Below are 117,893 nucleotides of genomic sequence, written 5' to 3'. Positions count from 1 at the left end.
TAATTAAAGGTGGATTTAATTACTAAATAGAGAGAGAAAGAGATAGTGACTTATCAGCAGCACCAGCATCGCTGGTAATATGATATATATAATTTGAGCAGTATGGACTATGGAGTTGGAGTGGAGGAGAGAATGATAAAAAAAATGAAAGACGAATAAAAATCACCGCAGATTCTCACTTGTTCTTGGCTTCTTGCTCGCTTGATTACTAATTTTGATTACTAAATAGAAAGAGAAAGAGATAGTCACTTATTAGCAGTCCCAACATTGCTCGTAATATTCTATATACAGCAATAAAGTATGGAGTGGGGAGAGCAGAGGAGAGAATGAACCCAATTCCGGGATTCCCGAAGTGAAAGAGGAATAAAAAATCACCGCAGATTGGCATTTGGCCTGGTCATTGTTTTGTGTGCCGTCGAGTTGTCGAGTGTTTTATATATGGTGATTGTCATTTTATTTTTGTCATCCGTTTTAATTTAAAGTTGATTTTAATAATACAATTTTATCAGTTCATCAGTAAAAACTTGGCGAATTTGATTATTATCAATATTATTTATCCTTACTTATTACTTGATAATTTAACAATAAATCAAATTTTGTTGCAGACTTGATGTTGGCATTAATCATTTTGTTCAAGTAAATAACGTAAATTTCATCAAAAATCAAGTAAGTTTTTATTCATCTTATGTTTATTCTTATTTTGATTATTATTTTACAATTATTGATTGTTGAAATGTCATTAAGAATATATTTTTTTATTTATAATTTTTTTATAATTTCATTTTGTTAACAAATAAAAAAAATATAAATTATGAAAATTATTTGTTACAGTTATGTTTTATAATCCTCCTCCTGTTGAAGCTAAAAAAATTGTCGAAAGACAATTTTTGCAAGAGAAAACATTTAATGGTAAATTTGAAGTTGTATGGAATTTTATAGCTCCATATATTAAAGAAGTTCCTAATACATTCGTCAAAACAGTTGATCGTTCAATCTTCTGGAGAAAAGAAGGTAACAAAGAATTCATTAGTGCAAAAGATGAATATTATTTGAGTGAATCAATTGAGGCATACACCAAGAGCATCGCTGATGCACCAGTTGGATCCGAAGAATTGTCATTGGCTTATGCAAATCGTTCAGCTGTATTGTTCAGGGCAAGTCTCTATGAAGATTGTCTTCTTGACATTGAACGTTCTTTAAAATCAGGCTATCCAGATCATTTGAAAACAAAATTATATGTTCGTCAAGCATTGTGCTTCAAGGCCTTGAAACCAAACTCAAAACTTGAAGCAGATATTTCAATGGCCAGTGCAATGCAATGGCTATCTAATTTTAAAGAAAAAAGTCCAAATTATAACATCACAAATGAATATTCAAAGATGATGAATGAGCTTAAAGAACCACGTGAAATTAATAAATTTATACCAGAAATAAAAAATGATAATGCAATAATTGTTGGTGCATCTGATGCAATTGAACTAAAAAAAACAAATAAAAATAATCAACATATTGTTGCAACAAGAGACATTAAATCTGGTGAATTTATTTACATTTCTGAGCCATTTGCAGCAGCTATCAATACTGAACTACGTTTTACTAATTGCTGGCATTGTTGTCGTTCAACTTTGGCTGGTGTACCATGTGATGATTGTCCAAGCGTCATTTATTGCTCTGACATATGTAAAAAGAGAGCATGGCATAGTTATCATAACATTGAATGTTCAGTATTAGGATTACTTATAAAACATGACAGATTGGAAAAATTTTCAAAGTTTGGAATGATAACAGAACATTATTTTCGAGAAAAATATTTAATAAAGTCATTAAACTCAGTGGGTGGTTTGATTGAATTAAAGAAAAAAATTGACAATATCGACTCGATGAAAAATAAAGAAGTAATATTCACCAATGGGATTCTTGATGTTAATACTATCGATAATTTTCTTCGTCTTGATTATTTTGAAGCAACATCACCAGAGTGTACATTTGAATCAGCAATACGTGCAGTATTGATTGTTACAATCTTTGCTCTAAAAACAGATATATTTGGTAAACAAATGACATTGAAAGATTTGATTAAGAGTAAAGATAAAAAAATATTAATTTTGGGAGAATTAATATTGAGATATACAATGATCGCTCGTCGCAATAGCCAATTCGTATGTATTTATTTAATTTATTATTGATGATAAATCAATATGATATTTATAAAATTTTTAATATTTAAACAACACTTTTCAGGTTACAGAGCTGTCAGATGGTCATACTGCTGTTCGGTCAACTGCCATGATACCATTTTATAATATATTAAAACAAAGCTGTTATCTAAATGTCAATTGCACTTACATGGGTTCAAATGCTGTAGTATATGCTTGCAAACCAATCAAGCAAGGACAACCGGTATTTATTGAAGTCCCAAAATAATTATACTTTTATTTATTTTTTTTTTATTTTGATAATTATAAATTAATTTCAGATACTCATGAGTCCATATCATATGACTTCGAAAATCGAGCCATGTAGACAATCAGGACGCTCTACTGATAAACCAAAACCATGCAAATGTACAGCATGTGTCGAGAATTGGCCAACTATGGAACATCTTCCATATTACCAGGTATTTTTATTAAGTTGTTAATCACTCTGAATGTTGAAGTTAGCGATATTTAAAACTATTTTTATCCTTTGTTTTTTTCAAGAGTATGATATTGCCAACAAGAGCCAAGATGGAAATGCACTGTACGATGCTAAACTAAAAAAGTGGAAAGAGCTCATTGACCAGGGAGATCCTAAAAAATTATTAACAATTAAGGATAATTTGAGTAGTGTTAATAATAAGTTTCATCAATACACCACTGTTCCCTGCAAAAAAATGCCACTTTTTTTTATTTATTATTCAAAAAATCATATGGTCAATTACATACAGTTCATGATACTCTCAAGTAATTATTTATCAACAGAAAAAAACAAGATACAGCTTCGTATAAATTATTTACAATGTTCTTCATTGCTAATATATGTAGCAAGAAGAATAAACAATTAAAATTATCATTAGTTAATTTTTCTTGGAGTTATAAAATATCTTTAATGAATTAATAATGATTATTAATTATGAATTAATAATGATTCAAATTTAAATGATTTTAAAAAAAAAAATGAATAACTTTTAAATGGTTAAATTACTTTTTTTCAAAAACTCTGAAATTTATTATTTCAATTCAACGGATTTATTAATGTTTAATAAATTTAAGTGTTTTTTGTGTTTTCGAATTCAATTAAATATAAAATACTGTAGTCTAAAAATTTTGTGTGTTTATATTTAAATAAAGTTTGTGTAAGTCAAATTAATTACTCTAGAAATTTGATTAATTTTTTCTTTTCTTTTTTCAAATAGAATTAAATAATTGAATTTCATTTTTAAAAATCTTGGGCTTATGGTCGAAGAAAACACCGAAAAATTGCTCAAAATAGAAGACACTTCAGCTGAAATTACTGATAAATTTTATTAACATGTCACTGTGCCTTGCCAAAAAGCTTCTTTATTTTTTCTGATGCTATAGAAAAATTGTATCATCAACTTGCTGATCAACGTTGTATTATTTGACAATAATTATTTTACAAAAAAAAATTATTAAGCACTTTTTTATTATTTATATTTTTTCTTGTTTTTATAAGCATAATTTTTTTTTCATAAATAAATGTCATAAAAAAATAAAAAATTATGACTGATAAACAAGAACATGTATAATTCTTCGTAAATAAATAACTTTTGTTTTTTTTCATAATATTATAGTCAATATGATTTCATGAGGATGATAATTTAAGATATCAAATTTCTATGGTATGGAATGTCAGTATGAAATAATAATAAATTAAAAAAAAAAAAAAAAACGAACTACGTAGTCATAATAAAATTGCCTGAGATTGTAAAAATTGTAAGTCATATATATAGATGACTGTCGACATTCAGTAATGAGTAATTTCATTTCAACTGTGTCTTATAACGCATCAATTATTACAATTAATTTTATATTTAATACAGCTTCATATAATTTTTTAACACTTGGTACATAGTACAGTATACCACGTATAGCGTACTGCGTACCATTAACGTACTGTCGCATACCAGTCGTTGATTATCTGGGCTATTAAATATCAGCATCAATCGATATGATGACTCCCGGTTCTACGGAGGCCTGGAGTACCCTGGAGAGACATTTGCGTGCTATACGCATACGCTGTTTTTTTTTTTTCGTGTGTGCTTGTGCACCACCCAACAAGTGACCCACAAGTAGCGAATTTGCAATAAGCAAAAAAATATAATGACGTTTGCCAAAGGTCTCAACACGATAACATCTAACAGTGCATAATAACTAACAAATTATCTACACAATTAAAATAAAAAAATTAGTTCAATTTAAAGTGATTATTATTTAATAAATATTTACATTAATATAAAAGTGAATGCTGCAATAACTATTGGGCGAATAGCTTTTTGGTTTCTTTTTTTGTTTCGTTTTGTACATCGTCGGGTTATCAATTTTTTTTTTTTATTTATGCTGAATCTTTTTTATGTTTATCATCTATTTTTAATTTAAATTTAATTAAGTTGATTGACAATTAAAAAATAGCAAGTGATTTCAGTGACCTAGTTTGAACATCATCAATAAATAAGATTTTGTTGGAAATTTCTATTTTATATTTTTCAAAGGAGAAACATTAAAGGACAAGTGAGTTTTTTATCTATGCCATTCATTTGACATTTTATCATTTATTTTTTTTTCAATCAATAAATTATCAATATTGTTTGAGTATTGTTGACATAATAACAATTTAATAAAACTGTATTTTGTACAATTATAGAACAATGATAATTTAATTTTGCTTTTATAAAAATTGTTTGTTACAGTGTTTTTTTATAATTCTCAACCTCGTGAAGCTAGAGAAATTGCCGAAAAACAATTTGCTCAAAAAACAACATTTAAAGATAAATTTGAAGTGGCATGGAATTTCATATCTCCACATATTAAAGAAAATCGAGTTAAACTTAAAAAAACGGTTGGTCAATCAATGCTCTGGAGAGAAGTTGGTAACAAAGAATACACTACTGCAAAAAATGAACATTATTTGCGCAAATCAATTGAAGCATACACCAAGAGTATTGCTTTTGCACCAGTTGGATCCAGTGAATTATCATTGGCTTATGCGAATCGTTCAGCTGTATTGTTCAAAGCAAGACTCTATGAAGATTGTCTTCTTGATATTGAACGTTCATTAAAAGCAGGCTACCCAGATAAATTGAAAACAAAATTATTTTTACGTCAATCATTGTGTTTCAAGGCCTTGAAACCAAACTCAGGACTTGAACCAGGTATTTCAATGGCTAATGCAATGCAATGGCTTCCTGACTTGAAAAAATATAATCCAAAATACAACATCATCAAAGAGTATCCAAAGATGATCAATGATCTTAAAGAACCACGTGAGATTATTAAATTTATACCAGAAATAAAAAATGATAATGCAATAATAGTTGGTGCATCTGATGCAATTGAATTGAAAAAAATTAATGAAAATAATCAGACTATTGTTGCAACAAGAGACATCAAGACTGGTGAATTTATTTACATTTCTGAGCCATTTGCAGCAACTCCTGTTAATGAATTGCATTATACTAATTGTTGGCATTGTTGTTGTCAAACTTGGACTGGTGTACCATGTGATAATTGTCCAAACGTCATTTATTGCTCTGACAGATGTAAAAAAAAAGCATGGAATAGTTATCATAATATTGAATGTTTAATATTGGGAGAAATATTAAATTGTGACCTTCTAGATTTAGAAAAATTAATGGCAGTGAAAATGATTTCGAAGTCACTAAACTCCGTAGGTGGTTTAAAAGAATTGAAAAAAATAGTTGACAATATTGACTCGATGAAAAATAAAGAATTAATATTTACCAATGGAATCCTTGATGTTAATACTATCGATAATTTTCTTCGTCTTGATTATTTTAAAGCAACATCATCAAACTGTACATTTGAATCAGCAATACTTGCAGTATTGATTATTACAGTTTTTGGTGAAAAAACAGATATATTAGGTAAAAAAATGACATTGAACGATTTGATTAAAAGTAAAGATAAAAAAATATTAATTTTGGGAGAATTAATATTGCGATATATGATGATTTCTTGTTTCAATAGTCAATCGGTATGTATTTAATTAATTTAGTATTGATAATGAACCAATTAAGAATTTACGAAAATTATTATATTTTAAACAAAATTTATCAGTTTATAGAAACATCCAGGGATTGTATTGTGACGTTCTCAACTGACTTGATATCATTTTGTAATAGTAAGATATTAAAAACGAGCTGTGATCCAAATGTCAATTGGAGCCACGTAGGTTCAGCTGTTGGATTTTACGCTTGCAAACCAATCAAGCGAGGACAACCGGTACTTATTAAAGTTGCAAAATAATTATACTTGTATTTATTTTTTATATTTCGATAATTATAAATTTCATTTCAGCTACTTTCGAATACTGCAGGTTCATATCATATGACTTCAAAAATCGACCGATATAAATGCTTAGAACGTTTTACTGATGATGATCCACCATGTAGATGTACAGCATGTGATGAAAATTGGTCAACTATTCATTCTCTTCCATCATACAAGGTACTTGTTTTATTGCTTGTTTAAAACTTTAAATTCTTGGAGCTCGTGATATTTAAAACTATTTATATATTTTTTTTCTTTCAAGAGTATGACATTTACAATACCGAAAAGAATCCGAAGAGAACTCGATTGTATGACGCTGAAATTCGAAGAGTGGCTAAAGCTCATCAGCCACGGAGATAACAAACAATTATTAACAATTAAGGATGATTTAAATAGGATGAATGATAAATTTCATCACTACATCACTGTTCCTTGTAGAGAAATATCATTATTGCATATATCACTTAACACGATATACAGTCGACTAGATACAGCTAATAATACGTACCAGTAATTATTATTCAACAAAAGAAAACGACACTACTTAATTCATATACTTTTTACAATAATGATTATTTCTTTTAAATAATTAGAAAAAAATTAAACAATTAAAACTGTCATTAGTTGTATTTTTTTTTGAGATGCACATTGACTATTTCTATTTTCAAATAAATTATCAATATATTCTTATTATGCTTACACTTTGTGCGCGACATAAGTCATATCGTTCTTTGAAAAAAAATAATATTTCAGTTACAATATGTATTCAACAAATACTTTATTTTATTTTTTTTATTTTTCATACAGCCAATAATTTCGTGGGGATAAATTTTTATGGTCTGAGTAATATCAGTTCCATGAAATAATAATATACTCACAAACAAAGCTACGTAAGAAGTCATAAAAAAATTGTCGACAGGCTGCGAGATCGCATCCAGTTATTCACTATTCAAGTGTTCACTGTGCTGGTTGGACTTGACTCTGGGTCTCTGATCAACACATTCAAAAAAAATAAATAAAAAACAAATTAACAACTCAAGCCATTCGTTTAATTTTTTTGAATAAAATCAAATAACCAAGTTTGTTTACTGAATGAAATTTTAAATAATAATTTATTTGAATAAATTTGTCATTGATATAGATTTTTACATTGCCATATTTTGCAGTGAGCTGGAAAAGCATCCGGTTTTTACTTATCAATTCTAAGTAAGTGATTGTATTTCAACAGTATGTGTTATATTATATAGTATCAGTTATAAAAAGTGATTTTCAATTGATAGAGAGGAATTAAAATACATTTAAATTCATTGAAAATATACAATAATCAAATTGTTTCAATAAAAAATATCAACTATTAATTTTATATTACAGACATGCCTTTTCCTTCAAATCAAATCAATAGCCAAATTAGCTGAATTTTTCATACAATTTTTTTCCACTGCATTCCTTTTTATGTAGAACAGAATCATATTTCACCACTTATCAATCATTTCAAAGAATTTCATTTCAATCAGTGTTATAAACTTATAACAAACCAGTTTAAATTATCTTTTCATTTTTATTTTATAATTAAATTCTTATGCAGAAATTGAAAATACATTTTTGCCATCCATTTCAATACAGTTGATTTTATCAACACAATTATATTAGTTCATCAATACAAATTTACCAAATTTTATTATCAATTTTATTATCAATCGAGAATTGGCCAACTATGGAACATCTTCCATATTACCAGGTATTTTTATTAAGTTGTTAATCACTCTGAATCTTGAAGTTAGTGATATTTAAAACTATTTTTATTCTTTGTTTTTTTCAAGAGTATGATATTGCCAACAAAAGCCAAGATGGAAATGCACTGTATGATGCTAAACTAAAAAAGTGGAAAGAGCTCATTGACCAGGGAGATCCTAAAAAATTATTAACAATCAAGGATGATTTAAGTTCTATTAATGATATGTTTCATTAACACACCACTGTTCCCTGCAAAAAAATTTCGCTTTTTTATGTATTATTCAAAAAATCATATGTTCAATTCTATATACAGTTCATGATACTGTCGAGTAATAATTTATCATTTATATCAACAAAAAAAAAAAAACAAACAAAATACAGCTTCATATAATTTTTTAACACTTGGTACATAGTACAGTATACCAGGTATAGCGTACTGCGTACCATTAACGTACTGGCGCATACCAGTCGTTGATTATCTGGGCTATTAAATATCAGCATCAATCGATATGACGACTCCCGGTTCTACGGAGGCCTGGAGTACCCTGGAGAGACATTTGCGTGCTATACGCATACGCTGTTTTTTTTTTTTTCGTGTTTGCTTGTGCACCACCCAACAAGTGACCCACAAGTAGCGAATTTGCAATAAGCAAAAAAATATAATGACGTTTGCCCAAGGTCTCAACACGATAACCTCTAACAGTGCATAATAACTAACAAATTATCTACACAATTAAAATAAAAAAATTAGATTAATTTAAAGTGATTAATTTATTATTTAATAAATATTTACATTAATATAAAAGTGAATGCTGCAATAACTATTAGGCAAATAGCTTTTTGGTTTCTTTTTTTGTTTCGTTTTGTACATCGTCGAGTTATCAATTTTTTTTTTATTTATGCTGACTCTTTTTTATGTTTATCATCTATTTTTAATTTAAATTTAATTAAGTTGATTGACAATTAAAAAAAAGCAAGTGATTTCAGTGACCTAGTTTGAACATCATCAATAAATAAAATTTTGTTGGAAATATCTATTTTATATTTTTCAAAGGAGAAACATTTAAGGACAAGTGAGTTTTTTATCTATGCCATTCATTTGACATTTTATCATTTATTTTTTTTTCAATCAATAAATTATCAATATTGTTTGAGTATTGTTGACATAATAACAATTAAAAATAACTGTATTTTGTACAATTATAGAACAATGAAAATTTAATTTTGCTTTTATAAAAATTGTTTGTTACAGTGTTTTTTTATAATTCTCAACCTCGTGAAGCTAGAGAAATTGCCGAAAAACAATTTGCTCAAAAAACAACATTTAAAGATAAATTTGAAGTGGCATGGAATTTCATATCTCCACATATTAAAGAAAATCGAGTTAGACTTAAAAAAACGGTTGGTCAATCAATGCTCTGGAGAGAAGTTGGTAATAAAGTATACACTACTGCAAAAAATGAAGATTATTTGCGCAAATCAATTGAAGCATACACCAAGAGTATTGCTTTTGCACCAGTTGGATCCAGTGAATTGTCATTGGCTTATGCAAACCGTTCAGTTATATTATTCAAAGAAAGACTCTATGAAGATTGTCTTCTTGACATTGAACGTTCATTAAAGGCAGGCTATCCAGATAAATTAAAAACAAAATTATTTTTACGTCAATCATTGTGTTTCAAGGCCTTGAAACCAAACTCAGGACTTGAACCAGGTATTTCAATGGCTAATGCAATGCAATGGCTTCCTGAATTGAAAAAATATAATCCAAAATACAACATCATCAAAGAGTATCCAAAGATGATCAATGATCTTAAAGAACCACGTGAAATTATTAAATTTATACCAGAAATAAAAAATGATAATGCAATAATAGTTGGTGCATCTGATGCAATTGAATTGAAAAAAAATAATGAAAATAATCAGACTATTGTTGCAACAAGAGACATCAAGACTGGTGAATTTATTTACATTTCTGAGCCATTTGCAGCAACTCCTGTTAATGAATTGCATTATACTAATTGTTGGCATTGTTGTTGTCAAACTTGGACTGGTGTACCATGTGATAATTGTCCAAACATCATATATTGCTCTGACATATGTAAAAAAAAAGCATGGAATAGTTATCATAATATTGAATGTTTAATATTGGAAGAAATTTTAAAATGTGACCATGTAGATATAGAAAAATTAATGGCAATGAAAATGATTTCAAAGTCACTAAACTCCGTAGGTGGTTTAAAAGGATTGAAAAAAAAAATTGACAGTATTGACTCGATGAAAAATAAAGAATTAATATTTACTAATGGGATTCTTGATGTTAATACTATCGATAATTTTCTTCGTCTTGATTATTTTAAAGCAACATCATCAAACTGTACATTTGAATCAGCAATACTTGCAGTATTGATTATTACAGTTTTTGGTGAAAAAACAGATAAATTAGGTAAAAAAATGACATTGAACGATTTGATTAAAAGTAAAGATAAAAAAATATTAATTTTGGGAGAATTAATATTGCGATATATGATGACTTCTGGTTTCAATAGTCAATCGGTATGTATTTATTTAATTTAGTATTGATAATTAACCGATTAAGTATTTGTAAACATTATTGAATTTTAAACAAAATTTATCAGTTTAATGAATCATCCACTGGTTGTATGGTGCCGTTGTCAACTGACTCGATACCATTTTATAATACTAAGATATTAAAACCGAGCTGTGATCCAAATGTCAATTGGAGTCACGTAGGTTCAGATGTTGGATTTTACGCTTGCAAACCAATCAAGCAAGGACAACCGGTACTTATTAAAGTTGCAAAATAATTATACTTGTATTTATTTTTTATATTTCGATAATTATAAATTTCATTTCAGCTACTTTCGAATACTGCAGGTTCATATCATATGACTTCAAAAATCGACCGATATAAATGCTTAGAACGTTTTACTGATGATGATCCACCATGTAGATGTACAGCATGTGATGAAAATTGGTCAACTATTCATTCTCTTCCATCATACAAGGTACTTGTTTTATTGCTTGTTTAAAACTTTAAATTCTTGAAGCTCGTGATATTTAAAACTATTTATATCTTTTTTTTTCAAGAGTATGACATTGGCAATACCGACGAAAATCCAAAGAGAATTCGATTGTATGATGCTAAAATTCAAAGAGTGGCCAAAGATCATTAGGGAAGGAAATACCAAACAATTATTAACAATTAAGGATGATTTTAATAGGATGAATGATAAGTTTTATCAGTACATCACTGTTCCTTGCGAAGAAATATCATTTTTGCATGTATCACTCAACATGATGTACAGTCGACTAGATACTGTTAAGAATACGTACCAGTAATTATTATTCAACAAAAGAAAACGACACTACTTAATTCATATACTTTTTACAATAATGATTATTTTTTTTAAATAATTAGAAAAAAAGTTAAACGATTAAAATAATCATTAGTTGTATTTTTTTTTGAGATGAAGAGAAAGATATTTTTCATCATTTAAATTTGCATGAATTAAATTATTAAAAAATTAATAACTGTCATTTAGGGTGAGAGATTTATCGGTGTTCTTATTAAAGCTATCAATTATTTGATACAGGATTATTCAAATCCTTATTATACAAAAATCATATATTGCTCTGACTCATGTAGAAAAAAAGCATGGAATAGTTATCATAATATTGAATGTTTAGTATTGAGACAACTTTTAAATTCTCTAGTTCTAACGACAGATATTTTTCGAGTAAAAATTTTTTTAAAAGCGATAAACTTACAAAATGATTCAATTGAATTGAAAAAAAAATTCATAAAATTAACTCAATAAATGACAAAACAATGATACTAACAAATGGCAAACTCGATGTGAACAATATCGATAATTTTCATCGTCTTGATTATTTTAAAGCAACATCAACTGAGTGCAATTTCAGCATTACTTATTTATTGTGTAACGAGTGAAAATGCTCACACATATATTTCGATAATCCCCACCACATTCGTCTACCGGGACTCTGTCTCTCCACAGTAATATGGTGTTTGTCTCGTCATGTAAAATAGCAAATGTAAAAATTACTTCAAGTCCGGCCACCATTGAGTGCGTCCGCAAAATAAAAACTTGTAAAATTTATCTTGGTGACGTGGCTTTGCCACATCACAAATACTTGAAAAATATATTGTTCAATAATTCATAATTCATCATATAATTTAAATGTTAAAATAAATAGTTTGTATAATAATAAATTAAAATTTGTGTTCTATTTTATTTAAAGTATAATATTTAAATAAAATCGTAAAATAATAAATTAAAGTAATTTGGTGGCAGAATGTTGAATATTAAATAAAATTCAAACAGCATAAAAAAACGCCCTTTACAATTGTTACAATTTTTTGTCAAAAAACAGATATATTAGGTGAAACTAGGGTTGGGCGATAGTCTGAAAAATATCGATATAACCACCCTGGTAGAAATATTTCTCCGCCATTACTCCGGCTTTCTTCGGCATTACTCCGTTTTTGGCCCATTTCCGGAGAAATTACTCCGACACGAGGGTGGTGGTAGAGAAATTACTCCGGCATGAGATGTGTCACTAAAGTCACTAAACTCCGTAGGTGGTTTAAAAGAATTGAAAAAAGTAGTTGACAACATTGACTCGATGAAAAATAAAGAATTAATATTTACCAATGGAATTCTTGATGTTAATACTATCGTTAATTTTCTTCATCTTGATTATTTTAAAGCAACATCAAGTGAATGCAATTTAGAATCAGCATTACTTGCAGTATTGATTGTTACAATTTTTGGTATAAGAACAAATATATTAGGTGAAAAAATGGCATTAAAAGATTTGATCAAGAGTAAAGATAAAAAAATATTAATTTTGGGAGAATTAATATTGCGATATATGATGATTTCTTATTTCAATAGTCAATCGGTATGTATTTATTTAATTTAGTATTGATAATGAATCAATTAAGTGTTTACGAAAATAATCATATTTTAAACAAAATTTATCAGTTTATAAAATCATCCAGTGGTTGTACTGTGACGTTGTCAACTGACCTGATACCATTTTGTAATACTAAGATATTAACACTGAGCTGTGATCCAAATATCAAGTGGAGTCACGTAGGTTCATCTGTTGGATTTTACGCTTGCAAACCAATCAAGCAAGGACAACCGGTACTTATTGAAGTTGCAAAATAATTATACTTGTATTTATTTTTTATATTTCGATAATTATACATTCATTTCAGCTACTTTTGAGTACTGCAGGTTCATATCATACGACTTCAAAAATCGACCGATATGATTGCTTAAAACGTTATACTGATGATTATCAACCATGTAGATGTACAGCATGTGTTGAAAATTGGTCAACTCTTTATTCTCTTCCCTCATACAAGGTACTTGTTTTATTGCTTGTTTAAAACTTTAAATTCTTGAAGCTCGTGATATTTAAAGCTATTTTTATCTTTTTTTTTTTTCTAGAGTATGACATTGGCAATACCGAAAAGAATACAAAGAGAATTTGATCGTATAATGCTAAAATTCAAAGAGCGGCTAGAGCTCATTCGCCAAGGAAATACCAAACAATTATTAACAATTAAGGATGAGTTGAATAGGATGAATGATAAGTTTCATCACTACATGACTGTTCCCTGTCGGGAAATATCATTATTGCATTTTTCACTCAGCGCGACGTACAGTCGACTAGATACTATTAATCATACGTACCAGTAATTATTATTCAACAAAAAAAAAAAAAAAAAAACAAGACTAATTCATATATTTTTTACAATAATTTTTCATTTTTTTGAATAATCAGAATTAAAACTATCATTAGTTGTATTTTTTTTGAGATAAAGATAAAGATATTTTTCATCACTTAAATTTGGTGAGAGGTTCATTAAAATAATCTAAAATCTATTGTTTAAATAATCTTAACAGTTCATTAGATAATTAGTGTTTTTATTTAAGCTATAAATTATTTGATAAAGGATTATTTGTTATTTTTTTTTCATTTGGGTATATTTCATTTCATTCAATTAAATAAAAAAAAAAATAAGTATTAATATATTTTTTATTTTTCTACATTTTCAATGCTGTTTTTTTTTACAATAATATTAATAAAGTTTTCATACAATATTTTTATATAATAAAGAGATAATATTTACGTCAAGTTATTTTTCAAATACATTGACTATTTCTATTTTTAAAATAAATTATCAATATATTCTTATTATGCTTACACTTTGTGCACGACATAAGTCATATCGTTCTTTTAAAGAAAAATAATATTTCAGTTACAATATGTATGTCACAAATACTTTATTTTTCATACAGCCAATAATTTTGTGGGGATAAATTTTTATGGTCTGAGTAATGTATATATTCATAAACAAAGCTACGTAATAAGTCATAAAAAAATTGTCGACAGGCATCCAGTTACGCACTGTTCAGTGTTCAAGTGTTCACTGTGCTGGTTGGACTTGATTCCTGTTCTCTCATCAACACATCCCATTCAAAGAAAAAAAATTGAAAACGAATTAACAACTCTAGATATTTGTTTAATTTTTTTAAATATAATTAAATAACCAAGTCTGTTTAATAAATTGAGTTTAAAATAATATATTATTTAAATAAATTCATCATTTATATAGATTTTTTACATTACTTTATTTTGTGAGCTGGAAGAGGATCCGGTTTTAACTTATCAATTACAAGTAAGTAATTGTATTTTAACAGTGTGCATTATATTATAGTATCAGTTATTAAAAGTGCTTTTAAATTGATAAAGAGAAATTAAAATACAGTAAAAGTTTTTTTTATTAATATTTATTATTTATTCATAAACAAAATTAACTATAAAAACTATAAATTATATATTCTTTTCTTTTAAAAACAATTTAAAAACAACATCGTAATTCTTTGTCATTATGAAGAGTCATTAAATATCATTTTTTATTTAATTAATTTTCTACTTTGGCCCATCAAAGTTTCAAAGAAAAAGTAATTTTTTTTTATATTTAAAAATTAATAAATTAATGCAAAATTAATTAAAGGTGGATTTAAAATTTTAAATCTATTGAATTTTTAATTTTGATTTCTGAAAAGAGGGAGAGATAATGAGCGAATTACTAATCATGTCAGCAACGCCAGCATATTTCGTAATATGATATATGAGTCGTAAAGAGTGCGGTAAGGAGAATGATCTACTAAAAGAAATAAATGCGCCGCAGATTTTCAATCACCTGTTATTGTTTTATGGTGTTTGTCAATTTATTTTTGTCATTCATTTCAATTGAATTATTAATACTGTGTAGTAATTAATAAAAAAATTAATTTTAATAACATAGTTGTAAGTTACAACTGTAACAGTTCATCAATGAAAATATACCTAATTTAATTATCAATAAATAAAACTTTGTTACAGGCTTGATGTTGGTAATTTTCATTTTGTTCAAGTAAATATATCATTGAAAATCAAGTAAGTTTTTATTTATTTTATTTATTATTTTTTTTCTCTTTTCAATTATCAATTGTTAAAATATTATTAACATAATCACGATCAAAAATAATTTCATTTAAGACAAATATTAAAAACATGATAATTTTATTTTTATAAAGTAGTATTATTAATAATTATTAATAAATAATAAATAAAAAAATATAAATTTAATTTTTGTTGCAGTCATGTTCTTCGTCGACTCTTCTTCTGTTGATGTTGAAATGATAATTGCCAAAAGACAGTTTTCTGAAAAAACAACATTTAAAGATAAATTTGAAGTGGCATGGAATTTTATAGCTCCATATATTAAGAAGTGTCCTAATGAAGTGGTCAAAACGGCTAGTCACTCAAAACTCTGGAGAGAAATTGGTAACACTGAATACACTAATACAAAAAATAAAGATTATTTACGCAAATCAATTATGGAATACACCAAAAGTATTAACCTTGCACCAGTTGGATCCATTGAATTATCATTGGCATATGCAAATCGTTCAGCTGTATTGTTCAAGGCAAGACTTTATGAAGATTGTCTTCTTGACATTGAACGTTCATTAAAGGCAGGCTATCCAGATAGATTAAAAACAAAATTATTTTTACGTCAATTATTGTGTTTCAAGGCCTTGAAACCAAACTCAGGACTTGAACCAGGTATTTCAATGGCTAATGCAATACAGTGGCTTCCTGAGTTGAAAAAATATCATCCAAAATACAACATCATCAAAGAGTATCCAAAGATGATCAATGAACTCAAAGAACCACGTGAAATTATTAAATTTATACCAGAAATAAAAAATGATAATGCAATAATAGTTGGTGCATCTGATGCAATTGAGTTGAAAAAAATTAATGAAAATAATCAATATATTGTTGCAACGAGAGACATCAAATCTGGTGAATTTATTTACATTTGTGAGTCATTTGCAGCAATTCCTAGTAATCAATTACGTTTTACTAATTGCTGGCATTGTTGTCACCAAACTTGGGCTGGTATACCATGTGATAATTGTCCAAACGTCATTTATTGCTCGGAGAGATGTAAAAAAAAAGCATGGAATAGTTATCATAATATTGAATGTTTAGTATTCGGACAACTTTTAAAAGTTGACAATGTAGATCAAGGAAAATTAATTGCAGTGAAAATGATTTTAAAGTCACTAAACTCGGTGGGTGGTTTAATTCAATTAAAGAAAAAAATTGATGATATTGACTTGATGAAAAATAAAGAATTAATATTCACCAATGGGATTCTTGATGTTAATACTATCGATAATTTTCTTCGTCTTGATTATTTTAAAGCAACATCATCAAAGTGTACATTCGAATGTGCATTACTTGCGGTATTGATTGTTACAGTTTTTGGTGAAAATACAGATATATTAGGTAAAAAAATGACATTGAACGATTTGATTAAAAGTAAAGATAAAAAAATATTAATTTTGGGAGAATTAATATTGCGATATATGATGATTGCTTCTTGCATTAGTCAATCGGTATGTATTTATTTAATCTAGTATTGATAATGAACCAATCGAGTATTTCTAAAAATTATTTAATTTAATTTTTAAACAAAATTTATCAGTTGATAGAATCATCGGCTGGTTGTAGTTTGATGTTGACAACTGACTCGATCCCATTTTGTAATACTAAGATATTAAAAACGAGCTGTGATCCAAATGTCAATTGGAGCCACGTAGGTTCAGATGTTGGATTTTACACTTGCAAACCAATCAAGCAAGGACAACCGGTACTTATTAAAGTCCCAAAATAATTATACTTTTATTTATTTTTTATATTTCGATAATAACAAATGATTTTCAGATACTCATGGGTAGTGTAGATTCATATCATATGACTTCAAAAATTGACCGATATAGACGATTAGAATTTACTACTGATGATGCTCAACTATGTGGATGTACAGCATGTGTTGAAAATTGGACAACTATTCATTCTCTTCCATCCTATGAGGTACTTATTTTATCGCTTGTTTAAAACTTTAAATTCTTGAAGCTGATGATATATTCAAAACTATTTTTATTTTATTTTTTCTCAAGAGTATGTCGGCAATACCGACGAGAATCCAAAGAGAACTCGACTGTATGATGCTAAAATTTGAAGGATGGCTAAAGGTTATCAGCAGGGCCAAAGAGTTCAGTCAATTTTGGATGCCGTATCAATTCGCGGTTAGAATTTTAATTAAAAAAATCGAAAAAATGTATCGTTATATCAGTGTTACGGTTAGAGTCTACAACAGGGATTTCGATATATTGATTTCGTGTTGACTTTGTTTTTGTTTCAACAGAGCCTTACTGAAATAAATTCCTTATTTATTTTTAAACTTTTATTTATTTTTACAATAAAATTATGCATTTAATTTAATTTAAAGTACTGAAATGTAAAAGTTTTGAAATATAACACTCTTTAACACTCAAGTGTTAATTTTATATTTTTGATATTTAATTCTAAAAAGTAATTTTAAAATATATTGTGTCTCTTTATTTTATTTTTTCAGAACATTTTTGATATTTTTTTTTTTTGCAGAACTTTTTGAGAACTTTAACTTTTATTAGAACTTTTTTTTGAGAACTTTTTTAAGAACTTTTCTTAGAACTTTTTCTAGAACTTTTTAAAAAGTTCTAACAAAAGTTCTCAAAAAAATTCTCAAAATAGTTCTCAAAAAAAGTTCTAAAATAAATTCTCAAAAAAATTCTCAAAAAAGTTCTCAAAAAAGTTCTCAAAAAAAAATATCAAAAAATGTTCTGAAAAAAATAAAAATAAAGTTCTAAATATATTTCTAAGAAGTACTTTTTTTAGAATTAAAAATATCAAAAATATAAAATTAACACTTGAGTGTTAAAAGAGTGTTATATTTCAAAACTTTATTCAGTACTTTAAATTAAATTAAATTTTACACCATATTTGAAAACAAATAAGTTTGAAACAGCAAATAATTTATTTCAGTAAGGCATCTGTTGAAACAAAACAAATTCAACACGAAATCACATATCGAGCATTATTGTTGTGTGACTCAAACCTTGAAACTGATATAACGAACATTTTTCGATTTTTTTAATTAAAATTCTAACCGCGAATTGATACGGCATCCAAAATTGACTGAACTCTTTGGCCCTGGTTATCAGCCACGGAGATAACAAACAATTATTAACAATCAAGGATGATGTAAATAGGATGAATGATAAACTTCATCACTACATCACTTTTCCTTGTAAAGAAATATCATTATTGTATTTGTCACTCAACACGATATACAGTCGACTAGATACTATTAATAATACGTATCAGTAATTATTATTTAACGGAAAAAAAAGACAAAAAAAAAAGATTTTTTTCTTAAATAATTAGAAAGAAAATTAAACAATTGAAATTATCATTAGTTGTATTTTTTTGAGATGAAGAGAAAGATATCTTTGATTAATAATGAATCATTATTTAAATTTGAATAAATTAAATTATTAAAAAAGTTAATAATTTTTATTTAAGGTGAGAGGTTTATTAAAAAATCTAAAACTTATCGTTTAAATTATTTCAAATAATTATTAGATAGCCGTGCTTTTATTTAGGCTATAAATTATTTGATAAAGGATTATTTGTTATGGTTTTTTAATTTGAATTTATTCAATTTTATTCAATTGAATAAAATGTAAAAATAAGTATTAATATATTTTTTATTTTTCTACATTTCAATACTGTTTTTTTTTTTTAGTATAAAATATTGATAAATTTTTCATACAATATTTTTATATAATAAGGAGATAATATTTACGTAAAGTTATTTTTTTAAGTCATTGACTATTTATATTTCAAAAAAAAAAATTATAAATATATTTTTATTATTCTTATATTTTTAATATTCTTACTTCTCATATTACATTGACATATTTTGTGAGCTGGAAGCTTACTTACTTATCAATTTTAAGTAAGTGATTGTATTTCAACAGCATGTGTTATTAGTATCAGTTATAAAAAGTGATTTTAAATTGATAAGACGGAATTTAAATATATTTAAATTCATTGAAAAAATATACAATAATCAAATTGTTTCAATAAAAAATATAAGCTATTAATTTTATATTGTGTAGAGATGCCTTTTCCTTCATAAATTAAAAAAAAAAAAACAAGTTAGTAATTTCATCTTAATTATCATTTATTTTTTTTTTTATTTTTTACTTTGATCGAATTTTCAAGTAGCTGTAATTCTTATTTATAATTAAAAATTAATTCAAACAAATTAAATAAAAATTTTATTTATTCATTTATTTTTTTTTTTTTTTTTGAATAATATTAAAAATACCAAATTTCTAATTTGGTTGGTGAAATGATAGAAAAAGAAAAGAGAGAAAATATTTACTCATTGTAAGCATCGATGGGAAATGTTTTTAGAAAAAGAAATAAAAATTTCCAGCTGTTATTGTTTTGTGCATTGTCGTGTGTGTTTTTCTGGTAAATGTGACTGTCATTCAATTTTCATTATTAATTTTAATTTATAACAAAAATATGTACAGTTGATTTCGGTAAGACAAGTTGAACAGTTCTTCAGTCAAAATTTACCAAAGTAAATAAATAAAACTTTGTTATAATTTTATATACATAATTTTCATTTTGTTCAAATATTTTTCTTTCGCGTTAATTATAAATTGTTTAAACATTATTCACCCAATTACAAATAAAAATAAATTTATTTTGTGCAAATAAATATTTTTTTAAATTGATTATTGTGATTATTGTGTTTCTTTAACTATTCAGCAATATACGAATAGAAATATAGAATTCAGTTAAGTGTTTACAAGTGTTTTCATTCTGATTGTTATTTTGTTTTTATCATCCATTTTGATTTAACAAAAAAATAAATAAATAAATAAATAAAAAATTGAATAACAATTAATAATACATTTTTTTTGCAATTTAATATATATCTATTTCATTTTATTAAAGTTTGTTATTTTATTCAAGTAAATACCATCGAAAATCAAGTAAGTTTTAAATATTATTTAAATATTATTTACACTAATAATAAAAATAAAAACTATGCATATGAAATAATTAAAAATTATGTTGTAATCATGATGACTTTATTTTTATTTAATTTGTATTATTTGTTTTTTTAAATATTCAGAAATGGAAAGAGAATTTGTCTGTGGACTCATCAATATACCCTCAGAAGAAGGATGGATCAATATAATTAATAAATTCCTTGAAAAAAAAACATTTGAGGATAGATTTGAGGTTGTATGGTCATTTTTACCTGGTTCAGCTCTTTCTAAACGAAATACAAATAATTTTATCAAAGACAAGTCAGTTGTAGATTCAATACACTGGCGTACAATTGGTAACAATGAATACACAGCTACTTCAAAAAATAAAGATTATATAAGCAAATCAATTGAGGCATACACCAAGAGTATTGCTTATGCACCAGTTGGATCCAGTGAATTGTCATTGGCTTATGCAAATCGTTCAGCAGTATTATTCAAAGCAGGACTTTATAATGACTGTCTACTTGACATTGAACGTTCATTAAAAATAGGCTATCCAGATAATTTAAAAACAAAATTACATATTCGTCAATCATTGTGTTTCAAAGCATTGAAACCAAGTTCATAGGTATTTCAATGGCCAGTGCAATGCAGTGGTTACCTAATTTAAAAAAAAACAATCCAAATTACAACATCAAAGATGAATATTCAAAGATGATGAATCAACTTGAAAAACCTCGTGATACAAACACTGCTAAATTTAAACCAACGATTAAAAATAAGAGCTCAACAATAGTTGGTGGATCAGATGCAATTAAATTAATAAAATCAAATGGAAATAATCATTATATTGTTGCAACAAGAGACATCAAATCTGGTGAATTTATTTACATCAATAAACCATTTGAAATGATCACTTCTGTTGGTAAATGTTACACTACTTGTTGGCATTGTTATCGTCAAACATGGTCTAGTGTAGCATGTGATAAATGCTCGTGTATTATTTTTTGTTCACAAAAATGTAAAGATATCGCTTGGAATGAATATCATGATCTTGAATGTTTAATTTTGAGTCTTTTTTTGAAATTGGACTTAATGGATGATGAAGACAAGCCGCTATACCACTTGACAATTAAAATTTTATCAAAAGCACTTAAAGCCACTGGTGGTATTGCAGAATTGAAAAAAAAAATTAATGATATTGATTCAATGAAAGATACATCAATGATTTATACTGATGATATTTTTGATGTTAATACTCTTGATAATTTTTATCGTCTTGATTATTACAAGCCAACATCTGATGAATGTTCATTTGAACGTGCAATTGACATTTCAGCAATTGTCGAAACGTTTAGTAAAATGACAAATATATTTGGTCGAAAGTTGAGACCTGTTGATTCAGTCATTTTGGGAGGTTTGATATTCAGACATCTAATGATTGTTGAACGTAATGTTATGCGTGTAAGTAAAACATGTTTTATTATTTAAGCAATTAGAATACTATAATTATCAATCTAAAAAAATAATTTTATTTCTAATCAATTAGTACACTGATGATGTCTCAAAAAATCTCTCTTTGACATTTGCTGCTATAATGCCAATTCGAGAAATGTTCGTAAAGAATTGTGATCCTCATGTCAACTGGTGCAACTGTGAACCGAATGATACATTTTTAGCCCAAAGACCAATTAAAAAAGGAGAAAAGGTATTTTATTTTTAAAATCAACTCATGAAAATATAAATAAAATATTTTTGTTTTTTTTTTATTTTAGATAAGTATATCACTAGTTGGACGTTACCAGAAAGATACATTATCTGAACGTCAAATGAGACTTGAGGCATTGGATCTTAAGCCATGCAAATGTTCAACATGTGTACAAAATTTACCACTGTTGGAAAATCTTCCATCTTACAAGGTAAAGTTTTATTTACTTAAAAATAAATAGTATAATTGAATAAATAATATAAATTATATTGATAATTGCTAATAACTTGATATAATAATTTAAAGCTTGTATTTATTTTATTTTCGACAGAGCTTAAAGTTATCAAAACAAGTTCAACAGGAATTGGATTGTATCGTGTTGAAATTAGGTGATTATTTTGGGCTCATTGTCGAAGAAAACACCGAAAAATTGCTTAAAAGAAAAGACACTTTTGCTGAAATTACTGATAAATTTTATCAACACGTCACTGTACCTTGCCAAGAAGCTTCTTTCTTTTCTCTGATGCTAGAAAAATTGTATCATCAACTTGCTAATCAACGTCGTATTATTTGATAATTATTTTACAAAAAAAAAAAACAAAATCCTAGCTTTATTTTTATTATTATTGTTATTAAATATTTATTTGTTTTTCTTTTTTTTTTCTTTCTAAAATATTTCTTCAATTAAATTGTTTTTTGTTTTTTGTTTTTTTTTTGTTGTTGTTAAGTTCTTTCAATTTACTTAAAATTAAAATAATGTAAATTGATTTTTTTTTTGTGTTTATTTAAATAAAGTTTGAATATTTAAATATTATTTTTAGTTTATTATTTATTAGATGATAAAATACTGAGATATATTACATGTCTTTTGTTACGAAGATACTAAACAATTATTAACAATCCTCCTAGCGTTATATAGACAATTAAATATTAATGATACTCTCGAGTAATTATTTTTCATCATAATAACTTATTTCTAAAGTCATCAAGAAAAATAAATAATTAAATAAATTAAATTATCATTAGTTGTATTTTTTTTCTTATTAAAATAATATATTAAATTGAACATCGGTTTTTAAATAATACATAAATATTCATTGCAATTTTTTTTCTTATTAAAATAATATATTAAATTGAACATCGGTTTTTAAATAATACATAAATATTCATTGCAATAATTTATTTATTGTTTATTGTATTTTTATTATATTAATATAATTATCAAAGATTAATTTTTTTATTTTATACTTTGTCTTTAATTTCAAACTTAGTATTTTTTTTAATGTAATTATTAATTAAAAGTTAATGAAACAATTTAATGATAATATAATTATATTTTTTTTAATAAGCAAAAAGCAGCGATTTGTAATGCTAGTTTGAATTTTTAATTTTTAAGTAGAGAAAGAGAGAAGTCGGGAAAAGAGATAGAGACTTAATTGGCGCTGGCAACGTTCAAGAAGGATCTCGAAAAAAAGAAAAAAAAAAAATATGTGAAAATCCCCCTCGAGCACCTCGGCGGTTCAGGGCTGCCATGCCTTCTTTTGTGTTTTGGGCATTGTCGGATTAAGTTGGTTAGTCAAGTCCTTCTGTGAAGTGTCATATTATTTACATCATCCATTTTAATCTTACATTTGACTCTTGAAAATAATTATTATTTTAAGTGAAAATCACCAAAGACCAAGTAAGTTTTTATTCAAATTGTTGAATTGTTGATGGTTTGTTTTTAAACAATTGTTGAAATATTAATATTATTTTTACAATAAAAATCATAATAATTTTACTTTTATTTAATTGCTTTAAATTTGTTTTTATCTTTATTATCTATAATTATTATTATTGTTATTAATATTATTTATGAATTAATTTTTGTAACAGCAATGGGAAAAGGATCTAGATGTGGGAATTTTTGTGGAAATTATGACTGTGAAAACTTAAGTAAACCTTGTCAAAAATTGGTAGATGATCTAGAGGTAAATTTTTTTAAAACGAAAACATTTGATGATAGATTTAAGATTGTATGGAAGTTTATGATTGAAACATCACCTCCCAACTATTGTGATAAGTTTATGATGAAGAAGACAGTTGCTGATTCAATAAGTTGGCGTAAAATTGGTAACAAAGAATACACTACTGCAAAAAATAAAGATTATATAAGCAAATCAATTGAAGCATACACCAAGAGTATTGCTTATGCACCAGTTGGATCTAGTGAATTGTCATTGGCTTATGCGAATCGTTCAGCTGTATTATTCAAAGCAGGATTTTATAATGACTGTCTGCTTGACATTGAACGTTCATTAAAAATAGGCTATCCAGATAATTTAAAAACAAAATTACATATTCGTCAATCATTGTGTTTCAAAGCATTGAAACCAAGCTCACATATTGAGACAGGTATTTCAATGGCCAGTGCAATGCAGTGGTTACCTAATTTAACAAATAACAATCCAAATTACAACATCAAAGATGAATATTCAAAGATGATGAATCAACTTGAAAAACCTCGTGATACAAACACTGCTAAATTCACTCCAATGATTAAAAATAAGAGTGCAACAATAGCTGGTGGATCAGATGCAATTGAATTGAAAAAAACAAATGGAAATAATCGGTATGTTGTTGCAACAAGAGACATTAAATCTGGTGAATTTATTTACATCAATAAACCATTTGAAATGATTGCTTGTGATGATAAACGTTACATCACTTGTTGGCATTGTTGTCGTCAAACTAGGGCTGGTATACAATGTGATAAATGTCCAAATATAGTATTTTGTTCACAAGAATGTAAAGATATTGCTTGGAATGAATATCATGATCTTGAATGTTCAATTTTAAGTTTTTCCATAAAATTGAAATATGATGTTGCAGATGATTGGAAATTTCGATTAACGATTAAAATTTTATTAAAAGCAATTAAGACTGCTGGTGGTATTACTGAATTGAGAAAAAAAATTGATGATGTTGAAGCAAGTGCTGATAAATCAATGATTTATACTAATGATATTTTTGATGTTAATACTATTGATAATTTTCATCGTCTTGATTATTGCAAGCCAAATTCTGATGTATGGCTATTCCCTCGAGCGATTCGAACTGCATCAATTGTATTAATGTTTGGAATTGAAACAAATGTTTTTGGCCAAAAAATGGAAATCGTCGAAACTTATTCAAATAAAAATGCAATAATTTTGGGAGGTTTGATACTCAGGTATTTAATGACTGTCAAACGCAATGCTGTTCATGTGAGTATAATATTTTTTATTTTCATAATAATCACTATAATGATTCATGTAATTAATGATGTTTTTTCTTATTAATTAGCACACTGATGATGTATCGAAAGGGGTCGTGTTAACAGGGGCTATTATAATGCCAATTCAATATATGTTTGTCAACCATTGTGATCCTCATGTTAATTGGTACAACTATCAAGGGAATGTTGCAATTGTAGCCGAAAGACCAATAAAAAAAGGAGAAAAAGTACTTGATTTTTTTATTAAAGAAGATGTATTTTAATTTTTACCAAATCAACTCATGAAAATATTAATTATATTTGTGTTTTTATTTTAGATACGTATATCATCAGCTGGACGTTACCAGGACCAGCCACTATCTGAACGTCAAAAGCACCTTGCATCATTTGATCTTCCTCCATGCAAATGCACAGCATGTGTACAAGATTTACCACTGATTGAAAATCTTACATCTTACAAGGTAAAGTTTTTATTTCTTTGAAAAAAAATAATATCATTATTAGCTATTTGATTATAATTTAAAGCTTATATTTTGTTTATTTTTAACAGAGTTTGAAGTTGTCAAATCAAGCTCGCGGAGAACTGGATCGCATCATGATTAATTCAGCTGATTATTATGAGCTTATTGCTGAAGGAGATCCTGAGAAATTGCTCAAAATAAAAGATACTTTGGCCAATATGACTGATAAATTTTATCAACATGTTACTGTTCCTTGCAAAGAAGCTTCTTTTTTTCCACTGATGCTAGAAATGTTGCATTATCAACTTTGCATTCCACGTCCTATTGATCAGTAATTTTTTTACCAAAAAACGAAAATCTTTTAGCTGGTTTTTATTATTTATTTTATTACAAATTATTATTTGTACTTTGTACTTTGCTTTTCGTTTCTACTTTACATTTTTTATAGCATGATAATATTCGTTTTTTTTGTTTAGTATGACATTTTATTAACTGAAAAATATACCTTAAAGTTTAATGTTCATTAGGATATTCATTTTATTAAAAATTACGTCTTGATTTTTTAAATTTAATGAAAACTAAAATACTGCAGTATTTTTAAAATTTTGTGTGTTTATTCGAATAAAGTTTGAGTGTTGAAAAATGATTTGTAGTTATTCTTTTTTTTTTTAATTGTTCTTTATTCATACATAATAATCTCATAAATAATAAAAAACAAATTAATCACTCTCTAAGTATTGTTGAAGAAAATTAAATAAGTGTCAAGAACTCTTTTTTGAAGATAAAGATAAGATGAAATTATTAACAATCAAAGATACTTTGAGTAGCAATAATGACAACTGATCATTTTATCAGTGATAACTTAGTGATAAGTTTGATCACTACATCACTGTTCCCTGTAAAAAAATATTACACTTGTATTTACTATTGAAAAAATTGTATGTTCGTTTACATACAGTTTGAGATACTCTCGAGTAATTATTTAACAAGAGAAAGAAACAAGATCAGCTTCATATAAATTTTTTACAATGTTGTTTATTGTTGATATAATTATCAAGAAAAAAAATCCAAAATGTCATTTGTTTCTTGATTTTTTTGTCTAACTAATTATTGTTTAGATGAATAGTTTATAAATTTTTCATTTGCTATTGGATTATTGACCATTTGTAATGATTTTTAAATTTAATGGAAGTATTTAGTCTGATGTAATTTCTTTAAAAAATAACAATTATCTACATGTATTGATCAAAAATAAAAAAAAAAAGTTTTCTTATTATATCTAATATTCAAATAATTAAATATAGTTTTTTCTATTTGAAATAATACATTATATTTAACATTGCTCTTAAATATTATACCAAATTTATTGCTATAATTTATTTATCGTTTCTTGTATTTTGGATATATTAATATAATTATCAAAAATTAATTTTTTTATTTTCTACCTTGTTTTTGATTTCAAGTGAGTCTAATTTTTTTTAATAGACTGCTGATATGTAATTTTTATAAGCAGAAAGAAAGAAAGAGAGAGAAAACACCCTGTAGTGCCCCGCACATCGCCGGAGTTCTGATATTTTGTTTTTTCTAGTATTTTCTCTTTTATGCTTCGTTCTGTCAAGTGTTTTTGCATGTTTTGGTTAAGTGTCTTATCCAGTCTTATCATTTACTTTATCCATCTCAAATTAACTAATAACAATACAGTTGATTTTTTGTTAAAAAGTTTGAACAGTTTATCAATAAAAATGTAACAAAGTGGATTGATAAAATTTCGTTGGATTATACATTTGACTCTTGAAAGTATTTATTTTTTCAAGTAAAAATCATCAAAGACCAAGTAAGTTTTCATTCACATTGTAATAATTATTATAATATTATTTCTACAAAAAATATCATAATAATAATCTTATTTTTATTTAATTGTTTCAAACTTGTTTTTATCTTTATTATTTATAGTTATTGTTATTAATATTACTTGTGTATTTATTTTTGTAACAGCAATGCGGGGAGGATCTACTTGTAGGGATTTTTGTGGAAATAATGACTGTAGAAACATAAGTGAACCTTGTCAAAAATTTATGACAGATCTAGAGGCAAAATTCCTTAAAACAAAGACATTTGATGATAAATTTGAGATTGCATGGAACTTTATGATTGAAACAGCACCTATTAACTATTGTGAAAAATTTATGGTGGAAAAAACAGTCGTTGATTCAACACACTGGCGTACGATTGGTAACAATGAATACACAGCTACTTCAAAAAATAAAGATTATATAAGCAAATCAATTGAGGCATACACCAAGAGTATTGCTTATGCACCAGTTGGATCCAATGAATTATCATTGGCTTATGCAAATCGTTCAGCAGTATTATTCAAAGCAGGATTTTATAATGACTGTCTACTTGACATTGAACGTTCATTAAAAATAGGCTATCCAGATAATTTAAAAACAAAATTACATATTCGTCAATCATTGTGTTTCAAAGCATTGAAACCAAGCTCACATATTGAGACAGGTATTTCAATGGCCAGTGCAATGCAGTGGTTACCTAATTTAACAAATAACAATCCAAATTACAACATCAAAGATGAATATTCAAAGATGATGAATCAACTTGAAAAACCTCGTGATACAAACGCTGCTAAATTTACTCCAATGATTAGAAATAAGAGTGCAATAATAGCTGGTGGATCAGATGCAATTGAATTAAAAAAAACAAATGGAAATAATCAACATATTGTTGCAACAAGAGACATTAAATCTGGTGAATTTATTTACATCAATAAACCATTTGAAATGATTGCTTGTGATGATAAACGTTACATCACTTGTTGGCATTGTTGTCGTCAAACTTTGGCTGGTATACCTTGTGATAAATGTCCAAATATAGTATTTTGTTCACAAGAATGTAAAGATATTGCTTGGAATGAATATCATGATCTTGAATGTTCAATTTTAAGTTTTTCCATAAAATTGAAATATGATGTTGCAGATGATTGGAAATTTCGATTAACGATTAAAATTTTATTAAAAGCAATTAAGACTGCTGGTGGTATTACTGAATTGAGAAAAAAAATTGATGATGTTGAAGCAAGTGCTGATAAATCAATGATTTTTAAAGATGGTATTTTTGATGTTAATACTATTGATAATTTTTATCGTCTTGTTTATTGCAAGCCAAATTCTGATGTATTTTCATTCCCTCGAGCACTTCGAACTGCATCAATTGTATTAATGTTTGGACTTGAAACAAATGTTTTTGGTCAAAAAATGGAAATTGTTGAAGCTTATTCAAATAAAAAATCAATAATTTTGGGAGGTTTGATACTCAGGTATTTAATGACTGTCAACCGCAATGTTGCTTATGTAAGTAAAATATTTTTCATTTTCAGATTAATCAAAACACTATAATGATTGATGTAATTGATGATGTTATTTCTTATTAATTAGCACACTGATGATATATCAAAAGAGGTCGTGTTATCACACGCTGTTATAATGCCAATTCAAGACATGTTCGTCAACCATTGTGATCCTCATGTTAGTTGGTACAACTATCAAGGGAATGTTGCAATTGTCGCCGAAAGACCAATAAAAAAAGGAGAAAAAGTACTTGGTTTTTTTTTTTAAACAAGATGTATTTTAATTTTTACCAAATCAACTCATAAAAGAATTAATGATATTTGTGTTCTTTATTTTAGATACGCATATCATTAGCTGGACGTTACCAGGACATGCCACTATCTCTACGTCGAAAGAACCTTGCATTATTTGATCTTCCTCCGTGCAAATGCACAGCATGTGTACAAGATTTACCACTGATGGACAATCTTACATCTTACAAGGTAAAGTTTTTATTTATTTGAAAAAAAATAATATTATTAGCAATTTGATTATAATTCAAAGCTTATATTTTTTTTTCATTTTTGACAGAGTTTGAAGTTGTCGAATCAAGTTCAAAGAGAATTGGATCGTATTATGATTAAATCAGCTGGTTATTCTGAGCTCATTGCTGAGGGAGATGCTGAGAAATTGCTCAAAATAAAAGACACTTTGGCCAAAATGACTGATGAATTTTATCAACACGTTACTGTTCCTTGTAAAGAAGCTTCTTTTTTTTCACTGATACTGGGAACGTTGCATCACCAACTTTCCATTCCACGTCGTATCGATCAGTAATTTTTTTTACTAAAAAAAAAATCCTTTCGCGGTTTTTCATTATTTATTTTATTACAAATTATTCTTTGTATGTACTTTGTTTTTCGTTTCTACTTTATATTTTTTATAGCATGATAATATTTGTTTTTTTTTTTTTTGTTTAGTATGACAATTTATCAACTGAAAAACATACCTTAAAGTTTTATGTTCATTAGAATATTCATTTTATTAAAAATTACGTTTTTTGATATTTTAAATTTAATAAAAACTAAAATACTGCAGTATTTTTAAATTTTTTGTGTGTTTATTCGAATAAAGCTTGAGTGTTGAAAAATGATTTGTAGTTATTCCTTTTTTTTTTTAATTGTTCTGTATTCATACATAATAATTTCATAAATAATTAAAAACAAATTAATCACTCTAAGTATTGTTGAAGAAAATTAAATAAGTGTCGAGAACTCTTTGAAGATGAAGATAAGACGAAATTATTAATAAAGATACTTTGAGTAGCAATAATGATAACCGATAACTTAGTGATAAGTTTCATCACTACATCACTGTTCCCTGTAAAGAAATATCACACTTGTATTTACTATTGAAAAAGCTGTATGTACGTTTACATACAGTTTAAGATACCCTCAAGTAATTATTTATCAAGAGAAAGATAAATAAGACATACAGCTTCATATAAATTTTTTACAATGTTGTTTATTGTTGATATAACTATCAAGAAAAAAAAATTCAAAATGTTATTTGTTTCTTGATTTTTTCGTCTAACTAATTATTGTTTAGATGAATAGTTTATAAATTTTTCATTAAAAAATAACAATTATCTACATGTTCTGATCAAAAATAAAATAAAAAGTTCCATTATTATATCTTATACTAATTCAAATAATTAAATATAATTTTTTCTATTTGAAATAATACATTATATTTAACATTGCTCTTAAATATTATATCAAATTTATTGCTATAATTTATTTATTGTTTATTGTATTTTGGATATATTAATATAATTATCAAAAATTAATTTTTCTATTTTCTACCTTGTTTTTGATTTCAAGTGAGTGTAATTTTTATAAGCAGAGAGAGAAAGAGAGAGAGAGAGAAAACATTTATTGGCGCTAGCATCGCTGTTAAAAAAAGAGGTAAATAAACACCCTGTAGTGCCCCCCGTACATTCCCGATTCCCCGCAGTTCTGATATTTTGTTTATTCTCGTTTTTTCTTTTTTATGCAACGTTCTGTCAAGTGTTTTTGTTAAGTGTCTTATTATTTACTTCATCCATCTCAAATTAATTAACAACAATATACTTGATTTCTGTCAAAAATTTTAAACATTTTATCAATAAAAATTTACCAAAGTAGTGGATTAATAAAATTTTATTGCAATTTTATATTTGGTTTTATTAAAAAATATTTATTTTTTCAAGTAAAAATCAACAAAGACCAAGTAGGTTATCATTCACTTTTTTTATTATTTCATGTTTTTTTTTTTTTAAATCAATTGTTTGAAGTTATTATTTATACAAAAAAAATTCGAAAATTAATTTATTTTGTACAACTGAAAACTATGCTATATAGAGAGAAAGTAAAATATATTTAAATTCATTTAGAATATACAATAAACAAATTGTTTGAATAAAAAATATAAACTAATAATTTTACATTGTAGACATGCCTTTTCCTGGAGATACTAAGATATGTGCCGAAAGGGAATTTATAAGAACAGATAACTTTGAGGATAAATTTGAAGTGGCATGGAAGTTTGCAGTTCCATATATTAATGAAAGTCTAGATGATCAAGGAAGCAAGTCAGTTGTTGATTCAATACATTGGCGTACAACTGGTAACGATGAATACACAGCTACTTTAAAAAATAAAGATTATTTATGCAAATCAATTGAGGCATACACCAAGAGTATTGCTTATGCACCAGTTGGATCCACTGAATTATCATTGGCTTATGCAAATCGTTCAGCTGTATTATGCAAAGCAAGACTCTATGAAGATTGTCTTGTTGATATTGAACGTGCATTAACATCAGGCTATCCAGACAATTTAAAAACAAAGCTATTTGTTCGTCAAGCATGGTGCTTCAAAGCCTTGAAACCAGACTACGATATTGATTCAAGTAGTTCAATAGCCAATGCAATGCAATGGCTACCTAATTTGAAAGAAAACAACCCAAATTATAACATAGAACATGAACATTCAAAAATGATGAATGAACTTGGTGCACCACGTGATATTATTAAATTTTTACCAGAAATAAAAAAAGCTAATTCGATAATTGTTGATGGATCTGATGCAATCGATTTAAAAATAACAAATACTGGTCAACATATTATTGCTAAAAAAATGATTAAATCTGGTGAATTTATTTACATTTCTGAGCCATTTTCAGCAACTGTTATCGATGAATTACGTTTTACAAATTGTTGGCATTGTTGTCGTCGAACTTTGACTGGTGTACCATGTGATAATTGTCCAGCTATTATTTATTGCTCTGACACATGTAAAAAAAAAGCATGGGATAGCTATCATAATATTGAATGTTTAGTATTAGGACAACTTTTAAAGATTGACAAAATTAATATAGCAGATTTATTAGCAATAAAAACTTTTTTAAAAGCACTCAACTCTGTAGATAGTTTGAGTGAATTAAATGAACAAATAGACAATATTGACTCGATAAAAAATACAGGATTCATGTTTTCTCATGGAAAACTTGATGCTAATTCTATTGATAATTATCGTTATCTTGATTATTTTAAAGCAACATCAACTGAGTGTACATTCGAATCAGCATTACTTGCTGTATTGGTTGTTGCAATTTTTGGTCAAAAAACAGAAATATTAGGTAAAAAAATGACACTGAAAGATTTGACTGAGAGTAAAATAAAAAATATATTCAATTTGGGAAAATTAATATTGCGATATACGATGGTTGTTCGTCGTAATTCTCCACATGTATGTATTCATTTAATTAATCAATTATTAATTATTAATTGTTCAATTAATTTATGTTTTAAATTTATCAGTTTATAGAAACAGAAACTGAGGATTCATCTGTATCGTCAAGTGTCATGATACCATTTTGTAGATTATTAAAAAAAAGCTGTGATCCTAATGTTGATTGGACTTATGTGGGTTCAAATGTTGGATTTTATGCTATCAAACCAATCAAGCAGGGAAAACAGGTACATATGTTAACGTCTTGAAATAGTTTTCTTTTATTATTATTTTATTTTGATAATTATAAATTGATTTCAGATACTTTTGAGTACTGCTGGTTCATATCATCTGACTCCAAGAATCGATCGGTATATACGATTAGCACCCACTACAACTGATTATATACCATGTAAATGTAAAGCATGTGATGAAAACTGGCCAACTATACAATTCCTTCAATCTTACGAGGTATTTATTTTATTGATTCTAAAAAAATATAAAATGATAGAAACTGTAGTAATCATTAAAATTATTCATACCGTTTTTTTTTTTTTTTTGTGTTAATATAGAGTATGTCGTCAAACAAGATAAGAATGTTGTCAAAAAAAATAAAGGCAGAACTTGATTCCATGATGCAAGAATTTAAAGAGTGCCAAGAACTCTTTGAAGAAGGAGATAATACAAAATTATTAACGATTAAAGATACTTTGAGTAGCATTAATGACAAGTTCCATCACTACATCAATGTTCCCTGCAAAGAAATATCACACTTGTATTTATTATTAAAAAAATTGTACGTCCGTTTACATACAGTTCATGATACTCTCGAGTAATTATTTATCAACAGAACAAAAAACAAGATACAGCTTCATATAAAATTTTTATAATGTTGTTTATTGTTAATATAATTGTCAAGAAAAACAATTGAAATTGTCATTTGATTCTTGATTTTTTCATCTAATTAATTATTGTTAAGATGAATAGCTTATAAATTTTTTATTTGGTATTGGGTTATTGACCATTTGTAATGATTTTAAAATTTAATTGGCGTATTCAGTTTAGTGTATTTTAATCAAAAAATAATAACTACCTTCATGTATTTATAAAAAATAAAAAAAATAAGTTTTATTATTATAATTTACATTTAAATAATAAAATTAAATGTATTTTTTTTTTAATTAAAAAAAAATATGTTAAATTCAATATTGGTTTTTAAATAATAAATAAAATTTATTGCTATAAATTATAGCCTATACTTTATTTAAGCAAAAATTGTAATTTTATGGTGAATTTCAAATTTTCACAGTAGCGAAAGGAGACGAAAAAAAAATAGAGAGAGTGCGTCTGTCACAGTCTGTTAATTGGCGCTGGCAACACTCAAGAAAAATCTAGAAAAAAAAAAAAAAAAAACACGTATTTATGTAATACTCCCTGGAGCACCCCTGAGCACCCTGGAGGTTCTGACCTGCCCACACTTGTCTTTTTTACTGTTTTAAGCGTTGTCGGATTGTCAAGTATTTGTGTTGCTTTGAGTTGAGTGTCATATTATTTACATTATCCATTTTAATTTTAATTTGACAACAATACTGTTGTTGACAGTTGAACAGTTTGAACAGTTTAAACAGCTATCAATAAAATATTGTTGCAATTTTATATTTGACTTGAAAATTACCAAACACCAAGTAAGTTTTCATGCACATTGTTTATCATCTGATGTTTTTTTATTTTTTAAAACCAATTGTTTAACTCTATTATTTATACAATAAAAATCAAAAATTAATTTATTATTTACAATTGAGATTTATGCTGAGGCCATGATAATTATAATGTTATTTATATTGTTGATATTTTTTATTTATTTTGATCAATTTATTAACATCATTTATTTATTTTGTAAATATTTAGAAATGGGAAATGAACCTACTGGTAGATATTCTGAGTTTGGAATGTTGGGTGTACCATTCAAAGAATCAATAGAAGATCTAGGAAAACAATTCCTTAAAACAATGACATTTGACGATAGGTTTGGGATTGTATGGAACTTTATGATGACAGCTTCTATCTACGATCCCAATCATCTTAAGGTATAACTTGCCAAAATTTTTTGCTGCCATTTTCTAAATAATATATTGCCTATGTTTTTACATGGATAGTTTTTGCTTTTCAAGAAATAATAAAAAAATGGATTTTTCGGTGTTTATGGCTTATTAATATTACTTTTACTAGAAAATTTATCATTTCTAAATATATTTTGTGCATAATAAATCATATTCTTTTAATTTAAACAATTTTGAGTATTTTTATTTTCTCGTAATGAAAGGGCAATAGTGCTTTTTTGTCAGTTTTGCAACACTGAAGATCTAGACGCCATTTTAATATCTATTTCATGAATGTATGTGTGTGTATGCTGTGTAAAAGGTTAAACATGGATGCTAAATTTTGTTAATTTGTTGTTTAAATTTTCCATTTCAATGCATTGTTGCCAGAGTTCAATACTTGTTCTCATAAAGTTACAAAAATCGTGTTTTTTTAGCTTATATTTTTCTGAATGATACGTGAATTTACTTATAAACCCATTTTATCCTGATATCAAAAAATTCCTTATTTTTTATTTTTATTATCTATTTAGTTTTGATAGGTGAGACCAAATAATTATTGTTTTGTTAATTTGTTGATATTTTTAAATTTTAATAAGAGCCCATGTTTTAATTCTAAATTATGTAGCTTTTGAATAGTATTAAAAGAAAGTATTGTAACATAAAAAACTGAATCGAAAAAAATGCATTAAAATTTCATTTACGAAATTATTAATTTCACTTGAGATCAGACTATCTTCATTTACAATCATCTTAAAGTAAACAAGACAGTTGCTGATTCAATAAGTTGGCGTCAAATTGGTAACAAAGAATTCACTACTGCAAAAAATGAAGATTATATAAGCAAATCCATTGAAGCATACACCAAGAGTATTGCTCATGCACCAATTGGATCCAGTGAATTGTCATTGGCATATGGAAATCGTTCAGCTGTATTATTTAAAGCAAGACTCTATGAAGATTGTCTCCTTGACATTGAACGTTCATTAAAAGCAGGCTATCCAGATAAATTAAAAACAAAACTATTTTTACGTCAATCATTGTGTTTCAAAGCATTGAAACCAAGCTCACATATTGAGACAGGTATTTCAATGGCCAGTGCAATGCAGTGGTTACCTAATTTAAAAAAAAACAATCCAAATTACAACATCAAAGATGAATATTCAAAGATGATGAATCAACTTGAAAAACCTCGTGATACAAACACTGCTAAATTTAAACCAACGATTAAAAATAAGAGCTCAATAATAGCTGGTGGATCTGATGCAATTAAATTAATAAAATCAAATAGAAATAATCAACATATTGTTGCAGCAAGAAGCATTAAATCTGGTGAATTTATTTACATCAATAAACCATTTGAAATGATTACTTGTGATGATAAACGTTACAACACTTGTTGGCATTGTTGTCGTCAAACTTTAGCTGGTATACCATGTGATAAATGTCCAAATATAGTATTTTGTTCACAAGAATGTAAAAATATTGCTTGGAATGAATATCATGAACTTGAATGTCCAATTTCAAGTTTTTCTAAGAAATTAGAATTATGTGTTGAAGACGAATGGCAATTCCAATTGACGATTAAAATTTTATCAAAAGCCCTTAAAGCCACTGGTGGTATTGATGCATTGGATAAAAAAATTAATGAGGTTGATTCAAAGAAAGATAAATCAATGATTCATACTGATGGTATGTTTGATGTTAATACAATAGATAATTTTCATCGTCTTGATTATTACAAGCCAACTTCTGATAAATGTTCATTAGCCCGAGTAATTCGAATTTCAGCAATTGTATTAATGTTTGGACTTGAAACAAATATTTTTGGTCGAAAAATGAAACTCCTTGAAATTTATTCAAATAAACAATCACCAGTTTTGGGAGTCCTGATACTCAGGTATTTAATGATTGTTGAACGCAATGTTACTTATGTAAGTGTTATATTTTTCATTCTTTAAATAATTAAAATACTGTAATTATTAATGTCACTTATGGTTTTATTTTTTATTAATTAGTGCAATGATGATGTAACAGAACCAGTCAGGTTGACACAAGCTATTATATTTCCATTTGAAAACATGTTGGTAAAGAATTGTGATCCTCATGTCAACTGGTACGGCTATGACTGGAATATTTCAATTGTAGCCGAAAGACCAATAAAAAAAGGAGAGAAAGTACTTGATTTTTATTAAACAAGATGTATTTTAATTTTTTCCTAAATCAACTTATAAAAATATTAATTATATTTGTGTTTTTATTTTAGATACGTATATCATCATCTGACCGTTACCAGGACATGCCACTATCTGAACGTCGAAAGTACGTTGCATCATTTGATCTTCCTCCATGCAAATGCACAGCATGTGTACAAGATTTACCACTGATGGACAATCTTACATCTTACAAGGTAGAAATTTCATTTCTTTGGAAATAAATAATTTAATTTCTATCAATTATTGCTAGTAATTTAATGGTATTTTGAAGCTTATATTTATTTTATTTTCGATAGAGTTTGAAGTTGTCGAATCAAGTTCGAAGAGAATTGGATCGTATTATGATTAAATCAGCTGGTTATTCTGAGCTCATTGCTGAGGGAGATGCTGAGAAATTGCTCAAAATAAAAGACACTTTGGCCAAAATGACTGATAAATTTTATCAACACGTTACTGTTCCTTGCAGAGAAGCATCTTTTTTTACACTGATGATAGGAATGGTGCATTTCCATCTTTGCACTCCACGTTGTATTATTTAGTAATTATTTTACAAACAAAAAAAAACTTGAGCTATTTGAATTAATAAATAATGTTCATTAACAATATTTTCTTTTTTAAAAATTATTCTCCATCAATACATAATAAACTAATGAAAAAAAAAAAAACAAAAATTAAAAAAACAAATTAAACACTGTGAGTACTGTATCAAAAAATTCATTAAAATTTTTAGATGAACTTGATAATATTGTACTAAAAGTAAATCAAATAATGATGAATTTTTCTATATAAAAAATAAATAGTTGACCTTAATGATGATGATAAAGATAGTAGAAAATACAACAATTTAAGGGATAAATTTGATGTTATTTTAATACCATACGCTGTCGTTAAAAAAGACGATGTTGCCAAAAAAATAAAGACAGAATTTGATTCCATGATGCAAGAATTAAAAGAGTGCCAAGAACTCTTTGAAGAAGGAAATAATACAAAATTATTAACAATTAAAGATACTTTGAGTAGCATTAATGACAAGTTCCATCACTACATCACTGTCCCTTGCAAAGAAATATCACACTTGTCTTTATTATTAAAAAAATTGTATGTTCGATTACATACAGTTCATAATACTCTCGAGTAATTATTTATCAACAGAAAAAAAAACAAGATATAGCTTCATATAAAACTTTTATAATATTATTTATCGTTAATATAATTATCAAGAAAAACAATTGAAATTGACATTTGATTCTTGATTTTTTATCTAACTAATTATTGTTAAAATAAATAGTTTATAAATTTTATTTGGTATTGCATTATTGACCATTTGTAATGACTAATGATTTTTAAATTTAATGGGATTATTTAGTTTGATGTAGTTCAAGCAAAAAAAAATTAACTATCTATATGTTTTGTTAAAAAATAAAAAAAAAAAGTTCATTATTAAAGTTTATATTCAATCGATGAAATTAAACATATTTTTTTATACTATATCAAATTTATTGCTATAATTTATTTATTGTTTATTGTATTCTAGGTAAATACAGGTAAATATAATCAGAGAGAGAGAGAGATAGTGAGAGAAAATGTGATTTATTTATTGCAATTTATTGGCGCTAGCATCGCTGGAAGAAAGGTAAACAAACACCCTGTAGTGCCCCGCACATCGCCGCAGTTCTGATATTCTGTTTTTTCTTTTTTATGCAACGTTCTGTCAAGTGTGTTTTCGTTAAGTGTCTTATTATTTACATCATCCATCTCACATTATCTAACAACAATACTGTTGATTTCTGGTAAAAAGTTTAAACAGTTTATCAATAAAAATTTACCAAAGTGGATTAATAAAATTTTATTGCAATTTTATATTTGATTTTATTAAAGACTATTTATTTTTTCAAGTAAGAATCAACAAATACCAAGTAAGTTTTCATGCACATTGTTTATTGTCTAGTGTTTTTTTTTTTTAAACCAATTGTTTAACTCTATTATTTATACAATAAAAACCAAAAATTAATTTATTATTTACAATTGATAATTATGCTGAGGCCATGATACTTCATTATAATGTTATTTATATTGTTGATATTTTTTATTTATTTTGATCAATTTACTAATATTATTTATTTATTTTGTAAATATTTAGTAATGGGGAATGAACCTACTGGTGGATATTCTGAGTTTGAAATGTTGGATGTACCATTCAAAGAATCAATAGAAGATCTAGAAAAACAATTCCTTAGAACGAAGACATTTGATAATAGGTTTGGGATTATATGGAACTTTATGATGACAGCTCCTATCTACGATCCCAAACATCCTAAAGTAAACAAGACAGTTGCTGATTCAATAAGTTGGCGTAAAATTGGTAACAAAGAATACACTAATTTGAAAAATGAAGATAATATAAGCAAATCAATTGAGGCATATACCAAGAGTATTGCTTATGCACCAATTGGATCCAGTGAATTGTCATTGGCTTATGCAAATCGTTCAGCTGTATTATTCAAAGCAAGACTCTATGAAGATTGTCTTCTTGACATTGAACGTTCATTAAAAACAGGCTATCCAGATAGATTAAAAACAAAATTACATATTCGTCAAGCATTGTGTTTCAAAGCATTGAAACCAAGCTCACATATTGAGACAGGTATTTCAATAGCCAGTGCAATACAGTGGTTACCTAATTTAAAACAAAACAATCCAAATTACAACATCAAAGATGAATATTTAAAGATGATGAATCAACTTGAAAAACCTCGTGATACAAACACTGCTAAATTTAAACCAACGATTAAAAATAAGAGCTCAATAATAGCTGGTGGATCAGATGCAATTAAATTAATAAAATCAAATGGAAATAATCAACATATTGTTGCAGCAAGAAGCATTAAATCTGGTGAATTTATTTACATCAATAAACCATTTGAAATGATCACTTGTCATGATAAACGTAACAACACTTGTTGGCATTGTTGTCGTCAAACTTTAGCTGGTATACCATGTGATAATTGTCCAAGTATAGTATTTTGTTCACAAAAATGTAAAGACATTGCTTGGAATGAATATCATGATCTTGAATGTCCAATTTTAAGTTATGCTATGAATTTAGAATTATGTGTTGAAGAGGAATGGCAATTCCAATTGACGATAAAAATATTATCAAAAGCCCTTAAAGCCACTGGTGGTATTGATGCATTGAAAAAAAAAATTAATGATGTTGATTCAAAAAAAGATAAATCAATGATTTATACTGATGGTATTTTTGATGTTAATACAATAGATAATTTTCATCGTCTTGATTATAGCCAGCCAACTTCTGATGAATGTTTATTCCCTCGAGTGGTTCGAACTGCATCAATTGTTTTAATGTTTGGACTTGAAACAAATATTTTTGGTCGAAAAATGGAACTTGCTGAAATTTATTCAAATAAACAATCACCAGTTTTGGGAGGTTTGATACTCAGGTATTTTATGACTGTCCAACACAATGCTACTTTTGTGAGTATTATATTTTATATTCTTTAAAAAATTAAAATACTGTAATTATCAATGCTACTTATGACTTTATTTTGTATTAATTAGTGCGATACTGATGGATCAAAAAAAGTCACGTTGACACATGGTGTTATGTTTTCATTTGAAAACATGTTGGTACAAAATTGTGATCCTCATGTCAACTGGTACGGCTATGAATCGAATATTGCAGTTGTAGCCGAAAGACCAATAAAAAAAGGAGAGAAAGTACTTGATTTTTATTAAACAAGATGTATTTTAATTTTTACCAAATCAACTCATGAAAGTATTAATTATATTTGTGTTTTTTTTTATTTTAGATACGTATCTCAACAGCTGGACGTTACCAAGACGTGTCACTATCTGAACGGCGAATGAGCTTTGCATCATTAAATCTTCCATGCAAATGCTTAGCATGTGTACGAGAATTACCACTGATGATGAATCTTCCATCTTACAAAGTAAAAATTTCATTTCTTTGGAAATAAATAATTTAATTTCTATCAATTATTGCTAGTAGTTTGATGGTATTTTGAAGCTTATATTTATTTTATTTTTGACAGAGTTTAAAGTTGTCGAATCAAGTTGAAAGAGAATTGGATCGTATTATGATTAAATCAGCTGGTTATTCTGAGCTCATTGCTGAAGGAGATGCTGAGAAATTGCTCAAAATAAAAGACACTTTGTATAAAATGACCGATAAATTTTATCAACATGTTACTGTTCCTTGCAGAGAAGCTTCTTTTTTTCCACTGATGATAGGAATGGTGCATCAAGTACTTTCTACTCCACGTTGTATTATTTAGTAATTATTTTACAAACAAAAAAAACTTGAGCTATTTAAATAAAGGTTGAGTGTTATAAAATAATTTTTAGTTACAATATTTTCTTTTTTAAAAATTATTCTTTATCAATACATATTATTTTATGAGTATTATACACAATATTCATAAAAAAAAAAAAAAATTTAAAACAATAGTATATTGTAAAAACAAATTATGATTTCACACACAGATGATAAGTAACGTAGACACAATCAAGTGAAGTATCTGTGTCAAGAAATTCATATTTTCAAAAATTTTAATTTTAAAAAACATACTTTGATAAAATTGTACCAAAAATTAAACACCCTGTGAGTACTGTATCAAGAAATTCATCAAAATTTTTTAAATAAACTTGATAATATTGTACTAAAAGTAAATCAAGTAATGATCAGTTTTTTTAAAACAAAAGTAATGAATATCTCGTTGACATTAATGGAATAAAGAAATGAAAATAATCAAGATATTTTTGCAACAAGAGACATTAAACCTGGTTTTTAAATTATTAAAACTAGTAATGTTTAAAATTATTTATTCTTTATTTGTTTTAATAGAGTATGATGTAGCCGATAACAATAGAGGGAGAATTGGATCGTATGCGATGGAAACACTGAAATACTTTTTTCCAAAGATGCTAAACAATTATTAACAATCAAAAAAGCTTTGGGTAAGATAATCGATAAGTTGCATCAATACATCACTGGTCCTTGTAATGAAAAATCATTATTATATCTATCACTCGAAGGGTTATATTGTGATCTACTGAAAATTTATGATACTATTGAATAATTATTTTTCAACTGAAAAAAAAACAAGATACAGATTCATGTATTTTCGTAACAATATTGTTTATTTTTAATTATTTATTTAAGTTAATTTCAATTCAATTAGCAAGACAAAATCGATGACTTAAATCATCATGTTTTCGTAAAATAAAAAAAAAATATTAAATGAATAGTTGAAGTAAGTTGGAATAATTAAATTGAGTTATTTTTTTTTTTTTACTTTTTCAATAATATTGAATTGAATTTGTACACAATATTTGTATAGAAACAGATTCATAAAACAACGAGTTGTAATCTATACGTAAAGTTATTGTTCAAACACATTGACTATTTCTATTTCTCAAGTAAGTTATCAATCTAATCTTATCATGTTTACATTGTCAGTATTACTATGACTTAAACGTCTATCTTTTTTTTTTTTTTTAAATAAATAACAACAATTAAATCAAAGAAAAAAAAATATATACAAATATATATACTTAATTGAGGTTTGGAAAAAAAAACAATTTGAACTTTTTAACAATTAAATAATATATAATGATGTAAGTATGTAAAAGAAATAAATTTTTGAATTTATAATTAAAGAAATGGATGGACGTGATGATCGTTGTCAAATCAATATATCACATTCAGACAAAGATACACTTCAAACAAAAGAAAATTATAGAAATGAAAAAACTTTGAAAGATGAATTTATAGTTGCATGGAATTTTATGATTCGTCATACCCATGCTAGATATGATTCAATTCAAAAAAATGCTCGTGATTCAATTCACTGGAGGATCAAAATTTAAATATTTAATAAAAATAATTCATAGTTTTAATAATCAAGAAATACAATATAATTGAGTACCAGATAATATTACTTATCAATTCCAAGAAAGTGATTTTATCATAGGTGTGACTTTTAACGTACCAGTTATTGAATAGTAGATTATAAATACTCGATTAGCGGAAAGCAGTCTGTCTGTCATGTGTGAGAGGTGAGCACGATCACTAGAGTAAAGTGAAAAAAATTCGCACTCACCTGAGTCAGAAATAATTTAATGTCATATTTCTTTTGTATGATGAAATTTTGAGTAGAAATTGAAAATACATTTTAATTTATTTAAAAATACAGTAATAAAATTGGTTTTTTTTATTTTTATTTTTGTTATTATTTATTATTTATTGATAGATAAATATTATAAATTTTTTACTGCAGACATGTATTGTAAAGCTTTTCCTGGTGATGATAAGATAATAGCAGAGCGGCTATTTTTACAAAAAACAACATTTAAAGATAAATTTGAAGTGGCATGGAAGTTTTCAGCTTCATATATTGACAAAAGTCGTGATAAATTTTACAAAACAGTTGGTCGCTCAATACTCTGGCGAAAAACTGGAGACAAAATATATTATGCTGCAAAAGATAAAGATTATTTATACAAATCAATTGAAGCATACACCAAAAGTATTGCACATGCACCAGTTGGATCCAGTGAATTATCATTGGCTTATGCAGATCGTTCAGCTGTATTATTCAAAGCAAGACTTTATGAAGATTGTCTTCTTGACATTGAACGTTCATTAAAAACAGGCTATCCAGATAGATTAAAAACAAAATTACATATTCGTCAAGCATTGTGTTTCAAAGCATTGAAACCAAGCTCACATATTGAGACAGGTATTTCAATGGCTCATGCAATGCAGTGGCTTCCTGATTTAAGAAAAATTGAACCAAACTATGACATGATTAAGACATATTCGGAGATGATGAATGAACTTGAAAAACCACGTGATATTAATAAATTTTCACCAGAAATAAAAAATAACTTTAGTAAACACATCGCTGGTGCTTCGAATGCAATTGATTTAAAAAAAAAAAATAATAGTGATCAACATATTATTGCTAAAAAAATGAATCTGGTGAATTTATTTACATTTCTGAGCCATTTGGATCAACTGTTAGTTATAAAATACGTTTTACCAATTGTTGGCATTGTTGTCGTCAAACTTTGGCTGGTGTACCATGTGACGGTTGTCCAGCTATCATATATTGCTCTGATATATGTAAAAAAAAAAGCATGGGATAGTTATCATAATATTGAATGTTTAGTATTAGGACAACTTTTAAAGATTGACAAAATTAATATAGCAGATTTATTAGCAATAAAAACTTTTTTAAAAGCACTCAACTCAGTAAGTAGTTTGAGTGAATTAAATGAACAAATGGACAATATTGACTCGATAAAAAATACAGGATTCATGTTTTCTCATGGTAAACTTGATGCTAATTCTATTGATAATTATCGTTATCTTGATTATTTTAAAGCAACATCAACTGAGTGTACATTCGAATCAGCATTACTTACTGTATTGATTGTTGCAATTTTTGGTCAAAAAACAGAAATATTAGGTAAAAGAATGACACTGAAAGATTTGATTGAGAGTAAAAAAAAAAAAATATTCAATTTGGGAAAATTAATGTATGTATTCATTTGATATTAATCAATTATTAATTATTACTTATTTAATTAATTTATGTTTTAAATTTATCAGTTTATAGAAACAGAAACTGAGGATTCATCTATGTCGTCAAGTGTCATGATACCATTTTGTAGATTATTAAAAAAAAGCTGTGATCCTAATGTTGATTGGACTTATGTGGGTTCAAATGTTGGATTTTATGCTATCAAACCAATCAAGCAGGGAAAACAGGTACATATGTTAACGTCTTGAAATAGTTTTCTTTTATTATTATTTTATTTTGATAATTATAAATTGATTTCAGATACTTTTGAGTACTGCTGGTTCATATCATCTGACTCCAAGAATCGATCGGTATATACGATTAGCACCCACTACTACTGATTATATACCATGCAAATGTAAAGCATGTGATGAAAACTGGCCAACTATACAATCCCTTCAATCTTACGAGGTATTTATTTTATTGATTCTAAAAAAATATAAAATGATAGAAACTGTAGTAATCATTAAAATTATTCATACCGTTTTTTTTTTTTTTTTGTGTTAATATAGAGTATGTCGTCAAACAAGATAAGAATGTTGTCAAAAAAAATAAAGGCAGAACACTTGTATTTGTTATTAAAAAAATTGTATGTTCGATTACATACAGTTCATGATACTCTCGAGTAATTATTTATATTCATATAAAACTTTTACAATGTTGTTTATTGTTAATATAATTGTCGAGAAGAAAAATTCAAAATGTCATTCGATTCTTGATTTCGTCATCTTATTAATTATTGTTGGGTGAATAGCTTTTAAATTTTTTATTTGGTATTGGATTATTGATCATTTGTAATGACTTTTAAATTTAGTGGGCGTATTCAGTTAAATGCAATTTAATCAAAAAATAATAACCACCTTCATGTATTTATAAAAAATAAAAAAAAAAGTTTTATTATTATAATTTACATTTAAATAATAAAATTAAATGTATTTTTATTTAATTAAGGTATTGGTTTTTAAATAATAAATAAAATTTATTGCTATAATTTATTTGATCAAAAATTGTAATTTTATGGTGAATTTCAAATTTTCACAGTAACGAAAAGAGACGAAAAAAGAAATAGAGAGTGCGTCTATCACACTCTGTCAATTGGCGCTGGCAACACTTGAGAAAAATCTAGAAAAAGAAAAAAAAAACACGTATGTAAAACTCCCTGGCTCCCTGGAGCACTGGAGCACCCCTGAGTACCCCGGAGGTTCTGACCTGCCCAGACTGTTATCCCCCCCAGACTTACCTTTTTTACTGTTTTAAGTGTTGTCGGATTGTCAAGTCTTTGTGTTGCTTTGTGTTGAGTGTCATATTATTTACATTATCTATTTTAATTTTGATTTAACAACAACACTGTTGTTGACAGTTAAACAGTTAAAACAGTTATCAATAAAATATTGTTGCAATTTTATTTTTGACTTAAAAATTACCAAACACAAAGTAAGTTTTCATGCACATTGTTTATCATCTAATGTTTATTTTTTTTAAACTAATTGTTTAACACTATTATTTATACAATATAGAAAACAAAAATTAATTTTTTTTTTACAATTGAAAATAATGCTGAGGCTATAATAATTATAAGATTATTTATTTTCTTTACATATCTTTTTTATTTATTTTAATCAATTTATTAATATTATTTGTTTTGTAAATATTCAGAAATGGAGAATGAACCTACTGGTAGATATTCTGAGTTAGAAATGTTTGGTGTACCATTAAAAAAAGCAATGGAAGATCTAGAAAAACAATTCCCTGAAACGAAGACATTTGATGATAGGTTTAGGATTGCATGGAACTTAATGATTGAAACAGCTCCTATCTACAATCCCAATCATCCTCAAGTAAACAAGACAGTTGCTGATTCAATAAGTTGGCGTAAAATTGGTAACAAGGAATTCACTACTGCAAAAAATGAAGATTATATAAGCAAATCGATTGAGGCATACACCAAGAGTATTGCTCATGCACCAGTTGGATCCAGTGAATTGTCATTGGCTTATGCAAATCGTTCAGCTGTATTATTCAAAGCAAGACTCTATGAAAATTGTCTTCTTGACATTGAACGTTCATTAAAGGCAGGCTATCCAGATAATTTAAAAACAAAATTACATATTCGTCAAGCATTGTGTTTCAAAGCATTGAAACCAAGCTCACATATTGAAACAAGTATTTCAATGGCCAGTGCAATGCAGTGGTTACCTAATTTACGAAAAAACAATCCAAATTACAACATCAAAGATGAATATTCAAAGATTATGAATCAACTTGAAAAACCTTGTGATACAAACACTGCTAAATTTACTCCAATAATTAAAAATAAGAGCTCAATAATAGCTGGTGGATCTGATGCAATTAAATTAATAAAATCAAATGGAAATGATCAACATATTGTTGCAGCAAGAAGCATTAAATCTGGTGAATTTATTTACGTCAATAAACCATTTGAAATGATTGCTAGTGATGATAAACGTTACAACACTTGTTGGCATTGTTGTCGTCAAACTTTGGCTAGTATACCATGTGATAATTGTCCAAGTATAGTATTTTGTTCACAAGAATGTAAAAATATTGCTTGGAATGAATATCATGAACTTGAATGTCCAATTTTAAGTTTTTTTAAGAAATTAGAATTATGTGTTGAAGACGAATGGCAATTCCAATTGACGATTAAAATTTTATTAAAAGCACTTAAAGCCACTGGTGGTATTGATGCATTGGATAAAAAAATTAATGAGGTTGATTCAAAGAAAGATAAATCAATGATTCATACAGATGGTATTTTTGATGTTAATTCAATAGATAATTTTCATCGTCTTGATTATTACAAGCCAACTTCTGATAAATGTTCATTAGCCCGAGTAATTCGGATTTTAGCAATTGTATTGATGTTTGGACTTGAAACAAATATTTTTGGTCGAAAAATGAAACTTCCTGAAATTTATTCGAATAAACAATCACAAGTTTTGGGCGTTTTAATACTCAGGTATTTAATGATTGTTATACGCAATGTTACTTATGTAAGTGTTATATTTTTCATTCTTTAAATAATTGAAATACTGTAATTATTAATGTAACTTATAGTTTCATTTTTTATTAATTAGTGCAATGATAATGGTGTAAGAAAACCAGACAGCTTGACACATGCTATTATATTTTTATTTGGAAACATGTTGGTAAAGAATTGTGATCCTCATGTCAACTGGTACGGCTATGGCTCGAATATTTCAATTGTAGCCGAAAGACCAATAAAAAAAGGAGAAAAAGTACTTGGTTTTTATTAAACAATATGTATTTTAATTTTTTCCTAAATCAACTCATGAAAATATTAATTATATTTGTGTTTTTATTTTAGATACGTTTATCATCATCTGACCGTTACCAGGACATGCCACTATCTGAACGTCGAGAGTACCTTGCATCAATTGATCTTCCTCCATGCAAATGCACAGCATGTGTACAAGGTTTACCACTGATGGACAATCTTACATCTTACAAGGTAGAAATTTCATTTCTTTGGAAATAAATAATTTAATTTCTATCAATTATTGCTAGTAATTTAATGGTATTTTGAAGCTTATATTTATTTTATTTTCGATAGAGTTTGAAGTTGTCGAATCAAGTTCGAAGAGAATTGGATCGTATTATGATTAAATCAGCTGGTTATTCTGAGCTCATTGCTGAGGGAGATGCTGAGAAATTGCTCAAAATAAAAGACACTTTGTATAAAATGACTGATAAATTTTATCAACATGTTACTGTTCCTTGCAGAGAAGCATCTTTTTTTACACTGATGATAGGAATAGTGCATTTCCATCTTTGCATTCCACGTTGTATTATTTAGTAATTATTTTACAAACAAAAAAAAACTTGAGCTATATAAATTAATAAATAATTTTGAGTTACAATATTTTCTTTTTTAAAAACTTTTCTCCATCAATACATAATAATTTATTATTTATTATTTATTAATAAACTAATGAAAAAAAAAAAAATACAAAAATACAAAAATCAAAAAAACAAATTAAACACCCTGTAAGTACTGTATCAAGAAATTCATTAAAATTTTTAGATGAACGTGATAATATTGTACTAAAAGTAAATTAAATAATGATGAATTTTTCTATATAAACAATAATAAATAGTTGACCTTAATGATGATGATATAGATAGTAGAAAGTACAACAATTTAAGGGATAAATTTGATGTTATTTTAATACCATACGCTGTCGTTAAAAAAGACGATGTTGCCAAAAAAATAAAGACAGAATTTGATTCCATGATGCAAGAATTAAAAGAATGCCAAGAACTGTTTGATGAAGGAGATAATACAAAATTATTAACAATCAACGATACTTTGAGTAGCATTAATGACAAGTTCCATCACTACATCACTGTCCTTTGTAAAGAAATATCAAACTTGTATTTATTATTAAAAAAATTGTATGTTCGATTACATACAGTTCATGATACTTTCGAGTAATTATTTATCAACAGAAAAAAAAACAAGATACAGCTTCATATGAATTTTTTACCATGTTGTTTATTGTTAATATAGTTATCAAGAAAACAAATTCAAAATGTCATTTGATTCTTGATTTTTTTATCTAATTAATTATTTTTAAAATAAATAGTTTATAAATTTTTTATTTAGTATTGGATTATTGACCATTTGTAATGATTTTTAAATTCAATGGGAGTATTTAGTTTGATGTAATTCAAGCAAAAAAAAAAAACTATCTATATGTTTTGTTAAAAAATAAAAAAAAAAGTTCATTATTAAAATTTATATTCAATCGATGAAATTAAATATATTTTTTTCCATTTGAAATAATACATTATATTTAACATTGATTCTTAAATATTATATCGAATTTATGGCTATAATTTATTTATTGTTTATTGTATTTTGAATATATTAATATAATTATCAAAAATCAATTTTTTTATTTTCTACCTTGTTTTTGATTTCAAGTGAGTGTAATTTTTATAAGCAGAGAGAGAAAGAGAGAAAGAGAGAGAGAGAAAACGTGATTCATTTATTGGCGCTAGCATCGTTGGAGAAAAAAAGAGGTAAATAAACACCCTGTAGTGCCTCCCGTACATCCCCGCAGCGCTGATATTTTGTTTATTCTCGTTTTTTCTTTTTTATGCAACGTTCTGTCAAGTGTTTTTGTTAAGTGTCTCATTATTTACTTCATCCATCTCAAATTAATTAACAACAATACTTGATTTTCGTTAAAAATTTTAAACATTTTATCAATAAAAATTTACCAAAGTAGTGGATTAATAAAATTTTATTGCAATTTTATATTTAGTTTTATTAAAAAATATTTATTTTTTAAAGTAGGAATCAACCAAGGCCAAGTAAGTTTCATTCACATTGTTTATTCGTTGATGTTTTTTTTTTTTTTTAATCAAATTGTTCGAAGTTATTATTTATATAATAAAAATCGAAAATCAATTGATTTTGGATAATTAAAAATTATGCTAATGCCATGATAGTTATAATCTTATTTATATTGTTTATATTTTTGATTTATTTTTATCAATTTATGAATATTATTTATTTATTTTGTAAATATTTAGTAATGGGGAATGAACCTACTGGTGGATATTCTGAGTTTGAAATGTTGGATGTACCATTCAAAGAATCAATAGAAGACCTAGGAAAACAATTCCTTAAAACGAAGACGTTTGATGATAGGTTTGGGATTGTATGGAACTTTATGATGACAGCTCCTATCTACGATCCCAAACATCCTAAAGTAAACAAGACAGTTGCTGATTCAATAAGTTGGCGTAAAATTGGTAACAAAGAATACACCAATTTGAAAAATGAAGATAATATAAGCAAATCAATTCAGGCATACACCAAGAGTATTGCTTATGCACCAGTTGGATCCAGTGAATTGTCATTGGCTTATGCAAATCGTTCAGTAGTATTATTCAAAGCAGGATTTTATAATGAGTGTCTTCATGACATCGAACATTCTTTAAAGGCAGGCTATCCAGATTATTTAAAAACAAAATTACATATTCGTCAAGCATTGTGTTTCAAAGCATTGAAACCAAGCTCACATATTGAGACAGGTATTTCAATGGCCAGTGCAATGCAGTGGCTACCTAATTTAAAAAAAAACAATCCAAATTACAACATCAAAGATGAATACTCAAAAATGATGAAACAACTTCAGAAACCTCGTGATACAAACACTGTTAAATTCACTCCAATGATTAAAAATAAGAATTCAATAATAGCTGGTGGATCTGATGCAATTAAATTAATAAAATCAAATGGAAATAATCAACATATTATTGCAGCGAGAAGCATTAAATCTGGTGAATTTATTTACATCAATAAACCATTTGAAATTATTACTTGTGATGATAAACGTTACAACACTTGCTGGCATTGTTGTCGTCACACTTTAGCTGGTATACCATGTGATAATTGTCCAAGTATAGTATTTTGTTCACAAAAATGTAAAGACATTGCTTGGAATGAATATCATGATCTTGAATGTCCAATTTTAAGTTATGCTATGAAATTAAAATTATGTACTCAAGACGATTGGCAATTCCAATTGACTATTAAAGTTTTATCAAAATCACTTAAAGCCACTGGTGGTATTGATGCATTGAAAAAAAAAATTAATGAGGTTGATGCAAAGAAAGATAAATCAATGATTTATACTGATGGTATTTTTGATGTTAATACTCTTGATAATTTTCATCGTCTTGATTATTCCCAGCCAACTTCTGATACATGTTTATTCCCTCGAGTCGTTCGAACTGCATCAATTGTTTTATTGTTTGGACTTGAAACAAATATTTTTGGTCGAAAAATGAAACTTGCTGAAGTTTATTCAAATAAACAATCACCAGTTTTGGGAGGTTTGATACTCAGGTATTTAATGACTGTCCAACGCAATGCTACTTTTGTGAGTATTATATTTTATATTCTTTAAATAATTAAAATACTGTAATTATTAATGTAACTTATGATTTTATTTTTTATCAATTAGTGCGATTGTCATGGATCAACAAAAGTCACGTTGACACATGCTATTATATTTCCATTTGAAAATATGTTGGTAAAAAATTGTGATCCTCATGTCAACTGGTACAGCTATGAATCGAATGTTGCAGTTGTAGCCGAAAGACCAATAAAAAAAGGAGAAAAAGTACTTGATTTTTTTATTAAACAAGATGTATTTTAATTTTTACCAAATCAACTCATGAAAATATTAATTATATTTGTGTTTTTATTTTAGATACGTTTCTCAACAGCTGGACGATTCCAAGACGTGCCACTATCTGAACGTCGAAAGATCCATGCATCATTTGATCTTCCGCCATGCAAATGCTTAGCATGTGTACGAGAATTACCACTGGTGATAAATCTTCCATCTTACAAGGTAAAGTTTTCATTTCTTTGACAATAAATAATTTAATTTCTATCAATTATTGCTAGTTATTTAATGGTATTTTGAAGCTTATATTTATCTTATTTTCGACAGACTTTGACGTTGTCGAATCAAGTTGAAAGAGAATTGGATCGTATTATGATTAAATCAGCTGGTTATTCTGAGCTCATTGCTGAGGGAGATGCTGAGAAATTGCTCAAAATAAAAGACACTTTGTATAAAATGACTGATAAATTTTATCAACATGTTACTGTTCCTTGCAAAGAAGCTTCTTTTTTTTCGCTGATGCTGGGAATGTTGCATCACCTACTTTCTATTCCACGTTGTATTATTTAGTAATTATTTTACAAAAAAAACTTGAGCTATTTGAATTAATAAATAATTTTTATTTACAATATTTTCTTTTTTAAAAATTTTTCTCCATCAATACATAATAAACTCATTAAAAAAAAAAAAAAAAACAAGAATTAAAAACAAATCAAATACCCTGTAAGTATTGTATCAAGAAATTCAATAAAATTTTTAGATGAACTTGATAATACTGTACTAAAAGTAAATCCAATAATGATGAATTTTTCGATATAAAAAGTAATGAATAGTTGACTTTAATGATGATGATAACGATAATAAAAAATACAACAATTTAAGGGATAAATTTGATGTAATTTTAAGTGTATCATCAGTCATCACTGACCTTTCGCTGTTGCTATATTATTCGGACAGAGCATCATTGACAATCATGGATATCAATAGATATTGATAAATACAGATAAACATAATATGTGAAAACATAATCTTTATTTTAATAGAGCATGATGATGTTGCGACAACAATAGTTTTATCCAAAGATGCTTAACGATTATTAGCAATCAAAAATGATTTAGGTAAGACAAGTTGCATTGATACTTGTAAAGAAAAGTCATTATTATATCTATCACTTCAAGGATCGTATTGCGATCTACTATAAATTTATGATACTCTCGAATAATCATTTTTCAACGAAAAAAAAAAAAACAAATTCTTATATTTTCTTAACAATATTGTTTATTTTTAATAATTTATTTAATTTATTTTTAATTTAATGAGCAAGACAACGTCAATAAATTAAATTATCATGTTTTCATAAAATAAAAAAAAATATTAAATAAATAATTAAAGTAAGGTGGAATAATTAAATTGAGTTGCTTTTTTTTTTACTTTTTTAATACAATATTTATATGGAAACAGATTTATCAAAGGTGAACAACAAGTTAGAGTTGTATTTAAAATAAAAAACATTCTTTTAAATTTTATTTATACGGAAAGTTATTGTTCAAACACATTGACTATTTCTATTTCTCAAGTAAGCTATCAATTTAATCTTATCATGTTTACATTATCAGTATTTTTATGACTTAAGCGTCTATCGTTTTTTAAAAAAATAAATAACAACAATTAAATTATAGAAAATAAATAGGGGTATAGGAAAAAAAAAACAATTAAAACTTTTTAAAAATTAAGTAATATATAATGATGATGTAAAAAAAAAAAAATAAATTTTTCAATGTATGATTAAAGAAATGGATGGAAGTGATGATCATTGTCAAATCAATATATCACAAGATACACTTTGAACAAAAAAAAATAGAAGAAATCAAAAAACTTTAAACGATAAATTTATAGTTGCATGGAATTTCATGATTCGTCATACTCGAGATGGATATGATTTGATTCAAAAAAATGCTCATGATTCAATTTACTGGAAAATCACAATTTAAATATTCAATAAAAATAAGTTATCGTTACAATAATCAACAAATACAATACAATTGAGTCGTAGATTATATTACTTATCAATTCCAAGTAATTGATTTTATTCGCTAGGTGTAACTTTTAACGTTTCAGTTATTAAATAGCAGATTATCCTCAACTGGCGGAAAACCAGTCTTTGGGTAATGTTTGAGAGGTGAGCACTATCACCAAAGTGAAGTAAAAAAAAAAGTCGCACTCACTACAGTCGGAAATAAATTAATGTCATATTTCTTTTGTATGATAAAATTTTTGATTAGAAATTGAAAATACACTTTAATTTATTTAAAAATACAGTAGTAAAATTGGTTTTTTTATTTTTATTTTTGTTATTATTTATTATTTATTGATAGATAAATATTATAAATTTTTTACTGCAGACATGTATTGTAAAGCTTTTCCTGGTGATGATAAGATAATAGCAGAACGGCTATTTTTACAGAAAACAACATTTAAAGATAAATTTGAAGTGGCATGGAAGTTTTCAGCTTCATATATTGACGAAAGTCGTGATAAATTTTACAAAACAGTTGGTCGCTCGATACTCTGGCGAAAAACTGGAGACAAAATATATTATGCTGCAAAAGATAAAGATTATTTATACAAATCAATTGAAGCATACACCAAAAGTATTGCACATGCACCAGTTGGATCCAGTGAATTATCATTGGCATATGCAGATCGTTCAGCTGTATTATTCAAAGCAAGACTTTATGATGACTGTCTTCTTGACATTGAACGTGCATTAAAAGCAGACTATCCAGATGATTTAAAAGTAAAACTATTATTTCGTCGATCACTGTGTTTCAAGGCCTCCAAACCAAACTCAGAACTTGAACAAAGTACTTCAATGGCAAGTGCAATGCAGTGGCTTCCTGATTTAAAAAAAATTGAACCAAATTATGACATGATTAAGACATATTCGGAGATGATGAATGAACTTGAAAAACCACGTGATATTAATAAATTTTCACCAGAAATAAAAAATAATTTTAGTAAACACATCACTGGTGCTTCGAATGCAATTGATTTAAAAAAAAAAAATAATAGTGATCAACATATTATTGCTAAAAAAATGATTAAATCTGGTGAATTTATTTACATTTCTGAGCCATTTGGATCAACTGTTAGTTATAAAATACGTTTTACTAATTGTTGGCATTGTTGTCGTCAAACTTTGGCTGGTGTACCATGTGACGGTTGTCCAGCTATCATATATTGCTCTGATATATGTAAAAAAAAAGCATGGGATAGTTATCATAATATTGAATGTTTAGTATTAGGACAACTCTTAAAATCTGATGAAATAAATACACAAAAACTATTAACAGTAAAAATTTTTTTAAAGGCACTAAACTCAGTTGGTCGTTTAGTAGAAATAAAAAAAAAAATTGACGATATTGACTCGATGAAAAATGACGAAATGATATTTACAAATGATACTCTTGATGTTAATACTATTGATAATTTTCATCGTCTTAATTATATTAAACCAACATCAACTGAATGTAAATTTAAATCAGCATTACTTGCCGTATGGATCGTTACAATTTTCAGTCAAAACACAAATATATTAGGTAAAAAAATGACACTACAAGATACGATTAAAAATAAAAATAAAAAAATAATAATTATGGGAGAATTAATATTGCGATACATGATGATTGTTCAACTTAATACTGGATTTGTATGAATTTATTCAATTGATTATTTATAATTATAATTATTTCTGTATTTTTAATTATTAATACATTTTCTTTTGTAATTTACCAGTTTACAGAAACAGATCTTAGTGGTTCTGTTGGGCAAACAAGTGTCATAATACCATTTTGTAAATTAATAAAAAAAAGCTGTGATCCTAATGTTTATTGGAATCATTTTGGTTCAAAAGTTGGATTTTATGCAAGCAAACCAATCAAGCAGGGAAAACCAGTACTTATTAAAGTCTTAAAATAAATATCCTTATATTTTTTTTATATTTTGCTAATTGTAAATTAATTTCAGGTATTTTTGAGTACTGCTGGTTCATATCATATGACTCCAAGAATCGATCGGTATATACGATTAGGACCCACCACTGATGATCATGTACCATGTAGATGTACAGCATGTGTTGAAAATTGGCCAACTATACAATCTATCAAATCTTACCGGGTATTTATTTTATTAATTGTTAAAAATTTTAAATTCTTGAAGCTAGTAATATTGAAAAAATTATGTAATTATTTGTTGATTTTTTTTTCGTTCTTGTTTTTAATTATGTATTTTTATAAAAAGTATTCAATGGAGTTGCCGACAACGATGAAAACAGAATTTGATGGTATGATGTCGGATCTAAATGAGTGGCAAAAACCCATTGAAGAGGAAGATGATGAAAAATTAATAAAAATGAAAGATAAATTAATTAGAATGAATGATGAATTTCATCAATACATTACTGTTCCTTGCAAAGAAATGTCTTTTTTTTATTTATCACTCAAAAAGCTGTATGGACGACTATACAGCGTTAATAAGACTCTCGACTAAATAATTAATATTCAACAGAAAAAAAAACACGATAGAGCTTTATATATTTTTTACAATACTGTTTATTTTTAATATTATTAGCAAGAAAAACAATTGAAATTATCATTGTTTATATTTTTTTTTGAGTAAAAAAAAAGATATTCTTTTTAATTTAATTTGTAATAATTTAAATGAATAAAAAAAAAGTTTTACGATTTAAAAATGTTTTATTAGTTGATGGGATTTTTGTAAATTTCTATAATTCATTATTTAAATAATTTTAACAATTTATTTTGAATTAATTGATTTTTAATACCAGTAATTTATAAATTTTTTATTTGGTTTTGGATTATTCTTTTAATTTTCTTATTTTTCAGCAAAGGTTTTAGTAATTAATAATTATTTTGCTTTATTGTTTGAAATTATAATAACAATTCAAGTTCAAGCGAAACATGAAGAAATTGACAATATCGATTCAATGAAAGATAAATAGTTAATATTTACCAATGGTAAATACCGCATTGATAATAATTTTCATCGTCTTGATTTTTTTAACCAGTATCATGTGAGTGCAGTATATTCGAATGTGCTTCAATTGCAGTCTGGATTGTTGCAATTTTTTGTCAGAAACGGTGTTTACTGCAGTCTCAAAATAGTTGTACTTATCAACAACTTGAATTATCATGTTTTCATAAAATAAAAAAAAAAATATTATATATATTGTTTTTTTTTACTTTTTCAATAATATTAATAAGTTTTTATACAATATTTATATAGAAACAGAGTTATCAAAAGTGACCAACAAGTTGTAGTTGTATTTAAAATAAAAAACATTCTTTTAAATTCCATTTATACGTAAAGTTATTGTTCAAACACATTGACTATTTCTATTTCTCAAGGAAGTTATCAATTTAATCTTATCGTGTTTACATTGTCAGTATTTTTGTGATTTGTACGGCTATTGTTCTTTTGAAAAATAAATAACAACAATTAAATTATACAAAATACATATTTACATAATAAATTCAGGCTCGAAAAAAAAAAAAAAACAATTAAAACTTTTTAAAAATTAAATAATATATAATGATGTATACATATAAAAGAAATAAATTTCTGAATTTTTAATTAAAGAAATGGATGATCATTGTCGAAACAATATATCTCATTTAGACAAAGATACACTTTGAACAAAAGAAAATTATAGAAAAGATAAAACTTTGAAAGATAATTTTATAGTTGCATGATTCGTCATACTCGTGGTGGGATATGATTTAATTCATAAAAAAGCTCGTGATTCAATTCACTGGAGGAATTAGGAAGATTAGAATTTAAATATTCAATAAAAATAATTTATAGTTACAATAATCAACAAATACAATACAATTGAGTACCAGATAATATTACTTATCAATTCCAAGTAAGTGATTTTATTCGCTCGGTGTGACTTTCAACGTATCAGTTATTCAAGAGCAGATTATACTCAACTGGCGGAAAACCAGTCTTTGTGTAATGTTTGAGAGGTGAGCACTATCACCAGAGTGAAGTAAAAAAAACAGTCGCACTCACTACAGTCGGAAATAAATTAATGTCATATTTCTTTTGTATGATAAAATTTTTGATTAGAAATTGAAAATACATTTTAATTTATTTAAAAATACAGTAATGAAATTGGTTTTTTTTTTTTTTTATTTTTATAATTATTTATTATATATTTATATTTTATAGATAAATATTATAAATTTTTTATTGCAGTCATGTATTGTAAAGTTTTTCCTGATGATGATAAGATAATCGCAAAACGACTATTTTCACAGCAAACAACATTTAAAGATAAATTTGAAGTAGCATGGAAGTTTTCAGCTTCATATATTAATAAAAGTCGAAATAATCAAGGAAGCAAGTCAGTTGTTGATTCAATACGTTGGCGTACAACAGGTAACACTGAATACACAGCTACTTCGAAAAATGAAGATTATATAAGCAAATCAATTGAAGCATACACCAAGAGTATTGTTTTTGCACCAGTTGGATCCGAAGAATTGTCATTAGCTTATGCAAATCGTTCAGCTGTATTATTCAGGGCAAGACTCTACGAAGATTGTCTTCTTGACATTGAACGTGCATTAAAATCAGGCTATCCAGATGAATTAAAAACAAAATTATTTTTACGTCAATCATTGTGCTTCAAGGCCTTGAAAAAAAGCTCAGATATTGAGTCAAGTGCATTGGCCAGTGCAACAAAGTGGCTTCCTAATTTAAAAAAAAATATATCAAATCACGAAATGTTCGAGAAATATACAAAGATGATGAATGAACTTGGGAAACCACGTAATATTACTACGTTTTCACCAGAAATAAAAAATAATTTTAGTAAAGATATCACTGGTGCTTCAGATGCAATTGATTTAAAAAAAACAAGTAATAATGGTCAACATATTGTTGCGAAAAGAATGATTAAATCTGGTGAATTTATTTACATTTCTGAGCCATTTGCAGCAACCGTTATTAATGAATTACATTTTACAAATTGTTGGCATTGTAGTCGTCAAACTTGGGCTGGTATACCATGTGACAATTGTCTCTCTATCATATACTGCTCTGATATTTGTCAACAAAAAGCATGGGATAGTTATCATAATCTTGAATGTTTAGTATTAGGACAACTTTTGAAATCTGATGAAATGAATACACAAACGCTATTAGCAGTAAAAATTTTGTTAAAAGCACTCAACTCAGTGGGTGGTTTAATTGAATTGAAAAAAAAAATTGACAATATTGACTCTATGATAAATGACGGAATGATATTTACTACTGATACTCTTGATGTTAATACTATTGATAATTTTCATCGTCTTGATTATATTAAACCAACATCAACTGAGTGTAAATTCGAATCAGCATTACTTGCCGTATGGATTGTTACAATTTTTGGTCAAAAAACAAATGTAATAGGCTCTAAAATGGCAGTGGCAGAATTGATCGATTATAAAAGTAAAAGAAAATTCATTTTGGGAGAATTAATATTGCGATATATGATGATTGTTCAACTCAACACTGGATTTGTATATGAATTTATTCAATTAATTATTTATATCTATAATTAACTTACTATTTTCAATCATTGATATATATTTTTTTTAATTTACCAGTTTACAGAAATAGATTTTGGTGGTTCTGTTGGGCAGTCAAGTGTCCTAATACCATTTTGTAAATTAATAAAAAAAAGCTGTGATCCTAATGTATATTGGAATCATTTTGGTTCAAATGTTGGATTTTATGCAAGCAAACCAATCAAGCAGGGAAAACCAGTACATATATTAACGTCTTGAAATATTTTTTATTAATTAATATTTTATTTTAATAATTGATTTCAGATACTTTTGAGTACTGCTGGTTCATATCATATGATTCCTAAAATCAACCGATGGATACAATTAGAACCCACTACTAATGATCATGTACCATGTAGATGTACAGCATGTTTTGAAAGTTGGCCAACAATACAATCTCTCAAATCTTACCACGTAAGTATCTTTGAAGCTCGTAATATTAAAAAAAATTGTGTATTTATTTGTTTATTTTTTTTTTTTTTTCTTGTTTTTAATTATATATTTTTATAAAAGGATTCCACGGAGTTGCCGACAACGATGAAAACAGAATTTGATGATATGATGTCGGATCTAAATGAGTGGCAAAAACTCATTGAAGAGGGAGATGATGACAAATTATTAGAAATCAAGGATGAATTGATTAGTATGAATGATGAATTTTATCGGTACATCACTGTTCCTTGCAAAGAAATATCGTTACTTTATTTATCACTCAACAAGTTGTATGGGCGACTATGTAGCGTTAATAAGGCTCTCGAGTAAATAATTAGATTTCAACAGAAAAAAAAAAACACGATAGAGCTTCATATATTTTTTACAATAGTTTATTTTTAATATAATCAACAAGAAAAACAATTGAAATTATCATTGTTTATATTTTTTTTGGGTAAAAAAAAGATATTCTTTTTAATTTCATTTGTAATTATTTAAATGAATAAAAAAAAAGTTTTACGATTTGAAATTTTTTAATTAGTTTATGGGGTTTTTAAAAATTTCTATAATTTAATTTAATTTTTAACACAAATAATTAATAAATTTTGCATTTGGTATTGGATTATTTATTTGTAATGTTTTTTTAATTTAGTATTTAATATTTAGGTTAATATTAATGTTTAGTTTAGTCTAAATTTTCTTTAACAGTAATAAAATATAATAATTATCGATATGTATTTATGAAAAATAAAAATGACTTGAATAAATAATTAAAAATTATCAATAAAATTAGATCAGATATATTTTTTGTAATTAATTAATAATTATTATATTCTACTAAAAGTCATATGAAAATAAGAAAGGCATTCAATCAACATGTCACTGTGCATAGAAATGAAGCATTCATTGTGTTTCAAGGCCTTAAAACCAAACTCAGAACATGAACAAAAGATTTCAATGTCTAATGCAAAGAAGTGGCTTCCTGATATTAAAAAAGTTGTAAGTTATAGTTTATAACTTAACACCAAGGCCAGAAAGTTTGTTCGGTTAGAATGTAGAGATGAGAGAGCCGAAGAGAGAGAAAACTAGAAAATTAAGCAAAGGTAAATAAAATTTTGTGAGAAGAGAAATCGTCAGTCTGATCGTTGTGCCGAGTGGTAATTGATACGCACCGTATCGGCGCGCCACTCAGGTTGACCGGTTTATGCTTGAGTTTCCCTGCCGTGTGTTGGTCCAACAGCCAGCACATTGGAAAAGCTCAAGGTAAAAAAAATTAAAAATTTCCAAGAACTACAACGAGCCTGAAAAACCTCTCAAGGGTCGTTGTGGGTCGTTGTAGATTTTTCTGGATATTGCATTTTTTTTGCATGTAGACGCCAAAAGTACCAAGGGATGTGCCTTATAGCCTTTAGTCAAAGTTAGTTGCGTTGGCATCCTGACACGATACACATCTCTCTTATTTAACAATTTCATTTAATTAATTATTGAATAAATTAAATACATTTATTTTAATTTGTGAATAAATAAAACGATCAATTATACAGTCAAGATTAAAAACTATAAATTGTGTTATTTTTTTGCTTTCAAAAAACTAAAAATATTACCCACCAACTGCTATAGAAAACAAGTAATTTTATTTCGAAAAACAAAAAGCAAAATTGACAAGAGGTCAAGAGTTAGCTTGAACAAAGTGAAAGTATAAACATAAATTAAAAATTTCTGAGTTCCGTGAAGTGTCCTGGTTAAAGTTAAAGTGTACTGGATAAAGTGTTTAATTGAATTTTTTTTTTTTTTTTTTTTTTTTTGTACTTTGTGGTAAATATTTTAATTGTTTTTAATTAATAAAATTAATACAGAAAGAATTAAAAAAAAGATAAATTTAATATATCATTAAAATAAAAAGTTTTCACAGTTCACAATATACTGAAAATAAATGAATTAAATATAAAGCGTTTGAGCATAATTAGTTAGGAAGGGGAGCTCAAACGCTCAAAGAAGGGGTAAAAAAAATCTAGTGGAGGTGGAAATCGGCCAGAAAATCCGCCATGAAAGAATACACCTAATATAGACTCCAAGCTGACTGCCAAACTCCCCGTCTGGACACTCAATTATTTTCGCGCCGCTCTGTCATCCCCATACCGCTCAGCCCCCGCATATAATTGCTCTATAATTCAAATTTTATAATTTAATTTTTAATAATTTTTTTAACCCTTTTAGCTAGTTTTTTTTTGCTTGAGATTTTTTTTTTTATATTTAAAATATGTACATTAAAAAAAAAATACCCTAGCTCGCCAATCATGCAGTTTTAACGTCTCTTATATTTTCGTTTTTTTCAATTTTCAAAAATTAATATCTCGGCGGAGCTACAATTAATTTGCTTGAGAGTTTAAAATTAAGTTAATATAATAAAATTATGTAATTATGAGGAGTCTGAATAATCGATTTTTTACCTGGCTTACCTGTGGACGGGCGACCAAAAAACTGCTTGAGGGTATGTGGAACGTGTTCTAGGACGACCATTTGACAAGTTCTTTTCGTATACGGTTGAGTCTAGTTTTTTTGCCATCAGCTTACGGACTATTATGAAGATTGTTTTGTTGAAATTATAGGGCGAAACCGAGACCGTCTTTATTCGATACAACGATACCGATACCGAGAGTATCGACTGAAAGTCTCGCTGGTATCACGAGACTTTGAAAATTTTAGATCGAGTTTTTTTTTTTTTTCTTGTAGCAAATCGTATAAAAAAAAAGAGCTGTTATGCAGTAAAATACTGCACAATAAGACACTGCACAGTAAGACACTGATGCTACATTCACATAACGAGATATCGCCGCAAGCCTTATGTACCTATGAAAATTTATGGATTAAACGAACTTACCTGTAAGTGAAGTTCTATCCTAATTGTATGTAGCGCCTCTTCCGAAAAGATAATATATATGTAGTACCGGCGATTGTACGCCGAGGGCATCACAAATTCAAAGCAACCAAAAATTTCCTCTGACCCCTCAGGGCCCTCTACCATACTCGAGGCCTCTGCTAACTCATTTCTTTAAAGTCCAGTCGTTGCCTGTAAAAAACTTCTTGCGGGGTCTGGTGTGAGCCAGACATGGGATCTGGGAGGGACTTATCTTTTCGGAAGAGGCGCTACATACAATTAGGATAGAACTTCACTTACAGGTAAGTTCGTTTAATCCATAAATTGTATTATGCGCCTCTTCCTCAAGATAATATATATGTAGATGTTTAAAGTAGGTAACGACTGAAGTTATAATTATTATTATTATTGTAATACTGCAATAAAAAATTTTTTTTTTTTTTTTTTATTGATTACTTAATTACTTAATTTTCTCAAGGTTTTTTTTTTTTTTTTTTTTACACTCAAGTCTTAATTTTAATTTAACAAAACTTATGTCTTTTTATTCATCTCTAAGATTGAATTACCAAAAATCTTTGGATCAAGTATTAAGGGTCTATCATAAAACCTTGCAAATGTTGCTGACTTTTCAGTCCAACCAGCTGATTTTCTAATAGCATCAATATTAACCCCTTTTCTTTTGGCTGCTGACGTGACAGCATGTCTCGTGCTATGAGCTGAGAATACCTCTATATCAATGCCACTATCCTTCAAAACACTCTTTTTCCAACGACTTAAGGTCTGTGTTGAGACTTCTTTATATGGTCTTTTAAAAGATATAAAAAGAGAAGTGATATCTTTTCTTAGAGTTTCAGTTTCTTTCTTGTATTTAAGTAATAATCTTGCAGGACAAATATTTTTATTTTCATTATAAAAAGGTAAAGTTAATATTGGCTGATTTCTACCATGTTTAGATGTTTTAACTCTATCTGCAATCTTAATTTCTATTTTTTCCTTATTAACTATTATATTCCTAATATCTATAAGGGACAAAGTTTGTATTCTCTGTCCTGTAACTAAAGATAATAAAGTAACGAGTTTTTTCGTTAATTTTTCTAATGAAATATCTTCATTTTTCCATTCATCTAAAAAATTTAAAACTAATTGAGGATCCCATGTTGAGTCATATTTTGGTTTTGACGGTCGTAATTTAGATAAACCCATGAAAAACCTCTTTATATTATAATCTTGGCCAACTTCCGGACCAACTAATAAGGACACTGCCGAACGCATCGAGTTAAGTGAACCGTAAGAAGCCCCACTATTGTAATGCAATGTCAAAAATGTCATGACATTTTTCATGTTGGCATCAAAAATAGAATAATTATTGTCTTTACAAAATTGCCACCACTTCTTTATTGAGCAATCATATTGTTTCAGTGATGATTCACTTAAAGAAGATATATTTATATTAATTGCTTCATCAGGTACACCTCTTTTTAAAAAGGCTTCCCTGATAATTTTCCTACCACCAGGGTAAGTGTTTTCCATAGTGGGTGTGGTTTCCTGTCAGAATAAAACAACATGTCTTGATTAGGTTTAAAAAATAGTGGCTCTGCCTCTAACATTGAGCGGAATAAAGGGAACCATGGTTGAGTGGGCCAATGTGGAACTACCAATATACCACTTGCCTTATCCGCTTTAATTTTTTGTAATACTCGAGTTATAACTACAAATGGTGGAAAAGCGTAGAAAAACAAAGGCCCCCAATTAACGGTGAAGGCGTCTACTGGGGAATCTGGATCTCTTAACCAAGAAAAATATTTATCACATTTTTTATTTATTCTCGAAGCAAATAGATCTACTTCCGGTGTCCCAAAGTTATTTAAAATTTCCAGATAATATTTATTAGATAATTCAAATTCAGTTTCTTTTTCTAATTTTCTTGATTCCGAATCGGCTTCCTTATTGTCGCTTGACGTAATATAGGATGCAAAAATAATTAGCTCGCGCTCCTCGCACCAGAGCCAAATTTTTCTTGTTAAACTATTCAAATCTCTAAATTTAATTCCACCCATTCTATTGATATACGAGATGGCCGTCGTGTTGTCTATCCTCAATAAAATATTACAATTTTTTAAATTCTTTGCAAAACATTTTAGTCCAAAAAAAGCTGCCATAAGCTCTAAATAATTAATATGGAATTTTTTATCTTCTAGACTCCAATGACCATGAGATCTTTTCCCTTCACACGATATACCCCACCCGGTACGTGAAGCATCCGAAAAGATGGTCAAAACAAACTTACGATCAGCAATACTACACATTCTACATAAAATATTTCTTTCCCACCACAGAAGATCATCTAATATTAATTTCATATTAAGGGTAGTTATTTCTTCATAATCACCTTGTGTATTAAGAAGAGCTAGATATTTTTCTCTTTCTAGAGTCTTTAAGTGAGACCAGCCGTATTGAATGGCTGGACAACAAGAAACTAGCACACCTATAAGTTGTGCTAGGTCTTTAACTTTGCATTTACGAATTTTTTTGAATGTCTTAATATAATTTTCTATTTTAAGTCTTTTATCAGAAGGTAATTCTAGGGTCATACGATCAGAGTTAAGGTTGAAACCCAAAAATTTACAAAGACGAGACGGAGTCTTCTGGCTTTTTTCTTGATTTATGATAAAACCTAAGTCTTCTAATAATAAAACTGTTGCTCGAATATTTAACACACATTCTTCATACGAGCTTCCAATAAGTAAAATATCATCTAAATATATAACTGATAAATATCCTAATCGTCTTAAATAACTAACCACTGGTTTGAGTATTTTAGTAAAAACATATGGTGCTATATTGAGACCAAAAGGCAAGACACAAAATTCATATAATTTTCCTTCAAATTTAAATCTAAGATATTTTCTAAATTTATGATGAATTGGAATTAGGTAATACGCGTCTTTTAAATCTAATTTTCCCATAAAACAATTTTTACTGACCAATTTACAGGCTATCTTAAAGTCCTCTAATTTAAAATGATTGGACTCAATAAATTTATTTAATTTTTTTAAATTAAGAATGAGTCTACTAGAACCATCTGGTTTTGGTACTAAAAAAATACCAGATAAAAATTGACCTTCAACTTTTGAGCATTCTTTTATTGCCTTTTTTTGTATTAAATTATTTATATGTTCTTTGATTAACAATTTATCATCTGTTGACCAAGATGGTTCAACAGGAACAGACTCTTGAAAGACTTTGTTAATGAAGGGAATTTTATAGCCCTTCAACCAGCTCAATATTCGAGGATCAGACGTTATTTCTTTCCATTTTTCAATATAAAATTTTAATCTACCCCCTGGTTTACTTACATTTAAATTAACTATTTCTTGTTCTGTTGATTCTTGGACTGGTTGTTGGTCGATTGGTTCCAGGAATTTTTCTTGGAGAAAAAGTTCTTGTCTCGGTCGTTGGGGCGACTGTATTTCGAGAACCGATTTTTGTTGTTGTTGTTGTAACCTTGGTTGTTGTTGTAACCTTGGTTGCTGTTGTAACCTTGGTTGTTGTTGTACCCACCTGTTGACCTGGCTCTGAAAGGACGACGAGGTGGGTTCTTCACGTTTTTTGATTTTACATTATCTTTGTCTTTTGATGATAATTCCCGACTAGCTTTTTCAATAGACTTGGCCACTTTTAACTTCTCGCTTAAGTCTTCACCAAATAAATATTCATCAATTGATGAATTTTCAAATACTGATTTATCCGTAATTTTTATATTAGCTAAAATCAAGCCTCTACGTGTAAGAGCTTCATCTCGTTGTACGTCCATAAGCATTCTCATAGATGTACTTATTTTTTCAAGTTGCTCTTCTTCATGAGGAGTTATATCTTTTTCTTTATTTGTTGATTTATCAAAGATAATGTCTGATACTACACTACCCAAAATTGAGAGGATTGATGAAATCTTAGTTTGTTTTTCAACCAACCGAGAATCTCGCTTTAAGGCAGCTTCATGTTCTTTTAATTTTAATTTTACGTTTATTTCATCATTGACCTTTGGTGGGTCAAAAAATATACAATTTTTAGGAGGAGGATATTTCTCTAAAATTTCCTCTCTTTCCTTCTTGGGTAAACCAACAGACAAAATTTGCTTATAACGTAATGCCAAGCTCTGTAAAAAGGGGAAAAAAATATTTTTTACCTTACTCTTTTTTTTTTTTTTTTTGTAATTTTTACTGAAAAAACTTACGTCTGGAATATTTGGTGCCAAATTTCTTTCTTTTACCACGTGTACACCAATGGCTTTTAAGACTTTTTCGTTTTTTAAATCCTCTGTTAGTGTCGAAGCACCACCAGCTGATTTATCTGTAGAAGTCGTTTCTGGTTGTGAAGTGATAACCTTGACTTCTGGTTCTAAGCTCTGTGGTTTTTCAATCACTTTACTAGCCTCCAAGAAAGGAGAAGGTACACGCTCTAATTCTCTTATCTTACGGGGTGAAGCAGGAGGAGTAAACGATTCTCCCTGTACCTCACGATTTTTTAAAGATTCCTTTCTCTTTTTTTTTGTCGACTCTGTCAAAAAACATAAGAGATTAACACCACTAATAAAAAACATTCGTATATGAAAAATATAGACCAACAATTGTACATATTTTTTCTTCTCTCTTTTTTTTTTTTTTTTTTGTAAGTTTTAATTTTTTTTATTTATATATATAAATATAAGTGTATGTATATATATAATTGAAATGAAGTATAGGTATATATATTAACATAATCTCATATGTTTATATTTTTATCTTGATAACCAGAACGAATGTTAAGTCTCATTTTTCAATTCAACTTTTTTATTTCAACAACAAATACGAGTCAAGGCTCGTCCAAAAATCAATGTTAAAAACATAGCGTTGGAGCACCATGTGAGTCAGTTATCAGTATTGTAAATAATTTCTCTCATCACAGCCGTTAGAGCGAGTGTGATGGAGTGTATTTTTTCTGTAACCAGAGATGGTCCAGTAATTAAACGCGCTATATGCGTACCCTCACACTCGTTAGAGCGAGCGTGGGGAATAAACGTCTTTTTTCTTATCTATACCGAGAAGAATAAGAATAACATATATTTATATATATGTTTATACCCAACGTTGGAGCGTTGTGGTATATAAAAATTGCGCGTGAACCGTACGCGCTGTCTTTATTTAATACGTATACTATTTCATATTCTCTTATACCCGCTTATAATTATAATTATGAAATAATTAATCAACTCTTTTCTTTTATTATTAATATTATTTTTGACTCACCTTGCCATTTATCCAATTTTTTCTCTGTTTTTCGTAACTTTTTCTTTAACTTTTTCATCTTTCTTGATAACTTTTCACTTTCATTCTCTCGATTCGAATCATAATCAGGATTATGATCATACTCAGGATATTGATCATGATCAGAATATTGATCATGATCAGAATATTGATCACAATCAGGATCTCGATCACCACCAGGATTTGATTCGTGATCACGATTCACATCATTAGCACCTTCTGAATAATATTCACTGTCCTCACTTCTTGTACGCGATCTCTTTCTTTTGTTCTCCATGTTAACACTTAATCTTTTTTACGATGTGACGCCCACGGCACAAAATCTTAGAATGAGTTAGCAGAGGCCTCGAGTATGGTAGAGGGCCCTGAGGGGTCAGAGGAAATTTTTGGTTGCTTTGAATTTGTGATGCCCTCGGCGTACAATCGCCGGTACTACATATATATTATCTTGAGGAAGAGGCGCATAATACAATTGTAAAGTTACACCAATTGAGGGTCTACATGCAATAACCCGCTACGCTCTCGAAAAACTGTAAAAGTATTGTCCAACAGCAGAGGGGTCATATGAATTTTTAAATTTGTTAAATAAATAAAAAAAAAATATACACATCTTAACAATGAAAAATGAAAATTATCTTTCATTAGACTTTTTTTTTTAAAATCACTATTATTGTTTAAAAAAAAATAATAAACAAATGTTTTTTTTATCAAAATTTTGCATTATTATAAACATATATTGCAATAACTTTTTTATTTATTGAAGAAATCCTTTGAAAATTTTAGTAAATATCAATTATGATGTGGGGAACCCTGTGGAACAATTATAATTTATAAATTTTTATATTGTTTATTAATTATTATTTTTTAATGGTAGATTTTGTTTATTAAATTTTTTTAACTTCATCATTAAAAAGAGTCGTATATATGTTTGATCAGTGATCACTGATCAATCAGTGTGAACAAGCTCAGACATTGGGTCAAGTATTTCACTGGACTCAATGACGACACACGATCACAAATTATAAACTCCTTATGAACTAAAAATAAGAAATAATTAATTCAAAAAAGTTAATAAATATATAAAATAGTAAACTTTTGAATTTATATAATTACAGAAATGGATGGACGTGATTGTGTGCATGATGGCCTTTGTAAAGACATCAAGTCACCTTCATATGAAGATAACTGTTTGGTAGCAAAAGATTTTGCAAAAAAAACAACTCTAAAAGATCGATTTGAAGTTTTATGGAATTTTAAAATTCGTTATGTGCATATGGATATTAAATCTATTCGAAAAAATGAAGATGAGGCACTTAGTTGGAGTATAATTGGTAAACAATTTGCGGAAAAAAATGATTTGATGAAATCAATTGAAGCATACACCAAGAGTATTGCTTTTGCACCAGTTGGATCCAGTGAATTGTCATTGGCTTATGCAAATCGTTCAGCAGTATTATTCAAAGCAGGATTTTATAATGACTGTCTGCTTGACATTGAACGTTCATTGAAAATAGGCTATCCAGATAATTTAAAAACAAAATTACATATTCGTCAATCATTGTGTTTCAAAGCATTGAAACCAAGCTCACATATTGAGACAGGTATTTCAATGGCCAATGCAATGCAGTGGCTACCTAATTTAAAAAAAGTTGACCCTAATTATGACATCGACAAGGAATATCGAAAGATGATAAATCAATTTGGAAAACCACGTGACAAAAATGTTGTCTTGAACTTACCTGAAATAGAAAATAAAAATCCACAAATAATTGGTGCTGCTGATTCAATTGAATTGAAAACTTTTAATGACAATAAACAGTATCTGGTTGCAACAAGAGACATCGAAGTTGGTGAATGTGTTTATGTAAATAAACCATTGGAAATGATTGTTTCTATTAAAAATCGTTATTTCTATTGTTGGCATTGTTGTCTTGAAACATTGGCTGGCATACCGTGTGATGAATGTCCAAATGTTATTTATTGTTCAACTGAATGTAAAGATGCAGCATGGGATAGTTATCATGATATCGAATGCCTATATTTACAAATGATTCACGAATCAATATTCGAAAATGTAGCTGATTTGATATGTCCTTTAATGAGAACATTAATAAAATCACTCAAGTTTGCTGGTGGTGTTGTTGAGTTAAAAAAAAAAATTGACGAAATTGACTCGATGAAAGACAAAACAATGAGACCAACAAATAGTAAACTTGATTTTGATGCTATTGATAATTTTCTTACAAATGATTATTACAAATCACCATTTAAACCCTTTTTATACAAAATGGGAGTATTGGCTGTAAGAACTGTTCTCATACTTGGCCTTAAGACAAATGTACTTGGTAAAAATAAAACAGTTAAAGAACTTTATGCAAATGAAAAATCAATTATTTTGGGAGAAATTATAATGAGATATTTGATGAATCTGACGAAATATCTGAAGATCACTGTAAGTATTATTGTTTAGCTATATTTTAAATTTACACCAAGTAATTATAACTTTTTGATTTATCAGCGTGTCGAAACAGATTCAATGTACCCTGATGGTCCAACTTCTTTTGGAGTTATTCAACCAATTAGAAAATTTTTAAAATACAGCTTTGATTACAATGTGATAATCAATGCTGCAGCTCCAACAATAAATGGATTATTAACAGTAAAACCAATCAAAAAAGGAGATATGGTGAGTCAAGTAATTCTATTTTACAAAATACTCAATTAATATTTTTTGTTTCACAAAAAACAAACAAAAATGTTGAACAAAGTACAATTAAATTTATCAAATATCTGTTGTATAAGACACAATTAATGATTCTATCCACCTAGAGATGATGATGATGATGATGATGAGCTTACTTTGTCTGTCAATATGACAATATATTAAAGTGTTATGTATGACGAGTTGCTTTACTAATTGTATTTTTCATCAAACTATTATTGCTGATTGTCTCAATAGAATACATATTTAGAAACACGTCTCTATTTACTACTACGCCAGATTTCGTCATAAGCTGTGTCAAAGCATCGAAGAATATATTTTGAACTATTCATTTAGAATTCATTTGCTACTCAACTAATCATTTGTTACTCAACAAATTTTCTTGAGTAAGAGCATGCTTGCGTTTTTAAGGGCTTTTAGTCGTATGCTCGAGTATAAATAAATACGACTTTTGAATGCGTCGCTTTTGATTTTTGCACTTGACAGGTCATATTTTCAGGATGGTTGATCAGAAGAATCTAGAATTTAACTTGTGTGGCAACTTCATGTGGGATCACCAGCCTCATGCACTTGATAAACTTATCATATATTCTACAATATACATATATCCGGTATATTTTTATTTATTCGTCTGTAAATTCACTAATTTTCGATTTATTTCTGCATTGTTAATACAGTTGCAACTTGACCATGATATGAAAATAGAAGAAAGTGACGACAAAACAGCTTTCGACGGAAACATCAAGATGAATAAAGATAATTCAAAACAGGTATTTTTATGTTTCATATAATCATATATGCTTTATTGTATTTAACGTCACATATAAAAAAATGTAAAAAAATATACTTTATCATGAAGTCTATATCTAGAACCTTTATTTTTACAATGCTAAGCTTAACTTACATTTTTCTGTGTAGCTACCATCCAACAATATCGAGGTAATTAAAGAACCTCAAACATCTTCCAGAGGGATTCAAAAGTTTGACGAAAAATCTCCAGAAGATGACATTGCTAAAAAAAATTCAGAATCTGGTGATAATGATGGGCAATTGGAGCATTTGCCAACAATGTCGAAGGTTTCACGAGAAGCAGCGGATGAATCATTGGATATACCCATGGTAGAAATACTACAGGTATGGCAGTGCGCAGCCTGGTTTGGCCGCTGTGAATCGACCAATCAAAAGGTCGCCTTCTCGCCACAAAAATGGAAGACTTTATGCGCGCGCGATACAAATTTCAAGAAAAATTTTCAAGTTCTTTTTAAATTTTTCAAAAGTTGTCATATTTATTCAACTAGATTTGGTATATTTTATAATGATTCACATACATCAATAATAAAAATTAATTATTTATATTAAATAAATGAATCCAAGTATAATAAATACAACACAACCTCTATTGTTTGTGGCATCAAAAAAAACAACAACAATGAAAATATTATAATTTATTTGTTAAACTGTCTTGGTTTTTTTATTTTTTTGATTTTTTATAAACATGCTCCACATATATTTATTAGTATTTACAACAATATAAAAAATAGTTGTCAACACAGTATGTTAGAGAGAGAGGATCTTATAATAGAGATTGCGTGTTAGAAAGAAAAGCAAAACAGCTCGATGGCGCGTTCTTGATTGGTTGAAAAAATAAGGCTGCGCAGAACGCGACGAAAAAAGCATGGACTACTGCCATACCTGTAGTACTTCTACCATGGATATACCAACAAAAGATGACACTATATGTAAGTAAAATTATATTGTAAATTCATGTCCATAAGATTCAACAAAATGAGGAAAGAAAATTATTTTATAAGTCAATGTTAAATGAAGAATTGAATTGAAAGTTGGAGTAAATTTTTGGTTGAAGAAAGGTTGGAAAAAAGTTGGAAAAATTTTTCTACCAGGGAACTTATAAGTCTATTTTTTGTTTCAGCTGAAGAGAATAAAAATCAGGCTTTACTTGATGTTTCTGGAAATCTTAGTGTTGGTGTTATAAGAATGAACGAGAAAACTGGTGTCAAGGAGGTAACATATATCCACATTGTTTATAATATTTTCAGGTGAAGAATCTTACATTCAAGTATGATTTTATATTCTTTTGATTTTTATTCGTCTTTAGGTTCATATCGGACAGGATTTATGGCTTGAACAAGCCAAATGGTGTCAGATTTTATTTCAAGGAAAACTATCCAAATCAACATTTACAAAACAACTAGCAAATATCCTTTTTACACCAGAAGATCTTAAAGCAAGTAGTTCTTTTGGACGATTTTCAAATAACTATGAAGTTGACGGAGCAAGATCTGCATTGGATCCTATAAAGATCATGGCAATTCAAGGTAAAACTCCATTGAATTGTAAATTTGTAAATATTAGTATTATTAGATAGCCTTCTCCTTACTTTTCTTCAATGAATTTATTATTTTAATAATATTGCAGACTCATTGACTTGGTTTCTATACACACGTCAAATCTGTGATAATCCAAAAGAAGCCCGAAAAAAAGCTACAAAAACCTATCCATATCATATCAACAGCAAAACTTCAAACATTCAGAAATCAACAAGTAAAAGAGTAAGTTATATTTCTTCTATAAAATTAAAGTTAATAAATTCAAGGAAAATTCTATTGTTGTACAACGAGAAATATAAAGTTAGATTCAATTTATAAACATAAAAACAGACCGTTATAAATAACAAACTATATACCTATATATTTTCGAGTTTTGGGTGCATGAAGCTTTATTTTCTATGCCACTATCTAAAACTAGATTTGATGAGCCGAAAATTGCTGTTAAAAAAATGGAGTTTTGCACACATGAGTTGCCGAAAAAAAATATAATCAATTGTAAATTTCTATTTATATTTATTCTAGAATAAAGACACAACAACTTCAGGACCGGACTCAAAAAAATCACGCTCTACGGACACGATCAAACCAGAGTGGCAGTAGCATAATAGCGACGACATCTGACTAAAAAAAAATAAGTAAGGTTATATATGGGGCATTCTAAGTCACTTCAGCTGGTCATCTGCCTGACCCTCAATTATCTCAATTAAGTTGGAAATTTTTTTATATGTTGTTTTTGGCTTTTTATGCAGCCTGAATGTTTTTGAAAATTTTGTGACGTGTTTTAGCCGGTAAGGTAGAGTGTTTTAATGTTGATTCTCTTCTTTCATAAAAAAAGCCCCAATTTAAATACATGAAATTTTTTTCATAAATTAAGGTACTCAATCCACGTATATTCGATTAAAAATTAGAGTGGGCCGAGACGTTTTTATGCTTTTTTTTTTTTCAATTTTTTTTTCAAAATATTTTGAAAAAAAAAATTTTTATTTTTAAATACAAAAAAATAAAACAAAATTGAAACATATCTTGGTAAAATTTCATTTTCGGCATATTTTAAAACTAAAAAGTGGGAAATTTCACGAACATTTCGTTAAAAATTAAAATTTTTCACTTTTTAGTTCTAAAATACGCCAAAAATGAAATTTGAAATTGAAAAAAATTCACGCTGCATAAAAAGCCAAAAACAACATATAAAAAAATTTTCAACTCAATCTGTGAGGGTCAGGCAGATGACCAGCTGAAGTGACTCAGAATGCCCCATATATTTTAACTTATTTATATGATTCGTGGAATAAAGGCAATCCAAGGTGGTTTAAGAAACTTATTTTCTCTTATTTTTATTTTTTATTGTCGCAATCGTTTTTTATAATATAAAGTGTCTTATATTCACCGAAAAATTTAAATACTTTTTTCTACAAAAAATAAATACAAAATTTAAATAATTTTTGATAATCAGCAATATGCTTCATATATAGTTTGAATGAAAAAAATAATAATAATAAATGTCATATCAATGTGTATTTTACTATTTGACTGAATAGTTTAATTACTTTATATAATAATTAAAATCATTTTGAAAACAAATGAGTTGTTTCTATTATTTATTGTAATCAATTTTTTATTATAAAAAAATGTTAGCTTATCAATGGAAGATATAGATTGAAAGTCGATAAATGATGTGACGTTTGTTGTTGCACCTTGATAGCATGAAAATTTGTATATAGAAAGAGAAGCATTGAGTTATAATGAGAAGAAACCCCGGCGACAACTCTCACCGAGGAGGGAGACTCTCATGCAGTTATACTCAACTAAGCCTGCGTATCTTAAGTGTAAATAAGTGAGTTAATTGAAGCATACACCAAGAGTATATTACACCAGTTGGATCGAGTGAATTGGACAAATCATAAAGCTAAATTCACAAAAGCACACCTTTTTTTTTTTGCAAGAACATTTTTATTATCTCAATTATAACATATGTTTCTAGCAATATGAGAATTTTTTTTTTTTTGTTCAATGCGATAAGAACTGCCCTCTTGCTTGAATGACCTAAGAGCTCAAATTTAATATTTTACGATATTTATATGTTTTATGTATCATCCTTGGAATCCTGAATTATGGAATCAAGAAAGTGGGTAAAACTTTGATAGCATGATGCGAGAAAATATTGATGAAATTTTTTCAGTCATTTGTGCAACTGTTAATTTGTCGTCACCAATATTAAGTGATGATAAATTTATGGAACATTCAAGTCAGTAAGAATGTTCATGTGTTAAATAAACACTATATATAGATGTATAACTAATTTCATAATTAAATCGTATCATTGAATTAAGACATGTATATATTTTACATCAGGTGGGGTCAAGTATAAAATTTTGTCAACAGTTTAGAGTTGATCTCCACTCGTATTATTTTCAGCTTCTTTGATAATAAAATGGAAAAAAAAATGGTGGTAAGCGCCGCCCAGAGGCGGCTGTGCTCTTACCATTATATGTGTTATTCCGTCCTTGTCTAGGGGAGTGCTAAACGTCTCTCCTTTCATACTACACAAATGTTGCGGCCATACTTGGTGATTATATATGAAATGCCTAGCAACATCACCACTTGCGAGAAACTAAAGAATCCCCTCTAACTTTTTATTAATTAATTTTTTAAATTTTTTTACATATAGAATAGTAATAGAACAAAAAGTAAAATTAATTTGACAATAATCATTGTTTTATACAAGCAGTTATTTTTTAAATAAATTTTTAAACTAATTATTTAACAAAATTAATGTAAATATTTGAAATTTTAATATACAAGTACTTTGCGATATTATAAATTTAAATTGAAGAAATATATTGAAATTGCTTCAACAATAATAATTCAATGAAAATAAAGTTGAATTTTTTAATTTTTAGATAAATTGATTCTCGCATATACATAATTAACAAAAATGTGTTACTTAATTAACAAGATTGTAAGAATGAGTTAATATATTAATAATAATTTTTTCGGAAAAAAATATTTTTTCCACTCGAAATTAATGGATATACTTTTTTTTTTTTTATGCGAAAAGAAAAATTAATAATAAATGTTAATATAAATTAAGCAATGAAAAAAAGGAAAAAAAAATATTTGGAGATTCATGAATTTGCAACTTCACTTTCATTGAATTATATTTATCAAAATGAAAAAAAGATGAAAAAAAAATTAAATAAATAAATAGATTTTTATTTTTGTTGTATATTGTATTTTATTCAGTAAAATAATATTTATGAAATTTTACTTATTGGAAAAATTAATTATTTAATTATTATTATAATTAAAATAATTAAACTATTATGATTATTATAATATGAATTATTGAAATAAATTATTATTATTTAAATTTTACGTCAATTAAAATATAAATTTTTATTTTCTTATTTTTCAGCAAAATTTTTAGTAATTATTTTGCTGATGTAACAATTGCTTTATTGTTTATAATTATAATAACAATTCAAGTTCAAGCGAAACATATATAAATTCAAACATACAAAATGAAATTACCAGAAAACGATGAAGTTGAAAATGGAATTTCAAGTTCTGAAATAAGCTATTCAAAGGATAATCATCATTTTTGCGTTAAAACAATTTTAAAATAGATCATCATATTATTAATAAGTAATTTAAAAATAATCATGATGAAAAAAATACACGTGAAATTATTGACCTTTTGACCTATATTTAAAAAAAAAAAAAAAATTTAAACTGGGAATTTCCAATTTTTTTTTCATTTAAAAAAAAATAATACCTTATCATATTTTTTTCTATTTTAAAAATTTTTTGATAACACTGTTCTCTGAGAATTTGACGCACTGGTTTTTCCAAAAAGTTATTTATTCATGATAAAAATAAAAGTAAATTTATTTTTTATTGGTTATTTTAAAATTCTAAAATTTTATATATTTTTATGCTTATCGATGACCAATGTCGATAACAGATAATTTTTAAGTCGTAGTTTTTATTTGTCGAGTTGTCGATGTTAGTTATTTCTTTCACTAAATTATTTCCATATTTGGATTGATAATTTTGTATAAATACTGAGGTAAAATAGAGTTGTATTATCAGTCATAGTTTGGTTCTCGTCAAGTTTTTTTTACCTCATAAGGTGAGTCGTATAATCAAAGTCGTTTAGAACAAACATCATTTTAATTGATTATTATTATTATTAAGAATAAATTTAAACATATAATTTTAATATTTTAGCAATATGTCTATGAAATATTATTCTGGAAGACTAACAATCTTTGGATTGTTTTTGATTGTTACAACAATTCAAGGTGAACCACAATTTGATGCTAATCTTTCTTGTCAGAAATTTAGTAAAAATGGAGTTTGTTGTCTAGAAATAGATAATAATTGTTTTGTTTATGATTCTTCAAATCGTAGATGTTACTGTGATGGAGCTTGTGCAAACCCATTTCAGCTGAATGAAACTGATTGTTGTTCTGACTACGAAGCATATTGTAAAACACCTGGTAATTAATATCTTGATAATAATATTTTATATTTTAAATATTTTACCATTTACTTATAATTAAATTTTTATTTTAGTGACTCAATTGACATTCCAAACGGAATCACCAAAAAACGATAAAGTTGATGCAGGTATTAAAAAAACTCCAACAAAAAAAATTGGTATACCAGAAGACGATGAAGATGCTGGTTCTGAAAATTCCGAAGAAAATGGTTCAGGTGATGGTGATGACACAAACCCAATATATGTAACAGAAAGTACAAGTGAAGATTATAGTTCAGGCAATGGTGATGTTACAAAGCCAATAATTGTAACAGAAAGTACAACTACTTCTGAAATTAATAGCCAAAATTGTAAGTAGCCAGTTATTCTTTTAGATTTTTATTTTAAAAATAAAATTAACACAATGATTTTACTAATTAATAAATATTATTTTTAATAGATGATCAAACAGTAACAACATATTTTTATCAGCCAAACGAATTAAATGAATTAATTAAAAGTGGACTAAGAAAAAACTTACCAAATTTATCATTTATGAAGCGTAAGCTCCATGAAAGTTCGACAAATTTACCAGATGAATACGTAATACCAGCCGAATATTTACTACCAATATCTGGCAAATGGACTGGTGAATCATGGGCAGTTACAGCATCTGAAATTTTATCAAATCGTTTGTCAATGAAATACAAATTAGATAAACCAATTGCCATGAGTACTCAACAAATTATTTCTTGCTCCAAAACAAAACAACCAGATCAATTTCAAAAACAGCCACAAGATGCTTGGACCTTTATCCTAAAAAACAAGTAATTTTAAATTTTTTAAATTTTAAATAAATTATGATATTTAAATACTTAAAATTTGTTATTTAATTTTTAGTATTGTCAATGAAAGTTGTTATCCATTGACTGGTGACAATAACAAATGCCAAATTAATTTCGAAACAAATAATCTTACTCAATGCCAAAATTCAAACGTCTATGAACCAACAAAATTGTACAAAGCTAGAGAAATATATCGTGTTATAAATGCAAGTGATGTAATGAACAATGAAGCTAATATTATGACAGAAATTTGGAAATACGGATCAGTTCAAGGTATAACAATTAATAATTACTATTAGCATTTAAATAAATTTATTATAATTTCGTTTTTTTAAATTATTTTTCTCTCCAGCAACAATGGAAGTTTATGCAGATTTTATAAATTATAAAGCTGGAATTTATAAACCATCACCAGATGCTTTATTTGTGGGATATTCGTCAATCAGAATCATCGGCTGGGGAGAAGAATCAAACGGAAAATTCTGGGTAAATAATTTGAAATAAATAATCATTTAATTTTTTTAATTTATAATTTTATGTTTAATTAATTTTAGATTGCTGCTAATTCTTGGGGAACAGAATGGGGAGAAAATGGATATTTTAAAATTGCAAAAGGACTTCAAACATGTGCTATTGAATATTACGTTGTTGGTGTTGAAGTTTAATGTAAATTTCATTTATAAATAAGACAATACTTTTTAAATTTTCATATCAAATTAATAATTAAACTTGAAACAAAATTACTTATGATTTTGTTTATAAAAATTAACAATTTATCTTGTATCTTTACGAAATAAAAAACCAATTAAGTAATTTACTTTGTGCGATGTTTTTTTATTGTATTAAAATTTAAGTTAAATACCAATTACAACGGCTCTTTCATAATGAGTTTTTCCTTCATATTTCTGGAATAATTTGAACATTCAAATTTCAATGAAAAAATTATTCTAGCACTTGATAATCCACGTTTTCTTTTACCATGGACAATAAATCAAATGTATAAAACAAATAAAAATATTGATAAAAATATTTCTGGTATCACAGTACATTGGTATGGTGATATAATTTCAAGTGTCAATACTTTTGATGCAATTCATGAAAAATATCCAAATAAATTTCTACTTATGACTGAAGCCTATTCTGGCTCTTTTCCTGAACCTACAGGTGTTATATTAGGATCATGGGAATGAGGAGATAATTATATTAAATTCAATCATTGAAGTAATATATAAATTAATTAAATTATAATATTAAAATTATTTATTATGATGATTTTAAAAATTTTTTTTAGGACATGAATCATCAACCAATGTACTATATGCTCTTGCTCACGTCCGTGAATTTGTACTAGCTGGTTCTGTTAGAATAAAAATTGATGGCTTTAATTTATGGGTTCAATCAACAGCATTTAAAGCACCTGACGATAATATTGTCATTTTACTCCACAATCCGTAAGTCAATTCATAAATTATGTTTAATTATATTTTAATTGATAAAAAAAATTATAAATTATTCAATTTAATGTTTTTCAGAGCTAACTGAAAGAAAAAATTGAATATTGTTGATAAAGATAAAAATAAAATTATTAGCATTAAAATGGATCAACGATCACTACGTACAATTATAAAATAATTTTTTCAATAAAAGCACTAAATCAGTTATTTAAAAAATTTAAAAAAAATGTTTTTTCTTGTTTTTTATTTCAATTTATGATTGCACAATAAACTATTAAACTATCAATGACATTTAAAAAAATTATTCAACCATCTTTCATAATTTTTATTAGAATATATATAGACACATTTATTCACCACAAAACAAATGGTTTTTGTTTATTTTCTATTCGAGCATTAGGTAAAAAAAAAAAAAACAAATCATTCCTCTTCAAATGATTAAATATATTATTTATAAACATTTAAGTCACTGTGCAAGACTGTCCACTTTTGCTATTCGAAATAATGCGACTTAATTGAAGTGAATATATATTTGCAAGAGAAGTAAAAAAAGAAAAAAGTATTGATGAAATATTTAAAGCAACATCCATGTTATTTATTTTATCATTTATTTTTTTAATTAATTATCAATATTGTTGAAATATTATTGACATAATGACAATCAAAAATAAATTTTTTTTGTATAAAATAATTGATAATATCAATACAATATTATTATTTATTCGTGATGAAAAATACACCTATAAATTATAGTTTGTTTTTACAATCAGAAATAACATTATTTTGTTTTTATTAATTATGATAAATATAAATATAAAAAATGTAAATTGTATAAATTGTTCGTGGCACTTATGGATTTTATTAACTCTTTTATAGGTGTCTAATGATGCTATAAACATTGCTAAACGTCAATATTCACAAATAACAACATTTAAAGATAAATTTGAAGTGGTATGGAATTTTTTAGCTCTATTCTAAGGTCATGACATTAAAAATAGTCATGTGAATATTGTTAAAGATTTTGAAAATAAATATAAATTAAATTTTGTTGATAATAATCATGTGAATGACTCATCCGATAGTCCAAATCAATGAAATGGTGAAGCTGAGAATACAAACAAATTAAATAAGTTGTTGAAAGTGAATAATGAAAATAATATAAATCCTGATATTAACAAAATTAATGTAAATTTTTAAAATTTCAATATACAAGTACTTTGCTATATTTTAAAATTGAATTTAAAATAAAAATATATTGAAATTGCTTCAACAGGAACAATTCAATGAAAATAAAGTTGAATTTTTTAATTTTTAAATAAATTTATTCTCGCATATCTATCAATAATTAAAAGAAATGTGTTAGTTAATTAACAAGGTCGTTAGGATGAGTTAATATATGAATAATAATTTTTTTAAAAATATAAACAACGTAAAAAAAAACAATTAAATAAATACAAATTTTTATTTTAAGCAAAATGTTTAGCAATTTTTTTGCTGATGAAACAATTGCTGTATTGTTTATAATATATAGCAATTCAAGTTCAAGCGAAACATTTAAATTCAAATATATACAAAATGAAGTTACCTGCAGCTTTCAAAATTTAATCACCTTTCAGATAAAGTTCAAGTAAAGTGAGAACGTTTAAAAGCTAGAAAAAAAAATAATACATTTTTGCGTTAAACAATTTTAAAATAGATTATTACAAAATTATTATTATTAGGTAATTTAAAAATAATAAGCGATATAAAAATAAACATAAAATTATTCAGATGACCTTGTATAATTTTATAAAGAAAAAAAAATTTTTCAACTGCGAATTCTATTTTTTTCTTTTATTTTAAAAAAGATAATATCTCATTAATTATTTTATTTTTTTCCTATTTTAAAAATAAATTTAAAAACACTTTTTTGTTTGTTCAAAAAAATTATTTATTTTTCGAATAATAAAAATAAATTTGTTTTTTATTTACACATATATGGTTATGATATCTTCAAAATAATATAAGTACTTTAATATAATTTTAAACGAGAAGAAAAAAATATTTTTGTTTTTTTGGTAACGATTGTTTTTTTTTTTTTTGTTATTTAAAATGTTGTCCTAAACACTAGAAAAAAACTTTAAAAATATTTATGCTTATCAATAATATCGATAACATATTATTTTTAGTAGTCGTAGTTTCTATTCATCGATGTTAATTATTTTATTTATCAAAATATTATTATTTTTTAATATTAAAAAAATAAAAAAAATATATTATGTATTTCAAAACAATAATAACCGTTAGTATATTTTTCGATTGATAATTTTGTATAAATACTGAGGTAAAATATAGCTTTATTATCAGTCATCGTTTGATTCTCTTGACGAACGAGACGTTTATATCAAGTGTTTTTTATTTCTTCATAAAGTGAGTAATCAAAGTCGTTAATATTAATTTTAGAACAAAAACATCATCTCAATTTATTATTGCTATTATTATTAAGAATAAATTCAAATATGTAATTTTATTATTTTAGCAATATGTCTACGAAATATTTTTCTGGAAGGCTAACAATATTTGCATTGTTGATGATTGTTACAATAATTCAAGGTGTACAATTTGATTCTAATCTTTCTTGCCAGAAATTTAGTACAAATGGAGTTTGTTGTCCAGGAAGAGATGAAGATTGTGTTGTTTATGCTTCGAAACAAATGCCTTCTTCAGGTGGTAGATGTTACTGTGATGAACATTGTGTAGATGAAATTTATCCAAATCAAACTGATTGTTGCTCTGACTACGAACAATATTGTAAAACACCTGGTAATTAATATCTTGATTATAATATTTGATATATTTTAAATACTTTACCATGTACTTATAATTAAATTTTTTATTTTAGTAAATCTTAAAATTTCAACAACTAAATTGCCAGTTCAAATTAGTAGCCAAAATTGTAAGTAGATTTTTATTGGAAAAAAAAATGAAAAAACAATACTATGATCTCTCTAATATTAATAAATATTATTATTTTTCATATATGAACTATTCGACAGATTCTTATGAGCCAAAAGAATTAAATGAATTAATTAAAAGTGGCTTAAGACATAACTCACCATTTTTATCATTTATGAAGCGTAAGCTCCATGAAAGTTCTACAAATTTACCAGAAGAATATAAAATTCTAGAAAAATATTTACCAGAAATATCTGGAAAATGGGCTGATGAATCATGGGCAGTTACAGCATCTGAAGTTTTATCAAATCATTTTTCAATGAAATACAATTTAGATAAACCAATTGCCATGAGTACTCAACAAATTATTTCTTGCTCCAAAACAAAACAACCAGATCAATTTCAAAAACAGCCACAAGATGCTTGGACCTTTATCCTAAAAAACAAGTAATTTTAAATTTTTTAAATTTTAAATAAATTATTATATTTAAATACTTACAATTTGTTATTTAATTTTTAGTATTGTCAATGAAAGTTGTTATCCATTGACTGGTGACAACAACAAATGCCAAATTAATTTCAAAACAAATAATCTTACTCAATGCCAAAATTCAAACGTCTATGAACCAACAGAATTGTACAAAGCTAGAGAAATATATCGTGTTATAAATGCAAGTGATGTAATGAACAATGAAGCTAATATTATGACTGAAATTTTTAAATATGGATCAGTTCAAGGTAACAATTAATAATGGCTTTTAAATAATGGCATTTAAATAAATTTATTATAATTTATTTTTTTATATTATTTTTCTCTCCAGCAACAATGAAAGTTTATGAAGATTTTATAAATTATAAAACTGGAATTTATAAACAATCACCAGATGCTTTATTTATGGGATATTCGTCAGTCATCATCATCGGCTGGGGAGAAGAATTAAACGAAAAATTCTGGGTAAATAATTTAAAATAAATCATTTAATTTTTCAATTTATAATTTTATGTTTAATTAATTTTAGATTGCTGCTAATTCTTGGGGCACCAGCTGGGGAGACAATGGATATTTTAAAATTGCAAAAGGGATTAATTCATGTGCTATTGAATATTACGTTGTTGGTGTTAAAGTTTAATGTAAATTTCATTTATAAATATAAGACAATACTTTTTAAATCTTCATATCAAATTAATAATTAAACTTGGAATAAAATTACTTATGATTTTGTTAATAAAAAACATCAATTTATCTTGTATCTTTAAAAAATAAAAAACCAATTAATTAATTTACTTTGTGTGATGTTTTTTTATTGTATTAAAATTTAAGTTAAATACCAGTTAAAGCGGCTCTTTCATAATAATTGTGTAGCTGCTTAATTGAAATGTTATTTAAGTAAAAAAAGAAAAAAAAATATAGGAAATGGAAAAAGTTTGAAGGATAATATACCGAGCTGAAGGTATTCATATAAGAAACCAAAAGTATAAAACGAATATTTGCATCTCACTCTTGTTACTTTTTTTTAAAATTTCAGAACATATTTTAGTAAAAGAGGAAGTTCATATATTCACTCTGTCGAGTTTCAGTTGGTGGTACAGATTTTTCAACATGACCATATACACTGGATGATTCACTAGATGATTAGAAACCTAAAAAATTTTCTTTCACAAATGAAGACCATGAGTACAAAATACCATATATGAACAAAGGGTTGGAAATAAATCCAAAATTAATATTTGTTTCTGCTTCAAGGTCAGCTCCAGCTTGGATGAAAACAAATAATAATATTCGTGGTTTTCTTGAAAAACTTGGAAGCCAGTATTATCAAATTTATGCCAAGTATTTAGTTAAATTTTTAGAAGCTTATAAAAATCAAAATTTACCCATATGGGCAATATCAACAGGCAATAAACCACTAGATTCAATTGTTTCGTTTATGCCAATGAATGATATGTTATGGACTCCTGCAAGTGTCACCAACTGGGTAGTAAATAGGTTTGGACCAACACTTGAACATTCAAATTCCAATGAGACAATTTTTCTAGCGCTTGATGATCAACGTTTTCTTTTACCATGGGTAATAGATCAAATGTATAAAATAAATAAAAATATTGATAAATATATTTCTGGTATCGCAGTATATTGGTATGGTGATATAATTTCTAGTGTCAATGTTTTTGATGAAATTCATGAAAAATATCCAAATAAATTTCCACTTATGACTGAAGCCTGTTCTGGCTCTTTTCCTGAACCTACAGGTGTTATATTAGGATCATGGGAATGAGGAGAAAATTATATTAAATCAATCAATGAAGTAATTTATAAATTAATTAAATTAATAATAAAATTATTTATTATGATGATTTTTAAAGTTTTTTTTAGGACATGAATCATTGTGGATTCTCCAATTATTGTTAATCCTGAGACTGACGAATTTTTTAAACAACCACTGTACTATGCGTTAGTAAATTTGTACCACCTGGCTCTGTTAGAATAAAAATTGATGGCCTTAATTCATGGGTTCAATCAACAGCATTTAAAACACCTGACAATAATATTATACTATTATTTTATTTCACAATCTGTAAGTCGTTTCATAAATTATTTCGTTTAATTATTTTAATTAAAGATGAAAACAAAATTATTAGCATTGAAATGGATCAACGATCAATACGTACAATTATTTATAAAAAATAATTTTTACAATAAAAGTACTAAATCAGTTATTTAAAAAATTACAAACAATTTTTTTTTTCTTGTTTTTTATTTCAATTTATGATTGCACAATAAAATATTGAGCTATTAATGACATTGACATTTAAAAAATTTATTTAACCATTTTTCATAATTTTAATCAGAATATATATAGACATATTTTTTCATTTAATTTACTCGACTGTATAAACCACAAAACAAATGGTTTTTGTTTATTTTCTATTCGAGCATTAGGTAAAAAAAAAAAAAACAAATCATTCCTCTTCAAATGATTAAATGTATTATTTATAAACATTTAAGTCACTGTGCAAGACTGTCTACTTTTGCTATTCGAAATAATGCGACTTAATTGAAGTGAATATATATTTGCAAAAGAAGTAAAAAAAGAAAAAAGTATTGATGAAATATTTAAAGCAACATCCATGTTATTTATTTTATCATTTATTTTTTTAATTAATTATCAATATTGTTGAAATATTATTGAAATAATAACAATCAAAAATAAATTTTTTTTGTATAAAATAATTGATAATATTAATACAATATTATTATTTATTCGTGATGAAAAATACACCTATAAATTATAGTTTGTTTTTACAATCAGGTTTGATTAAATATAAAAATGAAAAAATATTAATTTTGGGAGAATTAATATTGCGTTATATGGAGACTGATTATCGCCATTGTCAATCGGTATGTATATAATTAATTTAATAATAATTGTTTATTATTTTCGTGTTTATAATAATTATTATATTCTAAACGAAATTTATCAGTTCTTAGTTGATGATAATGTCGAATGGTCAACGGTCATGGTACCATTTTCGAAGATATTAAAATCAAGCTGTGATCCTAATGTCGATTGGACTCATGTTGGTTCAAATGTTGGATATTATGCTTGCAAACCAATCAAGCAAGGAGAACCGGTACTTATTGATGTCTTTAAATAATTATACCTGTATTTTTTTTTTTTATGGATATTATTAGAATCATATCAATAATAATTATAAATTCATTTTCAGATTGTCTCGAGTCGTTTTCTTCATCACCATACAACATCTAAAACTGACCAATATACTAAATTAGAAAATTTTTTCGGTGTTTTTGTATCATGTGAATGTACAGCATGTGTTGGAAATTGGCCGACTATAGACGATCTTCCATCTTACAAGGTATTTTATTAATTGTTAAATACTCCAAATCCTAATATTATTTACAACTATTAAAACTTTTTTTATTCTTTTTTTTTTTCAAGAGGATTGCATTTTTATTGCCGACAAGAATCAAGAGAGAATTAAACCGTATGATGCTAAAATTAGAAGAGTGGCAAAATCTCATCGACCAAGGAGATCCTAAATACTTCTTAACAATTAAGGATGCTTTGAATGGCATGAATGACATGTTTCATCAATACATCACTGTTCCTTGTAGAGAAACAACAGAATTGTATTTATTACTCAAATCGTTGTACAGTCGGCTACTTAATGTTCATGATATTCACGATTAATTATTTTCCATTAAAAAAAAAAAGAAAGCAACACTCCGTTTCATATATTTTTCACATCGATGTTTATTTTCAATACATATATAACCTCAAGGAAAATGAACATTTAAAGATATTATTAGTTAACTTTTCAGGTAAAAAAAAAAACTTTTATGATTTTTAAATTTAATTAATTCGTGAGGCACCTTCTCAAAAGCCACCCTCATATTCTCAACTTTAAAAAATTTGCTTTTTCTTTTTTTCTTTCAAATATATTGTCTCTATTTAATTCTATAAATTGATTCGAAAAAAAATTAAAAGAAACTAAATAACAATTTAAAGACAAATGAAAATAATATAAAATAAAAAATGGAAACAATAATTTTAAACTGTTATTTAACTTATTGAAATATGAAAAAAAAAATATTAAAATAACAGAAAATTATTAAATCAGATAAATACTATTTGAAAAATGAACAATCGATATTTTTTTATTTTTTTTATTACTATTAAATTCTGTCATGAAGAACAAAATAAAAAAATTTATTGATGTGAATTGTATAGAAAATTTTCACCTAGATTTAAAAATAAAATAAATAAAATATTTTCATGAAGAAAAAAATAGTAAAATACATAATCAATTTAAAAATGAAAAAAAAAAAAAACTGTAATCAATTTTTAGCATGTTTGGTTTGCTACTGAATAACTGTAATAATATTCGTGTTTTTTTTTAAATATTTACAATACCATAAAGCTTGATTTATTAATTTCAATTTACAATGAGCTATGTCAATACACTCTGGCTACAATAATGTTCATAAATATCTTGAAGCATTATACACTGATGTAGTCATAAAGTATCATTAAAATTGGTTTAAATTACAACAAGTAATATTCCATTTACGAATAATATTTATACAATATCCAACTAACTTTATATATAAAATCAAAAATATATTATTATTATTTAAATAAATGTAAAAATTAGATTGATTATTTTTTAAAAAAGCAAAATGAATGTCAGAGGGCACCCGGCATTATCGTTTGGTCCTTCTTTTACCCGGGAAAATACAAACGATAAGATTGAACCCGGAGAAGCCCTAAGGGACGCTCTACTGAGAATTCCACCCAGATTGTCACTTAAGCATCCCACCGGATTGGACTTCTAAACACACAAGAGCTGCGTGCCATCGCAAGAAGTCCAGTTCTACATCCAAGTAGAACACCCTCCGACATCCGAGAGTACATCTTTTATTGGTGTATATATACAAACGAGATTTTACATGACCACTTGCGGGAAAGACGACAAATGGCCATCTATCGGTTGAATAAAAAAACAAATAATAATATGTCTTATTTAATCAAGTGTTAATTAAATTGAAAAATTAATTTTTATATATTTTTTTTCAATACTTTTTGAATGTATTATTATATAATATGTTACTGTGCTATACAAGGGCAGTTTTTCCAATTCTTAACCAATTTTTAATAACGATAACAATTTTTTGGTGGTGGTTTGCATGAATCTTGCTGTGATGATGTTGAGGCAGGACTTGGACTGACTGGAACTGGTAAAATTCTAGATGATCCATGCCTCCAGCTAAAATTAATTAATTAATTAAAAATATTTTTTTTTTTAAATTAATTTATACTTATTTGAGAAGAATAAATAAAACATCAGAATTTGAAATGACTCTTGCGAGTCTTCTCAATGAGATATTATTGTTTCTTCTTTTTTTTTAAATTAAATATATAAATAATTATTATTATTAATTTTGTGACAAGATTAATGATTACATAAAATATTTGAGATAATATTTGAGCAATAAGTATTTGTAAAATTAAATTTAAAGTAATAATAACATTTAGTTATTAAAATACAATGACTAATTGATTAACTTTTGAATTAATTAATTAAAAATTTATGAAAGAGATTTTGAAAAAATATAAATAAATTATTAAATCAAGCATTCATTTATTCATAATAAGTTTTGAGATATTATTTATAATTATTATACCATTGTTTATATTTTTTCTTTTATGGAAATTTATATTGGATGAATGATTGAGTAATAACATCTTTATAAATAATAATTCATCATAAAGTCAATCTATAATTTAAAATTTTTATTAATCAATAAATTCATTAATTAACGAGTCGAAAAAAACGAAAAAATTAATTAAAAACTCTCAAAGGTTTTATATAAAACTTTATAATGATAAAAGAATATAATTTTATGATAATTTGATAAACCTCTGCTCTTGATGGAGATGAATAATAAATACATAATTTTTATTTTTTATTTTTTTTACTGTTTAATATAATAAATTAATTTTCATATATAAGTAACTACAAAAACTTTTGTACGATATAAAAATTAAATTCGAATAACTGTAATTTTTCTTTATAATATAGTTAAAAATTAATGCAACGATTTAATAAAAATAAAATTGGCAAAATAATTATTGCATATAACAATTTAAATATGTAATCATAAAAGAGGATTAAAAAAAAAATGTGATTGTTTTATATGTAAAAATAAATCTTTTTTTTTTTTTTGTTTTTGTGCAAATTAATTCTTATATTTACATATATTTTATAATTATCAGCGTCGTTAACAACAAGATATGAAAAAAAAATTAAATGCCCAAATTAATTTAATGTCTCTGATGTATATTTTATTGTGCCATTTTAATTTTTTTATTTCAATTAAACTTTTATAAACTTGATAAGATAAAAATTGTTTTTTTAATTTAATTACATTGTTAATTTATACTGTAATAATGTTACGAATAATTAATAATTTTTTTTCATTTAAATTTTATTATTTCAACAAAAAAGTAAATAATTAAAAAAAATCATTCTATTTTTCAAAATAATTGTCGATGATTTTTAATTTATGGTATACACTGGATGAAATTGGATAAAGAATCTGCAAATACGACTTTTTTATGAAAAAAAAAAAAAAAATGATAAACAAGTATTAAATAAATCAAATATAAAAAAACTTCGTAACTCTTTACACGTGAATATTTATATTATGATAAAAAAGTATAATGATTAAACGGATTACATTTAGATAGTGACTGAAGATATAAAAAGAAGTAAATAAGGTGAAAATAATTTAGATGTATACACGTGTTAAGTTACTTTGAGAACAGTATATCTCCTTCAAAATTAGTGCTTCATATAAAAAAATACATCCATAATGAATAACATTAAAATTTTGGGGGTAATAATTAAATTATTACTAATATATTCACCATCGTTTGTTTTTTCTGAAACAACTTATTGTTATACAACTATCACGGGAGTCTACAAAAGTTGTGAGTCAGGTATTTGGACATTTTTTAAAGAAAATAATTCAATTATTAAAAAATATCCTGATAAGATTGAAATAACAAATAAAAAAGTTAACGTCTTTCAAAATAAAGCATTGGAAAATATATCTTCAACTTCATCCATTAAATCTTTGTATCTTAATTTGGCTGATGTTGAATTGCATATTGAACCAAGTGCATTTTCAAATTTAGCAGCATTGGAAAATATTGAAATTAATTCAGCCTCAGTCTTGCTGGATACCGATATTTTTTATGGTTTAAATAATTTAAAATATCTCAAAATCCGACTGGCTGATAAAACAGCATCACATCTCAATGATTTGCTAGATAAGCATTTGAATTTACGCAAATTGGAGTTTGTTAATCATCAAGATGTAGATGCTTGCGATTTCACACGACAAAATACTTCTCTCAATATATTTGAACTTCAATATACTGCTAGTTTCATGTCAACATTAACACGTCAATCATTTTATTGTTTAAAAAATCTTCAACAGCTTACAATACAAAAAAGCAATTTAGCTTTAATTTCAAGTGGTTCATTCAATGACTTGAAGAAATTAAAAAAAGTGTCTTTAATATCAAATTATAAACTAACTCATATACCCTCAAATGTATTCAATGTTCGAAACTTGGAAATTATTGATTTAAGTGATAATTCAATAGATAAAATTGATAATGGATCATTTACAATTGAAAATGGTAAACTAGCATTGCTTAATTTGAGTTACAACTCATTGAAAATCATTGAAGAAGAAATGTTTCGAAATATCAAATGCAATGTTATTGATCTTACACAAAATGAAATTGTTGTTATTGTTGATGGAGCATTTAATTTATCACGTGTTAATATAATTTATCTATTTGACAATTACTTATTTACTTTAAATCAGTTAAAATGGAATTTACATAATACTATTGTTTATAAACAATATAGAAATTCCGACACTGCATTCAACACAGACAAAAATTTAAAAAATAAATTTCCCAATTCCAATGGCAGCCTGTGTTACTTGAGTGAATATTTTTTTTTTCAAATTTGTACAACTGGCATGAAGCTTAAATCAGTTAATGAACTTTATGATAACTGGCGACCTTCAACACTTGAAATAGTAGACAACCGCATTGAATCAATTGAAGAAAATTCATTTCACAATTTGAGTATAAAATATTTAATGATAAATTCTAATGCAAAAAATTTTACACTATTTCCTTTATCATTTAATGGCTTAAAAAAACTTGAAGTTCTTATACTCGCTATTCGAAAAATTCAAATTCAATCATATATTTTCGATTGCCTGACGTCATTAAGATCACTAGAAATTTTGGCAGATAAATCATCCAGTATACCTCTCTGTCAATTATTAAAAAATCTTAAATATTTACACACCTTATTACTGTCTCATCAAAACGAAGTAAATATTTGTGATAAAAAATTATGCACAAGTAGCTTCAATTTATCGAGTCTTCATTATGAATATGGAACTTTTACAAAATTACAACGATTTGTTTTTTCATGTTTAAAGCAACTTGAATATCTTACTGTTACAAAAAGCAAGCTTGAAACAATTGAACCGTCTGCATTTAACGGTCTTGATAATATCAAATATTTGAGCCTATCATCAAATCAAATAAAAACAATTGATTATAAAGTATTTATGAATCAAAATTTATTAATGCTCAACTTGAGTTTTAATTTATTAACTCATATTAAAAATAATACATTTTACAGTGTTAAAACAAGAGCTTTAGATATTTCAAATAATCGAATTATTCAAATTGATGATGGCGCATTTGATAATATGATTCTCGATCATATATATTACCATAATAATATTGGTTATATTAATGACACTCGTAATTGGTATGTTAACAATTCTCAAACTGATGCAAATTGTGATATTTATAATTCATATAAGATTTGTATTGACAACAAATCTTTATTATATATTGATGAATTTGTAGTCATGTCATACGACACTAGAAAATATTGGAATTTAAATATTGATAATATGTTACCAAGCGACAAACTAGAATTGAACAACAAAGGTATATCATCAATCAATAAATATGCATTCAAAAATTCATATATTAAATCATATTTAAAAACATTAATCATACATGAAAATTTTAAAAGTGAATTTATTATTTATCCAGAATCATTTGATGGTTTGATAAAACTAGAAAATTTAATATTAGACGTTGGACCAATTCAACTTAAAGAAAATTTATTTGATTGTTTAATATCATTAAATTATTTAAAAATTGAAATTAAAAAAAATCCAAAATTACCTTCGGAATATATTAATAATGTATTGAAAACTGTTCCAAGTATAAGAGTATTAGAAATTTTAAATAGTGATTCAATTAATATTTGTAATAATCCAAGATCCAATAAAAATTTACTGCCAATTACGTCTCTATATTATACAGGTGGTTCAATAATTACATTACCAAAAAATTCATTAATTTGTTTATGGAATCTGGAAACATTTTCAATATCAAAAACGCAATTGACGACAATTGAAGCTGGTGTGTTTAATTCAATGGATACTCTCAAATATATATATTTAGCATTCAACAAATTAACTCGTATTTCAACTGGTATTTTTGATGGTCTCAATAATTTAATTAGACTCGAGCTGAATCATAATAAAATTATTGAAATTGATAGTAAATCATTGATGAAATTTGGTGAAAATGATTTACAACTTGTCAATTTAAGTTACAATGAAATTTCAATTATTAAAAAAGATACTTTTCAAGGTTTTAAATGCAGTCAGTTGGATCTATCACACAACAAAATTAGCCACATTGAAGATAATGCATTTGAAGATTCCAATATTCATGATATTTTTTTATTTAACAATGCTATCATCGATGTGAAAATTAAAGCTTGGAAGATTCCACCATTTACTTTTGTTCATACTAAAATACCATCTTATTTCATATCATTTTGTTCAGGAAAACGAACAAGAGTGTGTGATCATTCAGGATTGTGTGAGTCCAGATGCATTGATTTCAATTCCAGCCCATCAGGATTAGGATAAAAAAAAATTAATAAAAACATGATACATATTTATTTTTAGTTAAATCATAATCCAAGTATATTCTATCAACATAAAAAAAAAAAAAAACACTCATAAAATTGTTATTATATTTATGCTTTATCTTTTTTTTTCTTCTGGTAAATTTTATTTGTAATATTGTATTAATTTTTAATGATGTGAAATAAAAAAAATACCCTTCATGTTTAATTAAAAAAAAAAACTATTCAATCAAGTATGATATATATAAAAATTATTGTTTTCGTTATTCTATTAAAAATTAAGTAAAAGTAAAATTATTTTTTCTTATTAACTTTTAATTTTAACGATTTTTAAATTCAATTAATTCATGAGGTTTTTTGGAATATTCAAAGATTTTTTTTGTTTAAATTTAATGGATTTTTTGTGTTTTTAATTTACTTTATATGATTTATGATTTTTCAATTGGTATTCATAAAAAATAAATAACTAAAAGTTGTTTTTTTTTATTCCACTTGTATGATTCGAAATGTAACTTCTATTTTTATCAAACTTTAATGCTACAGGTGGTGTACCCCTAGATAACACATTGGTATTTGCTAATATACAGTACCACATATATCGTAGTGCGTACTGTGTGCTAGTAACTTACTGAAACATATCAGTCTTTGGTTATCTGGGCTGTTTAATATGAGCATGACGACTCTCAGTTCTATTGAAGCCCTGAAGCATCCCGGAAGGGCATCTGCCCTATAATTGTAAGTCGTATTATTTTATTTTTCGCGCGGGGTTTAGTCGACATAGGAGGAAAAGGGCTGATCTAATCGCGAAAATGATAGAGGTAAAAAAAAAAGCTAACAATCCGTAGAAAATTTACGGGTTTTTATTTTTTTTTTTTAATTAATTTTTAAGAAAGTTATAAATTTTTATCGGGGGAAAAAAAATTATTTTTTGACTATTTCGCGGCGCGTGGGTATTGTGGGAGAAAAAGGGGTGGTCTAATCGCGAAAATGATAGCGGTCAAAAAAAATGGTCTGGGTCCGTAGAAAATTTACGTGTTTTTATTTTTTTTTTTTATTAATTTTTAAGAAAGTTATAATTATAAAAGAGGATAACGTAATAAAAAAAAAGATAGACAATAAAAACCGGTCATATTTTTTTTCACTTTGGGCAGCTCGCACACACACAATGTAATATTTAAGATGTTTGTGTGCATGTGTGTGTGTGTGCGAGCAGATGTCACTATAGCAACCAACAGCTGTTTGTTGACTGTGTGATTTTACTGATTTGTTACTTTTTATCGTTGAATTGTAAATAAATATTTATTTTGTTGTAAATAAATATTTATTAACAATATTATTTATATATTTCTTGTATTTAATATAATAAGTGTTATTATTTTGACTTATACAAAATGGACAAGTGTGTTATTTGTGATGAACATGTACGAATAAATAAAAATGGTAAAGAAGATTTAGTGATCAATTTAGGCCAAAAAGCAATAGCATCATTGACTGAAAAAAGTGTAAAATTAAAAGATCACAAATGGAGGAAATGGGTTAAAAAAACTGGTCTTAAAGTACACAAAGGTAAGTTTATATTTACATTACGTATTAAATGTTTTTTTTTCAAGCTAAACATGTATAGGTATATTTATATATATATGTATTGGTAGACGCTATGTTTTTTTATATACACATATATATTGAATCTACCTATTCTTAAATAAGGTAACACAAATTATTTCCTGTAGTTTAAAAAAGAATTAATGTAGTTGTTGTCATGAACAAGTTAAATTTTTTTTAAATTTATATATTTTATATTTGTCATTTTTTATTTTTCAACATAATAAAAATATAAATGTATGTTGTTAATATCAATTTAAATAATATTTCAAATAAACTAATAATACGTGTCAAAGTAAATTAATCTATATTTAATATTAATTTTTTTTTAGGATGTCTTCAACAATACAAAAATTTAAATACTGTTGTGCCTTCTCGTATTCTTCAACCAGTTACATTACCAGGACTGTCTGTTAATGATGATGCTTACACATATGAAGATGATGATGTTTTTGATTTTGAAAAAAATTGTGTGCTATGTGGAACAGAGTGGGATCGAGAGACAGGCCATACAGTTGATAGAACCTATATGAGTAACAAATTGTTAAATATGATTAAAAATTTAAAAGGTCATGATGATTTAAAAAAAAGAACAAGTGAAGTTCTCTCACTGGTCGATAATAAAGCAAGATATCACCAGAATTGTTATGAAAGTATATTTGTATTGGTACCTGATGAAAATGCAAAATTCCAAGAAAAATTTGATAGTGTTTGTAAATATCTCGAGGATCATAAAGGTGAAACTGTCACATTATCTACATTAAAAAAAATCATGGGAGACCAGTACACCGAGTCAAGGTTATTACAACGTAAGCTCAAGGATAAGTATGGTGACGATTTTCATTTTTGGTCTGAACGTGGAAAAGAATCCTTGTATTTTTACAAGAGAAATTATCTCATTGATTCATGTAGTGATTGGATGATTGATGACAGTAACCTTGGTCAAGAACAACAGTGTTTGATTTTGTCGACTGCAGCAAATATATTGAGAAAAAAAATCATGGATAAAAAGTATGAATGTGATTCCTATAACGCACCCGGTAAATTTCTTTCAACAGTTGATGATGAAATTCCAAAAGAATTATCACATTTTTTAACAGCACTAGTATATCCAGATGAACGAAAAAATTATTATCTAAACAAAATCACATACATTGCTCATTCCATCATTCGATTAATAAAACCCAAGTCTTTTATTTCTCATCTTCAGTTGGCTCTGTCAACCTATATACTGAGGAAAACAGGTTCTAAATTGGTTATTGATATTTTAGCCAATCTTGGAATATGTTCATCGTATTATGATACTACATTGTTTGAAGCATCTTGTGTGATGAATCCACCAGAATTTAATACTGGTGATTCTCAGATTCAATTTGTTTATGATAACACTGATCATAATACACAGACATTAAGTGGTAAAGATACATACCATTGCATGGGGGGAATAGCAATATATACCCCAGAACAAGAAGTTACATGTGAAGGCAAAATAAAAAAATGCAAAACGATGCCAACTGAAGAGGAAATTGTTTCTGTTAACACAATAACCACCTCATATTTACCTGCATCATTCCGTGATGGTTTGTCCAAGATAGAGTATGTTGATACTGATATTTTTAAATATGAAACACCAGATCCATTACCACCATCATATTGCGCTTTTTTATGGGGACATTATTATGGTGTAAAAAATATGCCATCATGGAAAGGGTATATGGAAATATTATCAAGAGAACATTCATATTATGTTTCACGCATTATCTGCATGCCATTTATCAAGCTCAAACCAACAGAGCCAACAACAATTTTCACAGCACTAGTTCATGCACTTGAAGAAACAAAAAAAAAAAAACAAAAAACATGCTTTGTTACATTTGACCAACCATTATATATCAAGGCACGAAATATCAAAGAAGGCATGAGAGATCATGGTATGGACAATGTTGTTGTCTTGCTGGGTATGTTCCATTTGATAATGTCATACATGGGAACAATTGGTTACCTGATGGAAGGTAGTGGTCTGGCTGATATGTTTGGTGTAGTTTATGGTGAAAAGGCTGTTGAAAAGTTACTGACTGGTCATATTTTTGACCGTGCAATGCGTGCACATACACTTGCCTTTATTGCATTAGGAAAAATTATATGTGCCACTGCAGTTGAAAATAATGGTGACATCAGGGATCCAATTATCAATTTTTTTAAAGACTGGGAAACTGACCCTCCTCTTTTAGGAGATTGCAAAGTAGACATGAATATCCAACGCTCAAGAAAAATGTTTCTTGACCAATTAGAAATTTTTAAAACAAATGGACCAACGGCTCAATTATGGGCTCAATACTTTGAGTCTCTGGTCATTCTATTTCAATTCTATGAGTCCTCACGTCTAGGAAATTGGGATTTATTTCTGCAGAGTATCCAGCAAATGTTGCCATTTTTTCATGCGGCAAATCATTTTCATTATGCCAAATGTGCTCAAATATTTTTACAGGTAAATTATTACAGAATATTTTACTTTTTTATAATTTAAAGAAAATTCTTAAGGGCAGAGTAAACCAATTTATGATAAAATAATTTATTAATAATTAAAATTTAATTTTCAAATTATAATATCTTTTTTTTTTTCTTTTTTATCTTATTAAAATTATAATTAAATAAACAAATTAAATTAGGTAATTACTATAATTAATAGATGTATTTAAGTAAATACATCAAAATGTGATATTAAGTTTTTTTTTTTTTTTCTTTTAAATTCCGTTTATTTGTTTTTTAAACTTCCTGCAAGTTTTTTGTTAATCAATTTTTTTTTTAATTTTATTACTCGTAAAATCATCATGAACAAAATTAAAAAAAAAACTACAAATAAGCATCAATAAAAAATTTAATTATTAGCAACAAAAACAAAAATTAAAAAAATAAAAACAGCATTTAATTTCATTCGTATAAAAAAGGTTAAAAAAAGGATTAGCTACTATTTAAATTATTTATAATTCTATTAATAAACCAATCAATTTAATAGTGGGTCTAAAAATATTAAATAAAAAATAAAATATAAATAAAATTTATTTAGAAAATATACAAATATTTAAAGATAAAATTTAAATATAAATATAAAATAAAAACACGTTATTGTTAAATTTTCACAGGATATGGAAAATTTAAAAAATTCAATGGACCCCGTAGAATACCATCAATTTACAAATGAATCTATGTTCACCATCCGCAGATCTGATAAAGCATTTGCAGGAATTTGGGCAGACATGACGATTGAGCAGACATTAAACCGATTTTTTGGCACTGACCTTGTGCATGGTCGTGGCGTCACTGATGGTGTGGTTGCAAGATATTTAAATAGCATGCCTTCAAGCTATGAAGTGATGAATGTTTTGGAGGAATACACTGGTGTCAATACTCGAAGAAGTGAACAACACAAGGATTCAACCAGATCAAGAATTAATATTGATCAAAAAGATGTTGAAAAATTTGTGTTTTGGCTAAACACACATCAGCCATTTACTCCAAGGCAAACTTTGATGTCTTTATCAACTGGAGCAATTGGTACTCCAAACATCAATTGCCACTTAGCAGTTATTATGGGTAAAAAAGCCATGAAAAAAATGATTGGCAAAAATGCTGAGCAAGTCAAATTAAGTAAACAAGATGGCGTTAAAAATTTGAGTCATGCTGTATCAATTTTACATCATGCAGAAGACACAAGTGCAACTGATCACATGGCACGAAAAAAATATAGCAGTTGATATAGATTTTAATTTAAATACGTTGGCAACATTTAGTCAAAAATGTTTTTTATCAAACATTTGTAACAAAAAAAAATTTGTTGATATGCTTGACAATCAATTACAAAGTCATGTAATCACTGCCACAGAAGATGCAGATACACTGATAATTGAAACTGCTTTAAATGTTAAAAAAAATAATAATGCAAAGTCTTTGACTGTTATTGGTAATGACACAGATTTATTTGTGTTACTCATTTCAAATACACCTGAAAACTATGAAAATGTTTATTTTCATAAAGTATCTTCTTCAAAAAAAGATAATCAACTTTTCGAAATTTCATTGTACAACGAATTTAAGCCAATTATATTATTTATGCATGCTTTTAGTGGCTGTGATACAACGTCTGCACCATTCGGTATTACTAAAAATTCAATTGTAAAATACATGCAACAGTACCCAGAGACACATGATATTGCACAAGTTTTTAATAATCCAAATAGCACAAAGAATGATGTACAGATGTAAGAACAGCTGTGGTTGTAGAAAAGCTGGTTTGCGCTGTTCACAATATTGTAAAAAATGCAAAGGCGAAGAATGTGGAAATGATGGAAAAATTACTAATATATCATTAACTGAAGCAAGCAATTATTCAACAGTACTTGAACAAGCTGAACTTGAACACGAATCTGAACTTGAGGAAGAAAACAATAATAGACTACTCAACAGACCAAAATATACTGATGAAACTCATATGCGATATGCCAGCACATTAGAAGATGATATATCAGATGACAACAATGATTTAGATTTTGATCGATTTTAATTTTAAACCCTCACAATTTTTGTATTTATAAGAAAACTTATTTTATTTGTATTGCTATTTTTTTGAATATAAAATTTAGGTTTAAAAAAAATGTATACAATATTAATTGCATATTGCCCAATCACTCAAACTCGGAAAAAATAAAAAAAAATGATTATTTGAAAATTTCAAAAATTAATAACTTGTGAGATGATTGTTTAAAAAAACATTTATGATATTATCGCAAATATCTCGGAAAATACTCAATTTAAAAATAAGACCTATTCTACCTAAATTATTCCATATTTTTTTCTCTACCAATTTTACTTCAACTATTTTTTTCTATCTCCCTCCGTTCCTTTGATATCTACAAAATAAACCCTTTTTATTTTTTTTCAACCCTTTCCCTTGTCCCTATCAAATTTTAAACCCAACCATTCGATTTGTGAGTTCCGATTACATACCCCTATATTTTTTGTTTTAAAAAACTTAAAAATTTCCCAAGTTGAAAAGATTTTGAGCAGACTATTATTTTCTAATTTAATTTAAAAAATGTAAGTTGGATTGTAAATTTTAAAGAAAATAATTTAAATTTGGGTGTGTTCATTGAAATATAAAAATTTATTATTTTGTTTATTTTTTTATATTGTATGTCAAAAATGACGATGAAAGAATTGATTGAAAATAAAAATGAAAAAATAATAATTTTGGGAGAATTATTATTGCGTTATTTACTAATCGAATTTCGCCATGGTCAATTGGTATGTATATATAATTAATTTAATAATAATTGTTAATTATTTTTGTGTTTATAATAATTATTGTATTTTAAACAATGGAATATTCTAAAATTTTTCTTTGCAAATTTAAGGGATTATTGTGTTTTCGTTTAGTTTATAATTTATGAAAATTTTTCAATTGGTATTCATAAAAAATGAATAATTCAAAGTCGTTTTTTTGTTTCTTTTACCATTGAACTTGTAAATTTTAAACTTTCAAACCAGGAATCTGCAAATACGACTTTTTTATGAAAAAAAAAAAAAAAATGATAAACAAGTATTAAATAAGTAAATCAAATATAAAAAAATTTCGTAACTCTTTACACGTGAATATTTATATTATAAACGTACACGTTAAAAGTTGTTGACTTTAAACATTAATAACTATTTTACTAGCAGGTATAGACTTCTGAAATTTTGGCATAAGATGGATAACTATTTCATAAACCTACTCTAAAAATTTAATAAAAAGTTAAATAAAATCAAGTGTTGTTCGAACTCCCTTAAATCTTTTATATTTTACCGAACTGTTACTCCATCTACCACATTTTAAACAATTGATTTGGCTGATTTATTCTTTTATTTTATTTAAGTTTACTTTAACAAAAATTACCCGGCAAATGTTTATTCTATTTATTTAAATAAATTACTAGGTTGCTATAGCAATTAAAAATATCCAGAAACTCCGGCAAACATCCTGGCCATAATTTATGATAAAAAATTATAATGATTAAACGAATTACATTTAGATAGTGACTGAAGATATAAAAAGAAGTAAATAAGGTCAAAATAATTGAGATGTGCTAAGTAACCTCGAGGACAGTATATCTCCTTCAAAATTAGTGCTTTATAAAAAAATACACCTACAATGAATAACATTAAAATTTTGGGGGTAATAATTAAATTATTACTAATATATTCACCATCGTTTGTTTTTTCTAAAACAACTTATTGTTATACAACTATCACGGGAATCTACAAAAGTTGTGAGTCAGGTATTTGGACATTGAAGGTTTTAAATGCAGTCAGTTGGATCTATCACACAACAAAATTAGCCACATTGAAGATAATGCATTTGAAGATTCCAATATTCATGATATTTTTTTATTTAACAATGCTATCATCGATGTGAAAATTAAAGCTTGGAAGATTCCGCCATTTACTTTTGTTCATACTAAAATACCATCTTATTTCATATCATTTTGTTCAGGAAAACGAACAAGAGTGTGTGATCATTCAGGATTGTGTGAGTCCAGATGCATTGATTTCAATTCCAGCCCATCAGGATTAGGATAAAAAAAATAATAAAAACATGATACATATTTATTTTTAGTTAAATCATAATCCAAGTATATTCTATCAACATAAAAAAAAAAAAACACTCATAAAATTGTTATTACATTTATGCTTTATCTTTTTTTTTCTTCTGGTAAATTTTATTTGTAATATTGTATTAATTTTTAATGATGTGAAATAAAAAAAATACCCTTCATGTTTAATTAAAAAAAAAAACTATTCAATCACGTATGATATATAAAAATTATTGTTTCCGTTATTCTATTGAAAATTAAGTGAAAGTAAAATTATTTTTTCTTATTAACTTTTAATTTTAACGATTTTTAAATTCAATTAATTCATGAGGTTTTTTTGGAATATTCAAAGATTTTTTTTGTTTAAATTTAATGGATTTTTTGTGTTTTTAATTTACTTTATATAATTTATGATTTTTCAATTGGTATTCATAAAAAATAAATAATTAAAAGTTGTTTTTTTTTTATTCCACTTGTATGATTCAAAATGTAACTTTTATTTTTATCAAACTTTAATGCTACAGGTGGTGTACCCCTAGATAACACATTAGTATTTGCTAATACAGTACCACATATACCGTAGTGCGTACTGTGTGCTAGTAACTTACTGAAACATATCAGTCTTTGGTTATCTGGGCTGTTTAATATCAGCATCAATCAATATGACGACTCCCAGTTCTATGGAAGCCCTGAAACATCCTGGAAGGGCATCTGCTCTATACGCATACCTTTTTCAATTTTCTTATTAAAAATATTATTAGTCAAGCATTTAGGTAAAAAAAAAAACTTTTATGATTTTTAAATTTTTATGATTTCAATTAATTTATGAGGTTCTTGGAATATTCTAAACAAAAAGAAATTCTATTTTTAGTATTTCTAGTCTTCTTGATTCTAAAATTTTTCTTTGCAAATTTAAGAGATTATTGTGTTTTTGTTTACTTTATAATTCATCATAATTTTTCAATTGGTATTCATAAAAAATAAATAATTAAAAGTCGTTTTTTTTGTTTTTTGTTTCTTTCTCTCTTAAATTTGTAAATTTCAAAATTTCAAACCATTTACTATAAAAAGAGAGAGAAAAAGAAAGAGACAGATTGGCGCCAGCATCGCTTGAGAACTGTGATGTATTTCATGTATATAGAGCATAAAAAAATGGTGATTGCCATTGATTGTCATTTTATTTTTATCGTCTATTTATTTATTAAGTTGACCGACAATTGAAAAATTAACATGTGATTTCAGTGACATAGTTTAAAAATCAACAAATAAAACTTTTATAATTTTTCGAAGAAAAACCATCAAAAACCAAGTAAGTTTTTTATCCATGTTGTTGGTTTTTTTAACAATTATGTTTAACAATCAAAAATAACCTCATTTTGTACAATTAGATAATAATGAAAATTTAATTTTGATTCATTATTATCATTATTTATTTACACCTAAATAAAAATAATAATTGTATAAACTTTCTGTTGCAAGTATGGATTCTGATGCTATGAAAAATGCTCAATGTCAATATGAACAAAAGACAACATTTAGAGATAAATTTAAAGTGGTATGGGATAATTTAGCTCAATATAATGACATGAATACTGGTAATACTAAAAAAACAGTTGGTCACTCAATACTCTGGAAAAAAGTTGGGAATAAAGAATTTACTGCTGCAAAAAATGAACATTATTTGCGCAAGTCAATTGAAGCATACACCAAGAGTATTGCTTTTGCACCAGTTGGATCCAAAGAATTGTCATTGGCTTATGCAAATCGTTCAGCTGTATTGTCCAAGGCAAGACTCTATGAAGATTGTCTTCTTGACATTGAACGTTCGTTGAAGGCAGGCTATCCAGATAAATTAAAAACAAAATTATTTTTACGTCAATCATTGTGTTTCAAAGCATTGAAACCAAGCTCACATATTGAATCAGGTATTTCAATGGCCAGTGCAATGCAATGGCTTCCTGATTTAAAAATGAACAATCCAAAATACGACATCATCAGAGAGTATCAGAAGATGATCAATGATCTTAAAGAACCACGTGAAATTATTAAATTAATACCAGAAATAAAAAATGATAATGCAATAATAATTGATGCATCTGATGCAATTGAGTTGAAAAAAACAAAGAAAAATAATCAACATGTTGTTGCAACAAGAGACATTAAATCTGGTGAATTTATTTACATTTCTGAGCCACTTGCAGCAACTCCTGGTAGAGAATTACGTTTTACAAATTGTTGGCATTGTTGTCGTTCAACTTGGGCTGGTGTACCATGTGATAATTGTCCAAACGTCATTTATTGTTCCGTCATATGTAAAAAAAAAGCATGGGACAGTTATCATAATATTGAATGTTTAGTATTGGGAGAACTTTTCCAACATGCCAATATACCTACAGGGTTTATTCTACCAGTAAAACTCTTTTTGAAAACATTAAACTTAGCTGGTGGTTTGCTTGAATTAAAAAAAAAAGTTGACGATATTGACTCGATGAAAAATCAAGGATCGATATTGACCAATGGTATTCTTGATGTTAACACGGTTTCTAATGTTCATCTTTTAGAATATTTTAAACCAACATCAAATATTTGTAGTTTTGAAATAGCATTACTTGTGGTAACGATTGTTTCAACCCTTTGTCAAAAAACAGATATATTAGGTAAAAAAATGACAGCTAAATATTTGGTTGAAAATAAAAATGAAAAAATATTAATTTTAGGAGAATTAATATTGCGTTATATGATGATTGTGTATCGCAGCGGTGAAGTGGTACGTATACAAAGAATTCATTAATAATTGTTGATTATATTTGTATTCATAATAATAATTATATTTTTAAACGAAATTTATTAGATGTCGAAAAAAAAATCTGGTAGTAATGTTGTGTTATCAAATACCATGCTATCATTTTCGACGATAATAAAACCAAGCTGTGATCCCAATGTCAACTGGACTCATGTTGGTTCAAACGTTGGATATTATGCTTGCAAACCAATCAAGCAAGGAGAACCGGTACTCATTGATGTCTTTACATAATTGTACTTGTATCTTTTTTTTAGATTTTGATAGTTATTCATTCATTTCAGCTACTTTTGAGTACTACTGATTCATATCATAAGTCCCCAAAAATTGAACGGTGTGCACGATTGGGACCATGTAAATGTAAAGCATGCGTTGAAAATTGGCCAACTGTGGAACATCTTCCGTCCTACCAGGTATTTGTTTTATTGCTTGTTTAAATCTTTGAATTCTTGAAGCTATTGAAATTTAAAACTATTTTTATTCTTTTTTTTTCTTTTTTAAGAGTCTTGCAATTATATTACCGACAACAATCAATAGAGAATTGAATTGCTTGAACGTAAAATTCAAAGAATGGCAGAAGCTTATCCAGCAGGGAGATACTAAAAAGTTATCAACAATTAAGGATGAGTTGAATAGCATGAATGACATGATTCATCAATACATCACTGTTCCTTGTCGAGAAATATCAATATTGCATTCATTACTCAAATCCTTGTACCGTCAACTGCATTGTGTTCATGACATTTACGACTAAATTATTTTTATACTTTAATTATTTTTCATAAAAAAAAAAAACAAAGCAACATTTTCAATTTATATATTTTCTTACATCAATGTTTATTTTTAATACATTGATAGCACAAACAATTGAAAACATTATTAGTTAAGTTCCAAAGTAAGAACAAAAAAAAATTTCATCATTTGACTTGTCTAATATAGATTTTTTAAAATATTTATAACTTTTTCGGTTGATTTTTAAATTCAATCAATTCATGAGGTTTTTGGAATATTCAAAGATTTTTTTTGTTTAAATTTAATTGATTAATTGTGTCTTTAATTTACTTTATAATTTATGATTTTTCAATTGGTATTCATGAAAAATAAATAATTGAAAGTTGTCTTTTACTTTTTGTTTCTCTATCCATTATTCATGATTGTATAAATAAAACCAGTTTTTTTTTCTTTCTAGAGCAATTTTTTATCATTTATTATTTTTTTTTAATCTAATCCCAAAAACAAGAACAAAAAATAATGTCTTTGATATTAAAAAATAAAATCGGAATTTGTGTGAATTTTTAATTTGCAAAAATTGCTACGGACCTGGACACTTTTTTAATAATTTATATTACGATAAATCTAAAGTTTAATCGCGAATTTAGAACGATATATTATTTTTTTTTTTTTTATATAGTTTTCATTTGAGGAATAAAAAAAATGTTGGTTCAAATGTTGGATATTATACTACCAAACCAATCAAGCAAGGAGAACCGGTACTTATTAATGACTCTACATATTATACTTGTATTTTTTTTTAGATATTAATGATAAATAATAATTATAAATTTATTTTCAGATTTTCTCGAGACGTTGTGTTAACTACCACGAAACATCTAAAACCGACCGATATATTAGATTCAAAGCATTATATGGTGTTCCTGTATCATGTGAATGTAGAGCGTGTGTTGAAAATTGGCCGGTTCTAGAAGATCTTCCATTGTACTGTCCTTCTGAGGTATTCTATCAATTATTAAATACTTTAAATTTTAAAGCTATTTATAACTATTAAAAACTACAAATAACTATTTTTATTTTTTTTTTTTTAAAGAGTATGCCAACATGTATCGAGACAGAGTTAAAATATATGACGCTTGAACTTGGAGAGTGGAAAGTGATCATCAACCAGAGAGATCCTAAAAAATTCCTAACAATTAAGAATAATTTGAATAGAATGAATGACTTGTTACATCAATACGTCACTGTTCCCTGCAAAGAAATATCAGTAGTGTATTTACTTCTTGAAAAGTTGTACACCCGACTACATTCTGTTCATGATATTGACGAGTAATTATTTATTTAATCACAAAAAAAAAGCAACGTTCCATTTTTATTCCATATTTTTACATTGATGTATTTTTTTCTTATTAAAAATATTATTAGTTAAGAATTTAGGTAAAAAAAAAAAAACTTTTATGATTTTTAAATTCAATTAATTTATGAGGTTCTTGGAATATTCTAAAATTTTTATTTGCAAATTTAAGTGATTTTTGTGTTATTCTTTAGTTTATAATTTATGAAAAATTTTCAATTAGTATTCATAAAAAATAAATAATTAAAAATATTGGCGTCAGCATCGCTTGAGAACTGTTGAGAACTATGATGATGTATTTCAATTTTCAATGTATTTCATGTATATAGAGCATGATAAACAAAACCCCTGCAGGTTATGTCAATTTTTTAATTCTATTGTGACTGTCATTTTATTTTTATCATCTATTTTTAATTTAACATTAATTAAGTTGACCGACAATTGAAGAATTAACATGTGATTTCAGTGACACAGTTTAAACATCAATAAATAAAACTTTGTTGCAGTTTTTTATTTTAATTTTTAAAGGAAAAACCATCAAAGATCAAGTAAGTTTTTTATCCATGTTCTTGTTTTTTTTTAACAATTATTATATCAATACTGTTTATAATTGTTGACATAACAACAATCAAAAATAACCTCATTTTCTATTATTATGTAATAATGATAATTTAATTTTGATTAGTTATTATCATTATTTATTTACACCTAAATAAGAAAATAAATTGTATAAACTTTCTGTTGCAAGTATGGATTCTGATGCTATAAAAAATGCTCGATGTCAATATGCACAAAAGACAACATTTAGAGATAAATTTAAAGCGGTATGGGATAACACAGCTCAATATAATGACATGAATACTGGTGAAACTAAAAAAACAGTTGGTCACTCAATACTCTGGAAAAAAGTTGGAAACAAAGAATTTACTGCTGCAAAAAAAGAAAATTATTTACGCAAATCAATTGAGGCATACACCAAGAGTATTGCTTTTGCACCAGTTGGATCCAGTGAGTTGTCATTGGCTTATGCAAATCGTTCAGCTGTATTGTTCAAAGCAAGACTCTATAAAGATTGTCTTCTTGACATTGAACGTTCGTTGAAGGCAGGCTATCCAGATAAATTAAAAACAAAATTATTTTTACGCCAATCATTGTGTTTCAGAGCATTGAAACCAAACTCAGAACTTGAACCAAGTATTTCAATGGCTAATGCAATGCAATGGCTTCCTGATTTAAAGATGAACAATCCAAAATACGACATCATCAAAGAGTATCCAAAGATGATCAATGATCTTAAAGAACCACGTAAAATTATTAAATTAATACCAGAAATAAAAAATGATAATGCAATAATAGTTGGTGCATCTGATGCAATTGAATTAAAAAAAAATAAGAAAAATAATCAACATGTTGTTGCAACAAGAGACATTAAATCTGGTGAATTTATTTACATTTCTGAGCCATTCGCAGCAACTCCTGGTGGTGAAATACGGTTTACTAATTGTTGGCATTGTTGTCGCCAAACTTGGGCTGGTATACCATGTGATAATTGTCCTACTATCATATATTGCAGTGACACATGTAAAAAAAAAGCATGGGATAGTTATCATAATATTGAATGTTTGGTACTAGGATCACTTTTAGAACCAGATTCATTAACTACAGCGTATATTCTGCCATTAAAACTTTTTTTTAAAACACTAAACTTAGCTGGTGGTTTGCTTGAATTAAAAAAAAAAATTGACGATATTGACTTGATGAAAAATCAAGGATCGATATTGACTAATGGTATTCTTGATGTTAATACGATTGCTAATTTTCATCTTTTAGATTTTTTCAAACCAACATCAGATATTTGTAGTTTTGAAATAGCATTTGTTGTGGTATTGACTGTTTCAACCCTTTGTCAAAAAACAGATATATTAGGTAAAAAAATGACAGCTAAATATTTGGTTGAAAATAAAAATGAAAAAATATTAATTTTAGGAGAATTAATATTGCGTTATATGATGATTGTGTATCGCAGCGGTGAAGTGGTCCGTATACAAAGAATTCATTAATAATTGTTGATTATATTTGTATTCATAATAATAATTATATTTTTAAACGAAATTTATTAGATGTCGAAACAAAAACCTGGTAGTAGTGTTGTTGTGTTATCAAATACCATGCTATCATTTTCGAAGATAATAAAACCAAGCTGTGATCCCAATGTCTACTGGACTTATGTTGGTTCAAATGTTGGATATTATGCTTGTAAACCAATCAAGCAAGGAGAACCGGTACTTATTGAAGTCTCTACATAATTATACTCGTATTTTTTTTTTTTTTCGATTTTGATAATTATTAATTAATTTCAGCTACTTTTGAGTGCTACTGATTCATATCATACGACTCCAAAAATTGAACGGTGTGCACGATTGGGACCATGTAAATGTAAAGCATGTGTTGAAAATTGGCCAACTATGGAACATCTTCCATCCTACCAGGTATTTGTTTTATTGTTTGTTTAAATCTTTGAATTCTTGAAGCTATTGGAATTTAAAACTATTTTTATTCTTTTTTTTTTCTTTTTTAAGAGTCTTGCAATTACATTACCGACAAGAATCAATAGAGAATTGAATAGCATGAACGTAAAATTCGAAGAGTGGCAGAAGATAATCAACCAGGAAGATCTAAAAAAATTATTAACAATGAAAAATGATTTAAATAGCATGAATGACATGATTCATCAATACATCACTGTTCCTTGTAAAGAAATATCACAATTGTATATAATACTCAAAGTCTTGTACCGTCGACTACATTGTGTTCATGATATTTACGACTAATTATTTTTCATAAAAAAAAAAAAAAAACGAAGCAACATTTTCAATTCATATAGTTTCTTACATCAATGCTTATTTTTAATACATTTATAGCGAAAAAAATAAACAATTGAAAACATTATTCGGTGAAAACAAAAAAAAAATTCATCATTGACTTGGCTAATTTAGATTATTTAAAATATTGTAACTGTTATAATTGATTTTTAAATTCGATTAATTCATGAGGTTTTTAGATTATTCTGAAATTTTTTTTTTATCCAATTTAAGGAATCTTTGGTTTTTTTATTTAGTTTATAATTCAAGAATTTTCAATTGGTATTCATAAAAAATAAATAATTAAAAGTTATCTTCTTTTTGTTTTTGTTTTTTTTTTCAGGTATTTAAAACTGCATAAATAAAACCATAAAATGAATATAAATGATATTTTTCGACATTTCATCTATCTAAATGTTGCCAAACACGACGAAATTTACCATTGGTATAATTATGAAAATAAAATATTTAAAAAATCATTTCAATTAAATATACCAGTAGTAGCTTGGACATCATGAAAATATTGATTATCTTTGAGTTTTGGAAATTCGTTAGACTGTCTCTTATTAAAAACAACAATCAAATCAACTCTTGACAATAAAAAAATAATATAAATAAAAAAAAAAATAATTGAAAGTCGGTGACATAGTCAGCTAATATACCTATATCCTTTTAAAATAATTTCTAAGAAATGGATAGTTGAATGTTTTGATAAAGAAATGTAAGTTGGATTGTAAATTTAAAAAAAAATAATTTAAATTTGAAAGCCATAATGGATTTTTAATTTATAAATATTAATTTCTATTTGTTATTATGATTTTGAAATATTTTAGTGTTTATTATAGTGCTAAATGATTTTATGTTTATTTATTATGTATTGGGTGTGTTCATTGAAATATGAAAATTTATTATTTTGTTTATTTTTTTCTATTGTATGCCAAAAATACACAGAAAAAGAAGGTAGTCGTAACGAGTGAAAATGCTTCGACGCATATTTCCATGATTTCCACCACATTAACTGGTCATGGGACATCATTATTCATTAATGTGGTTACTTGTATATGTAAAATATCATACATAAATTTTCGTGCGCAAATTCTCCCATAAATTTTGTATTAGTGACGTGGCTTTGCCACATTACAAGCTGATAATTATTGATTTCGTATAATGATTAATTAATGAAAATAATTCGATTCGTAATCTCAATAAGCGTATAATATCATTTTAATTTTTTAAATATTGAAAATTTCTATTATTTATTTTAAATTAAATATTAAAAGAGATATTAAAATATATCAAGCAGGGTGCTTAGAAACAACACGTCACATCTATTTTCGATTTAACGTTAAATAAATTGATCGACATTTAAAAATTAAGAAGTGATTTCAGTGACACTGTTTGAAAATCAATAAATAAAACTTTGTTGCAATTTTTTTATTTTAATTTTTCAAGAAAAAACCATCAAAGATCAAGTAAGTTTTTCATCCATGTTATTCATTTTATCATTTGTTATTCCAATAAATCATCAATATTGTTTCCATATATTATTGACATGATAGCAATAAAAAATAAATTAATTTTGTACAATTAAAAAACAATGATAATTAAATTTTGCTTCAATATTGTTATATTTCATTTATAAAAACAAAATATAATATTAACTGTTTGTTGCAGTCATGGATTCTGATGATGAAGAAAATGTTCAACGACAATATTCACAAATGACAACATTTAAAGATAAATTTGAAGTGGCATGGGATTTTAGAGCTCGATATATTGACGTGAATCGTGATAAAATTAATAAAACAGTTGGTCGATCAATGATCTGGAGGGAAATTGGTAACAAAGAATACACTTCTACAAAAAATAAAGATTGTTTACGCAAATCAATTGAAGCATACACCAAGAGTATTGCTTTTGCACCACTTGGATCCAGTGAATTGTCATTGGCTTATGCAAATCGTTCAGCTGTATTGTTCAGAGCAAGACTCTATGGAGATTGTCTTCTTGACATTGAACGTTCATTAAGAGCAGGCTATCCAGATAAATTAAAAACAAAATTATTTTTACGTCAATCATTGTGTTTTAAAGCCTTGAAATCAAGCTCAGGACTTGAACCAGGTATTTCAATGGCTAATGCAATACAGTGGCTTCCTGATTTAAAAATGAACAATCCAAAATACGACATCATCAAAGAGTATCCAAAGATGATCAATGAATTTAAAGAACCACGTGAAATTCTTAAATATATACCAGAAATAAAAAATGATAATGCAATAATAGTTGATGCATCTGATGCAATTGAATTAAAACAAACTAACGAAAATAATCAACATATTGTTGCAACAAGAGACATTAAATCTGGTGAATTTATTTACATTTCTGAGCCATTTGCAGCAACTCCTGCTGATGATTTACGTTTTACTCATTGTTGGCATTGTTGTCGCCAAACTTGGGCTGGTATACCATGTGATAATTGTTCAGCTATCATATATTGCTCCGATATATGTAAAAAAAAAGCATGGAATAGTTATCACAATATTGAATGTTTACTATCAGAACAACTTTCAAAGTTTGACAAACTCACATCAATTCATTTTTCAACAGTAAAATTATTTTTAAAGACATTGAATTTGGCGGGTGGGCTAATTGAGTTGAAAAAAAAAATTGACAATATTGACCCGATGAAAAATAAAGAATTAATATTTACCAATGGAATTCTTAATGTTAATACTATCGATAATTTTTTTAACATTGGTTATTTTAATGCAACACCAAATGAGTGTACTTATGACTTTGCAGTCTTTGTGGTACTGATTGTTGCAGTTTTTGGTCACAAAACAGATTTATTAGGTAAAAAAATGACGATGAAAGAATTGATTGAAAATAAAAATGAAAAAATATTAATTTTGGGAGAATTATTATTGCGTTATTTACTAATCGATTTTCGTCATGGTCAATTGGTATGTATATATAATTAATTTAATAATAATTGTTAATTATTTTTGGGTTTATAATAATTATTGAATTTTAAACAAAATTTATCAGTTCTCCGTTGACGATGATGTTCAATGGTCAAAAGTTATATTACCATTCTGGAAGATATTAAAACCAAGCTGTGATCCTAATGTCGATTGGACTCATGTCGGTTCAAATGTTGGATATTATGCTTGTAAACCACTCAAGCAAGGAGAACCGGTACTTATTAATGTCTTTAAATAATTATACTTGTATTTCTATCTTTTTCGATTTTGATATTAATTATAAATTTTATTTCAGATTGTCTCGAATCGTTTTGTTACTTACCATACATTATCTAAAACTGACCGATATACAAAATTAGAAAAACTTTTTGGTGTTCCTGTATCATGTGAATGTATAGCATGTGTTGAAAATTGGCCGACTATGAGCAATCTTCCATCTTCTCAGGTATTTTAATTATTGTTAAATACTTCAAACCTCAAAGCTATTTGTAACTATTGAAAAATACAAATATTTATAACTGTTTTTATCCTTTTTTTTTTCAAGAGTATGAAAATACCGATAGGGATCAAGAGAGAGTTAAAACGTATGACTCTCGAATTCAAAAAGTGGAAAGATATCATCGACCAGAGAGATCCTAAAGAATTTTTGACAGTTAAGGATAATTTGAATAGAATGAATGACTTGTTACATCAATACATTACTGTTCCTTGTGCAGAAATATCATGCATTCATCTATTCCTCAAAAGGTTGTACACTCTACTACATTCTGTTCATGATATTGACGATTAATTATTTTTCATCAAAAAAAAAAAAAAGCAATACTTCATTTTACATATATATTTTTACATTGATGTATTTTTTTCTTATTAAGTTATTACTTAAAAATATTGTTAGTTAAGTATTGAGATAAAAAAAAAAAAAAATTTATGATTTTTAAATTCAATTAATTTATGAGGTTCTTGGAATATTCTAAAATTTTTCTTTGCGAATTTAAGGGACTATTGTGTTTTTGTTTAGTTTATAATTTATCATAATTTTTCAATTGGTATTCATAAAAAATAAACAATTCAAAGTCGTTTTTTTTGTTTCTTTTTCCATTGAACTTGTAAATTTTAAACTTTCAAACCACTGGATTATTTTTTTTTGATTTACTTTAAAAAGAGAGGAAAAAAAAAAGAGAGATTTACTCATTGGTGCCAGCATCCCTTGAGAACTATTATGTATTTCATGTATATAGAAAATATAACCCCTGCTGCAGGTCATCAAATTTTTTTGTTTTATGGTGATTGTCATTTTATTTTTGTCGTCTATTTTTAATTTAACGTTAATTAATTTGACCGACAATTGGAAAAACGAACATGTAATATCTGTGACACAGTTTAAACATCAACGAATAAAACTTTGTTGCAGTTTTGTATTTTAAGGTTTCAAGGAAGAACCATAAAAGATCAAGTAAGTCAGTAAAACTGCATTACTAAAACCAGATTGTTTTATTCTTTTTAAAATCATTTTTTATAATTTATTATTTTTTTTAATCTAATCCCAAAAACAAGAAAAAAAAATAATGTCTTTGATATTTAGACCTGGAGACTTTTTTAATAATTTATGTTTTGATAAATCTGAAGTTTAATCGCGAATTTAAAACGATATATTATTATTATTTTTTATAGTTTTCATTTGAGGAATAAAAAAAAAAAATTATTAAATGAATATAATCGATGTTTTCGGACATTTCATCTATCTAAATGTTGCCCAACACGACGAAATTTACCGTTGATATAATTATAATATTGATTATCTTTGAGTTTTGTAAATTCGTTAGATTGTCTCTGATTAAAAGCAACAATTAAATAAACTCTTGACAATCGAAAAAGTGAATAAAGAAAAAATAATAAAAAGTCAGCGACATAGTGCACTTAATAAAATAAAAAGGCACGTCTTGACATGTCAAAATATTTAAACGTATTGAAATATTATTTTTTAATTTTACTCTATAAAATATCATTCTACTTGACATAAAGTTGTCGTTAAAATAAAAAAAAAACCCAGCTCGGACAATAGATAAACATTTTTTCTTTTCGTTTATAAATGATTTATGCCACGTATTCAATATTTCTATATATGGAAATTCAGTTTGACCTCAGCTTCATTTGTACACGGTATTATGGTTATTATCTTTTTCTTATAAAAAATCTTTTTTTTATTATATAAAGTATCTTTAATTAGTAAAATTGTAAAATGAAATTAAATTTCTTTCTCCAAAATAATTGGAAGGTTTTTAATTTATAAAGATTAGTTTCTATTTGTTATTATGATTTTAAAATATTTTAATGTTTATTTATGATGTATTGGGTGTGTTCATTGAAATATGATAATTCTTTATTTTGTTTATTTTTTTCTATTGTATGCCAAAAATACACAGATAAAAGAAGGTAGTCGAAACGAGTGAAAATGCTTCTACACATATTTCCATGATTTCCACCACCACATTAATGTGGTGGTTACTTGTAAAATAAAATATAAATCTAGTGTTACTCCGAGTCCGGCTACCATACATGAATGTGCGTATGTAAATTCATTGAAAAATTTTGTATTTGTGACGTAGCTGTGCCACATCACAAACTGGCAAAATTATTGGTCTTGTATAAATATTAAAAATAATTCGATTCGTAATCTCAATAAACACAATAAAGTCATTTTAATTTTTTAAATATTAAAAATTTGTATTATTTATTTTAAATGTAATATTAAAAAGAATATAAAAATATATCAAGCCGGGTGATTAAAAACGACACGTCACATCCGAGTTGACCGACAATTGAAAATTAACTTGTGATATCAGTGACACAGTTTGAACATCGATAAAATTTTGTTGAAATTTTTTATTTTGATTTGTCAAGGAGAAACCATCAAAGATCAAGTAAGTTTTTTATCCATGTTCTTGATCCATTAAATAATAATGATAATTTAATTTTGATTAGTTATTAATAACTTATTATCATTGTTTATTTATGAATAAATATATAATTTGTATAAACTGTTTGTTGCAGCTATGGAATCTGAATGTGATGATATAAAGAATGCTCAACGACAATTTTCACAAATGATAACATTTAAAGATAAGTTTGAAGTTGTATGGGATTTTACAGCTCCATATTCTGACATAAATCACGATAAAATTAATAAAACAGTTGGTCGATCAATGATCTGGAGGGAAATTGGTAACAAAGAATACACTACTGCGGAAGATAAAGATTATTTACGAAAATCAATTGAAGCATACACAAAGAGTATTGCTTTTGCACCACTTGGATCCAAAGAATTGTCATTGGCTTATGCAAAACGTTCAGCTGTATTATTCAAAGCAAGACTCTATGAAGATTGTCTTCTTGACATTGAACGTTCATTAAAGGCAGGCTATCCAGATGAATTAAAAACAAAATTATTTTTACGTCAATCATTGTGCTTTGAAGCCTTGAAACGAAGCTCAAGACTTGAAGCAAGTATTTCAATGGCTAATGCAATGCAATGGCTTCCTGATTTAAAAGAAAATAATCCAAAATACGACATCACCAAGGAGTATCCAAAAATGATCAATGAGCTTAAAGAACCACGTGAAATTATTAAATGTGTACCAGAAATAAAAACTGATAATGCAATAATAGTTGGTGCATCTGATGCAATTGAATTGAAAAAAACAAATGATAATAATGAACACATTGTTGCAACAAGAGACATCAAATCTGGTGAATTTATTCACATCTCTGAGCCATTTGCAGCAACTCCTGCTGATGATTTACGTTTTACAAATTGTTGGCATTGTTGTCGCCAAACTTGGGCTGGTATACCATGTGATAATTGTTCAGCTATCATATATTGTTCCGATATATGTAAAAAAAAAGCATGGAATAGTTATCACAATATTGAATGTTTAGTATCTGAACAACTTTCAACGATTGACGAACTATCGTGCCATTTATCAACAGTAAAACTTTTTTTGAAGACACTCAACTTAGCTGGTGGTTTGCTTGAATTAAAAAAAAAAGTTGACAATAGTGACTCGATGAAAAATGAATTAATATTTACCAATGGAATTCTTAATGTTAATACTATCGATAATTTTTTTAACGTTGGTTATTTTAATGCAACACCAGATGAGTGTCCTTTTGAGTTAGCATTAGTTGTGGTATTGATTGTTGCAATTTTCGGTCACAAAACAGATATATTAGGTAAAAAAATGACAATGCAAGATTTGATTAAAAATAAAAATGAAAAAATATTAATTTTGGGAGAGTTATTATTGCGTTATATTATGATTGATTCTCGCCATGGTCAATGGGTATGTATATATAATCAATTTAATAATGATTGTTATTAATTATTTTTGTGTTTATAATAATTATTGTATTTTAAACAAAATTTATCAGCTCACAGTTGATCCTGATGTTAATTGGTCATCGGTCATGTTACCATTTCGGGAGATATTAAAACCAAGCTGTGATCCCAATGTCAATTGGATTCGTGTTGGTTCAAATGTTGCATATTATGCTTGCAAACCAATCAAGCAAGGACAACCGGTACTTATTGATGTTTTTTAATAATTATACTTAAATTTTTTGTTTTTAGATTTCGATAGTAATTATAAATTTATTTTCAGATTGTCTCGAATCGTTTTGTTACTTACCATACATTATCTAAAACTGACCGATATACAAGATTAGAAGAATTTTTTGATGTTCCGGTATCATGTGAATGTATAGCATGTGTTGAAAATTGGCCGACTACAAAAGATCTGCCATCTTACAAGGTATTTCATCAATTGTTAAATACTTTGAATCTTATTGCTATTTATAACTATTTTTATCTTTTTT

At 26.7% G+C, this 117,893-nt stretch overlaps 22 protein-coding genes and 1 non-coding gene across 25 annotated transcripts; 22 read left to right on the top strand and 1 right to left on the bottom strand.

Moving 5' to 3' along the window:
- The first annotated feature begins 223 nt into the window (after positions 1-223).
- On the top strand, positions 224-3,303 carry LOC122849573 (SET and MYND domain-containing protein 4-like). Its single transcript, XM_044148333.1, has 6 exons — positions 224-441; positions 606-666; positions 832-2,159; positions 2,242-2,400; positions 2,477-2,617; positions 2,700-3,303. Exons 3-6 carry the CDS (start codon positions 834-836, stop codon positions 2,754-2,756), a joined length of 1,683 nt encoding a protein of 560 aa, XP_044004268.1. The 5' UTR covers positions 224-441; positions 606-666; positions 832-833; the 3' UTR covers positions 2,757-3,303.
- An 858-nt stretch (positions 3,304-4,161) lies between these two features.
- LOC122850597 (SET and MYND domain-containing protein 4-like) lies at positions 4,162-7,023 on the top strand. Its single transcript, XM_044149732.1, has 5 exons — positions 4,162-4,730; positions 4,910-6,213; positions 6,297-6,461; positions 6,537-6,686; positions 6,772-7,023. Coding segments are annotated over exons 1-5 (1,872 nt in total). The 5' UTR covers positions 4,162-4,729.
- Positions 7,024-8,752: 1,729 nt separating this feature from the next.
- LOC122850596 (SET and MYND domain-containing protein 4-like) lies at positions 8,753-11,071 on the top strand. Its single transcript, XM_044149730.1, has 4 exons — positions 8,753-8,783; positions 9,496-10,344; positions 10,423-10,799; positions 10,883-11,071. Exons 1-4 carry the CDS (start codon positions 8,753-8,755, stop codon positions 11,069-11,071), a joined length of 1,446 nt encoding a protein of 481 aa, XP_044005665.1.
- A 62-nt stretch (positions 11,072-11,133) lies between these two features.
- Positions 11,134-11,676, top strand: LOC122849645. The gene is made up of 2 exons (XM_044148417.1): positions 11,134-11,272; positions 11,355-11,676. The coding sequence occupies exons 1-2, from the start codon at positions 11,153-11,155 to the stop codon at positions 11,604-11,606; spliced, it is 372 nt and encodes a 123-aa protein (XP_044004352.1). The 5' UTR covers positions 11,134-11,152; the 3' UTR covers positions 11,607-11,676.
- Positions 11,677-12,880: 1,204 nt separating this feature from the next.
- LOC122850595 lies at positions 12,881-14,002 on the top strand. The gene is made up of 4 exons (XM_044149729.1): positions 12,881-13,193; positions 13,277-13,441; positions 13,516-13,665; positions 13,751-14,002. Exons 1-4 carry the CDS (start codon positions 12,915-12,917, stop codon positions 14,000-14,002), a joined length of 846 nt encoding a protein of 281 aa, XP_044005664.1. The 5' UTR covers positions 12,881-12,914.
- A 1,693-nt stretch (positions 14,003-15,695) lies between these two features.
- Positions 15,696-21,395, top strand: LOC122850594 (SET and MYND domain-containing protein 4-like). Its single transcript, XM_044149728.1, has 7 exons — positions 15,696-15,749; positions 15,954-17,263; positions 17,353-17,517; positions 17,592-17,741; positions 17,828-17,870; positions 20,297-20,305; positions 20,908-21,395. The coding sequence occupies exons 2-7, from the start codon at positions 15,956-15,958 to the stop codon at positions 21,393-21,395; spliced, it is 2,163 nt and encodes a 720-aa protein (XP_044005663.1). The 5' UTR covers positions 15,696-15,749; positions 15,954-15,955.
- Positions 21,396-21,403: 8 nt separating this feature from the next.
- LOC122850593 (SET and MYND domain-containing protein DDB_G0273589-like) lies at positions 21,404-23,049 on the top strand. Its single transcript, XM_044149727.1, has 4 exons — positions 21,404-22,231; positions 22,317-22,475; positions 22,543-22,686; positions 22,807-23,049. The coding sequence occupies exons 1-4, from the start codon at positions 21,404-21,406 to the stop codon at positions 23,047-23,049; spliced, it is 1,374 nt and encodes a 457-aa protein (XP_044005662.1).
- A 970-nt stretch (positions 23,050-24,019) lies between these two features.
- Positions 24,020-26,540, top strand: LOC122850592 (SET and MYND domain-containing protein 4-like). The gene is made up of 5 exons (XM_044149726.1): positions 24,020-24,156; positions 24,351-25,720; positions 25,800-25,958; positions 26,049-26,192; positions 26,282-26,540. The coding sequence occupies exons 2-5, from the start codon at positions 24,353-24,355 to the stop codon at positions 26,525-26,527; spliced, it is 1,917 nt and encodes a 638-aa protein (XP_044005661.1). The 5' UTR covers positions 24,020-24,156; positions 24,351-24,352; the 3' UTR covers positions 26,528-26,540.
- Positions 26,541-27,909: 1,369 nt separating this feature from the next.
- On the top strand, positions 27,910-30,373 carry LOC122850591 (SET and MYND domain-containing protein 4-like). Its single transcript, XM_044149725.1, has 5 exons — positions 27,910-28,026; positions 28,188-29,560; positions 29,645-29,803; positions 29,896-30,039; positions 30,128-30,373. Exons 2-5 carry the CDS (start codon positions 28,190-28,192, stop codon positions 30,371-30,373), a joined length of 1,920 nt encoding a protein of 639 aa, XP_044005660.1. The 5' UTR covers positions 27,910-28,026; positions 28,188-28,189.
- A 1,385-nt stretch (positions 30,374-31,758) lies between these two features.
- LOC122849562 (SET and MYND domain-containing protein 4-like) lies at positions 31,759-34,163 on the top strand. The gene is made up of 5 exons (XM_044148316.1): positions 31,759-31,807; positions 32,030-33,327; positions 33,399-33,557; positions 33,631-33,780; positions 33,882-34,163. The coding sequence occupies exons 2-5, from the start codon at positions 32,032-32,034 to the stop codon at positions 34,143-34,145; spliced, it is 1,869 nt and encodes a 622-aa protein (XP_044004251.1). The 5' UTR covers positions 31,759-31,807; positions 32,030-32,031; the 3' UTR covers positions 34,146-34,163.
- A 697-nt stretch (positions 34,164-34,860) lies between these two features.
- Positions 34,861-38,762, top strand: LOC122850590 (SET and MYND domain-containing protein 4-like). The gene is made up of 7 exons (XM_044149724.1): positions 34,861-34,994; positions 35,218-35,390; positions 36,161-37,342; positions 37,427-37,585; positions 37,675-37,818; positions 37,921-38,152; positions 38,521-38,762. The coding sequence occupies exons 2-7, from the start codon at positions 35,220-35,222 to the stop codon at positions 38,760-38,762; spliced, it is 2,130 nt and encodes a 709-aa protein (XP_044005659.1). The 5' UTR covers positions 34,861-34,994; positions 35,218-35,219.
- A 774-nt stretch (positions 38,763-39,536) lies between these two features.
- On the top strand, positions 39,537-41,940 carry LOC122850589 (SET and MYND domain-containing protein 4-like). The gene is made up of 5 exons (XM_044149722.1): positions 39,537-39,540; positions 39,765-41,119; positions 41,204-41,362; positions 41,455-41,595; positions 41,698-41,940. The coding sequence occupies exons 2-5, from the start codon at positions 39,767-39,769 to the stop codon at positions 41,938-41,940; spliced, it is 1,896 nt and encodes a 631-aa protein (XP_044005657.1). The 5' UTR covers positions 39,537-39,540; positions 39,765-39,766.
- A 1,387-nt stretch (positions 41,941-43,327) lies between these two features.
- On the top strand, positions 43,328-46,238 carry LOC122850588 (SET and MYND domain-containing protein 4-like). Its single transcript, XM_044149721.1, has 4 exons — positions 43,328-43,502; positions 43,945-45,440; positions 45,514-45,663; positions 45,765-46,238. The coding sequence occupies exons 1-2, from the start codon at positions 43,328-43,330 to the stop codon at positions 45,222-45,224; spliced, it is 1,455 nt and encodes a 484-aa protein (XP_044005656.1). The 3' UTR covers positions 45,225-45,440; positions 45,514-45,663; positions 45,765-46,238.
- A 297-nt stretch (positions 46,239-46,535) lies between these two features.
- LOC122850587 (SET and MYND domain-containing protein 4-like) lies at positions 46,536-49,090 on the top strand. Its single transcript, XM_044149720.1, has 5 exons — positions 46,536-46,686; positions 46,909-48,266; positions 48,351-48,512; positions 48,602-48,745; positions 48,848-49,090. The coding sequence occupies exons 2-5, from the start codon at positions 46,911-46,913 to the stop codon at positions 49,088-49,090; spliced, it is 1,905 nt and encodes a 634-aa protein (XP_044005655.1). The 5' UTR covers positions 46,536-46,686; positions 46,909-46,910.
- A 1,413-nt stretch (positions 49,091-50,503) lies between these two features.
- LOC122850585 (SET and MYND domain-containing protein 4-like) lies at positions 50,504-53,012 on the top strand. Its single transcript, XM_044149719.1, has 5 exons — positions 50,504-50,613; positions 50,836-52,190; positions 52,275-52,433; positions 52,524-52,667; positions 52,770-53,012. Exons 2-5 carry the CDS (start codon positions 50,838-50,840, stop codon positions 53,010-53,012), a joined length of 1,899 nt encoding a protein of 632 aa, XP_044005654.1. The 5' UTR covers positions 50,504-50,613; positions 50,836-50,837.
- Positions 53,013-54,558: 1,546 nt separating this feature from the next.
- LOC122849564 (SET and MYND domain-containing protein 4-like) lies at positions 54,559-61,308 on the top strand. 3 transcript variants are annotated; one of them, XM_044148318.1, is made up of 5 exons: positions 58,110-58,628; positions 58,722-60,031; positions 60,119-60,277; positions 60,344-60,493; positions 60,593-61,308. In XM_044148318.1, the coding sequence occupies exons 2-5, from the start codon at positions 58,724-58,726 to the stop codon at positions 60,839-60,841; spliced, it is 1,866 nt and encodes a 621-aa protein (XP_044004253.1). In that variant the 5' UTR covers positions 58,110-58,628; positions 58,722-58,723; the 3' UTR covers positions 60,842-61,308. The 3 variants fall into 3 exon arrangements, with proteins under 3 accessions (XP_044004255.1, XP_044004253.1, XP_044004254.1); XM_044148319.1 differs by having other exon boundaries at positions 58,110-58,489; positions 60,593-61,300; XM_044148320.1 differs by lacking the exons at positions 58,110-58,628; positions 58,722-60,031; positions 60,119-60,277 and adding exons at positions 54,559-56,151; positions 56,238-56,396 and having other exon boundaries at positions 60,593-60,882.
- Positions 61,309-75,910: 14,602 nt separating this feature from the next.
- On the top strand, positions 75,911-79,755 carry LOC122850584 (uncharacterized peptidase C1-like protein F26E4.3). The gene is made up of 8 exons (XM_044149718.1): positions 75,911-76,011; positions 77,993-78,264; positions 78,341-78,616; positions 78,706-78,716; positions 78,807-79,072; positions 79,146-79,363; positions 79,443-79,576; positions 79,645-79,755. Exons 1-8 carry the CDS (start codon positions 75,911-75,913, stop codon positions 79,753-79,755), a joined length of 1,389 nt encoding a protein of 462 aa, XP_044005653.1.
- On the bottom strand, positions 76,200-76,308 carry LOC122850754. Its single transcript, XR_006373661.1, has one exon. It is a non-coding gene; the product is annotated as a U6atac minor spliceosomal RNA (small nuclear RNA).
- Positions 79,756-79,974: 219 nt separating the features above from the next.
- Positions 79,975-84,608, top strand: LOC122850583 (tubulointerstitial nephritis antigen-like). Its single transcript, XM_044149717.1, has 9 exons — positions 79,975-79,978; positions 80,042-80,254; positions 80,382-80,541; positions 83,063-83,346; positions 83,426-83,479; positions 83,580-83,925; positions 83,999-84,216; positions 84,300-84,433; positions 84,498-84,608. The coding sequence occupies exons 1-9, from the start codon at positions 79,975-79,977 to the stop codon at positions 84,606-84,608; spliced, it is 1,524 nt and encodes a 507-aa protein (XP_044005652.1).
- An 8,665-nt stretch (positions 84,609-93,273) lies between these two features.
- On the top strand, positions 93,274-102,322 carry LOC122849614 (chondroadherin-like). The gene is made up of 2 exons (XM_044148382.1): positions 93,274-93,776; positions 101,993-102,322. The coding sequence occupies exons 1-2, from the start codon at positions 93,557-93,559 to the stop codon at positions 102,274-102,276; spliced, it is 504 nt and encodes a 167-aa protein (XP_044004317.1). The 5' UTR covers positions 93,274-93,556; the 3' UTR covers positions 102,277-102,322.
- Positions 95,415-99,418, top strand: LOC122849544. Its single transcript, XM_044148276.1, has 3 exons — positions 95,415-95,625; positions 95,994-98,149; positions 98,805-99,418. Exons 1-3 carry the CDS (start codon positions 95,451-95,453, stop codon positions 99,414-99,416), a joined length of 2,943 nt encoding a protein of 980 aa, XP_044004211.1. The 5' UTR covers positions 95,415-95,450; the 3' UTR covers positions 99,417-99,418.
- Positions 99,866-100,222, top strand: LOC122849648. The gene has a single exon (XM_044148419.1). The coding sequence runs from the start codon at positions 99,866-99,868 to the stop codon at positions 100,220-100,222; it is 357 nt and encodes a 118-aa protein (XP_044004354.1).
- Positions 102,323-103,770: 1,448 nt separating the features above from the next.
- LOC122850582 (SET and MYND domain-containing protein 4-like) lies at positions 103,771-105,844 on the top strand. The gene is made up of 5 exons (XM_044149716.1): positions 103,771-104,226; positions 104,401-105,057; positions 105,142-105,300; positions 105,375-105,503; positions 105,593-105,844. The coding sequence occupies exons 1-5, from the start codon at positions 103,771-103,773 to the stop codon at positions 105,842-105,844; spliced, it is 1,653 nt and encodes a 550-aa protein (XP_044005651.1).
- The last annotated feature ends 12,049 nt before the right edge of the window (positions 105,845-117,893 follow it).

This window comes from Aphidius gifuensis, linkage group LG2 (assembly GCF_014905175.1).
Source record: "Aphidius gifuensis isolate YNYX2018 linkage group LG2, ASM1490517v1, whole genome shotgun sequence".
Lineage (NCBI taxonomy): Eukaryota > Metazoa > Arthropoda > Insecta > Hymenoptera > Braconidae > Aphidius > Aphidius gifuensis.
The sequence above is the reverse complement of the archived record's forward strand: the minus strand, read 5'-3'. Positions and strand labels throughout refer to the sequence as shown.

Bases quoted from the DNA above. Each gene is read 5' to 3' on its own strand.
- LOC122850597 (XM_044149732.1), top strand. The intron at 6,462-6,536 runs GTACTTATTAAA...ATTTCATTTCAG, and splicing joins CAATCAAGCGAGGACAACCG to CTACTTTCGAATACTGCAGG. The intron at 6,687-6,771 runs GTACTTGTTTTA...TTTTCTTTCAAG, and splicing joins ATTCTCTTCCATCATACAAG to AGTATGACATTTACAATACC.
- LOC122850590 (XM_044149724.1), top strand. From the start codon at position 35,220: ATGGGAAATGAACCTACTGGTAGATATTCTGAGTTTGGAATGTTGGGT. The intron at 37,343-37,426 runs GTAAGTGTTATA...TTTATTAATTAG, and splicing joins TTGAACGCAATGTTACTTAT to TGCAATGATGATGTAACAGA. The intron at 37,819-37,920 runs GTAGAAATTTCA...TATTTTCGATAG, and splicing joins ACAATCTTACATCTTACAAG to AGTTTGAAGTTGTCGAATCA.
- LOC122850592 (XM_044149726.1), top strand. From the start codon at position 24,353: ATGGGAAAAGGATCTAGATGTGGGAATTTTTGTGGAAATTATGACTGT. The intron at 25,959-26,048 runs GTACTTGATTTT...TTTTTATTTTAG, and splicing joins CAATAAAAAAAGGAGAAAAA to ATACGTATATCATCAGCTGG. The intron at 26,193-26,281 runs GTAAAGTTTTTA...TATTTTTAACAG, and splicing joins AAAATCTTACATCTTACAAG to AGTTTGAAGTTGTCAAATCA.
- LOC122850591 (XM_044149725.1), top strand. From the start codon at position 28,190: ATGCGGGGAGGATCTACTTGTAGGGATTTTTGTGGAAATAATGACTGT. The intron at 29,804-29,895 runs GTACTTGGTTTT...TCTTTATTTTAG, and splicing joins CAATAAAAAAAGGAGAAAAA to ATACGCATATCATTAGCTGG. The intron at 30,040-30,127 runs GTAAAGTTTTTA...CATTTTTGACAG, and splicing joins ACAATCTTACATCTTACAAG to AGTTTGAAGTTGTCGAATCA.
- LOC122849645 (XM_044148417.1), top strand. From the start codon at position 11,153: ATGACTTCAAAAATCGACCGATATAAATGCTTAGAACGTTTTACTGAT. The intron at 11,273-11,354 runs GTACTTGTTTTA...TTTTTTTTCAAG, and splicing joins ATTCTCTTCCATCATACAAG to AGTATGACATTGGCAATACC.
- LOC122850593 (XM_044149727.1), top strand. From the start codon at position 21,404: ATGGCCAGTGCAATGCAGTGGTTACCTAATTTAAAAAAAAACAATCCA. The intron at 22,232-22,316 runs GTAAGTAAAACA...CTAATCAATTAG, and splicing joins TTGAACGTAATGTTATGCGT to TACACTGATGATGTCTCAAA. The intron at 22,687-22,806 runs GTAAAGTTTTAT...TATTTTCGACAG, and splicing joins AAAATCTTCCATCTTACAAG to AGCTTAAAGTTATCAAAACA.
- LOC122849544 (XM_044148276.1), top strand. From the start codon at position 95,451: ATGGACAAGTGTGTTATTTGTGATGAACATGTACGAATAAATAAAAAT. The intron at 95,626-95,993 runs GTAAGTTTATAT...ATTTTTTTTTAG, and splicing joins TGGTCTTAAAGTACACAAAG to GATGTCTTCAACAATACAAA. The intron at 98,150-98,804 runs GTAAATTATTAC...AAATTTTCACAG, and splicing joins GTGCTCAAATATTTTTACAG to GATATGGAAAATTTAAAAAA.
- LOC122849564 (XM_044148318.1), top strand. From the start codon at position 58,724: ATGTATTGTAAAGTTTTTCCTGATGATGATAAGATAATCGCAAAACGA. The intron at 60,278-60,343 runs GTACATATATTA...AATTGATTTCAG, and splicing joins CAATCAAGCAGGGAAAACCA to ATACTTTTGAGTACTGCTGG. The intron at 60,494-60,592 runs GTAAGTATCTTT...TTTTTATAAAAG, and splicing joins AATCTCTCAAATCTTACCAC to GATTCCACGGAGTTGCCGAC.
- LOC122850585 (XM_044149719.1), top strand. From the start codon at position 50,838: ATGGGGAATGAACCTACTGGTGGATATTCTGAGTTTGAAATGTTGGAT. The intron at 52,191-52,274 runs GTGAGTATTATA...TTTATCAATTAG, and splicing joins TCCAACGCAATGCTACTTTT to TGCGATTGTCATGGATCAAC. The intron at 52,668-52,769 runs GTAAAGTTTTCA...TATTTTCGACAG, and splicing joins TAAATCTTCCATCTTACAAG to ACTTTGACGTTGTCGAATCA.
- LOC122849648 (XM_044148419.1), top strand. From the start codon at position 99,866: ATGATATTGCACAAGTTTTTAATAATCCAAATAGCACAAAGAATGATG.
- LOC122850584 (XM_044149718.1), top strand. From the start codon at position 75,911: ATGCGAGAAAATATTGATGAAATTTTTTCAGTCATTTGTGCAACTGTT. The intron at 78,265-78,340 runs GTAATTAATATC...TTTTTATTTTAG, and splicing joins AGCATATTGTAAAACACCTG to TGACTCAATTGACATTCCAA. The intron at 79,364-79,442 runs GTATAACAATTA...TTTTCTCTCCAG, and splicing joins GAAATACGGATCAGTTCAAG to CAACAATGGAAGTTTATGCA.
- LOC122850587 (XM_044149720.1), top strand. From the start codon at position 46,911: ATGGAGAATGAACCTACTGGTAGATATTCTGAGTTAGAAATGTTTGGT. The intron at 48,267-48,350 runs GTAAGTGTTATA...TTTATTAATTAG, and splicing joins TTATACGCAATGTTACTTAT to TGCAATGATAATGGTGTAAG. The intron at 48,513-48,601 runs GTACTTGGTTTT...TTTTTATTTTAG, and splicing joins CAATAAAAAAAGGAGAAAAA to ATACGTTTATCATCATCTGA.
- LOC122849614 (XM_044148382.1), top strand. From the start codon at position 93,557: ATGGATACTCTCAAATATATATATTTAGCATTCAACAAATTAACTCGT. The intron at 93,777-101,992 runs GTTTTAAATGCA...TGGACATTGAAG, and splicing joins TAAAAAAGATACTTTTCAAG to GTTTTAAATGCAGTCAGTTG.
- LOC122850582 (XM_044149716.1), top strand. From the start codon at position 103,771: ATGGATTCTGATGCTATGAAAAATGCTCAATGTCAATATGAACAAAAG. The intron at 104,227-104,400 runs GCCAGTGCAATG...GATGCAATTGAG, and splicing joins TTGAATCAGGTATTTCAATG to TTGAAAAAAACAAAGAAAAA. The intron at 105,504-105,592 runs GTATTTGTTTTA...TTCTTTTTTAAG, and splicing joins AACATCTTCCGTCCTACCAG to AGTCTTGCAATTATATTACC.
- LOC122850588 (XM_044149721.1), top strand. From the start codon at position 43,328: ATGGATGGACGTGATGATCGTTGTCAAATCAATATATCACATTCAGAC. The intron at 43,503-43,944 runs GTGATTCAATTC...TTTTTACTGCAG, and splicing joins TTCAATTCAAAAAAATGCTC to ACATGTATTGTAAAGCTTTT.
- LOC122850596 (XM_044149730.1), top strand. From the start codon at position 8,753: ATGACGACTCCCGGTTCTACGGAGGCCTGGA. The intron at 8,784-9,495 runs GTACCCTGGAGA...TGTTTGTTACAG, and splicing joins CGGTTCTACGGAGGCCTGGA to TGTTTTTTTATAATTCTCAA. The intron at 10,800-10,882 runs GTATGTATTTAT...AAAATTTATCAG, and splicing joins CTGGTTTCAATAGTCAATCG to TTTAATGAATCATCCACTGG.
- LOC122850595 (XM_044149729.1), top strand. From the start codon at position 12,915: ATGAAAAATAAAGAATTAATATTTACCAATGGAATTCTTGATGTTAAT. The intron at 13,194-13,276 runs GTATGTATTTAT...AAAATTTATCAG, and splicing joins CTTATTTCAATAGTCAATCG to TTTATAAAATCATCCAGTGG. The intron at 13,666-13,750 runs GTACTTGTTTTA...TTTTTTTTCTAG, and splicing joins ATTCTCTTCCCTCATACAAG to AGTATGACATTGGCAATACC.
- LOC122849573 (XM_044148333.1), top strand. From the start codon at position 834: ATGTTTTATAATCCTCCTCCTGTTGAAGCTAAAAAAATTGTCGAAAGA. The intron at 2,160-2,241 runs GTATGTATTTAT...AACACTTTTCAG, and splicing joins CTCGTCGCAATAGCCAATTC to GTTACAGAGCTGTCAGATGG. The intron at 2,401-2,476 runs GTATTTATTGAA...AATTAATTTCAG, and splicing joins CAATCAAGCAAGGACAACCG to ATACTCATGAGTCCATATCA.
- LOC122850589 (XM_044149722.1), top strand. From the start codon at position 39,767: ATGGGGAATGAACCTACTGGTGGATATTCTGAGTTTGAAATGTTGGAT. The intron at 41,120-41,203 runs GTGAGTATTATA...TGTATTAATTAG, and splicing joins TCCAACACAATGCTACTTTT to TGCGATACTGATGGATCAAA. The intron at 41,363-41,454 runs GTACTTGATTTT...TTTTTATTTTAG, and splicing joins CAATAAAAAAAGGAGAGAAA to ATACGTATCTCAACAGCTGG.
- LOC122850594 (XM_044149728.1), top strand. From the start codon at position 15,956: ATGTTCTTCGTCGACTCTTCTTCTGTTGATGTTGAAATGATAATTGCC. The intron at 17,518-17,591 runs GTACTTATTAAA...AATGATTTTCAG, and splicing joins CAATCAAGCAAGGACAACCG to ATACTCATGGGTAGTGTAGA. The intron at 17,742-17,827 runs GTACTTATTTTA...TTTTTTCTCAAG, and splicing joins ATTCTCTTCCATCCTATGAG to AGTATGTCGGCAATACCGAC.
- LOC122849562 (XM_044148316.1), top strand. From the start codon at position 32,032: ATGCCTTTTCCTGGAGATACTAAGATATGTGCCGAAAGGGAATTTATA. The intron at 33,558-33,630 runs GTACATATGTTA...AATTGATTTCAG, and splicing joins CAATCAAGCAGGGAAAACAG to ATACTTTTGAGTACTGCTGG. The intron at 33,781-33,881 runs GTATTTATTTTA...GTGTTAATATAG, and splicing joins AATTCCTTCAATCTTACGAG to AGTATGTCGTCAAACAAGAT.
- LOC122850583 (XM_044149717.1), top strand. The intron at 80,542-83,062 runs GTAAGTCAATTC...TTATTATTTTAG, and splicing joins GTCATTTTACTCCACAATCC to CAATATGTCTACGAAATATT. The intron at 84,434-84,497 runs GTAAATAATTTA...AATTAATTTTAG, and splicing joins AATTAAACGAAAAATTCTGG to ATTGCTGCTAATTCTTGGGG.